This window comes from Brachycentrus maculatus, unplaced genomic scaffold, assembly GCF_059751285.1.
Source record: "Brachycentrus maculatus isolate JH-2025_06_01 unplaced genomic scaffold, ASM5975128v1 h1tg000081l, whole genome shotgun sequence".
NCBI classification, from domain to species: domain Eukaryota; kingdom Metazoa; phylum Arthropoda; class Insecta; order Trichoptera; family Brachycentridae; genus Brachycentrus; species Brachycentrus maculatus.
Genome location: NW_028280835.1, coordinates 1,728,169 through 1,872,347, shown reverse-complemented (window position 1 = coordinate 1,872,347; position 144,179 = coordinate 1,728,169). Strand labels below are relative to the sequence as shown.

At 30.5% G+C, this 144,179-nt stretch overlaps 4 protein-coding genes across 5 annotated transcripts; 1 reads left to right on the top strand and 3 right to left on the bottom strand.

Moving 5' to 3' along the window:
• Positions 1-15,080: 15,080 nt before the first annotated feature.
• LOC148310977 (uncharacterized) lies at positions 15,081-20,638 on the bottom strand. The gene is made up of 7 exons (XM_088257476.1): positions 20,475-20,638; positions 20,262-20,374; positions 18,997-19,166; positions 17,815-18,050; positions 16,721-16,908; positions 15,777-15,948; positions 15,081-15,213 (listed from the first exon to the last, which is right to left on the bottom strand). The coding sequence occupies exons 1-7, from the start codon at positions 20,475-20,477 to the stop codon at positions 15,109-15,111; spliced, it is 987 nt and encodes a 328-aa protein (XP_088113602.1). The 5' UTR covers positions 20,478-20,638; the 3' UTR covers positions 15,081-15,108.
• A 754-nt stretch (positions 20,639-21,392) lies between these two features.
• On the top strand, positions 21,393-35,827 carry LOC148310976 (ADAM 17-like protease). Its single transcript, XM_088257475.1, has 15 exons — positions 21,393-21,639; positions 21,720-21,959; positions 23,296-23,417; positions 24,015-24,153; positions 24,634-24,875; positions 25,533-25,592; positions 25,914-26,048; positions 26,839-26,992; positions 29,073-29,308; positions 30,548-30,686; positions 31,439-31,508; positions 31,743-31,981; positions 32,737-32,852; positions 33,600-33,865; positions 34,664-35,827. The coding sequence occupies exons 1-15, from the start codon at positions 21,582-21,584 to the stop codon at positions 34,710-34,712; spliced, it is 2,265 nt and encodes a 754-aa protein (XP_088113601.1). The 5' UTR covers positions 21,393-21,581; the 3' UTR covers positions 34,713-35,827.
• A 3,823-nt stretch (positions 35,828-39,650) lies between these two features.
• On the bottom strand, positions 39,651-44,545 carry LOC148310975 (protein N-lysine methyltransferase METTL21D-like). Of its 2 annotated transcripts, none has more exons than XM_088257478.1 (3): positions 44,038-44,545; positions 41,065-41,263; positions 39,651-40,017 (listed from the first exon to the last, which is right to left on the bottom strand). In XM_088257478.1, exons 1-3 carry the CDS (start codon positions 44,298-44,300, stop codon positions 39,778-39,780), a joined length of 702 nt encoding a protein of 233 aa, XP_088113604.1. In that variant the 5' UTR covers positions 44,301-44,545; the 3' UTR covers positions 39,651-39,777. The 2 variants fall into 2 exon arrangements, with proteins under 2 accessions (XP_088113604.1, XP_088113603.1); XM_088257477.1 differs by lacking the exon at positions 44,038-44,545 and adding an exon at positions 42,366-42,768.
• Positions 44,546-49,020: 4,475 nt separating this feature from the next.
• Positions 49,021-126,380, bottom strand: LOC148310974 (peroxidase-like). Its single transcript, XM_088257379.1, has 15 exons — positions 126,129-126,380; positions 120,463-120,621; positions 98,947-99,023; positions 92,536-92,626; positions 68,586-68,777; positions 67,653-67,849; positions 61,987-62,160; positions 57,614-57,692; positions 55,777-55,922; positions 52,992-53,233; positions 52,250-52,382; positions 51,147-51,309; positions 50,191-50,490; positions 49,876-50,022; positions 49,021-49,262 (listed from the first exon to the last, which is right to left on the bottom strand). Exons 1-15 carry the CDS (start codon positions 126,137-126,139, stop codon positions 49,118-49,120), a joined length of 2,256 nt encoding a protein of 751 aa, XP_088113505.1. The 5' UTR covers positions 126,140-126,380; the 3' UTR covers positions 49,021-49,117.
• Between the last annotated feature and the right edge of the window lie 17,799 nt (positions 126,381-144,179).

Below are 144,179 nucleotides of genomic sequence, written 5' to 3'. Positions count from 1 at the left end.
ATATATAAAAATACATACTTATCTAAGAGTTAACGTACTCGTAGATAAAAACGTACCTGTGGAAAAAAAATATTATTAAGTTTTTACAAAAACTATTATCAAAATCGGGTATTTAAAAGGCTCTTTTTTCATAATTTCACAATAATCCAGGGTAATAATATTAAGTTAATACAATAGTGAAGATTTACCAACATTTATTTTTAAAATATCCAAAAAAAATGTGCACTGAAAATTTAATATGAATCCTTGCCAAATTCTAAATACAATATTTTTTTGGATATTAAAAGCATTATTAACTTTTTGATGTGGTAATGTAACACTCTCCATATCATTCATAGTTCATTTTGTGTAATATTACTTTTTAAGTGGTATAACACAAAGTGAACGATGAATGACAAGAAGAGTTTTAATAAAAATAATAATAATAGTAATTAATTACTAACTAACTAACTAATTACTTAACCACCAAGCTACTTGAGAGAATAGAACACTGCGTTGATAAGCCGAAAAAAATATAAAAAAATAAAGCCACTTGAAATATACCCAAGCTCCAAGCGCCTAACCATCAAAATATTTTGAAATTTTGTTAAGTAGATAGTGTTTTAGTATAAATCAGTCTTGCTAAAGAACCGGTTAGCTTCGAAACCGGTAGACATTATAATTATATTATAATTAATTATTTATAGTGATTTTAAAACAAAGTTACATTTTAATTGTAAAAGAATAATATTCAGGCAAACCTATTACCAATATTTATCAGGGGCTAGGTTCCAGAGATAAGGATGCTAAATATCAAACTGTTTATGAGCAATGAACTTATGATAATTAGTTCCGAATTTGGCTGAATTGGCTTACCCCATAAGCATGATATATTTATTATATTATGTTTAATCGTAACTTTCGTTAAATTATCCATATTCTTACTTTTAGATATTGTTCACTTAGTATATTGTATTTTTGCGCATTATTTGCCTGCTTCTATATTTAATAAATAAATAAATAAAAGCCTTCACTATCAAGATGAATGTTCCCTCATGAACAACCTACAATATCGAGAGTGAATTAAAGGTTTCCGCCCTTTGTAATAAAAGCCAAATTTCCGGAAACACGTTCCCAATAAACATAAAAAGCTCGTTTCGGCCCGTTTGTGGAGATAACTAATGAGAATTTTTATAATGAAATTGCCAAAAAATCATATATTTTACGATTTAGTGGGGCGGCCTGTGGGGAAAGTCTGATAAAGCTGATTGCAAATATTTGGGAGAACGATCCATTAATAATATGAGATACTATCCCAAAATTAATGGGAGGCGTTAAAGTCTTCTTCTAGATTAAATACTGAAAGATATAAGGGGATATATTGCACAGATAAAGACAAAAACCTAACCATCAATTATTATATTACATAGAAATAACAAGTAAATAAAACTAACTAAATGTAAATAACCATCATGTCTCTTCTCCGCTGGGATAGGCAAAGAGAGAGTAGAACGCCACACCACGCAAACATTTTTTGCCTCTTTCTCCTCATACATACCCGCCGATCGTTACGACTATACCTTTGTATTTGACGTACTTAAATCTAAGCTAAAAAATAAATAAAAATCTGGTTATTATAATAATAATAAAACCCTTATCCGCACCCCAATGGTGCATAGGGCACTGCGTAATACAAACGCAGTGTTATGTTGATCGTTTACACATGAAGGAAAGGTGATCAGCACTCCGCTTCAGGTACCAGTCCAGGGTAATATTGAATAAATAGCACAGTGAAAAAATCACTTACATTTATTTTACCCCCCCTGGGAATCGAAACCGGGACTTCCAGAACGGTAGCCGAGCGTGCTGACCATTACACTACGGAGGCGAACATATTATCATACATACATATCTTTTTTTGTATTTATCCATTGTAGGTATTCATAAAAATGCTCGTAGTTTAAAAATTATAAATATGGTCAACTATAGTGGACACCCCTTAATAAATTTTCTTCCTAATTTGTTAAATTAATTGTGGAATTTGTATTTTAATAAGAATTTAAAATATCAAATAAATGTGATAAATTGTTTGATATATGTGACATTTTTTTTCAAATTTAATAATGAGTTGCTAAAAATTGTCGATAAAAGCGGGAAACAATAATGTAAAAAGAAATTTAAAATGATAAATGTAGATAAGTAATTCATAAAAGTGTGAATTCGAAATTATAACGTTTTTAACATTAATGCTAATAAGTTATTTAATTAATTCGTCCAATGTAACTGTTATTTATTTTAATTTGTCATACAAATCAAATTGTATCTAAACTGAGTAAAACTCGAGGTTTCACTGTATTAGGATGCACCTTATTACCTTAGTAATACCACCAGGACACCACAAAAATTCAAATCTTTATTTAAAATGAATGGTTTTTTGTTATATTGTTTGAACAATAAAAACTGCCTTATATTTTCGTAACAGCATTTTGTTTTAGTAATAGATAATAAATATTTTATTGTTCAAAACATAATCTTACCTATGACTACGTACTAAAGTACGGATTTTCAATCACTCATAGGTTGTTAGTCTTACTTTCAACATTATATTTCAGGGCTTCTATTTTTTGGCTTGTGGACTTTTTATGTTTCAGCATGCTTAATTTTTTACCGGTAACATTTTTTTGATACTTGCATATATCAAAATAAGCTATCAGTATTTAAGCTATTGCAAGTAATGAATCACTTTTTGATAGACAGGGGCTAAGAAACGTATTTAAATTAAAAATAAACAAAAAATAAATAACTAACTAACCATCACTCAGATTCTCCGCAGGGGTAGGCAGAGAGAACAGAACGACACACTAATCTGTCTTTGCAAACAATCTTCGCCTCTTGCACATTCGTACATCTCGTCACACATATCCGCCGATTATTCCGACACTTGATCTGACTTATTTTAAGTATTTGAAACACTTGATCACGCCAGGTTTTCTTCAGTCTTCCTCTGCTTTTATTACCATACACATTCGCATTAAAACCTTTAGATAGGTGAACTGTCTATTTTAATGCTAACATTTTACTATATTAAAATGTAAAAAAACACGCACATTGTGTAATTCTTGATTTGGAATAATATAATTTATGTGTATTCCAAATCAACTATTATTATATACAAAATGGAACAACTAGTATTTGCATTTATTATTAACATGCCTTGTTCAAGAACACATATTAATTTATAAACTTAAACATTTGATGCCCACGTAAATAAATACTCTTTATTTTTTGACATCTCATCAAAGATGAAGAAGAATATGGAAGTCTGGGCATTTACGGGGCTTACGACCGTCATAGGCTGGTTTAAGTGATCACTTTACACACGTGTAACATTCACCAATTCTACCCATTATTGACAACCACACTACTCAAATTCTTGGAAGTTCTATATATATGAACCAATTTAGAAACCTTGTTCATGAATCACTAGAACTTCACTAGAGACATCTGTTGGTGAGATGTAAAGAAGCTTTTTTATTAAGCAGAAACTCTTATATTAGTATGTGAGATCCGAATCCTGGATTATAATCACACACATGAGAAACGCCAGAAAATACCATTTTCATTTTTATTATTAGGCTTATAATTTGACCAGATAATTTATTTACAACATTTTGAGTGTGTCCAAATACTTGTTCACAAAATCTGGATTATCTCCAATTACAGGAGTTATTTTCATATTATTTTTGACATCTCATCATATTCTTCTTCATCTTTGATGAGATGTCAAAAAATAATATGAAAATAACTCCTGTAATTGGAGATAATCCAGATTTTGTGAACAAGTATTTGGACACACTCAAAATGTTGTAAATACTCTTTGTAAACAAAATGAGATATTTTAATAATTGATAATTACAGATTAAACATACCAACGTTTTTAAGTTTTAAGAACACTAATCGCAACAAATTAGTTGATACGGTTTTTTTTAACCTTTTCCGCATTAAATGGTGCATAGGGCACTGCATCGCAGTGACGCAGTGTTGTCTTGATCGTTAATTAAATGAAAGCAAGGTGATCAGCCCTGCGCTTCTTGTACCTACCAGTCTAGGGTGATATTAAATAAATATTAATCGAGCCCGGGACTTCCAACACGCCAACCATTACACCACGGAGGCGGACAATATATTAAACCATTATCGGACTATTATATAAAAGTGGTTGGAAATTATTCTTAACAAAACAAAACACGGTAAATATTTGTATCTCGTCATCGTTCTATAATTGTCATAAAATTTCGCAATAATAGCAAAGGTATCGCGTGTTTTCAATATTTTCTTAAGAGTTATTCTTTGTATATAATATCTACCAGCCATTCAAAATAAATAACCATTTTTCCAAGACTAACAAAAATCAAATGATCAAAGTGACGTTACGTGAGCGAAAAAATAAAAGGACATACATATCGCTAACTCCTTTCAACAATGCCATATATCGAAAATCGTCAATTTTCAGTTATGTATGTTTTTGGAACGCCCAGAAAATGTACTATATCCCAGCAAAAGCAGCATATTTTTTACCTAATATCTACCCACTACAGGGCAGAAAGTGTTGTTTTGCATTTTGAAGAAAAGGTGTTGTTTAAATATTTTTCAAATGGACAAAAAACGTTCAGGTTTTACCTAAAAAGATCTCTTCACAGTAAAAAACTCAATAAGATTTTAAACATTAAAAAGGTTCCCCTGAAAAAACAAGTTTTTTGAAATGACATTCTTGAAAGGAGTGTGCGATGTAAGTATTTTGGCTCAGTAAGTGGCTTGATATTTATTTTTAATATATTTCATTATATTCTTAAACTTTAAAAACGATCTGGTGAAAAAATCCAGTTTTTTTGATAAATGACGTTGAAAAGAGTAAGCGATATATCGTGGAGTTTATCAACGGGATGCGTTCATATTGATTTTTTAGCGCACGGTATTCAGTGTGACGGTAATTTCCAACAAAAAAATACAGCTATTACAGAATGAAGTTAGAATAAGGGTGATGAGGGTTTGGTAAATCTTTTATTTGGATGAACTTTTCGTCATAAAGTTAATTTTTACAGAATTTGTGAATATATATATACAACAGTATATAACAGATTTAAATTCTCCACTCGATACGATATTTTATAAAATGTAAAAATAAATCAGTAACTAAGTGGCTTTTTCCTCCGGCCGCTGGCGCTGATCAGTAAAATAAAAGTGTAAAAATCTATTTGGTGTTGTTTCATTGCTATATGAAATGCAGTTCAACCAAAAAATGACAATAGAAAACACGATATTCCATTACGAACCTTTTAAAAAAACTCAGATATGTAGGTACTATGTAGTGATGCCTAGTGCATAATTATAAAATGTTAACATTGGCACATTAAACTTGTTTATAGGTAGCTAAAAATTTAAAAAATATACATATAACTTAAAACTAACTAACTAACTAACCATCACGCCGCTTCCCCGCAGGGGTAGGCAGAGAAAATAGAACGCCACACTACTCTGTCTTTGCAAAAATTCTTCGCCTCTTCCACGTTCATGCATCTCCTCATACATACCCGCCGATTATTAGGTACGACTCCTAACCTGACCACTTTCAAGTATTTGGCATACCTGACCGTGCCATGTTTTTCTCGGTCCTCCTCTAATCTTTTTTCCAATTACATTCGCCTCATAAATTTGTTTTACCGTTCTTTCCTCACTCATTCGTTCTACATGTCCAAACCATCTCAACACACCTTTCTTAATTTTATCGATAATGCTTATCTCAGCTTTGCATTCCTTCCTTATTTCACTATTTGCACATCTATCACACATCGTTTTGTCACACATTCTTCTGAGAGATCGCATTTCAACTACATTCAGTTTACTTTCATCCTTCTTTTGCCAACTCGAAGAAATAAAAATAAACAACATATAAATAAATTAATAAAAAATAGCAATGAATATGTTTTTATCTACTATCTCTATATTGATCACAATATGGAGATGGTGACAGTGGGAATACGTTATAAATTATATACATTGGCATTAAACTAAAAATATTACTTGTTGTAGACGGGGGTGAGAAAAAGAAAAAGAAATCTGGATAATTCGTCAAAATATAGGTATTAGAATATAATATTTTAAATTTGGTAAACTCATATCCCATGTAAGCTCACAATTCAAATCATATAAATAAAATCATATACTTAAGTATCTTAATTTGCAAACTTAGAATCATTTTATTGTTAAATGTTAGAATCATTGATTTGTTAATTTTATTGAGATGAGTGTTTTTGCCATTATGAGTGTTTTTTGAATTATATGAAATTAAAATATGTAACTTTAAACATAAAGAGTTAATCCACTCACAAGTAGGTATAGGCTAGAAACTTATCAAGTTGAAACCTACGTAGGGCCATGATAAGCGGCGTTGATTTCAGAGTCACTTGGAATTCAAGTAATTTCAAAAATATATTTAAACGAGAGTCAAATAATTTATAAAAGTCAAATGCATGAAGTCATATAACGCGTTTAAGAAAAAAACTGACTTAGTTATATTTGTTTTTTTTGTAATTCAAAATTGTAATAATTTACGACGAAATGGGTTTTGCCAAAATGTAAACCCAGGGCGTGCAGCGGCTATTTTAATAAGGAATCATGTTTTATTTTTTTATATATTTTAAGAACATACAAGTATTTCACTTCAGAGATATAAATGAAGAAAAAAAACTTATACATTTAAAACTCAACGGCAGTGTTAAAAATGTCTTTATATTAACTAATAAATCGAGTGATCTTTAACATAAACATTTTGTCTACCTTCGTATTTGGTTAGCTGTTCCTGAATTCATGTCGTTTTTGAGATATGGATATGAGTTTTTAAAAAACCGCAACTCTATGCCTTCAAAATATCATTAAAACACTTAAAGCGTATGCATATGAAACTCACTCATTAATTCTAAATGATCTTAATCTATTCAGATATACTAAAAATACTGAGTCAATTTCATAGGGTGGATAACAAAAAAGGTAAAAGTTGTATACACAAAAAAAAGTGATGCAGAGCATCGTAGCATGTATGGGCGGAACATGCGTGATGTAGACACTTCATTTCTAAATATTTGGCATTTAGAGTGGAAAATCACAATAAAATATCTTTATAAAAAAAACTAACTTTATGCGTTCTGCTAATATAGGTACCCTCTATATATGTACAAAAGATAAATTGACTTTAATTTGTTAATATTTCGGAAATATCTTTGCTTTCTCATCAATATGAGTATCACCTTTACTAATTTGCAAAGGCAAATAGCCGCAAGTTAAAAACAGTAGTTTTGAGATAAACGAGTATAAAGTTAAGTTAAAATGATGCTTTTTGCCAACATATGTATTAAATTAATACAATTTTGCGGCTATTTGGATAATGAATAACTCAGTAAAAGAAAGAGATAGAGCTAAATCTGTGATTGTATATGATAGAGGCTAGTTATAAGAATGCTTTGAGCCGTGTTACGCCAAACAGCCGCAACTTGAGTTATGGCTAGTTGCCTTTACACATAAGTGTAGTTTTGTTTGTTACTATTAATTATTGATGTATTTTGTGTATCTTATTACAATACAGCTTCTCAAGTAAACTAATTTTCTGAAACCACTATGTTTCACAAACTAATAGAATGCCACTTCTAGAAAAACCCATTATTACATACAATAATAAAATTCGCTTTAACGACATCGCATTCAAGTTGCGTACATCATTTGCAGATCTATTGTACAGTACGCGTGTGTTCGGCCAAGATAAAAGTATGAAACGAATTTCCCATCCACAACTGAAGGAGAATTACAATATTTAGCTATCCTTTTCACTCATATTGCAAAAGGGCATGCGCTACATGTGATGAACATAATTTCGGAGGAACTTTATTACATACAAGGGTAGATCGTAAATTTTCCGGACATTTGGGGTATTGCGTGGTACAGTGTGGGAATAAGTAATTTCGCAAGAAGTTTTATATATATTTTTACCATCCCTTCTCAGAGAAATGAAATAGGGAAGACTTACCCCCATTTGATGGCAGTTGACATTCTCAGAGGGTAGTTTTATAAGTAAGAGCCTCTCCACCAATAACGGATGAGGGTTTATATGACGCACAAGTTTTACGACACGGTGATAAAAATGGAGTTTATGCGTCTTTGCAATTTTCTTTTATAATCATCTTTTTGAAAATGCGATAACGTAGAAGTATTTATATATAAAAACCCAGAATATTTTTATTAATTGAAAAATATTCAATGCATCAAAATTAAAATATGTAGGTATATAAAACTTGTGTGCGACCCATCATGACATGAGATCGAATGCAGAACGGACACCGCAGTTACAAAAAAACGCGCTTAGAGTGTCAGAAATGAAGACTCTAAGGAGAATATCCGGCAAGAGTGGAATATGGCTACGAAATAGAATAAGGAACATCAGGATAAGAAGAATATGCGAGATCCAAGACGACGTCAGGAGGGGAAGACAACGAAGAAGACAATGGTATGCGCATGTGAGGAGAATGGGATTATCCGGACTCCCCCACATCGTACAGCACGGCAAACCCCAAAGTTGACGATTGCCAGGCAGACCACCAAAGAGATGGATTGCCAGGTGGGAATCGACATCGCAGGAGCCTAATCCCTCTTAAAAACAGGCCACAAGGCCTATACCAAGAAGAAGAAGAAAAATATTTTAACTTTATCAGTGAATATGTAAATTAATGTATGTAGGTACGAGTATGTTTCTATGTTAATCCTCTAAAAATGTTTTCACTATTCAACAGATAGCGATGAAACTTACAAGAGTTATTGTGTACATACCCGTTGTAGTTCCCATAGTAAAAAACGGGAACAAAACAGGAACGGGAACAGTAACACGCATAAAAAAAACTATTTTCACATTATGACAATTTTCTTACACCATTTTGACATTGAGAAACACAAAAATTCTCACTTCGTTTATTTGTCAGGTTTCTGTTGCAAATGAAAATTAAATAAAAATGTGACCTGTTTGATGGGTTTGAATATGCGTAGGTACCTATACTAGGTAGGTATAATTTATTCCTGCGTCGATCAAACAGAACGTTATTTTTATTTTGAACCTGAAACAAAATTGAATTTAAAGCAAATGAAATGAGATTCTACTGTTTTTTCAACTGTTTAAATGGTGGAATATCAAAAATAAAATGAAAATTGTTTTCAAGAGCAAATAAAAAAAGGTAAGTGAATGTTTGCAGTAAAAATATACCTACTTATTTCAAAGGACTTTTTCTCCCCTGACTTCTGTAGATTTCTATTCTAAAGAATCTTCATCTATACCTATACATAAAAATCAATGAAGGTATCTGTAATATATAATATGCGACGATCAACGTATTGCAATGAAACAAACGGGATTTGTATCTGGTCTAGATGCAGATATATAATATATATATATATATATATATATATATATATATATATATATATATATATATATATATATATATATATATATATATATATATATGTATATATATATATATATATATATATATATATATATATATATATATATATATATATATATATATATACATATACCGTAAAGTGGGTATACTTTGCACCATGGGTGATACTTTGCACCACCTTCTGTAAAGAAATTGTAGAGCTGGTCATCTGTGATACATGTCATTTTTCATTCTACTTTCTATTGTTTCTGATAGATGGTACTTCAATCTACTTTTTAGTTTACAGAAGTAACAGTCGGTCGCTTTTGCTTCAATGCGTTTTTCCTGTCCGAACGTAAAGAAAGTTTTCTGTCTGAAAATTGTATCCGAAAAAATCCAGTGGAATCAGTATACTGAAACTAGTTACAACAAGTGAGTGGTCTCGAAATCGTTGGTAGGTAGGCCCTGCTTTTCTCAAATGCTGTATTTTTTAGTTACGTTGTCAAGATTATGTAAAAATAATATTTTTTTAAGAACTGACTTGTATTGACCACATTTGGGGTAACATTGCACCAAGTGCAAAGTATCCACAAAACGCCATAGTTAATTAATTTGATGAAAAGTCTTAAAACGGCTAATACAACTTGACATGTTTGCTAAATATCTATAGGTTTTGTGTACTTACTTAATTCCTGATGGTATATTTTTTTCAAAAATGTCAAGAACACACAAACAGCGGCCTTATGCCAGACGATACTGCGATTTTACACCAAAGAGAGTGGAGCAGTGTTTGGAGGCCATTCGCAATGGTACAATCAGTCAAAGAAAGGCTGAAGAAATTTTCAAAATCCCCAGAAGGACGATTAACTATAAGCTCAAAGGTCAGCTCACAAAACCTGTGGGAAAACCTCCGATATGTGACAAGGGCGAAGAGCAATCCTTCGTAAACTGCATAGTAGACATGAGTGAGTACGGTTTCCCAGTGAGTGTTTTTAACATTCGCTACATTCTAAAAGCCTATTTGGATAGATTTGGCAGAAGAGTATGAATATTAAAGAACAACGTACCAGGCTCTGAATGGATAAGATCATTTTTGCAAAGACATAAAACCTTGACTGTTGCTAAAACTAGTCAGTTGCTTAATCGGTTGCCATTAAAAGCGTATGACGATGACGTGCGCCAGAGTTTTCAACAGTTTTTGGAAGAAAACAGATTCAACCCAAAGAATTCAGTCTTAAAACGCAGGAAAACGATACCGATAGAACCAGGTAAGAGCATTGCTCACGATCCAAATGTCGAAATGAACGTTGACGAGACACAAATGCTACCTGAACCAACTACATCAATGATCCCACCTTCCGCATCGAAACTTCTAGCATATCTAGCATTAACTGATTATAATTCACACGGAAGCTTTGAGGAAGAGGGAGAAGAACAAAAACGATGACTGAAACCAGTTATCGTATTTGTTCTTCCGTTTCATTAGGACCAGTAAAAAAGAAGGTGGGAGAATATGTCGTATTTCATAATGAAGGAAAAAAATTTCCGGGACAGATTTTAGAAATAAAGATAGACAGAGCTGTTAAATCCATGCAGGAGAGTCTCAAATCGTGGAAGTGGCCGATGAAGGATGACTTTCTTCAATATTCTTGGAAGGATGTAGCGGGTTCCATAAAAGAATCGAAAATGCAATCCAAAAGAGGTTTCTTTACCGTCCCGGAACTTGACCATATTTAGACCTAATTTAATTTTAATTCCTATTACCTATGTAGTACGATATGTTTTAATATCCACCTTTTATTTTATATAATTTTAAACCTTCAGTATTGAAAAAAAAAACATTTTTGTTAGATTTTTCAATATTTAAAAAAAAAATTCTACCAAGTGTCTTATTTTTCCATAATTATACAATATTATAATCTGCATTTAGTGAACTGTGAGCCAAAACCCTTCATAAGGTGCAACAAAACTTGTAGGATAGCCTTTACTTTGCATCAATTTGGATTCTAGTATGAAAAGTGTAGAGAAAATATCATGGTGCAAAGTTGTACTTTACCCCGGGATACTTTGCACCAAAATATAAATATAAAAAAAATATATAGGCAAAATAGATAAAAATTTAAAAACGTATCAGACATGTTACAGGTATATGTGTTATTACATTGCAATAGTTGAAACCTCAGAAAAAGTAAAAAACCTGATCTGAATAGACAATTAGCGTTTACAACAGTCTTTATCTCATACACGTATAAAAGCATTTAATGTGCTACTTATTTGTTTTCTTTTACGTTTAGACGGACTGAGCCACAGCAACGAGAAAATCTTATTAATTTTACTGTCTGTCTAAAATGATTTCAGCAATTCGAGTATTATTCAGAGTGTGTGTATATATGTATGTAAATATAAAAATATACATCTACACATAAATTTGTGTGTGTTTTTTTTTATTCCATACCTACCAATTATTTTGTCCTCTGAAACGTTGAAGACATTTTCTTTTGAAAGTGGTTTTTCTGAATGACGCTGCTTATGAACGCATAATAAAAAAATATTGAATTAAACATAAAGCTTTCCGTTTAATGTTTTCCGATACATATTGCATCGTAAACTTATTTCACTGTGACGAAAATAAATATAAAAATGTATAAATAATATAAGAAGGTAAAATTAATTGTTATAATGAAAAGAAAATGGATATTTGCAATGAATATTCTGTTTATGTGCAGAATAAAAAATAAATAAATGCATCAACATAAAAACTATGTTTTTGATTGGGGGGGTAGGGGTTATACGTAAAGGGCGAACCGGTTCTTGAAAATTTTGAATCCCATCACTGCATTCATCCTATGATTAAACATCAGTATTACACGCTTCGATTTTGTAATTTACTTTTACGCTATACTTATACAAGCAACCTGCATGCAGCAACCACGGTAGCATGCTTGTTCGGAACGCCATCTCTGGAAATCTCCAGCAAAGTAAATAGCTAAAATCCTCATTGCGGTATTCTTTCGAGAATAGATCTAGGAGACACCAAAAATATATTTTTATCTTTTATTATTATTTAAACCAATAATATTATGAGCATGTCCAAATCTTTGTTCACAAATGCTGGATAAACCACATAGATGTCATATTGACTACTAGGTACATTTCTCTTCTGAATAAATTTCAAAGAATTTAATAAATTTAAATAAAAAAAGATATTTTTGAATCGTATTTGTGAGTATGTATTTTCGTTCAATTTCATGTAAAAACACTTGTTTTAAATGGAGTATATCGCTCCAAAAGTCTGTATTTGAAATAACTCAACTAATAATCTAACATGACGTTTGCTAAGCGCAGGTACTCATTGATATCTTCGTAGTACAATGTGCTCGTAGCGTAAAACACAAGGAAAGCCCAGTAGGTAAATTAATGTTTTTTTTTGTTGAGGAATTTAAAATTGACATGAATTGGTAACTTCATAATCTTAATTAAGAGGCATATCAGGCAAGAGTCAGGATCAGGGGAATATGCGAGATCCAAGATGTCGTTAGGTGGGGAAGGCAACGAAGGAGACAATAGTATGCGCATGTGAGGAGAATGGAACCATCCAGACTCCCCCACATCGCATTTTACGGCCAACCCCAAGGTAAACGACTCCCAGGCAGACCACCAAAGAGATAGATCGATAGCTGGGAATCGACATCGGAGGAGGCTAATCCCTCTTAAAAACAGGCCACAAGGCCTAAACGAAAACGAAGAAGAAAATCTTAATTTTCTATTTGTTTACTTGTTTTAAACTAAATTTTTACTGTCCTGTATGTTATTTCGCCTTCGTGGTGTAATGGTCAGCGTATTTAGCTACCGTGCTGGAGGTCCCGGGTTCGATTCCCAGGGGGGTGAAAATAAATATTAGTGATTTTTACACTGTAATATTTATTTAATATAACCCTGGACTGGTTCAGAAGCGCAAGAGTGATCACCTTGCCTTCATGTAAGTAATGATTAAGAAAACACTGCGTCAATTCGATGCAGTGCCCTATGCACCATTGGGTGCGGATAAGGGTTGTAAGTAAGTTTCTTATTTTACGTATTTTTCTTAAAACTTGATTTTTTTAGTCATGATCTCGTTACTCTGTTTATTGGTATAAAATCATAACAATTAGCTTCGTAATCTGGGATTTTTTGTTTGTTTTAAATTTATATGGTAACATATTCTAACCAATCATCTCGCTGCTTCCCGCAGAGGTAGGCTGAAAGAATAGAATGTGACACCACTCTGTCTTTGCAAACATTCTTTGCCTCTTCTACATTCATGCATCTCCTCATACATACCCGCCGATTATTCTGACCGCTTTCAAGTATTCAATAAACTTGATCATACCAAATTTCCCTAGATCTTTCTCTGCTCCTATTTCCAACTGTATATTCGCTCCATATACACACATTTTTAATTTTATCGATAACGCTTATCTCTCAGCTTTGCATTCTTTCCTTATTTCACCATTCGATATGTTTAAATGAATGCACGTACCATGAAATATGTTAACAAAAATTATATAAACAGCACTAGCTACAATGATTTTGTAACTGAAATTTTGATGACTGATTTGGACCAAGATAATCGTTTTTATTCAAAATCTATACGGTGACAAGCTTGTATCACGTCAAGTTTTGATGTTACAGTCATATTATTGTTTGTATGGAACCCATCCGTTAAAACTGCAATAGTGGTTGGTATCTAGACATGTTTTTGTCTAAGGTCTAATGGATTCAAAAAAAGTATTGATAATTATGGAGTAACAGTGGAAATACATTAACTTATTAATATTGAATACGATAGCACTATATGTTTATCCATTATATGTTTACATAAATAATAAGATAATCTTAAGTCAATATCTGAATTAAAAATATCCATTACTAAAAAATCTAACATGCTACATTTTCTTGCTTTCGTTTTTTAATTCAGCTATGCAAAGTGTATAAAGATCATGTATTTTCATGCCAGTTGCAAAACAAAAGTTGTAAATTGTTGGCTAGTGTTTTAATAAGTTTAATTACATTTTATTTTTTGACATCTCATCAAAGATGAAAAAAAAAATGGAAGTCTGGGCATTCAAAATAATATGAAAATAACTCCTGTAATTGGAGATAATCCAGATTTTGTGAACAAGTATTTGGACACACTCAAAATGTTGTAAAAGTTTAATTACAATTTAACTTATTGAAAAGAAAGATATAATTAGACTGTAAACTTAATTGCGTCAATGGATATAATCCATAACAATGGAAAAATAGCTTAACACCCTTACCACCTTAAAAAGGGGCAATAAGCTAAGCTAAACTAAATTGTTAACCAAAGCTAGACATTGTTATCATACAAACCTTTCATTTACACACGTCGCTTTACAGGTAGGATCTAGTTCAGCGAACTAAAGTTTTCCTTTATATGAATATTTTTACATCAACCATATTTTTGTTTGTTTGTTGAAAGGTTAAATCTAAATGCCCATAATTAATGAAAACCATGTTTAAAGTATGTTTTAACGGTTTTTATTTTTTAAATGCTTATTACTTATAATAAATGCAAAATTAATAATACTTTAGGAAAATAAATAAAAAACACTGATGTTTTTAAGTTTAGGAAAAAATGTTTATTTTATATTGGCGTTACATCGACAGGACACTCATAGAGGTTGATGGACTTATCTTCAGAAACTGAAACTAGTCGATTGCTATCTGGGTTAAACTTGGTACACCAAACCTAGAAAAAAGCAACCAAAGATAAGGTTATTTATTAAAACGGTTGTATAATACATATTTACAAGAGTAGACAAAAAATTCAGAGTAAATTATCCTTCTTATATTTATAACTTTAAAAATAATTTTTCGGTTTCGAGATGTGTAATAGTAAACTGTTCATACATATTTTGAATGTCTAGTACATATAGTACTAGAATACTATACATATAGTACTAGAGTACTAGAGTATCTGTACATATAGTAATAGAGTACTATACATGCAATAGTGTATTAGTACCGTGCATTGAGTAAAGTATACTAGTACTATACATGGCCTACAGTATAGTAGTACTATACATGGACTATAGTGTACTAGTACTATACATGTACTATAGTGTATTAGTACTATATATTAACTATAGTGCACTAGTACTATGCATGGACTATAGTGTATTAGTACTATACATGGACTAAAGTGTACTACATAGTACTATACATGGACTATAGAGTGTACTAGTACTATAGAGTGTACTAGTAATATACGTGGACTATAGCGTAGTTTAAAATAAATGTATGTAAAATTACCTGATCTGTATGTTCACTGAAAGTTTGTATACACTTTTTAGATGCAACTTCCCAAATCTTGACTGTCTTATCAGAGCTGCACGAAGCAAAATACTTCCCATCCGGACTGAATGCCACTGACAGTACCCATGAGGCATGACCGGATAACGTTCCAGCCACGTTAGCATGTTGTCTGAAATTTAAAAATAAACAAAATTAACATAAATCAAATAAACAAAAGCATTCATTGTTCACTCCGAAAAAAAAGTGTATATTAACAAATAATTGACACACAGAAGTTTAAATTCTACTATGTATTGATTTAGTCTGCCTCCGTAATGTAATGGTCAGCACGCTCGGCTACCGTTCTGGAGGTCCCGGGTTCGATTCCCAGGGGGGGTCAAATAAATATAAATGATTTTTTCACTCTCATATTTTTTCAATATTACCCTGGGCTGGTACCTGAGGGGGAGGGCTGATCACCTTTCCTTCGTGTGTTAATGATCAAGATAACACTGCGTTTATATAATGCAGTGCCCTATGCACCATTGGAGTGCGGATAAGGGTTTGAAGGGAAGAAGAATGTATTGATGAAGACTTCAATAAGATTAACAATCTCTTCAATAAATTACTGACTAATTTATTTTATTTTTTTATTTTTTTTATAACTGGTAAATCTTTTTAATTTTTGTCATTTATTTGGCACCTACATACTGCAATAATTGATTTAAGAACTGTGTATAAATATGTATTAAAATGTAACTTTAGAATACCTATTTTAAATAAATACAATGATGATATAAATGAATCTTCTGATAAAAAAAGTAACTATTATCGCACATTCACTTAATAAATCATAAAAAGGCTGCCACTTAATAGTTCTAGCATTAATAATGAATTGAAAATCAATTTGCCAATTGAAACTTTATGCCTTTAACCATTAAGGAAAGGATGTTTACACTTACACATCATACAGCTTGATGTGACCATCATCTGATGCAGTACACAGAAGCTGGGAGTCTGGAGAAAAGCATAAACCGCGGATGGGCATAGCGTGTCCTTCCAGCGTGTGGACTAGTTTACCCTGGGCTACGTCAAATATATTGATAATACCATCTATAGCACCACTGGCTATGTATTTTCCATCTGGACTCTGAAACAACAATTATTTTCATATCATTGTGAGGAAATATAAACATAATAGCTTATATATAACATCATCAAACATCACACATGTCGCTTTAAGAACCAGGACTAGCAAAAAAGGCATAAGTATTGTATTCAATGGTAAGCAATCTAATCCATAGATTAATACTTAAAAAACTTTCCATACTAAAGAATTGCAAAAAAAAAATAAAATAAAGTCCTGATAAACTGGTATCCAAGCAGTTATTTAATCAGTGACTTGGAATTATATCATTTTTCATAACATTGTGAGTGTGTCCTATTCTAAAATCTAGATATTTTCCACTTGAGCGAGCCTGTATGGCGGAAATAATTCTATTTAACTTCATTTACACATCTTATGCAGGAGGCGAGTTTTACAGCCTGTCTGCCAATCGCCGTTTGCAGGAGATAATAGTTTAATAATAATTACCAATTTTTTTAGCGCTGTGATGAGAGCTACTGTTTTTTGCTTATTATATTGCGATATTTACAGTTTATAGTGACATCTGTTGAATTTCCATTAAAGCTTTATTTTAACACTATAACTGTCCCACTCTTTAGTAAAATATTGAATTTTATCATGTATTGTTAATGTATAATTGCTTTTAGTTTATATTTAAAAATTATTGAGTGCATGTAAGAAAGTGAGCATAAAAACATTATAATATTGTAGTTTAGTGTTTATATTTCCTATTTTATAGTTCTTATTTATATGGAGTCGCAATGAACATATTTAGGGTGCTAACGCAAATATGTCGCGTGAGTGGTATAAGACCGCAACACTCATCAACTTACGCTCGATAGGCCCGCATGAGATGTGTAATGCAATAATTAGATAATAACTATGTAAATACAAATGGCCAATGGATAATCTTTTTTTTAATAAACTTACATAAGCTATACTCAAGGTAAACTTTCCACTAGTATCCAAGGTTTGTTCCTGCTTTCCACTCTCTACTCCATACATTGAGATCTTCCCCGCATGACTGCCTGATATCACATGCTTATCATCCGGGGAGAATTCTACAGTCCACACATCAACTGGTCCCGTCTCCATGGTCATTAATTTGTCACCACTTGTGACATCCCAGATCATAAGGGAACTGTCCAGGGAACTGCTAGCGATAGCTAAAACAAAAATGAGATTTGATAAAGTTTCTGGGGTATTCACGGCCATTCAGATGATATTTAGAGATCCGCCTGACGCTGAAATGTGATAGCGAGATATATTAATCACATAATTTTTTAATTTTGGCAAGGTAATTCGTCAGTGTAGGAAATTGTTACCCACAAGTCGAAATAAGACTGTCCGAACACCGCTCAAATTATTCAATAAAAACAAATGGGCCAATATTTGACTCAGGCAAAGCAGGACTGACGAGTGGGAATATTATTTACACGAGCAGTGCTTGGGCTTGTTAAATGCAATACAAACTCCTTACCCGAGTCACGCGAGGGCTAGTCAAGGAACTGATTAACAACAAAGAATATGTAATTACCCATAAAAAAGCTATTAAGCATGATATTAACCAGTTGGCTGGGCATGACGTATAAATACGTCAAATGTAAACAATATCGGGTACGAATAGGACATATGAATACATCCATGAAATATATGTTGCGCCCTGGAATGGGCAGGACCTATATTTTCGAACAACAAAGGTAATTAATCATCCATACATGTTTTCACATTAATTTTTTTCTATTTCTTTGTAATTTTCTATTTTCCTTTGTGATTTATTTATAAATAAACGAAAATATACATATTTATTTCATAATCTTTTTATTTATTTTAAGCATAAATTAAACATATGAAATCACGTCCACCGGGCGTGACGTACTGACACGTCTTAATGAAAGAGTTCGCGCCCGTTGTATGTTGCGTAATAAAAAAAGTGAACTCCCCGGTTGACAGGTTAATGGTTAATCTTTGAGTGAAACAATAGAACTAGGAAATGTCTTTGGAGTAAATCATCTTATTTACCAAATGACGTGAATTGGTGATAATGATATCTCACAGTTATATATTCATTGTCTCTTTTTAAAAACATATTTACTTGTAAAAATTCCTTACTTCTTCCAGTGGAATTAACAGCTATGGAGACGACTCCCAACGAATGGCCCTCCAACTTATGTTTCAGCTCCAGTTTGTCATTTTTGACTTGCCAAACTCTAACGAGATCATCTAGTCCCCCACTGATTACATAGTCAGTCACTCCGGCAACTTTGGAAACCATAGAATCCCTGAAAAATAGATATTATAGAGTGTAATTCTACATATCATCTTATCAATATACATACATTATAATGCATGTGCTATATGTACATAAAAAACGCACAGGCCATATGAATTGCTTGGCCATGTGTGATTTTCAGTGAAGAAACAGCAAAATATTATAAAGCCTGGTATACATACTGTAACTGACACGGGCTTTGGAAGTCTTTAGATGTATGCAATTTACCACTAAAATATTGATCAGGAAAACAGGAATAGTGTAGTAAAATAGGAAAGCGTGCAATGTCAAAGTGGCAGGGACACTTATGGTTTTGCGATAAAGTTGTGAGCAATTTGCCTGCGGTTTTTCACTCAATTTCCCCAGCAATCACAAAATAAAATACTCTGCGTAAGACTACTCATGCAAGTTATTGAATCTTTGTAAACAAATTCATTTAGAAAATTATATCTGGTGACAGCTGTTTCACCATGCAAGAGTATTTACAAACTGAACACATGACAAATTAAATTGATGTTTTGGAAGACGATGAATGAGTATGTATATTCCAATAGATCACCATATTACAACTCTTAAAAAAAATTACCAGGGTAACATATTTTATGCATAAAAAGGCTTTTTTTATTTGCGACAACTGTCATAATTCAAATTTGGAATATTAATCTGGGATTTTCAAAATGTATTTAGGAGAAAGCCACAGAATTGCCAAAACTTCATTACATAATTTTGTTTTTATATATTACAGCAACATGATTACTTAACAAAGTTATAGAGCTTCAAATGGTCAACTGACAAAATCAAAAAAATTAAGCAGTGATATTGTTCTTGCAAATGGGCGATGTTAACCCAATTGACACTCTTCATGATATTGACCCTGGCACCTCGTGCAAGCTAGCTAAATGCACTAACTGCTACACAACAGACAACAGCTTTAATCACTATGCACAAACTGGTATACTCACATGACATGCTACCGACGGGTTTCCATATTTTAAAACATCTTGAAATAATTCTTCCGAAATGCAAAATTTTGAAATTTAAATGTAAAAGCCCATAACGAATGTACTTGCACTCATAACGATAGTATAATATAATTAATTCTAACCTAGAATTCTCATTCTCTTCTTTGTCTTTATTTGACAACTCCGTTACTCTGCTCCAAGCACAACTCCATATGGCATCTTCATGAGCATTATCCTTCTTGTGCAAAAGAGCATACTGCAACAAAAAACAAATTATCATATAAAAATAAGGTTGCAAGAAAAAAACTATGTTTTACCAAAACATATCAAATAAAATATTAAATTAGTTTCCATACCATGTTTAAATTTAAGTGGCAATTAAATTTATCAAGAAACTAGTCACTTTTTTGTGAGTGATATCATTCCACAAAAGTAATTTCAGGGAAACCGCTAAAATATTGATGAAATGAGCACCGAGTTTTGAAGACCGCCAGACGACAACGAAAACCGATGACAGAACGCACGACAGACAAAACTCAAAAGACAGAGACAATTTATGTGAAAAACAGAAACAATATATCTTTTGTAGAGACGCAGTAGGTACTTATTCTAATTGTGTATTTTTTTTTATAAAACTTTATTGCATACGTTACGATACCTATATAGATTAAGCCAACGGGATATTTGAGTTATTTATTTCGGGACAGTAAGATAAAAATGTAAATAAGGTGCCTTCAAAAATTAAAAGTTTATATAAATATTAAATAAAAATGTTGAATAAAAATACATTTCAAGTAATTTATACATTACAATTATCTTCTTCCTGGTACATCCTAACTTATCGTCTTTGTAGACTGCTGTGGTCAGCTCTCCTCGTCCTCAGGTTGTAGGTCCTTTTGTCGTAGATAACGTTACCTAGAACCTAGACCATGCCTTCGAATCATGTTATCTTTTTGCAGCATTCGTGATTTTTTTGTCTTCCTCTAGATAACTTTCGAGAAAGATCCATTTCTATTGCCTGGTTTACGACATGTTTCGGTACATGACAATAATAAGACGTAAAAATAATAAAAACAAGTTTTTCGTAAAATTTTGAACGCAACAAAATAATGTAAGGTAATATAAATAAAACATGCATGGTAAAGAGGAAAACAAAAAAAAACTTATGGTATACTAATTAAATAAATGAGGTAGCCAAATAATTTTATAAATACTGTATACCTAAACATATTGCAAAAAATTTCATTTTTCAATTATATTCCATAGATTTTTTTATAACTTATGACAGCCACTGTCACTTTGAAGTCAAACGTCAAATTTACTCAGAAATTGTTGAGTTCTTGTAGGGTGCGATCGATTCTGTTGCTTTTGTGATGTTTTGTAAATAAAACCTAAGAATTTAACTTAACCGTTTTGATGACGAGATTTTTTTCTCTTTCTATGTATTAATCGATACTCTCATCATGCTCCATATAAATGTAGTGTTTTTCATTGTCTTAGGTCTTGCAATTACTACAAATGGTTAGATACAATTTACACAAAATGTGTTCCATAGTGTTTATAATATTATAGTGTTTATTATAATGATTTGTTTGTTTTAGGCAACATATATAAAAACCTAAAATATTTTGAAACGCTGCACGCCTCATCCTTGAATCATCACGTAGTTAAGAGAGGAGCCAAGCCTTCCAGTCATCCTTATAATACGATAAAGGAAGTCATATTTCGAACTCTTGGAAGAGATTTTCGATTAATCCTTCATCCGCATCATCCTGTTTTACATTCTAAATTTAAAGCCTATGCTGTTGACGCGGACGGCCAAGAAACCAACATACATCTAGGTTTGTAATCAATTGATTTATCTATTTACCAAAGCATATTTATGCTCTACCGCACTCGATAGATAAAAACGGCAGCCATAAAAAAAATACTAAGAAGGGAATTTATGATCCCACAAATTTGCACCTGGGTAGCGCCTCGTTTTAATCGTGATTTCTCAACTATGTCACAAAATAAAAATTGATTGTCCACTTTGTCTCACCCAATGATGGATGAACCCTTATTTAATTGTATCCCAAATGACAAAACCAATTTTCAACCAATAACAACTGAAATATTTAGTCTTCACTATTTACGTCTAAGCTCCGCTATAACTTGAATCGCGATTTTTTATTAGTCTTCCACAGTATGACCACTTACTTTTTAAATCTAGCAACAAATCTTATCGACATTGTTATAGAAGGCCAAACCAAATTTAAAAGCTTGTTAAATTCAAAATTATAATATTTTTAAATAATTTATTTTAGTTTTTACTCTCATTCCCGGACATAATCTGATTGTTTAAAACATAAAAATCAACATTTAAAATACAACCATGTATCATCCTTTTACACTGAATTAAAACGGCTTAATTTAAAACAATGTGTGCTTACGTGACCTTTTTCTTAATAATTAATATTGTAAGTTAAAAAATAAACTTTTTCTTCTAATAATAAATAAATATTTTATTGTTTATTATTGAAATGCTTTATTTTAAGTTTGTTTCTGTATAAATAATAATTAAAAAAATAAAATAGCTAGATAATACATTATTCCCAGTTAGTTATTTAAAATTACTCATTTTGGGATAGTGTTGCAGACATATACTTAGGTACCTTCATATACAATATGAAAATAAATGTATATTGTAGCTACAACTTTAAAAAAATTACAAAACAGAAAAGTAAGTAATAAATATGGTAAAAATGAATAAAAACACAGTAAAAAGATGAAATATTTGAAGTAAACTAGAATTTAAATAGCATTCAACGGGTTCATTTTAGTTTTGTTATACTCTGAAGATGTGAAATTTTTTTACATTACACTTATTTGTATTTTTTTATTTTTATTTTTTTAAACCCTTATCCGACCCTTATCACCCAATGGTGCATAGGGCACTGCGTCATATAAACGCAGTGTTATCTTGATCGTTTACACATGAAGGAAAGGTGATCAGCCCTCCGCTTCAGGTACCAGTCCAGGGTAATATTGAATTAATATTACAGTGAAAAAATCACTTATATTTATTTTACCCCCCTTGGGAATCGAACCCGGGACCTCTAGAACGGTAGCCGAGCGTGCTGACCATTACACTACGGAGGCTTTTTTGTATACAAATAAATAATTTTTTTTTTATAGACCGTGATAATTTTTACTCTGGTCGTGTTTTTGGGGAAACTCATTCCGATGTCAGAGTTCACCTAGAAGATGGACTGATGACGGCCTCTATACACCTTCCGGAAGAAACTTATCACATTGAGGTAAGTGACAGGGAAGCATTAACCTGTTCGGGGACTGATCTATAAATTGTAAATTTTTACATAAAAGATACTCTGAAGACCATTGATAAGACTAATCAATGGTCTTCAGAGGTAAATGAAGCTGTCATTATAATCATTCATGGAAAATTGTGTGGATTTAGGTTAATGGATATTGACAATTACTGTGAACACAGCCATTAATCTTTTCACTGTGAGCTGCCAGTACTATGTGAATATATCAGGATTAGAATTCAGTTAGAAAATTTTTTGTTGTACACAGTGATGGAAAAATGGTTTATACCTTTTTTTGATACGCTATAGATACTGTTTCTGCAGATGTCCACGAAATAAATTAGCCAAAAATATTAATGCGTTGATTGAACTTTCACAATCGCACTTCAATCTAAAAAATACATCAAAAATCTTTATTGAATTAAGGAACCTATAAAGACTGGTTATCTATCTTAATATGATTTATGATCGAAACAATCTCAAAAATTGTTTGAAATACAGTCACTCATGCTAAATTAAGAAGCTATTTATAAACTATACCATTGAAAAAATATAACTATATTTATATTTTGTTTCTTGATTTAGCCATCATGGCGGCATCTTCCGGAACATGATAATAAATCAATGGTAGCGTATCGATCTTCCGATATAAACTTAAGTTGGGAAGATAAAGATCAAGATGGAATAGCCCCGAGAACCTGTGGACATGTTAAGGAAGGCCAAGGTGAATTTGACTGGAAATATTTTTGAACCTTGCTGTAATATTTCAATTGCTGTTTTGTGTTATTTAAAATGAAGTAATATCTTATTTAATTAAAGAGCTACTGCATCAGATGAACAGTATTACATATTTCATTTAGTTTATTATCTATAAAAACAAAAATTAAACACTAGACTATCCAAATTATTATTATCTCTTATATTTATTAATTCAAGATTCAAAACATTGATAATTTAAGAGTTTAACTGAAATATCAAGCATTAATTTTTTTTGATGTATTAACTAACTAACTAACTAACCATCACGCCGCTTCCCCGCAGGGGTAGGCAGAGAGAATCGAATGCCACACCACTCTGTCTTTGCAAACATTCTTTGCCTCTTCTACATTCATGCATCTCCTCATACATATTTTTGATGTATTATGTGTTTTAAAACCAAAATACTGTGGAGGAGTCTGTTTTTCATTTTCATTTTTGCGTGCAGAATTAGAGTCAGATGAAGATGAAGATTTAGAAGAGGAGCAGGAAAAATTAGAGAAGGACAAATATAAGCAGGGTTCAGAAGGTGAACCGGAATTAATGGCGTCTAAATCCAGACCTAAACGACAAATAGATCAGTATGAATACACTCCAACAAAAACAAGATGCCCATTACTTCTCGTAGCTGATTATCGATTCTTCCAAGAGATGGGCGCTAGCAACACTAAAACTACTATCAACTATTTAGTAAGCTACTGTCACATAATAGTATTTTCTTAAATTGCTTTAATTTGAAAAAAATAAGTATACTTTCAATCACAATCTAATGCATTTTAAATTCATAGCGGGTATTGAGTGCGGGGGGTTGGATTGTCTTTGTGGATGGTTTCCTATCAGAGCTGGGGTCCCCTAGTAGGGTTACTAACTTCCTGCTACTGTCATCCTTGGTATTAGAACATGGTGGATTTTATACACTAATTAGTATTAACTTACATGCCTCGCTGACAGTGATAAGAACTTGTGAAAAAAGTGTTAAAAAAATTTAAGTGAAAAGTAAAAATTATGTGAAAGCATTAGTAATAATTTTTATCTTTGATCACAAAAACCTTCATATGATTGCTTAAATACCAATACATAGTTTTTTCAGTTTTTGCATGGATTGGTCCGAATGGAAACCAAGAGTTTCTGTACCATAACTGGGAATGTGGCAGGAGCTCTCAGAGTCCACTTTAAATATTTTTTTAAAACCCTTTTTTATTGGCCATGCTTGTTGGTAATTTTCTTATAAAATATATTGGAGAAATGAAATGGCATTCATATTAAATATAAGCTTAATCATTGGAAGGATTTTATTTAGGTTTTATGTTTATAATTTTATTTACGTCATGCGTTTTATAATTTCAGATCAGTCTAATTGACCGCGTTCATAAAATATACAATGATACGATTTGGCAAGATAGACAGGTATTATTTGATATTTTCATTACAACTTATTTTACATGTAATTATATATGTAGGTATAAATATGTAAAGCTGGTGCAAATGCTTTATTTTTAGCCTAAAAATAAACCTACCTTATCGCACTGAACTAAAATGACTTCATTCTAAACAGTGCATAAATCTACAGTCTCTTTACTTTTTAGCCACTAGAGGAGAATATCATCTACATTGGGAATCACCACTTACAATCCTCATGAACAACCTTCTGCCTCTCATATTAATATATTTTACAGTTTACCAACATGACGAAATTGTATTTTCACTTTATTTCATTTTATTTTGCAGGAACAAGATGGTTTTAAAGGAATGGGATTTGTAATAAAGAAAATAGTGGTTCATTCCGAACCGAGTCGTGTCAGAGGAGGAGAAGCTCATTACAATATGATCAGGGAAAAATGGGATGTCAGGAATCTGCTTGAGGTATGAAATTATTTGACGTTTGCATGATAACTCATAAGCAAAAACTGCATTAAATTTTATGTGGTTATTCCTTTTAGATATATGGTATTTGTATCTTTATATTTGGTTTTCATATTACACAGAATTAGCATGCAATCTCGTCAATGAACAGTTGCAATTATCTTCCATTTGTTCTTTGGTGAAGCCCTATATATTTTATTTTTACATTATCATAGTGGGTGTGGAGCCAAAAATAAAATTGTATAATAAATACATACTATCTTAGAATGTCAAATCTTTATTTCAAATGCCTACCAATGAATACATGTGTTCTAAGGAGTTTTCTGGCATCAAAAATATGAACAAAATATATGTTTGATATAAAATTCTTTATAAATACATATTATTATTGGAATGGCGACAGGATAGCAAGGAAGGAACTACTATTTCACATTTTAATTGTTTGTCTTTGTCTCTTTTATACTTAAATTGCATTTGTTAAATGGAGCAAAAAAGTCAAGTTACAATGTTTCATAGAAAAATATTTATTATAAATTCTGTATTTTTTTTGCAAACCGATACAATAAACCAATAACTTTGTATAAGAAATTAAAAATTATAAGTCAATGCATGTTTCTACCACATTGTTTTACTAAAAATCATTAAATAATAGATATTCTTTATTATAAAAAGGAAAATGACATGTGGCGTAATGATACAGATAAACTCCAATTACAATATACTTCTTATAAACGCTTTGTAAAAATATTTTATTTGGTATTCTATGTTTTATTGGATGATATTGTGACAGATATTCTCTCGGAACAAGGATAACAAAGACTTCTGTCTTGCACACTTGTTCACTCATCAGACTTTTGCAAATGGGAGAAGCACCATTCTGGGATTGGCGTACATAGCTTCATCTAGACAGAATTCACATGGAGGAATTTGTTCCAATACACACGGTTCTCTTCTGCAATATAAATATTTTTTACACTAACAAGAGTCAACAATTGGTAGCTGTATTTTAAACAAACTAATTGAAGTGTTCTTAACCAGTGAATGGGGCAAGCTAAAATACTAGATAAATATTTTTAAAAGGTTTTTTTTTAAATAAATTATACTGAGAATAAAATAATTACATATTTGAAAGGTTGTACATTTTCATGTGTTTTAACAAATTTATGCTCAGATGGATTTAATGACTTTCTGAATTTAGATCTGGAATTCAGAATTAAAAACGGTTAATGCATGCAATTTATTAATCTGAATTCAGAAAGCTATTTCAACCATCTAAGACCAGCCTAATAGATGCGATATGTCTTATGTGCCAATAATTTTTGAACTTACTGTATGAAAAATCACAAAGTTTTTACTTATATATGTTGATTTTGATGATTTTATAGCATAATTATAGATTTTATAACGTTTGAGGATGTCAGAACAAACCTAGAATTATTCACAAAATTAAAATTATTTACTGACACCAAAATAAAGTAAAAAATAATAAGCTGCCGTGAAAATAACAAATGCATTTTAAATACATATCTTGTCATTGGAATTAAAATTTCAACGGCTTGCCAACGGAATGGTTTTTATAAAATGGTTGACAGTTTTTCGCAAACATCTCAAGACTAGAGATGTAACTAATTTTGCAACTAATTCTCTCGTACTTATGTAGTAAATAATATTTATTTAGATTGGTGATTAACCTAATTTTACTTGTAATTCTCTTGTTAACAAAGGTATTTAGTCGTGAGTACTCGCACAAAGACTTTTGTCTGGCTCATTTGTTCACTGACCTGAAGTTTGAAGGAGGTATTTTGGGTTTGGCATATGTGGGCTCGCCCAGAAGGAACTCTGTTGGTGGGATTTGCACTCCAGGTGACTAACTGTGGCTGTCGGTAGTGCATGTTCAAAAATTAATGTACCCATTTACTTAAATTTTATGTTATTATTTAACATGTTTTGTTGTTTTTGTATATTTCAGTTTCTGGTGTTGGATAAATATAATATTTGTGAGTTATTTGGCTTTTGTTATTGTTTATTCCCTTTTTAAGTTGCATATGTTTGTAAATTGATTTCCTTTTGTAAATTTGTTCCCTTTTTTAAATTTCATGAAAGATAACTCAAGAAAATATGTATTTGTCATACATTTACCTAGTCTTCCTATTTAGTATAATTTTTTTAAACCCTCATATGCACCCCATGGTGCATAGGGTACTGAATCATATAAGCGCAGTGTTACCTTGATCGTTCACACATGAAGGAAAGGTGATCAGCCCTCCGTTTCAGGTACCAGTCCAGGGTAATAATATTGAATAAATATTAGAGTGATAAAATCACTTATATTTATTTGACCACCTGGGAATCGAACCCGGGACCTTCAGTACGGTATATGATCAAGCGCTAAATCATGTGGTAATATCCCATTTTCTGCAAATATTACTTTATCTATTGCATATGTTAATATATTAACATAATATGTTACAGCAATGAGTGTCCAGAGTGCCTAGTGCTACATTACATAAAAAGCTACGCTACAATCAAAGTGTTCATATAATTTATGTATAATGGTGTCGAATATAGTGTGTAGCTCAACACATTCAAACACCACATTTGTACTTCTTAAATTCACCAAAGCCGGTCATATAAATTCCACACATTTGCAATATTTTATATAAAATTTTAATAAAATTATAATTCTTTTTAATAAAAATACGACCGCCCTACTTAAGAACCCAGAAATATGGCATTCGATTATAGTAAGCTACACGCTACATTAAATACCTTTATATATTGTATGAATACTAAAATCATAGCAAACCTTTGTAGCACTACAATCGTATGTGGGCAAAATTAACTGATGCTGCATTTTTTCTTATGAAATCTCAAAGCTGGTACATTATTCATATTTCTTGAGTTTACATTTTGTGAAATACAGCCTTTATTTTTAAAATCAATAATACTTGAGATATCAATTTAAATCTTAAATAAAATTGTACTTAATTCATAAATATAATTCTAATCCTTTATTTCTATCAGAATATTTCAAAAACGGCTACACTCTCTATCTGAACTCTGGCTTGAGTTCGAGTCGTAATCACTATGGACAGAGGGTTATTACTAGAGAAGCCGATCTTGTAACGGCTCACGAGTTTGGCCACAACTGGGGCTCTGAGCATGACCCAGATATACCGGAATGTTCACCTTCTGCCAGCCAGGGAGGCAGCTACCTCATGTATACATATAGTGTCAGCGGCTATGATGTCAATAACAAGGTGACTCAAATTTACTTGATATTCAATAAATATAATATTGTTTTAATCTTGAAATATCTTATTTTACTCTGTCAGTTTAGATTTGAATAGTTCAAATTGTCTTGGAACACAGAATTATTAGTAAAAGATAATGCTCCATCATCTAATTGGACTTTGCGACTTCAATGATCATGTTAAAACTACTCTTGTATAACCAAATCTATAATTGTTAATTCAGATAATGGATTAAGTTTTTACAGTGATCTTTTATTCTGCACACCATACAAACTACTTCTTTTTCTAACTCTTATCTGTAGCAAATGGTGTTTAGGGCTTTGCATCTTTGATGCTGTGTTACATAGATCGTTAATTACTTGTCAGTTTGGCGTTTGAGGTAACTGCCTTGGGTAATAATAAATTAATGTTAGAGTGAAAAATCACATACTTAATTTATTTTGACCAACTTTTTACCTGGGAATCAAAGCGGAACCTCCTGCATTGTATCCAAATACGCTAACCAGTAAACTATGGAGTCGGGCAATTATAAAAAATACAATGAGATAAATATATGTATTCAGGAATCCTTTTTATTTATAAAAATTTATCCTCATTACGAAAACTCTTCCATTAAAAAAGAAATATGCTGGTGCTCACCTCTTGTATTTATCTTCATCCAATAAAAATATGCTTTTTATATTGATTTTTAACACACGAGTCTAGAGCGATGGAAATTTATTGAAGAATAATACGAAAAACTAGATTAGGGTAGCATACAGGAGGTGTAGACTGGCATAAACGTTTTTTGTGTGGAATTTTCACCACATATGAATATGCTCAAAAATGGAGCAATTTTAACCAAGTTTTTTAATTGCTACATCTGTTGAAATGTTTTTAAAGTAAACATGAAATGCTGTCAATTATAAAATTGTGAAATACATTTAAAGAAATAAAAAAATGCATTATATAAAAATACTTAAGAAAAAAATTAAAGTTCATTACATTTAAATCTTGAAAAAATATTTAAAAAAAAGACTATTATATCTTTTATTATATAACATTAAACCACGAGTGTAAGTCCCTCTCCAAGCACAAGAGCACAGTCTCTTTTTTGGAGAGGCACAGCGAATCGAAATATAAAAGTTTTCCATATGTTAAATGATTCAAATGTATTATGTTAAATAAAAATGTAAATATGTTAAATAAATAAATAAAAAAATAAAATAATTATTTTAATCAACTAATTTTGTGGTACTTTTCAAGAGGTTTTCACCATGCAGTCTTCGTTCTATTAGAAAAGTTCTGCAAGCCAAGTCTGGAAGGTGTTTTTCAGAACCAGAAGAGAGTTTTTGTGGAAATCTTCGTGTGGAAGGAGATGAGGAATGTGATGCCGGTTTACTTGGTAAATATTTTCTTAACTGAACTAACTAACTAACTAGCCATTAGGGCGCTTCTCCACAGGGGTAGATAGAGAGAATAGAACACCACACCATTCTCTCTTTGCAAACAATCTTCGCCTCCTCCACATTCATGCATCTCCTCATACATAACCGCCGATTATTCCGACTCCTGACCTGACTGAAATACTTGAAATACTTAATCACGCTAAGTTTTCCTCTGCTTCTATTTTCAATTACATTCACATCATAAATTTGTTTTACTTATCTTTCTTCACTCATTCCATTCCCATGCCAAACCTTTCTAATTTTATGGATAATTCTTAACAGTCGTGCATTCTTTCCTTATATCAAGCATTCGAGCATCTATCATACATCATTTTGCTGCACATTTGTCTGAGAGATCGCATTTTGACTGCTTCCAGTCAACTTCCTCTGCCTCCTTTTGCCAACTCAATGCTTCACTTCCTTACATTAGAACCAGGACTCCTTTGTGTACTACTAGTTTAGCTTTCGGTGATAGGTTTGTATTTGCTATAACCGATTTCAATGCACCATTAAATGTGTTCTCAGCATTCACTCTCCTTTCTATATCTTTGTCAATGTTTTCATCCCTAGAAAACACGCAAATTATCATTTTAATAAGCATATATTCCAATCACTATTATAATTAATTATTCAAATGTTTTCTGAAACATTTTTAATGTAAAATAACTTTTATATAAAGTGTTTTAAATAAAGACATTGTATTTTATAGGAACCGAAGACAATGATGCATGTTGTGATAAAAATTGCAAACTTCGACGTAATCAAGGTGCAGTTTGCAGGTAATATCCCTTTTTCTCTGTTTTTTTTGTAGACCTAATCTATGTACATTTTGCTGATCTAATTTGATTTGAATTAAATTTAATTTCTCAATAGTCTCTATTGTTTTCGAAACTGGTCGTGTGAAATTAAACTCAATTTGTGGTCTAATACAAGTGTTGTTATTTTAAATAATTAACAAGTCATTCCAAAAAGTTAATGCCAAATCAATAAATAATATCATTTATACTTGCCAGTGACAAAAACTCTCCTTGCTGCCTGGGCTGTGCGTTTGTAGCGGCGCAGGCCGTGTGCCGCGAGGCAGCGTACGCGTCGTGCGAGCGCGAGGCGCGCTGCTCGGGCACGGCAGCGGCGTGCCCGCGAGCTCCTCCCGTGGCAGACGGGGCCGCGTGCGCCGAGCGCGGGCGCTGCCGGCGGGGCCGCTGCGTGCCCTACTGCGAGACACAGGGCATGCAGAGCTGCATGTGTGACGTCGGTGAGTCACTCACTGAGCTAATTCAGACATGTCACTCAAAATGTGAATCTTGCATTTACATTGTTGTCGGACAATTTTTTCAACAACCCCAACCCTAATTATACTCAGACAGTCTGCCGCCCGACCCTCAGTATACTAATTACAAGTATCCGCAAACCCAATTCCGATTTGTACAACGTTTTTTGGCATCTATCACGCTTTACCAAAAGTAAGCAAATAGATCGCTTTTAAGTGGCTCCCGCTCTCTACCAGCAGTATGTAAAAGACGCTTCTAAATTTTTCCCTCAAACAATATGTTGATACCCTGTGTGAGCTAATCTTCAGTCGAATTTAATTAAAAAATTAATGATTGATAGATTTTAAAAAGGGTCTTACATTCGTTTTTTATTGGAACATTAAAGAGTGTGTTCATTTTTTTTTTATTAATTTTATTGAAAAAATTGCAACATATAAAGTCAAGCCAAAGTCGACATCGGAGTTGCCATAAAACATAAATGCAATCAATCAAGCCATACTCAACATAGGAGTGGTAAGGGTTAATTAAAACGAAACTGACTTGCACACGTCAAAGGATGTTTCTGCATTTAGGTGATAAAAACAAACACTGTATGATGAATGTGTGTATAAAATGATTTGGAATGCATCAAAGCATGTGTCACAATACATTTTAAGAAATAGTAGTATTTATCAAGTAAGACTTAAATTTACTATTAATGTGAAAATTTTTTATGTTTAAACATTTTATTTTTCACTAGTTGCGGACGCTTGCAAGCGATGCTGTCGTATGAGTATGAATGAAACATGTTTTCCGGTTGACCAGCAAGATATACTCCCTGATGGAACTCCGTGCATCCAAGGATTTTGTAATAAAGTAAGTTTGTCAGAACATTTTAACAAGTCAATCATTTGCTGCAGCATTGCTGTAATTAAATTATTCTTAAAATTTGTTAATGTGTATTTTAAACTGCATATGTGACACATTATTGCATTCAAATATATCTACAAGAAAGCATTAGATTCATTTTGTCAATTTGCGAGAAAGTACCAAATGGTTGCAACCTCTTTTTTTCATAAATAGATCATTATTTTTAATTGCAGAATGTATTCCAAAAAAAATACAACTTACTGTCTTATTTTATTTTTTCCCCTGTCTGGGAGTATGGCCATACATGGTCGTCCAAAGAAAACTTTCCTCAGAGGATGATGGGTGATAAACGGCCGCGCTTATAACTGAAGCCCGATGACATTTATTTCTGAAATGCCACTTTTACTGCCATCTGTGGTTGTACATATTTAACACTAAAAACCATGCTTCATATTATTTTCCTGTTTTCCCTTTGATATTTTACTTGACTTCATCTTAATGACTCTATCAAAGAAAACCCACAAAATAAAACATTTATAATTTTTATATAAATCACGTTTACTGTGTAAATATTTTTTTATTCAAGAAAATACGTCACTTATAACATTAACAATGATGTAAAATGATAAAGTAAAAAAAAGCTACACTCCAGATACAGTTTAGTCTGCAGAAACTCACTTCCAGACAGATTAATAAACCAGCGATAATCCAAGTTTGTGAATTTTTTTTAACTACAAATTGAATTTTTCACAGGGTCTCTGCGAAAAGACTATTCAAGATGTGGTTGAACGGTTCTGGGACATAATAGAAGATATAAACATAAACAAAGTATTGTTGTTCTTGAGAGATAATATAGTTGGAACAGTTATCTTGGTTACGGCAATAATATGGATCCCAGTCAGCTGCATCATCAGTTACTTCGATCGGAGAAAAATGAGGGAAGATGACAAGCACTATAATTGGATTAGTAAGGATGATCTTATCCACCCATCAGATTCTAGAAGAGTCATCCATATCAGGTAAGTTTAACCTGTCATCAGGTGTGTTTTTACAATATATATTATAGATCTCACAACTTGAGACAAAGCATGTATCATTTTTATACAAAAGAAGATGGAAGTCTAGGAATTCAAGTTCTTACGACCTGGCATCTGGGTGGCTTAAGTGATCACTTTATACACTAAGGTTACTTTCATTATTCTGCCTGTATTGTATTAATTTTTCAAAGATGTATATATATATATGAACTGTTATTGGATTCCTTTTGTATGATGATTGTTATTTTGATTTATGGTGGTGTCATCAGTTTGAGAATTCTTGAAGAATGTATATACATCTTTCTCCAAGTAAACTTACAAAGTAATCTGCATTCCAGAATGATTTTATTTTTCAATTTAACATTTTAACTTTTTTGTACACAATATCTGAGATCGACTAATATTTTGAATAAAATAATCATGATTAATTGACATGATCAAACTAATTTTAGTAGTTTTTCAACCAATTATGTGGCCAAAAAAAAATGATTCCAATTTGTGAAATCAGCACAAATAACTTTTCCAAAACTTCATGAAACTATGCGATGTCCAGGGATAAAGTAGCATTAATGTGTTAAATAAATAAATAAATAAAACACATTTCTTTTCGATCCTGTTTATTAAGGCAATGCAACTTGTATACCTGCCACACTAAGCAAGAATAAGCAGTATTGCATAAGCCACAGCTAGATTACAGACACTTAGATGTTAGGGTATGCAATTATCTATTATATTCCTATTGATTTTGTGAGAATTCAACATGAACCTTTTTTTTTACAGAGTCCCTAAACAAAGAATAAATGTACCCAGTACACAGTCTTCGATGTAAACATTATATGCCATAAATTTCATGCATATGTTATTATGTAATTGGTGTTTTTCTATGTAAATACATATTTACTATGTATGTCAGGGGTGGACAATCTTTTGATTGTGAGAACACAAATATGAACTTCATTTTGAGTTTTCCATTTATGAAATACTTTTTTTTTTAGTGATGAGTGATCGAATCCAAAATACAAATTAGGTAACTTCTTCACAAAAAGTCATTATTTAATTCGGATTTAGGATTCCATTACTGTACATAAATCAGTGCACAAATTTAGTTGCATATTTTTAGCTCTTGATATACCTGACAATTTGCAATAAATTGTCAGGTATATCTATATAATAAATTAATTTGCTAGAAAAATAATTTAAGAAATAGTAACAAATACTATCTCAACTGGGTTATCGAAAAAAAATTATTACCCATTAGGCAAATCTAAATTCTGTAGCATCGTTTCTCAATCTGAAGGGTTGCGAGCACCCGGAAGGGGATTATAAGGTGTAAGATGGGTAACAATTTCTTATTTTTCGGTATTTATGGCATTAGCGTAAACACATTCTTTGTCAAATTATAAATGTAAAATTTTGACAAACATTAAAATATTTTAGTCAGTGGTCCCAACATTTAACATCATTGATTGAGAAACACTGTTTTTTAAAGTGCATTTATATCTAACTAAAAGCATATTAAGGGCTTAAAGTGAGGAAGATTTTTGCTACTGTTTATTATTAATTTTAAGAGTTTCTAAGTATTATTATTTTAAGATAATTAAGCCCACAATGCCATATATTTATTGGTATCATTCCACTGGTATAAGAAGTCTCAACAGAATAGAAACATTTTTGACAGGTCAAACATTTTTTAACCCCTAGTCTGCCTGGTTTTTGACAATCATGACATGTTTACAAATTATTTTACTGTACAATACAGTATCAATAATTTCAAACGTGTTTCAATTTGTATACAATTTTATCTTCGTACATGTTCCAAAATCGTTATTGAATAAATGAAAACTCCCTACCCTCTATTGATAATACTGTACATATTTTTTTTAAAGCAACTTAATGATTTAGCTAACAGTTTAAAAAAAATTTTAAACATTGAAAACAAAAAAATACAACATTTATATTTCGGGTGACATATTTACAAATAAAGATCACAAACAAGTATAAAAAATATTATAAAAATTAATCATTATTGTAGAGAAGACTTTGTTTAATTGGTTTAATCTTTTTGAATACTTTTTATGTACATATTTTGTTTTCCATGAAAATTTTGTGTTTTATAAAGAAGTCAACTGGCCCCTTGATAACAATGTTCCCACACGGTTGGAGTAAAAATACAGTAAGATAATAAATAATAATAATACTTAATGATAATTTTTAATGTTGAATGTGTTGCCATTTTTCTATTCTACGTTGTACCCACATGCCGTAAGACTTCTTATAGCTAGGTATACATGCATATTTTATTTAAAGTAATACATTTAAGCAATAACATATACTGTGATTAAAAGAACAACAAGCATTTTATTACAAGTACATTTTAGTACTACTAATTAATTTCTTGGTTTATTTAGGAACATACAAATCTTCTGAAGATTATAAATTATAATTTAAAAAGTACCATTCAAACAAAAAAAGACTATTGTGCTTAGTATAACTGACTCTTGATTTACTGGGATGAGAGAAAAATCTGGATATTCAGATATTTAAAAAAATTACCCACTTTATGGGATATGTATGAAGATAGCTACATACCCCATAAATGTATAGACATTAAGCTTATTAGTCTTAATAAGTGTAAGATGCTTAACACATTAAGTGCCATGGGGGGCACCAGTGACCTCAATCAAGAGCTATATTCAAAATACTTTAACTATGAAACCCATCGTCAAATAAAATAATTAAATAAACTAAATACATTATTTTATATTAAAATACGTAAATTACTGAAAAGTTTTTTTTTTTTAAATTGGCAAATTTTAGTATTGGCGTTTAACATGTTAAGTTGTCAGATGGTGGCGTATTTGCGGATGTAGAATTGGCAGCACTGGAGTGCTTACTTTGGAAAGTTAAGTATTCCGCCTGCTGTAGCAGACAGATGTATTATTTTATATCAATATGAACAGTATTAACCTCATAGTCGCAAACATGTCTTAAAGTGGTTTTAAATATAATCCATTCTGCAAATTGTTAATCACCAAAGAGTTGACACTTTTTAAAAATGTTTGTTATTTTATTTTAATGTTTTTATACAAATATTGGCAGGTTAATTGCTAAGAAGCAATATCTTTAAAAATATAAATTATATGAATTGTTTTTGATGTATTTGGTGAAAACAATGATAATTCAAATATACAATTAAAAAAATGCAATTTTTCGTTATATCCTGTGATTTAGTATACAAAAATCATAAGTATAAATAATTTAGTAACATTTTTTTTAACAAAAATAATAAGTAATTTATATCCAATAGTTCTACTTAATTTGCTATCATTTGAATTCAATAATATAATAGGGTTAATAAGTTACCATAAAATATATTAATTTTAAGATATAATTGTAAAAACATTACTAATTAAAAAAATTAAACAAGTTGCGATTCAATCTCAGTAGACTGTTCAAATATTTGAGATTTTTGGAATGTACAAAAAAATCATAGACAATTTGAAAACATTGTTTCTGTTAATGTTATGATCATGGTAGTAGGTTATTAGTATTGCATATATTTATGTATTAAAATTATTCGTGTCAAAAGTAAATATGTTCTTTTTTTATAGTTGCTGTACTATAGGAACAAATCTTAAACAGATGTGCGCTCATCAAGCATGCTATTTCTGTATAATTTCTTTTGAACAAATAAATATACTCTATGGCTGACCATTGTATTGTCTATGGTTGTAACATTGTGTTGGAAGATTTTTTCTTTAAATTTAAAATATGAGTTCAGAGTAAATAGACAAATAGAGTAAATACTTTATCGTTTTTTTGAAGCACATGTATTCTTGGGTGCAATAATCTTCAATAATAACTCATAATTTTTTGTTGTTTAACATTTCAAAATTAATTTTGAAAATTAAAACTACCCATCACTATTTCGGACTGCTTTTATAATACAGCAATACACTTATATTATTGGACAGTTTCCAACTGCTGATGGAATACAATCCTATTTTGTCAGATCCGCAACAGCAAAGGCTATACTGTGCTATTTAGAAATCTCTATTTTACCAAACTGTGTTACAAACATGTTTTTAAAAACATTTAATGAAATGGATTTTCTAAGCATTATGAAAAACTAATAACGTGCCTAAATCGTTAACCCTTACTCGATTTTTTGTTATTGTTATCTAACTAACCATCACGCCGCTTCCCCACAGGGGTAGGCAGAAAAAATAGAATGCCACACCAATTTATCTTTGCATACAATCTTCGCCTCTTTCTGATTTACGAAATAGATCAAAATAAGGGTCTCACATTAGTTTTGTATTGGAATATTGTAAAATGTGTATTAGTTTTTTTTATAAATATATTAGTAAGTGGGCCATATAACGTCGAGTCAAACACGACATTAGAGTTGGCCGAATAAATATGATCCCAAGCCACACTAATAAAACACAAATTATACATTGTTTCCACATTTATTATACTTTTTCAAACATTTATTGAAAGCAGTATTACAGGTCCACAAAAAATCTATAAAATTTGTGAGAGTGTTCCCTCCCGTTCTTTTTCTTATTAATCTCTGGCTGAAATAGACTGGCAACACGTAAGACCTTTCTAGTCATTTTCAAAATCATTTTAGTGGTCAATGTCAAATGCATTTGACAGTAGTGCCAATATTAGAACATGCAGAGCATCTCTTGGATAATTATAACAGACATCAATAGGGACATGACAAATTTTGCTAAAAGGTGTGGCGTGCTGGATATTGCCATATTAAAATCTACCTAGTAGTTAAAAAGGTTAAAAAGCCGTTACAAGAAATTGGCAAATGAAGATATCTGAATAGCATAGTAAAGACTTGTCACATTCATAAATTCTTATTGAAAACATAATAAACTGGTATATTGTGCGATTTTCACATAAATTAAAGATTTTATATATCGCTCACTCCTTTCAAGAACGTCATAAATCAAAAAACTTCATTTTTCAGGAGAACGTTTTTAAAGTTTTAAAATATAATACAATGTATTAAAATACAATGTATTTTTTTAGGTAAAACCTGAAGGTTTTTTCTCCATTTGAAAAATATTAAGTATATTTAAAAAAAAAACAATTAAACAATACCTTTTCTTCAAAATGCAAAAACAACACATTCTGCCCTGTAGCGGGTAAATATTCAGTTAAAAATATGCCACTTTTGCTGGGATATAGTACATTTTCTGAGCATTCAGAAAACATGCACAACTGAAAATCGACAATTTTTGATTTATGACGTTCTTGAAAGGAGTTAGCGATACATATGTGTTTGTACACTGAGATTGTAAAACATGACTATTTAGTAAAATTCACCCAGGTACTTAGAACTTTATCTATTAAAATTTACTGTGTCATTGTATAATTTTGTAAATAAACATTACTTGTAAAATAGACATGTAATGTTAATTAATTTACATGTAATAAAAAAAGATTTGTAAAAAAAAAACATTGTTATTTCTTATTATCACAGAAAATAAACGAGGTTTTGTATTACAATGGTCTTCAAACTGTTTTAGGGCAGAAAAATTGAATAACTTGTATTTCAAATTGTTGTGGTTTTAAAACTAATTTACTTTGTATTTTTTTCTGAAAGGAAGAACTTCTGTCCACATCCGATATATCGTCATATAAAGCACTACATATATGAGACAGATGTGAATCTTTCACGGTAGTCAAACAACTGCATGGCTATTTTTCTGTCAGTATTAAAATGGAAGAAATTATGTATCTTTCTCATATCCCTTATTTTGAAGACCACTAATGTATTGTAGGAAAGTATGGCTGAGAATGTTTCCCCTACACTAACACTATAAATTACGTCTAATAGAATAATTTGGCTATTTTTTTTTTAAATTTCTTCTTCATGTATCTTCTTTCCTAGTGCATTCTAGGATAACGATATCATCACTGGAATATTCTGGGTGTTGTTCACTCTGCGGTATTTCCCTAATATTAAAGGACTCCTGCAGTTCATTGTAAAATGTCTTCCAGAGTCCCTTCTGAATGTCGGAGTCCCTCAATTCTTGAGCAATCAGAAGTTTTGGCTTATTCGAAACCGAAAGGTTTATATTACGTAGAGTTTTCATCAGCGGGCCGAGAGACTACATAAATGAGAAATAATTTTTCATTATTGAGTTGCAAATTTAAAAAAGTATCGCTCACTCCTTTCAAGAACGTCATAAATCAAAAATTTACAATTTTCAGTTGAGCATGTTTTCGGAATGCCCAGAAAATCTACTATATCCCAGCAAAAAAGGCATATTTTTAGCTTAATATTTACCCACTACAGGGCAGAAAGTGTTATTTTTGCATTTAAAAGGTATTGTTTAATAATTTTTTTAAATATACTAAATATTTTTCAAATGGAGAAAACCACTTCAGGTTTTACCTAAAAAGATCTGTTGCACAGTAAAAAATTCAATAATTTTTAATACATTGTATTATATTTTTAAACTTTAAAAACGTTTTCCTAAAAAATCAAGTTTTTGATTTATGACATTGTTGAAAGGAGTGAGCGATATATGTATATTTTATAACATGTACATATACTGCATCAGCCTAGATGACGGGGACTGTAATGCGATTAAAATATCGGCAAGACATCAGAAATACTAAAATAACCCACAAAACACATATCGCTCACTCCTTTCAAGAACGTCATAAATCAAAAATTGTCAATTTTCAGTTGTGCGTATTTTCGAGATGCCCAGAAAATGTACTATATCCCAGCAAAAGAGGCATATTTTTAACTTAATATTTACCCGCTACAGGGCAGAAAGTGTTGTTTTTGCATTTTGAAGAAAAGGTATTGTTTAATAATTTTTTTAAATTTACTAAATATTTTTCAAATGGAAAAAAAATCTTCAGGTTTTACCTAAACAGATTTGTTGCACAGTAAAAAATTTAATAAGTGGCTTGATATTTATTTTTAATACATTGTAATATATTTTTAATCTTTAAAAACGTTCTCCTGAAAAATCAAGTTTTTTGATTTATGACGTTCTTGAAAGGAGTGAGCGATATGTACAGAGATATTTCTTGGGAAGTAAATTAAGTAAACTAAATGCGGGAACAAAGAAAGAAAATTCCATGTCAAATCCTGAGGAAATTTTCTTAATACCAGTTCTAGTCACTAAAATCATACTAACCTCTTCATAGTATACACAATCTGCCATAACAACATAGTCGAATGTCATTTCCTTTACAATATCGGATTCTATATCTCCCCACGAGAGCGTTTCAGAAGTTGCAAATCCACCGAGACATCCTAATACCACTTTATTTTCCATAATGTTACATCTGAGAAGCGACAGAGTGTCCGGCAGGTCCGTTAATATCACTTCAGCGCTAAAAAAAAACATGATCATAAAAGAAATAAAACATAACATAAGTTTTTGTGTGATTATGCAATGTGTCACTTATCTGGGATGACATTGGATACTTCAATGCGAATGAAATATCTAAAATAACTCATAAAAGTTATTTGAAAGTTTTTATTTTATTTGTAGGATTGGTATCATTTTACTATTGATATTAACATTTAAGTGCTTACGTGTAGTTGAATCAATCACATCTCGAAAATTACAAAAGCACAGTTCATTCATTCAAACTAATGTCTATTATATGAAAACTTAGCGCTTTGGGACATTACAATAAATACAGACTATGCAGTTATGAATTTAGTTGCACGGATGCTTCTGTCACTTGCCTGAAAATTATAGTATGACAATTTTTTCATTCCCGATAAATCACAAATCTGGTGTGGATGAATTTGAAGTCTTTAACTCTCCATATTAAATGTAAAAATAGTTTTCAAAACAATTTTCTTCCTAGTGTTCCCAGTATGTGGATTGTTTGTAATTCATCATTTTCGATACTTATAGGTCAGTAGCTCAAACGCCAGATATTTAACTCATCATAATCTAAACCTAGCAGTGAAAAATATACAACGTTGAAATATTTATGGCCTTCCTGAAACATATGGCCATAAATTCCTTCAATGTTTATTTATAATAGATATACAAATAAAATCAAAAATACATTATTAATCAATATGTATCAGATAAACACAAAGAGCAATGAAGAGAAGGAGGATAAACATATCCTTAGGGCCCGAAAAATGAATGTTTGGATAATGGAAAACAGATGTGGCTCAAAGAATCGCAGAACAAAAGAGAAACTGGGCTGGTCATGTATGTCTGAGGATAGTTGGACGAAAAATATGCTGGACTGGAGGCCTAGAGGAGGATGCAGAAGCGTGGGTAGGCCACAAACAAGATGTCCGATGGCATTAAAAAAATGGCAGGCCTGTACTGGAAGAGAGTCGCGTCCAACAGACAACTGTGGAAGTTCAAGAGAGGCCTGTGTTCAATACTGGACACCAGAAGAAGGCTGAAGTAAGTTTAAGATATTGGAAACATCGGACATTGTTAAAATAAGATGTACCTACCCTAAAGTAGCTGCTGTGAGCCCTACACTGCCTACTCCAGCTCCGAGCTCCAAAATTTTAAAACCATTTAGTAGATTTTCGTTTTTCTGGCTCATAACCTCTAAGTACTTTGATAGCACAATTGACGCATTCCACACCACAGAACTGACATCGCCTTCCAACTTTTGATATAGCGTAAGTGATTTAGAGCAAACTTCTATATATAAACTTGTAGGGGAAAATTCACCATGTGAGAGACTCTTCTGCGTTTTATAAACTGACATGGTGCAATCCACAGGTATATTGTCGAATGTTATAACTTCAACCATAGACAACGCACAGATGGTTCACTTGTATATTTGACAACGTCATTATGCGTGGTATTAACACTTTGACGACCAGATAATTCAAGCCATAGAAAAATATTTTTTGTTGCAGTTATACATTGGTTCTGCGGTTTTTGTTTGTTTGCTTTGGTGTGGTACTTGGATTCAGAGCAAACTCTGTTTATCCATCACTACATATAGTAATGAGGAAATGATTCATTACAATTCTTCATCATTGTCCATTGGGCACTGCCTCCTCTCGGAATAGTTAAAATAAATATTTGTGATTTTATCACTCTATTATTTCATATTTGACCAAACTGAAACCTGAAGCACGGGATTGATTACCTGGACTTCATGTCATTAACGATGATGTTAGAATTGTATCAATCAGATGTGGTGCCTTATGCACCATTCGCTTCAGACGAGGATCAGAAATAGAAGTCTACTAGTTGATTCTATATTATCAATTATTGTGCTACTAGTTGATTCTATATTATCAATTATTAGGGATACAAATTTGAGAAGTTTGAACCTTTCTTCCCTTATCCAAAATTAATGGTGCATTGGTCACTACTTCAAAATGATGGAGTGTTACCTTGATTGTAAATGTAATGTAATGAAAAAATATAAAAAGTTGTGGATCTTACAAAATTGTATTTCTTGGTGTTAATTTGTTGATTATATTTTTTTAAATTAACAAATTACAGCACATACTTTACTCATGATATACAATTTTTTTGTATAAGCAGAATTTACTAATAGAAACCGATACAAAAGGCTTGGTTTCAAAAAAGTTCATGTCAGTCAATCCTACCAGTCCGGCTAGATTGAGATTAAACTGGCTATTGCTCAGCAAAATTAACTATTTAATAAATGTACTATTCATTTTTATTTTCTTGCGAAATAAGCGCACAGTCATCATGTATTTCATTTTACTCACTGTAAACTTAAAAACCATGTTGTTATCTGTGCAGGAACTTTTATACTTGCCTCCTCTGTGCCAAATTTTACCATAAAATCTTCATATGACATGACATTTACTTCCTCCTTTGTGTATTAAAAACAACTTATTCATCTACCCCTATCTTTCTTTACTTCAAACATTCTTTATTTATTTTTTCTTCATTATATATATAAAGTCGTGTAGTTTCAAGGGGCCCACTATTTGTCAAGTACTAAATAATCTTCAAGCAGCCCTAAATACTTAGCACAATGAAATCAGGTTCAAACTCTTGCAATGTTTATAAGATTAATATAAACAAATAAAATCAAAAATACATTTTATTGGCGGCTATAATATGTGCCAGATAATAGGAGATAAGGGCGTTTTGCAGTGTGATTCGGTGCAAACATATTATACGTACCCCAATGTTGCTGCTGTTAGTCCAACGCACCCAACTCCCGCTCCAAGTTCCAAAAATTTGAGACCATTTAGCAAATTTTCAGATTTTTGACTCATAACCTCCAAGTACTTCGATAAAACAATCGATGCATCCCACACCACACAACTGACATCGCCCTCTAATTTCTGATAAAGGGTGAGAGATTTGGAGCAAACCTCAATGTCCAAAATCCTGGGGTAAAGTTCACCATGAGAAGCACTTTTCTGCGTTTTATAAACCGACATTATTTTCAGATCAAATTTAAAGTCGTTAAAAGATGTTTATCTTGAATCTATTATTGATGTTTACGTTTACGATTGTGACATGACGTCTCGGTTGCTGTTTTCAAAATGTATCTATGGTAAATCTGTCATTTGGTTTTTCTTGCGTATAAATTGCAAGCTTAGATTATTTAAAACTCAATAAATTTCCAAGAAAACAGAGATAGCGCTCTACAAAATATGCTCTACCTTTTTCTAACTATGTGCTTGAGTTTCATTTGTCTCTTTTTATATCTATGAGCCTGTATTGAAAAAACAAAGAAGAAAATATTTTGTACATAGTCTGAGCTTTTATATTAGGCTTAAGGTACTTGTTTTTTTTTTAGAATTGCCACAAGAAAAAACGACTATAGACTAACAAAACCTGCCAAGTAGTTCGTGATTACACCACGTATAAACTATAGACTAAAGTAACGTAGTAGTCAGAGTTTCGGCTTTCCAATTACCTATTCTATATTTTTACTTTATTTGTACAATCATGTCGTCAAACATTATTCATGTATTTTTATTACTATTTACAACTATTCGGTTGTGAGAAAAATCTTTCCATTTAAATAAAAATGTGATATATATTAGATACCTACATATTTTATAATATTGAAAGTGGCAATCGATGTAAGGGGTCGTTCCATTTATTTAAAAAAATCAAACTAAAACTGTCCGAAGATAGCAGGTACAACTGTTAAAAAGTTCAATATTACCTAGCCCTTGATTATCATTTATCGGTTACAGACGCACATGAAGTTACTGCAATTTGCGAATTCTTATTATTGTAAATTACAAGAGTAATGTAAATATTAACAGACCGTCGTCGGGGCGTTTAAGTTTGATTTACACCCCTTTTACTTTCCATTTTGAATGATACTTTTGATACCTAAAAGAGTCTTTCTTTTTTATTACATATCTTCAATAAATAAATATTCAAAAATAAATTAAATAACTTGAGATTATTAAAATAACATGATTTATTTTATTAAAAATTGTTTTTCAAACTACGGATGTATTGGCTGTCCATATTCTAATGTCCAGAAATATTTATCATCGTTTCCCACTTGTTTTTCAGTCTTTTTTGTATTATCTACTATATTTTTCACTGCCTCCTTTAATTTAGGATCATCTATATAATCATTTGGATTTGCGTCATACGAATACGCGTTTTTTATTTTGTCGCGTTCATTGTTATTAGCATAATCGGGAACAAAATCATAGTCTTCTTCTGGCTGCTTATTATTACTGGGACCCTCCTCTTCAACCACTTCTTCGTCAGCTGATTCACCCTCTGATTTTTTAGGATTATCCTTTGACTCTTCTTCATCAGTTTCACTTTCTGCTCCTTCCTCCTCATCGTTTTCGTTATTGCTTTCATCATTTTCAGCTTCACCTTCATCTCCATCTGCATCATCATAATCAGAAATTTTATCCTTGTTATGTAAAGCTCTTAATTTATCAAAATATTCACTATCAAACTGCCCATAAATTATGTCAGGAAGCTTAATATCATCAAGGTGAACTGAAGTGTCACCAAGATCTATGTTTAAGTCTATTTGTGGATTAGTATCGTTACTTTCTAAATGTTCCTTACGTTTTTTTTCTACATCTTTGTGATTATAATTTAAAGGAATATGTTCAAACTGTTCTTTAGCATTTTCAGGTGCATTGTCTTGAAGCTCTTCTGTTTCGGGTTCTTCATTATTGTTTTCATCTTCAGATCCTTCAACGGGGTGAGATTCATTATCTATCCGTTCCACGCTTGAGCCACTATCCTGACAACTCCTCTTAACAAGTTTCGTACCAGATCCTGCACTGTTGGCGTTATTGCTTGTTCTTGCAATGCAGTCGGGTCGTTTATTCTGGTTGAGATCGTCGGATTCGTCGGTAGATTTATCTGAAATGTGTGATCGTTTTTTTGTTCTTTTGTCGAGTCCCAAACTCGTTTTTTTAGGGAATTTTTTGTGATGATTACTTTCCTTGATACTGTGTTTGTCCAGTTTAAAGGATTTTGGTTTGTGGATCTTTTCTGTTTCTTGGTTTTGGTTATTGCTATTTTCTTGGGCATCTGGAATAAATCCACTATCAGTATATTCTATTAAAGCTTCGTGTTCCAAGTTTCCTTCAGGCTTTTCCTGACTTACCTTATCTTCATCATCATAATAATTTTGATAATCTACATTTTCTTCGTAATCATGAGTCTGTTCTCTTACTTCGGGTTTTGGAGTGAAAGACTGCGGAGCTGTATCTTCTCTTTGGTCTTTGGGTAAAGGAGTTTCTGTAGTAGCTAAAGGTTTTTTTCCTTGGTGGCTTCCAGTAACCTGGGTCACTATGAGGGCTGCCACCTGCGAGTCATTATTGTAATTATTTTGTTTAGTTTCTACAGGAAAATTGTCTAGGCGTTTTGCAGTTCTTAAGAAAACATTGCGCCTTTTCCGGCGTAATGCGTTTTTGTAATGACCGGTTGATTTTTCTAAAGGTTCTGTTATATTTTTCTTTTCCGTGTTGATAGTTGTTGAATTTGCAAAGAAGGCTTGTGTTTCTCGTTCCTAAAATAACAAAAATATTTCAAGAGAAAAAACTTGCTTGTTTAGCAATATTTAAACTATATACTTTTTCTTGTTTTGATTTATTTCATAGTAAGGATATTGTTATTCTATAATACTATGTGCAATTTACTTACAAGCAAAAATACCGCAAAATACAACTAACACAATTTATGTGAAAATATCTACCCGTGTACCTTATACATAAGTTAATATTTGTGTGTAGGTAAAAAATAAAACAAACAATTTCATTTTGAATAAAGGATGTATTAGAAATATTTACATGTTATGTAAAATAATGTACATTGCAGGTTCCATTTAATTTAAAGTCTGTACATATTTTTTTACAAATGGCAGGGATGGGCAAAATGATTAACATAATATTTTGTATACTTATATTGTTCTTACTTATGTATTTATTATAAGTGTTTATTAAATACACATTTAAAATGTTTTCTTCCATTTCAAACATGTATTTTCCTTCTGCCCATCTCTATGTACAATGAATTTTGCATTTCAAAACAATCTAAATGCAAACAATGGCAGATTTGTAAATATAATATCTATAAAATGATTAACTAAGATGATTCTATGAATGTTGCGAATGATATCTAAAATACAAATGAAACTTAAAATTATTTATAAATAAATGAAACAAAATGGATGCATTTTGTTTTCCAATAAAATAATATATTTTTGTATCATCCTTTCCCAGCTCTTACTTCTAAAGTACAAACTAGCATTTTAGTTATAAATGCTATTGTAAAAATGGCAGATTTTAAGACTTTCTTCATATGTAATACGTATTTATATTTATTGAAAAACATTATGAATGATACAATCTAAGAATGACACATACGAATGAAGGATTAAATAAGAAATGAACAGGTAGAAGTAGGTAACGAAAATGTTTTCATTTAATAGAAAAGGTGCTTGAAAGGATGTGTGCTTAAAAATATATGGAAAAACAATAGAAGAAAATTAGTAATCAAACTACAACCATTTAGATATAATCGAATAAAAGTGAGAAAATAAAAATACAGTGAAAGGTGCGTTCTACAGCAGAAAATGTGAAGTGATTTAAATGAAGAGTGATGTGGTGAAGGGTGGCTGCAATATTACTTGAATGCTATATTGTCGATGTCTTCCTCGACAACTTGCTGTAAAGAAATTATAATTAGATTCTGCATGCATTGTGAAAATATGAGGTAATGACAGCCAAGAGTTACATTCTAAATTACAGTGCACGAACATATTGTATAGTATAGATAAGAAATAAAATCAATAAAAAGTATCATTGCCACATTTCTGGTCGCTGTAATATGGTCACAGAGCACATTTTCAGTTCGTTGCGACCATATCGCCTTCACTGCGACCAGCAATATTACATGGATATGTTATTGTCAATGCAAAGGGAAAGGAAGAGAATAAATTAGTAGCTGAATTTAAGCATAAAATGAATTATTTAAAAGAACAAATGACGAGGTAGATAAGATAGATGAAATGGAAAACTAGATTTATCTAGGGGAAGAAAAACCTATAAATTAAATGACTATTTAATCTAAAAAAATGTGTTGGTAACACAAACAATAGATAAACATAAATACATTTTTTTCTCAAAATAGATTTAAAATTAGTACTGATTCAATTGTTTCTTGAATGTTTTTTGCAGATACTTTGTGGCACATTTTATAAACTTTATAAAATAAAACAACTATGTTTTAACCACTTTTTACTGGTACACTTTTTCCAACCGGTTTCAACAAGAACCTTGTCATCATCAGGGTTTATATACTAATTCTAAAACAATTAAATACTCATAGTTACCGGTTGGAAAAAGTGTACCAACAAAAAGTGGTTAAAACCAAGTTGTTTCATTTTATAAAGTTTAAAGCTGATTCAATTGAATTAATTAAACTGATTTAGTTGACATCATTAGTTAATATACTGGATAGTTTTAAATGAAAAATCAGGATTTCTATAAAAATAATGTTTACCTTAAATGCAAATAAAGGAGAGTGGATGTGGATGTCTCATTATCAGGACTAAATAATAAGGTCTCAGAACATTTTTAAACAAAGTCGAGACAGGTCTTATCCTAATTGTCCATTCTCCTAACACAAAATCATAAAAAACGTTCATTCAAATTTGAAAGCTGATCAATGATACATAATTATAAGAAATTGGTAAAATAGGTACGTAATACATTATATTAGATGGATTAAAAAGGGGAAGTGGTGGGGTGTCCTACTTCTTGCCGTGTCGGAAGGGGTTTTGTCCAAAATTACTCACATAGGGGTTGGTTGGCACATTTAAATGGCCATTGTAGTCTGCCCATTTGGTGAAGTCCATAGAGGGAATGATTCCACTTCTGCAGGGTACTCTTGGATTACTAGATTAACAGGTAAATATACAGATCAATAATTTAATAAAAATAACATTAACAAAATCATTCATTCAAATAACTGTGATTTTAATTTCGCCAAAATTAGAAACATATTTTAAAATTTTGCTCACTCCAACAATTTTTAACAAAAAATTTTTGGAAAATATTTCGTCCTAAATTCAAAACTTCAATACGACAAGAAGCAGTAAAAATTAAGACACAGTAAGTTTTTTGTTTAAAAATCTAATAAAAATTATGAAAAAAGTAAAGAAAAATATTTAATATACTAACTGATTCAAATTACCGATTTTATTTGCTGCTGCTGTTAATTTCTTAACCACGCATTAGATTATTTTATTTGATTTTTTAAATTTGCGGAATAGATTTTTTTTCGAAATTTGCCCGCTTTAATATCGAGTTTATAAGCTTTTACTGTTATAAAGTATAGAAGAGTGTACTCCCCATAACCTGGGGATTCATTTGTCACCTTTATACTGACCCTTATCTGCACATATTGGTGTATAGGGCACTGCATCAGAGCGACATAATGTTAATTTGGTTATATATACACATATATATAAATGAATATGACTTTTAGTAAATCCGTGTTTTGGCTTACATCTCGTGATCTGGAAGAACCATAGGATAAACCTGCACGGTGTCTATGATGTCGGTGTTGTCACAGATAATACGGGCTAATCTAGCTTTCCTAACTTCAGTAAGCTGTTCAGGGGTAAACGACGATGGTTGGTTGGGGAGTTCGAACCTAGAAAATAAAACAAACATTCGTTATTTTAAAAATAATGAAGATATTTTTTCTGTAGTGTGAGTAACATGCAATATGTTTCTTCTCTCTGACGTGTTATTGTCATGTGAGTACTATTGTAGGGTCTGACATGACACTCATAGGAGAAAAAGAAGAAAGTTAACTTACCAGAATCTGTCTCCTCTTCTCGAATAAGAGAATTGAGTAGCAATGACGCAAGCGAATGTTGGTCCAAGCATGGAGCCTGGCAGAGGACGTTCGGAAACGCCTCCGGACCAGAGATCTACATCGCTAGGGTGTTCGAAGATGGACTCATATCGCTGGATGGTCTCATTGGGCATAGAGCCAAAGAGCTCCTGGAAAGTGTTGGCACCGGGCAGGCCGCAGAACTTCCTGAACTCCATGTAGCCAGGAAGACCAAATTCTCTACCACGCTGCATGTTGAACGATACCAGATCCATTCCAAATCTATAATATAAAAAAATGTTAAATGTAAACCGGCGACAAGTTCACGATATAGGGAACTCTGGAGTGATTTTGACGTAATAAAGACAGTATGAAAAACTTTAAGAAAATACATTTTAAAGAGTTTACTATGAGGGTGATCTCACTTGTCAATTAATACATTTATATTTATTTATTAACTGAATAATTTATACATTACCGTCCAGTATGAAAAATCACCCCAAGAGCGCTTTATATTTTACAGTAATTATAACATTAAAATTATATATGGAAAAAATTATTTTTTATAACAATAATATGTCTTCAACGGGTTTTCTCGTGCCAAGGGCACATTTTACAAAACTTATTTTTTAGAATATTTGTTAGATATCTATAAAAATAAGTACGAAAAAATTGAGTTTTAATAATAATGGATTATTACTAATAATTTATTGGACGCCATTTTTGTAATATACCTCAAGAGAGCTTTGCTGTGACTAGATTATAGAGAATTGAAAATGATACAAATGATTTGGTTAACAAATGCGTTTTCGACTTTTCTTAAGATCATCTCACTCTTACTGTTGGTGGAAAAGCATTAGGCATAGGGCATATGGAACAACACCAAAGGCATGCTCACGCTGGTCGCGAGCTGGTAATCTTTAAAGTAAAGTTTTTACCTTGCACCAGGTTTCTTGAACAAATGGTTGGTAACTTCTTGAGTGATGGAGTCATCCATAGCCTGGGCGACTTGGTTCATAAGTCCCATCAAGTATTCGTCAAATATACCAGCACGGTACAAGTCGAATGGTCGCCTGATCAAATCGGATAACCGTTTTGAAGCTAAAACATAATTATTATAAATACATACATACATTTTATTGCTTACATATATATTTACTATTCAAAGGATTTTGATATCAGATTTTATTTTTAATGTTAGTACATAACCATTTAATTATTTAAATTTAGTCTACTGGTTTCGAGATGTACCAGTCTCTTCGTCAGGAAAATCATTACACCTACTTTACTAACAAGCAACACTATCAACTCACACAGTTATAGGTTCACCTATGCCATATGCATTAAAAGTTGTACCAATGACGAATCCTTAGTGCATGTAGGTACAAATAATAATTTGTTTGATGAATATTTTGTGTAAATAGTGCTATGACAATGGTGGATAGTGTTGCTTAAGCAAGCGCAAATGTAGTGATTATCCTGACGAAGAGAAACGTGTCGACTGAAATTTCAGTAATGGGTGATAAATTTGTTTAATTTATATGTTATTTTTGACATAATATGCTTGTATTTGCCGAATTACAAAATAATTGTCAGAATTACGAAATAATATATTTACAAAATTTTCAACAAAATTAAGTATGATCGAAAGTACAATTGGAATAAAAATTAATTATTTGTACAGTTGCAATCGAATATAATATATATTAATATTATATTATGTAATCGAATATTAATATATTTATATCTTATTATTATTCTCTGACAACTTGTAATGTTACAGGAAGATGGAAATTTAAAATTGGCAATATTCATGTAATGACAATTTTCTTTCATTTATGTACATAATAAATATTAAATCTACTTAAACAAAAGAAGCTTTAATTGACTGATCCTTCAGTAATTTAAGTTTTCATTCATTTTTCAAAACAGTGCATATTTCACCTAATCAACGAGTTAAGTGAGTACTTATCTCCACAAGTGTGGTCAGTAAATTGGGTTTAATCCATTTCTGGAAGAAAAAAGTGTAATAATTTCTGACCAATGAATTTGTGGGCCTTCGACCATCTTTCGACAGCGGTAGGTAACAGCGAGTGACCGAATCTGAAGGCTGCAGCGGCAAATGCGTCTATTACACTTGGGTTGACGTTCTCATCATATCCATCCCAGTAACCCTAGAAACAAAATATAAATTAAATTCCGAACGTTAAAATTTGATGGATACATAAAGAATTGTCACGTTGGTATACCTGCAAAGTGTGGAAGAGATAGCCAAGAGTGATGTGTGGATTCATTCCTATCATACATAGTTTATGATTCAACCAACCAACCAACATGTAATTAATGAAGACATTGTATATGTTTAAGTGTTTCTTTTCTCACCTGTTTAGAACCCCTAAAGCATATATTTTCAAACCCTCATACGCACCCGATGGTGCATAAGGCAGTGCATCATATAAACGCAGTGTTAACCTGATAGTTAACATATAAAGAATTAGCTCCACATTAGAATTATTTATATCAATAATTATAAATAAATGTGTGAATGTGTACTTATATATTTTTTTTAACAAATAAATGAAATAGAAAAAGAATATACTGAAAATGGAGATTGTCAACCGGAGTCAAAAGTCGTTAGAAATAAAAGTCCAAGGTAAAGTTAAAGTTATTACCTTTACGCGGTACCTTTTCACTGTAATTCCAGCCCTGAACTACAATGATGCTGTAATTTGTTTAAAATTTGTAAAATTATAAGGTAAGTATCTTAGTAAATGCTTTCATACTTCCTTGTTCAGCAGAAGTCCGAACTTCTCCATAACTTCTTTTCCCAGGAGGATTGGCAGGAACTCGTTGTAGGTGATGTGCTGGATCTCGGCAATGACGATTCTCCTGGCTTCCTGGAAGGTGGTCTCATCGTCCCAGTGAGGATTCACCTCGCCCAGTCCTCTAGCCACCCGGTTGTGCTCTCGGGCCATGAGGGTGTGCATGCATGTCAAGACTAGCTGCTCGTTCACGCGAATCTCACCTAAATTGACAAATAGTTCGATTATGATAGTATTCATTTTGTAGAACTTAACTAAAGTCTTAGAGCATACTATTGTATGGAAGCGAAACGTGGACTGTCGGGCAGGCAGAAAGGGGGCGGCTGGAGGCATTTGAGATGTGATGCTGTTGGAGATTCATTGGCCAGAACATGTGGGGAACAATGAGGTTTTAAGCAGGGCTGGGGAGTCTTGATGCTTAATAAATAAAGTAAAACAACAGCGAGCCAAATAGATAGGCCATAATATAAGACATCCAGACCTGCGTATTACGATTGGGGAGGGCATGTGTGAAGGCACAAACTACAGAGGACGACCGCTTAACCTACATGGACCAAATTATCTCCGACGTGCGCTGTAGCAAATACGCCGAGTTGGAGAGACGGGTGGAAACTGACCATTATGTGTAGTTGATGACTTATTTAAAATAAGATATTATGAGAAACCTTTTTTTTATTATTATTAATTTGATTTTAAAAATCACCAAAAAGTAATACACAGCATAAAAGACATATTATATAGTAATTTATGTAATAAAATAAAAACATTTTTTAGGCAATATACTATATATTGAATGTAGTATGAAACTAAATACCAAAAATATTGAGGAACACTATTATTAATTAATGAACAAATAGTAAAAAAATCTTAAAAATACTTTATACCATTTTGAGTGTGTCCAAATACTTGTTCACAAAATCCGGATTATCTCCAATTACAGGAGCTATTTTCATATTATTTTTTGACATCTCATCAAAGATGAAGAAGAATATGGAAGTCTGGGCATTTACGGGGCTTACGACCGTCATAGGCTGGTTTAAGTGATCACTTTACACACATGTAACATTCACCAATTCTACCCATTATTGACAACCACACTACTAAAATTCTTGGAAGTTCTATATATATGAACCAATTTAGAAACCTTGTTCATGAATCACTAGAACTTCACTAGAGACATCTATTGGTGAGATGTAAAGAAGCTTTTTATTAAGCAGAAACTCTTATATTAGTATGTGAGATCCGAATCCTGGATTATTATTGGAATCTTTGATGAGATGTCAAAAAATAATATGAAAATAGTTCCTGTAATTGGAGATAATCCGGATTTTGTGAACAAGTATTTGGACACACTCAAAATGTTGTAAATAAATTATCTGGTCAAATTATAAGCTTAATAATAAAAATGAAAATGGTATTTTCTGGCGTTTCTCATGTGTGTGATTATAATCCAGGATTCGGATCTCACATACTAATATAAGAGTTTCTGCTTAATAAAAAGCTTCTTTACATCTCACCAATAGATGTCTCTAATGAAGTTCTAGTGTTCATGAACAAGGTTTCTAAATTGGTTCATATATATAGAACTTCCAAGAATTTGAGTAGTGTGGTTGTCAATAATGGGTAGAATTGGTGAATGTTACACGTGTGTAAAGTGATCACTTAAACCAGCCTATGACGGTCGTAAGCCCCGTAAATGCCCAGACTTCCATATTCTTCTTCATCTTTGATGAGATGTCAAAAAATAATACTTTATACCATATTAAGGTAGGTCCATAAATATATATTTGCCATTAGTGATTTCTGTCACATTGCATTATTTGAGTGGTTGGATTCCCCTGTATATGCACATAATTTTTAATTATACGCATATGTAATAAAATTTACATGGAATAATAAATTACTTAATCTGAATATGTAATACCTTTATTAAATAAATACGCTGTTTATAAAAAAAATACTCTTCAGTAATGCAAATCTATACTTGTACTTTATTCTTTAATGCATCTTATTTTTACATTTATATATGAGGAAAAACTTTAAGCCAACTTATAGTTGTTATTTTATAATAAATATTATGTTAACAAGTTTTTTTGAAATCCTTCTCTCGTTTGTGAGTGATTTTGTACAAATCATAAGAATAACTTAAAATTTTATGTTTATAAAATAACAGTTATTAAGAATTTCACATACTTTAATGGAAAGTTTTGCAGTTCATTTTTCAATGTTATTAAATTTAATCGTGCTTAATGAGGCATGAAAGCTTTCCAGAAATGTGTTGTCTATTATTAATCCTACGTATTCCCATACTTACTGTCCATATTTAGGAATAATAATGATATTAGCATGAAATAAACGCAAAGGCGTTAGTTAGTCTTGCACAAAAAGTCATAATTAAATCATAAGATGTATTGAACCCGTGACTGACTGTCATAAAGTTTCCACCCACATGTAAATTAATATTTAAAAATGGTGCAAGAAAAATGGTTGTCATTATTACAAGCGGTCACAGAAGTGTTGTAAAACTTCAAAATATAATTGAGTCACGTCAATACCTAACAATTATTAAGCATAATATAATATTTTAAATCAAGACCATTACGAAAAAATCGCAAGGGCGTTTGATTTTTTAGTATTTAAACTCGTACGTATTGAATTTGACACGAAAATTGCAGGATTTTTTTGATGATACGTTTTTGTTTTAAGTTCTACTTAAAATGAAGAGGATATGCAATAATCAACTAACCGGCTTCAAAACAGTACATAGACTTGTTGGGTCTGGTGCATCCTTCATCAGGAATGTCTAACTTCAAGGGAAGAAGATCCTTGAGTCCATATTCTTCAAATACAGGATTCATTCGCAGCAGTCCACCCACACCTGATCTCAATTTCCTATAAATCAAAGTAAAATAAAATAAAAACATTTATTTAGCCATTACAAAGTAGCGTTTTCTTGCGAGATTAGTGAGGTGAGCGTCATCCCAAGAAATATACCGCATAAAGACCGTCCAATGTGTGAACAGCTTATAAAAAAGTATCACGTAATTTATCGCAAGAAAAAGTATGCATACTTGATAACGCGCGTTCTCCTGTGTCCTACTTAGGAGGTCAGGCATTTCTTCTGTGAATTTACACTCACTACATTATTTATAATTGTTTTTATATTTGTATACTTATATTGTATTTAGGAACATTTTTAAAATATGTTTTTAATAAAGGATTTTTTTAAAGGTCACTCTAGATTCAAAATACCCCCCATCAAGAAAATAAGGGTTAGTAAAAATATTTCATATCGATTATTACAAATATACTATACGTATTAACTAATTGAAGTAGAGAAGACCTGCAGACGCTGGTGACAAAATTGTATAATGTGTGCAAGGAAAGTGATTTCCTGATGAACAATTGTTGACAATTCTTAAGTTACGGTTTTTGAAAAAAAATCTTTACATCTGGGTGTAAAAAAACATTGATATTTATTAATGGGAAATTATAGAACAGAATGATGATTTCGTATATTTGGGGAGTATGTTTTCTAGGGATGGAAATATTGCCTTTGCATACCCCTGCGGGGAAGCGATGCAGTGTTTAGTTAGTTAGTTTAATTGATCAACAAGAAATTTAATATAAATCATTGTGCATTATGGCCAAGGCCAATTAATTATACATAGTTATTATTTTTTCACATAGATAACTAACCATAAAAGTATATTATTAAAGGTTAAATATTCATAGTTATCAAAATTATCGTTAAGAAATCGTTAAACATCAAGTTATTGTTTATTATTATATTAATTTATCTTTTTATCAATATCTTTTTATCAATATTAAATTAGCAGATATATTTTAGTACCTACGTAAATAGGCGCCAAATTATAAATCTTGTTCGGTATTTCAAGAACAGATAATTGGTTTGAAAATTACCTGAGATGATATAGCATTTTGTTTCCGAACGGTTCATTATATTTGAAGGTTGAATATATTATTTTTGATTAAAATTAGATACTAAAACTTAAAATACATACAATACAAATATGACATTAACAGTTTTTCATGACTATAAACGAATGTATATTTAACAGATTAATTTGAAAACGACAATGCAATCAAAACAATTGAAAATCCTAAGTGATAGCAGCTGTCAAGAATCATACTGTCCGCCATGAGCAATGTTTAGTATTGCATGTGTTACTGTTACGTTCAATAGATGGCGCAGCTATAAAAATGTTTTACTTGTCACAGATAAAAATATATCACAAACGAAGTCACATCCTTGGAGGACCACTATTAGACTCCGAGAAGGTGAAGCTCTTACCACCAAGACAGGTCGTGAGCTACATGACTCACGTAGGTCTTGAGAGTGAGCTGTGTACAGAGGGAGGTCACAATAGTCGCAGTGACATAAGGGATGCAAGATCCCTTGGTCTCATATTTAATTTTAAATACCCTCATGTTTAAAATAAAAAGGGTTATTATTTTGCAACATAAATATTATATTAGTGATGGTTAGATGTATGTTACTTTCATTAAATTATATTTATGTACCTACAACTAGCGAAATGATAATTTGTTTCATTGTTTACCTGGAGAATTTTTCAGATACTCCATACACTGTATTTCCATCTAGAACACCAGTCAATGTATTGAACTGTTGACGAGAACCTGAAAAATGAAAGAAAAGAATTAGAAAAAATATATAAAACTTACTTTTAAATAATTTTAACGTTCATGACCAATCCTTATTATAAAAATAATAATTGAAACAAATTATCTGAGTTAATACAAAATCAACACATCGTTGCTGAATGCGCAATATCTCGAATGTGCAATTTTTTCTAAATGTTTTATAAAATAAGTATTCTCGTACTTTTATTACTTCAACTGTGCTCATTATATTATCCTTACAACATTTAAAAAATGCAAAATTTCCCAAGTGATGGATCTTCCAAAAATAAAAGTTGGTTTGTTCTTCTGTAATAAACATATATCAATATATTAAACTAGCTTACTGGAGTCACTTACTATACTTAGTTACTTGCTCATACCCAATATTATATAAACGTCAGAAATAACGCATTTATAAATTATTTTACAATATTTATTGGACAATTTATATTAGGCCATTTTCGTGAGGAATATATTATTAATATGTCCCAACCTTAATAGAAGCACATTTTTTATTGGAGTAAGGTATATATGTACTTCATAAAATTCTCAATTGATGGCCCTACCATCAGCCAAAATTTAACATCTTTCAAAATTACGACTAATATGTGAATGGAATCTAATAACAGTACAAACATCTTCAACTTTAAAAAAAATGCATTAACAAGATAATACATTACACAAGTGTATAAAACGAGCACTTAAGCCAGTTAAAAGCCAGATCATAAGCCCCGGAATGCACATACTTCCATATAAAAGTGATTATCTACTTTGTATTTAGTTAAGCATGATCGTTTTGAATGAGTATCTCTTTTGCAGTAGTGTAATATTACCATACAAATAAACAATAATTTATGTGCCAGCAAATGGATTCGTGTTATAATGTGACAGACACGTTTCGTGTACACAATTATACATAATATTATATAAGTAAAGTTACCACCGACCTACTCAAAATTCATATGCAATCATGAACAAACTAGGGAGCCTCGTAAAACAAACCGCATACCCAACTCGCGGCAAAGGCAATCGAAATCAAAGGCGATTTTAATATTAATGCATTTAATGATCCAAGTTGCAATATTTGCCGATATCAGCCTCGGGTTACTAATGCGTAGGAACTTGCAATATGAGACGAAATCAGTCCACCCGCGGCTATTTTTCGCCTAAACATGATCGCTGAACATTATATTCCTTATATGTATATTATTCGTGTCAATCGATACACGGTTAGTATAATTTTCCATACTTGGTTATTAAATTTGGTCGTTTTAATAAAAGTCGAGTGGTTTTGAACGTAAGCGATTTTCTTTGCCTTTCAAATTCTCGTATATCGGGTAATGATTAACGATTGGCAGATCGTAAAAATCGCCGCTAATGTCGGTCTAGATATCCATATAAAGACTAAGACTCTAATTGATTATCTTGCCTTTTAATACGTATTTAACGAGCGAATTTTCTCGTATGGTTGCTAAACTTATTTTTCTCGGTGCTATGCGGCGATTTTTTAATGGAGATATCGAAATTGTCCTTATTGCAAAATATCGAAAGGTGCATTCGGTGATATGAAGGGCGAAGGCGAACACTCACGGCAAACTACAACCTGTTCAACCGGTATGGTTTATATATTAAATACCTTTTTTCGGTGCTGGATTCGAAAAGTGGAGCAATATCGTCCCAGTTGTACCAAATCCAAGTGCATTATGGCCTTATGAATCGTGTGAATCAATATTATAACATAACTGGCAAACATAAGTATAAGTATTTTCGGAAAAATGTTTACATTTAAACTTTATTTTCCTTCAATAATAAAGTTTTTTTTAACATTTCAAAAACATGTTCTTTTGCTATTTGTGCATATTCTACAAGAGTGTTTAAACCCAAAAAATAAATCAAACATTTTAATTACTCATAAATATGTTGAAATAATAAATCATTTACTAATATTTGAAAGTAGTGTGTAATTTCCATTCTACATTAAAATTACACAAATATTTCACAGCGCTATAAATGTATATTTTTTAGAATATGTGACGATCGTAACATTGAATGAAGGACAGTTTTTTTTAAATCCCATATCATGACTATACTAACTATGCTTGAAACAGTAATAGTTTAAATTGTAAAGATCGTTATACTTTTAATTGGCTATCGACTCTCACTGATTGAAGCCGCAATAAATGAAACAGATTGTGGGCTATAATTCTAGCGCCAATGGAGCTATAAATTACGATTTCGTAGGATAGCGAATAGACAAATCAACTTCCCACACAAAGGGGAGAATCCAATCGCTGAATCTCGATCGGAGGCGCATTTCGTAAGAGCCATCACCTAGTTATACACAACGGCAGCTGACTAGCGATGTCACAAGACTCTGTCACTTGACAAATGTGTTCAGAATTTAGATCACAGAGGAATAAATCGGATCTGCAATCGTCGAGCGAATCACTGGAAAATTTTCCCGATTGACTAAGATAATCTAACAGTAATTGGTCAGGGACATCCGTTTATGCAACAAATACATACATACTTGTATCTCGCTGATTGAGAGCGATCTAATTTTAAAATACTGAGGTGTTACAAGTTACAACATGGAAAACGTATCCGAATCTAGCTTCCAGCCTTTCTAGCACGTAGACGCGATGCATTTAGAAAATGTTATTAAAAGTGCTGTATACGGCACTCATTAGCTACAGTAATTAGGCAATTAAGAAACTTAATCAATATTTGAATCTAACCACGTTTAATATGGCGTATAATTTTAAATATCATACTGCACACCCATTAACCCGATGGTTGCCAGAGACGAGATATCTCGGCAAATGGCGGAGTGCCCGTATGGCCAGAGACGAGATATCTCGTCAGTACTTTTGATGACGTATTACTCCGCAGTTTTAACTCATATTGACAATCTGTCAAAAACGGAACATACATTGCCATCAGTTGAAGTTGTCACAAAATATTTTATAAAGTTTTTAAATACTTTTAAGTGATTTATCGGTATCACTTTCAGCTGACAGTTGACAGATGTCATTAGGGCTACCACTCAAACCACTTGAAATATTGATTATTTTAATCGATTGTTTTGAACGCCAGGGGTTTTTATTTTGCTCAATTTTTTTGTGTTTTTCTTATTATTTCAAAATATTCCATTGATAAATAATAGTTGTGTGTTAATATTAAATTTAATAAAAACTTGCGTGTGCGACTTAGTGTGACAACCCTGAAAATTTGAAACTGGTTTAACTTCAAGAATAAAACTCTAACAATCGATGCGGGATATAATATTTGGTAAGTAAATTATAATTCAATAAAAACAACAAAAAAAAAATCTTTAGACAACTTTTTTAAAAAAAAAAAATACTTGGCCTGTTGAGCACTGCCGCGTAATTTATTTGCGGCTATGAAAAGGTTAACAAACGTTGCGAAAACGTACATTAAAAACATAATACGATTAATCATATTTATCTGCTATATAAACGATCTGATTCAAACTGGTGATAAATTAGTAATTATGTTGTATATTTTCAATTAAAACTATATTATTTCTTTAAACAAACGTTTGTGTAGCGGAGATAATGATAGGTTAAGAAAAACACGCAAACTTCATTCTGCTAAATAGTGTCTTATAACAAAACTATTACATATCCAAATTGTAGAATATCAAAATTTCATAACATCCAGACTGTGAAGGACTCGATTTATAAACCATATACAAATGTAGAGAGATTCAAACAAGTTGTATAATTGAATACAACGTACTCATATCTTATAATAGATTTACCAAGCTTTTAAAATTAATGTTTTTCGAAAAACATACAAATTTCTTTCTTATAAATTTTCCTTTAGAAACTCTTTTCCCCTTACTATATTTTTTTATATGGGGCCCAGGATGTTGATTTATGAATTATTTATATAAACAACATCAAAAAAAGTATCTTTATCTAAAAAACATCTTCAATGAAATCTTCTTCCATGACAAAATAAGAAAAACTCTTAGATTTTAAAGCATAAATGGATTTTTTGTTTGATCGTGGTGTTTCCCGTTTCATGCAATTTATTTTTGACTTGAACATTGATTTTTCCCATTTTCCTCCCTCCCGTCCCTCTTTAGGTATTTTTACAAATACTTATAAATTCCCAAATAAAATATTTAAATAGTCAATATAAAATGTTTATCAATTGCGTACATTGCGTAGGTACGTCTTTTAGTAATTTGTCTCTTTATAAATGAATAAATCCATTGCACTAGTTTTACAATTTTATTTTATATTTCATTCGTAGAACTCACCAAGTCTGCAGCCGGCCCTCGGCGATGGGAATCCTCTCACGAAGTCAATGCACTTGACGTTGAAGAGACGGTAGAAGTAGTCATCATCAGGGATCCTCAGCTCGTTGCAGTAGGGGTGCTTCTGGTGGGGTGGTCTGTTGCAGCACTCCTCGGGGTCATTGCGGTTGAAAGGATCTATGAAAAAAATATCATACAAATTAAATAATAAAAAAAATTTAACTTCTTTGGTGGTTGTTCGATAATCATGAGTGAAATTTCAAGGACGCGTCACGTTTATTAGGCACATTTCGTTATATGAGAGTGAAGAAAGATAACCTAGAGAAAAGAAGAAAGATAGCTATAATTTCTGTTGCCACGGGTGTAGAGTAAAAGAGAGCGAGGTTAACACAATGAAACAAAGCAACAGATCTTAATTTCTGCTTCATAATAATTCTTATTAAAACCCTTATTTGTTTTGGCGCTGTATCAGATCAATGCAGTGATATCTTAGTTAATTACATTATAAATATACATACATTTTTTATCAGATGGTGCGCATCATTTGTACCGGGTCGATATTTGAAATATTAATCATGTAACCGACTACCGTTATTTTTATTTGTACCAGTTAATTCTACCATAGTAAAGTAATATAAAACTGCACAAATGAAGGTACCTACCTACAACACTGAAAAAAACCTATGGTATGGTTTCCCAAACGATGAGTCGCGACCCACTGGTGGGTCGCGAACTCATATTGAGTGGGCCCTCGCTACTGCACACATGAATTTAAAAAAAATAGGAAGTGGTAAATTTGATATTTCATTCAGTTATTTATGCCCTCATTTCTCTAAGACAACTAAAAGGTGGGTCCAAAGATAGGATTTTTTTGTTAGATGGGTCGGATCCCAGTCAGCTTTGGGTAACTATAGCCCAAGGTTAACTTCACACAGAACTAAACCTATGCTGCAGTATTCAAGTCAAATGATTTGGATTTCGACTGCTCATGTACATACCTACTTGTCGATTTTGGTAATCAAATTATCATCTCGACTACCTGAAATCCCCGTACGTGTAATATAGCCGTGTGTGAATTTAGCACAACCCGAACCACACAGTTTTCATCTGAGCTGTTCCGATAAGCTTTTTAATAAAGTATTGTACTCTCCTTGACATATAAAATTATTCAAAGTTGACAGTATAATCTAAGACATCAACAATGAGTTAGTGATTTTACCCAGTTACTGTATATAACATATATATATTTTATTATTGTTCTTGATGTTCATATATAATAATATGATACGCAGCATATCATTACAATAATTATACTCTTATCTAAGTGCTCAATATTCTGGGGATAATTGATATATCGAATCTCTCCATTATTGTGTTCATACCTATTCGCGTTTTGTGAACATTTAAGAAATGATTGATTATAATTTTTGTGACCTTTTGCTTTCGAGTTGAGTTATAACCAAACAATAATGATATTGAATACTGTTATTACAAGATGTGTGTGGTTTAATACAGTATTACAACACATCGCTGAGTATGTAATCTTAATTGCCATTGATCTCGTGTGGAGGAAGACCAACGTGAGAACAAAGTACCACCTGATAAGTGCTTAATCTATGTACATACTCAATAAAATACAATGTGCTAACATATTTCCACCTCATTTTTCCTACATATAGTTGCCGTATTACATAAAAAGTTTTGTTGACGGATCAATTATGGTATTTCTGTATATATATATATATATATATATATATATATATATATATATATATATATATATATATATATATATATATATATATATATATATATATATATATATATATATATATATATATATATATATATATATATATATATATATATATATATATATATATATATATATATATATATATATATATATATATATATATATATATATATATAAATATATATATTAAAGATTCTTTTAAATACATAAATCAGATATTTTGTGGTTGATAATACAATTACAGTTACTCCAGAATCCAGAGGCGCGATGTGTTTGCAATATTGTATTGATTTAGAAGGAAAAAAATGAAACTATTGATTATGTTTGAATACACATATCGCTCACTCCTTTCAAGAACGTCATAAATCAAAATACTTGATTTCTCAGGAGAACGATTTTAAAGTTTAAAAATATAACACAATGTATTAAAAATAAATATCAAGCCACTTATTGAACTTTTTACTGTGCAACATATCTTTTTAGGTAAAACCTGAAGGTTTTTTCTACTTTTGAAAAATATTTAATTTATTTATAAAAATAATTAAACAATACATTTTCTTCAAAATACGAAAACAACATTTTCTACCCTGTAGCGGGTAAATATTAAGTTAAAAATATGCCTCTTTTGCTGGGATATAGTAAATTTTCTGGGCATTCTGAAAACATGCACAACTGAAAATTGAGGATTTTTGATTTATGACGTTCTTGAAAGGAGTGAGCGATATAATATCAATTTCACTATTTTCGACCAAGATTTTTAAAAATAAATTTATAAAATACAAATAGTGAAATAAATGATCGGAAAACTGAACTATCTCTTAAAATAACACGCTCAGTCAAATATAGTATCATACTCATTTTTTAAAAATAATATTTTTTGTTAAAAATCGACTAATTTATGCAAAAATCGGAAAAACAAAAATTACCCATCGCTAAACACTTTGAACTATAAATTAATTAATGCAATATTGTAAAAAATAAATATCTGGTCTTAATTTGTTATAAAAATGTAAATGTGTGAGGATACTGTCTCTAATAACTAGCACTAAATTAACAGTATATTTGCATTCATCGTCAGTTTTTCTGAATGAATATTTTTTTCTATACGCATATCATAGATAAAGATGCCTTATCTTTTGTTTTCCTCAATGATTTATTTTTTGATCAGGAAAAGGACGTTCAGATCAGTGAAAATATAATTAATTAACATAGTCATTTTGAAAGAACAAGGTCGTCTGCCGGCCTTCGTTTGAAAAAAGGAAGTTTTGGATAGATGACATATACAACATTAAAAACGTACAAATATAGATATATATCATTAATCAAAACCCCGTCGCTAAAGAACTACACTTATAATAATACATACTCCCTAATCACGACTAATACGGTATATGTATTACAGATGTAACACGTGATTCAAATATTATATCGTTAAGTATGTTATATCATATACGTAAATATAATCTATGTATGCAAATAAAAATGTTAATATTTTTTCCCTTTTTTTAAATCTCAACATAGATGAAGAAGAATATGGATGTCTGGGCATTTACAGGGCGTACGACCTGTCATAGGCTTGGTTAAGTGATCACTTCACACACACCAATTACCTGTAACATTCACTAATTCTACCCATGATTGACAATTTCACTTCTCAAAATTTTAAACTCTTAGATATATTGATCAATCTCGTGACGCAGTACGCGCGAGTTCACAACAGCCATCTATGTTGAAATGCGGAAAGCTTTTATTCATCTTAAAAACATAAAAAAACTCCTAAGCGGAGATAATCCAAATTTGTGAACAACTATTTGGACACACTGAAAATGTTGTGAATGTAAATGTTCATTTTAAAAAAAATCTCCATGTTATTTACCGATTACTTAACAATTTGAACAGAACGTTGCATTTGAATATGCGAGTTTTTTGACATATTAATTGGACTATGCTTAAAAAAGGAAAGCCAAAAAGGGTTAGGCGTTCAAGCAAACATATGTTGTATTAGGTAAGCTATTCGAACGGTTGGTGTACATAAGTAATGAAATTGAATGTCGTTGATGTATTTTTATTTGATAAATATATCAGACGCCGTAGCAACCTCTATGATAAGACTCTAAGAAAGGTGAATAAAGCGGCTGTAATATAGTGGTGTCTAAAAGAAGGAATTTGGAAGAATTAGCACATGAATATTGAAAGCAAAATAAAAATACAAAAGACACGTGTAAGATCGTTTGTCGCATATAGGAAAGAGACCAGAGCAGACACAGCGAGAACCAAATCTCTTCTAAGAACTTCAGAAATGAGGATATTGAGGTGCATAACCAAAAACAAGTTAAGATGTAGAATAAGGAACACAGAAATCGGAAAATGTGTAGTATGGAGGATATAGTCAGATGGGGAAGACAGCGAAGACGATTCTGGAATGCTCATATCAATAGAATGACTATGCCGAATTGCCTGGCCTGAATTGCCTGAGTGGCCCGAATCGACCTTTAAAAGAATCCAAACGTACGAAGACCACCTGGAAGACGTCCAAAGCGATGGCGTGGTAGCTGGAAGTCCATATCCCAAGAGACGGATAACGGAAAAGACAGATCCTCGAGTCTATACGAAGGAAGAAAAAAAAACATTCACAAAAACTAATTTCTTGCAAAAATCTAATCAGCCGTTATAGTATGAAGAAAAAAAATGTATAAAAAATCATCCTATGGACTCGATTCGGTAAGGTTACAAGTTATGAACATCAGTTTTCTTGCGAAATACTTAACGATGAATCTTCACTCGCGATTTTAATGGATTTAGCTAGATAATGCTGCAAAAAATAATCTGTAACGATTTCGAAATTTGCGCCATTAATAAAAGAAATAATTTATTACCGAAGATTAAAATCTATTCAGCTATTTGCTTTGGCAATAGAACGCCTTCTGGGATACGTCCATGATCATTGCATTCAGTTATCATCTGGCATCTACTCTGATCGTTTGGTAATCATTTATGCCGTATGTATATCTTGATTTGAATGCAGACAAACTTTGAATCAAAGACTGTTTCGGACTAATTTAGCGGATCATGGCCCAATTTGAGTAATTGGATAATAAAGTTCACCTATCTTTGACCTCCGAAGATATGCATATCAATTCAGTATCGTATATCTATAAATGGAGTCATCACACCACCTGTGCATAAAAATTCGACGATGTACAACAGTGTACAGAGTATCTTGACTACTATCAATGTTACACGAGCTGGAAAAAGAATTTCATGAACAATGCTTAAAATACGTCCATTTTTTGTAAGAATACAAATACTGAAAAATAAGCAAATATTTTAATGAATTGAATGTGTATTTTTTGTGTTTTTTTCCTATTCAAATATAACACTAAAATATTGTTATAAAACTCAAAACTGGATGAAATACTCATTATCTCTCTGGATACCAAGACAGGTGGATTATTTAAGTTGACTCTTATTATTTAACTTGACATGATAAACATGTACCTACATTGGTAGTTTTATTTCATATTGTAATCTTTTTATTGCAATATATTTATATTCATATATTTTTTAAAGAGATGTACGCATAGGCTGTAGCTTTATACAAAACGAAAATCGGAGGAAATTATTAGAAAAATATGTTTAAAGTACCATAAATGTTCATATTTCAAAATATGTTTAAAGTACCATAAATGTTCATATGAGTATGTATCCGATTTGATGAATGGCAAGAGAGATCATTTACAAATATTTTCTTTGTAGAAATAACTTTTTGTTTCGTCAATTACTCTAAAATATTTCTATTTGTGCTGATATTTAACCATCCATTTCCTATGTACAGTATGTATAAGATTAATATAGCTTATGTCATTTTCAAATGTATACGTATCATCGTGTTGTATGAGACTAATGACTTTACCTAATGGAGTTCCAGTCAGGGTGTAGTCGTGGTCCATGAACTGTCCCCAGGCGATGACCATGACTGTTCCGGCGTGGTCGTGGAACCCATCGTCAGGGTGCATGGTGCGGGACACCACCCTGGAGAGAGGGAGGTCTCGCCCGGTCACGGACACTCTTGGTGCGTTGATACCGTCAGCGTACAGGGGAGCAATCAACCTGGGATATAAAATAAGAATTAATTTTTAAATTAATTTATTTGGAATATGCATAAAAAATTAATACTTCATTATGAAGAAATGTGCATTTTATCAATTTTGCGTTTAGAGTTGTACCTGTGCTATATGTATTTAAGTGGAACTGCTTTTTCTATAAAAGGTAACAACTATATAACTTTTTTCAGTTTTATTTTATATGACCAGTTACCGACATCGTCGTACGACATGTCATTTACAACATATGTTGTGAATAAATTAACTGGTCAAATTATAAGAAAAAATAAATTGAAAATCACGTTTTCAGGCGTTTCTCAAGTACGTGAATATAATCCAGGATTCGGACCTCACATACAAATGGAAATAGTATCTGCTTAATAAAAGTTTTCCCCATCCAAAAATAGGTGGGTGTTGTGAACTCGCACATATTGTGTTACGAGTTTGGTCAATATATCTAGATGTTTAAAAATTTTTGAGAAGTGTGGTTTTCAATCATGGGCAGAATTGGTAAATGTTACACGTGTGTAAAGTGATCACTTAACCAAGTCTATGACGGTCAGAGTATTGTGTTTGTCAACCATGGGTAGAATTGGTGAATGTTACACGTATGTTAAGTGATCACTTAACGAAGCCCATGACGGCTGTAAGCCCTGTAAATGCTTAGACTTTCATATTCTTCATCTATTTTGAGTTGGCAAAAAAGAATACATTAACAATAACAATCGTACCAATACACATACCTTTGAAAGGGTGTCATGGAGGCTCCCCAAGTAGGATGGTCCAGGTTGGTGCAGAGCCCATCGAACCTCCTGTACTTGCCGGCTCTGCACTCCACGTGCGACAGGAAGGGCGGGCACACCTCCCTGATGAGGGTCTTAGAGGTGTCTATCAGAGGCAGACCCTTCTCAATATCTTCGTAGGTAAGACCGTACCTGAAAGAAATAAAACCGGTATAATTATTAACTCCATATTTTTAATGTGCTTTGGATACCCTATCGGAATTAAGAAACCATTGTGGCGAATCTCACTTATCCTGTACATGACCGCACGAAGAAACCCCATTAAAAAACCACGTGTGGTCGAGACCCAGGATTACTGCGTCTGACGCTTGCGTCGGTAGCTCTGTAGGTCTTTTGATCTCTATCCAAACCCAAGAGAGAATAGGACGCCACATCAAATCAAAGGTTTGACAAATTAAACGCTATATACTGGGCTTTTTTTCGTATATTGCGGTGGTACGGGGTTCCGGCACCTTTTTTACAGATTTTTATTTTATTATTTAAATATATTAGACGAAACAATATTATGATAATTACAATAAATATTTACATACTTAATCAAAATGATAACATATGATATTGTAAAGAATATTTAAATGATATTTGAATATATTTTTTTAGTAAAAAGCTTGACATGAAGTGAGTTCCGAGATTTTTTTGTTTAAAAAAAGCCCTGGTTATATATAATAATATGACAACAGCATTTAGCCTTTTTCACAATTCACGATGAATCCTGGTCACTGGTCAAACAAAATAAAAGCGGACAAAGTTATATTGCTGTTGTTTTATTATATAAAATGCAATTTCACTAAGACATGTCAGTAGGTACAAAACACAATCGTTAATAACATGAAGTAACTTTGTTTAAATTATCAGTCCTGCCCACCAGTTTATTTGATCTGCCTATAAAATATAATGCAATGGAACACATCACGCTCTTATCCCGTATGGCCAACGTATTACTAAAAAAAGTTCTATATCCTACCCCATTATCTATTAAGTTATTGAGTAATAGAACTATTCAATAAATTAATGGATAAAGCGACTATCGATGATTGGATAATAAAGGTGGGTAGATAAGAAATGTTATTTATCGGCCATGTCATCTATGATTGCATGACTCATTAAAGACAAGAAAAAAATGCATACTGTGCATACAATTAATAACACATGTCGCTCACTCCTTTCTACATCGTCATATATAAAAAAAACTTGATTTTTCAGGAGATCGTTTTTAAAGTTTAAAAATATAATAAAATGTATTAAAAATTAATATCAAACCCATTATTGAACTTTTTACTGTACAACAGATCTTTTTAGGTAAAACATGCATGTTTTTTCTCCATTAGAAAAATATTTAGTATATTTAAAAAATAATTAAACAATACATTTTCTTTAATCGCTTTTGCTGGGATAGTATAGTACATATTCTGGGCGTTCCGAAAAAATTCACAACTGAAAATTGCCGATTTTTGATATATGACGTTGTTAAAAGGAGTGAGTGATGTGAGTGTGTGTGTACAAATATGATAGAAATGGATGCACAATATTAAAAATATTGTGAATTTAGAACTTTTAAAATTTTGTTTTTGCATAAATTGCTGGCATAGTATCTATCTAGATAATTGAATAACCCTACATTCTTTCCAATACATTATTTAAAAAAATAATTGCGTTTGATGATAAAATCTTTAATCCGAAATAACGCAAGTTGAATTAAGGTCCCAACCCAATATTGCAAATTTCATGATTTTCATCGTAAACCTGTTGTTATCGGCAGATAATCGAGTATGTGTTACATATAAACAAACATAATTCAAAAAGCAAATTAATTTATTTTGGGTTGTATAATACTAATAACGATCATAATCGTGTTCGTGATAAAAATAAATATTAAAAAACATTGTAAGTACGTATGTATATACGAATGAAATATATTTAATACCCAGTAAGGATGTAATAATTACATGTTTTGTGCACGATTTTTAATATGTTTTAATGTAACAGGTGCATATTATATTATATATGTACATAAGTATCTATGTAAGTAGGTTCAAAAGTACTTTTTAAAACAAGCTCAGTACATAAGTTAAAAAAAATTATTTGGTAAATTTAGTATTTCAATATCGAAGTATGAATGTAATAAATGTATATTAATTAATATATAATTTCAATATATAATTAAAAATGTATATTAATAATAAGTGAGGTTTTTTTTAATTGCAAAGTTTTTAATTTCAATTTTATTTGGTAATCACCCAGTGAAAGGATGTGTCTGCCAGTTGCAGTGATATGGTTATAAATTAAACTAGGATAAAACTTATTAAACAAGTGTTTTCTTTAATCATTGTAACAAGTCTTACCACAAAGTTAATGCCGAAACAATAAATAAAATAAAACTTATTTGAACAAAGTTTTGTTTATTTCAAACTGTCACCTCTCTCTCTCTCTACACATTTCTTTTTTTATCCCACTTACTTTTTTATCCTTGCTGTTGCCTTTCTTATTATAAAATGATGAATTATTTTAAATTCTCTACTGTAATTTTTCTTATATCGTATAATCTACATGTGAAATTTTTAGAAGTAACATCTGCATACTTATCTAAACAGCTTTAATAGGTTTAACCATAGGCAAAACCTTAGCCACTTATTCTAGTTTGTTCTTGGTTGGTTGATGTTACAAAGCTACATTTAAAACAATAAATTGGTCTAATATAGGTACAAACCGTTTATACGAGAAGTTAAAATAATTTAATATTAATAAGAAAATCGAAAACCTTAACAAAAACATGAATCTAAAACACAAGAAACAAATCTATGATTGGATAAAATCATTATATTCAAAGCTGTTTTTTTTAAGCAGAACTTATTTTCTCATCTTAAATAAAAATTGGCAAGTGAAATTCATTACAATTATTTATAATCTCACACGTAATACACCGGACATTGAGAGCCATTATTTTATATTGTAATTTCCATATTCATAAACAAAGGTATAATCAACAACAAGAAAAGGCTATCATCCAATTTAAACCCGTTCGTACACATTTTAGATAATTACTTTATTAGATATAAGATTACAGTCATTTGGATGATTTATAACGCAAATATTAGATGCAATATTTACTAATTTGTTGGCTGGATATGCATTATTATCTTAAACAGGATTTGTGCAGGGATTGTCAAAAATCGTGTTCGGATTACAAAGGTGTATTGGACAGACACGACGTGCATTTGTAAAATTATGACCGAGATCATATATTTCGATACGGTTTAATATAACCTTTAAAACGAACCATTAGTATCAATATTATTTACAAAGTCATAAATGCAGTTTACTTAATTTGATTTAGTTCATTTTAGAATGGAAAACCCCTTCAGGCGCTAGCGTTTATTACTAATCAATTCCATAAAATTGGAATTTTGCAGTTGGCCAATCTAACGTATACATTTTCCATGTAAAATAATCTCACATAATAAATTCATGTGTGTTTATGGTACATTAGAAAAATAGTATTGATTGCTATGTCCTACGGTGATTTTAAAATTAATTGGTAATAAATGACCCTTTACGAAATTAATTAACAAGTAACAGGTATGTTAGATTATGGTATTTAATTTATGAACTACTCACGTTATTAAATGTGTATTACATAATATTATGGAAAATCAGTTCATGGAATGGAATGAATTGAAATCATGTATCCAAGGTGTATATTATAACTATTTAATCAGTGTTTTAAATTGGTTGGGGTAAATTCAGGTAATTTTCTTGATTTTATAAAGAAAAGTTAACTTGATAAAAACTATTGATTATTATAGTTTATATTAATACGTGTTTTGATAAATTATACAACACCTTACGTAAAACTTTGCCCTAATTTATTTATGTCTACGGGACGTTGAGGATAGACATAAAAACGTTTTGACAAAAATCTTTGTAAAACTCGTTTTTATTAGTAAAAATGAGAACGTTATAAACGTAGAAATATCGATTAAAACCGATGAATCGAATAAAGTTCTTAATACTAAAAAAAACGGCACAATAAGCTTTTGATATTACAGAATACTGTGTTTTAAAGACGTTGTAGTAAAAAAACAAAGTACATTAAAAATAATATGGGATTTTCTATATGCTTGAAAGTTTTTTTGTGAATATCTCAGAAACTCATTTATTGCAGAATTCAAATTTTGAAAACGCCATTAAATAGTACAGATGTACATGTAAAAAATGTGACTTGCTTCTTATCTCTCACATTTGAACAAATATATTGTTGAGAAAGTGTTTTAATTTTCGTAGACAGTCCTTAATTTGTATACCGGACTTGTGATTGAGGATAGAACGATATAAATAGGAAATAAATTGTCTAAAAAAAATATACTCTTCTGCTGAAATTTGTCTGACATCTAAAAAATACGATATTTTAATATAAGGTTTGGAAAGGCTGACAATGGCGTTCTAGTACCAATTAAATAAATAATTGACTGCTTAGTTACCCCGATGAAAGATTTAAACAAAATCTTATTAATTTAAACACTCTATTAAATCAAAATTCTCTCATTTTAGTAAGCAAAAATGAGGATTATTTGAAAACGAAAATATCTAAAATTCATCATATTGTAGCATAGAAACCTCGTTTGATGATACTAGATTCAGATATAATTTTATCTTCATTATTTTACAATGAGAGCTGTCAACCCTAATTGCATTTTGAATTTAAATTACATATGAAAGCAAATAACTATGAATTATTTTGCTAAATAACCCGGAAACATATTTTTACTGCCAATAAAAAATGCAAATAACCTTTAACTATAAACTTATGTAAAAGTTCCATTGATTTATGACCGTCGCAAGCGTGTCTTGTGTTCGCTTATCTCATTTGTTACACACAATATAAATCGGTACACTTAGTTCCAATAGCGACATTTTGAGTATTTAAATCATTAATATGATCTTTAAGCGTAAGTTATATCCTTAATGGTATCCGGGCCCGTGGCTTGGTGAAAAGTTTACTTGGCTTTGACCGCTATCTAACAGGTTTAAAGTAATACGACACTGAAACGAGAATAAAAAATAGTATAATATAACAAATCCATATTATTTTTTGACATCTCATCAGAATTGAAGAAGAATATGGAAGTCTGGGAATTTACGGGGCTGACGGCCGTCATAGGCTGATTTAAGAGATCACTTTACACATGTCTAACATTCACCAATTCTACCCATTATTGACAACTACACTACTCAAATTCTTGGAAGTTCTATATATATTGTATGAACCAATTTTGAAACCTTGTTCTTGAATCACTGGAACTTCACTAGAGACATATATTGGTAAGATGAAAATAAGCTTCTTATTGAGCAGAAACTTTTATATTAGTATGTGAGGCCTGAATCCTGGATTCAAATCAAATGATAATATTTTCCTAAAATTATATGAAAAATAACTCCTTTAATTGGAAATAATCAAGATTTTGTGAACAAGTATTTGGACACAGTCAAAATGTTGTTAACAAATCCAATTGTGAATAAAACTTCCTTTGTAGTAACAATGTGTTGGATTTTTACTGTCGTACGTAGCACAAAAGGACATTCAAAGGAATTTTCATATTTTTATGTACTACATATATTTCTCTAATCTTAGAAAGATATTGGTAAAAAATATCTGCTTTTTCAAAAGAGATTTTTATTTTATTTAATTTTCTAACTCACTATGATATAGCTTACACAATATAGGACATTGTATAAAAGTATAATATTGTATTGTTCTCAATAAAAGTTTTAAATAAACCTCATCCGTACAGAATAGTGAATTTGCCACTGCATTGAAAAAAAACAGTGTTTTCTGTATCGTTAAATACATGAAGGAAAGGTGATCAGCCCTGGGTTTCAGGCAAGCTCCAGGGTATTAATGGTATTAATAAATAAATATTCCAGTAAAACATTAATTCTATTTATTTGAAATACTACTACCATCACGCTGTTTCACCGCAGGGGTAGAGGGAGAGGATGGAACGCCACACTCTTCTGTCCTGCCTTACACTCCTCGCTTCCTTCAGATCCATATATCTAGTCATACATGCTCATGGATTACGACTTTTGACACCACCACATTTATGTTCTGATTTTCTTGATTGTTATTTTCGGCGTTCGCTCACATTCGCCATATATACTTTCTTAGTTTTTTTCTCGTTATCCATTATATATCTCTCCACATGTCCATACCACCTTAAAGAACTCTTTTTAATCATTTTAAATGTCCCAATTAATACGGGAGTTGAACGTCACGCAGGCAGCATGAATCAAGCTATCGTAATATAATTTGAGCCACACACATCAGAAGGAAATACTGTTTTGCAAGATTATTTAATATGACCTACATATTAGATATCTTTTCAGCAAATAAGGTTTATACAACGCTAGGTTTGACAGTATACTTATAATATAATAGCTAGTTTGATAACGAGATCGTTTTGATCGGAACTGTAATATATACAGGTGGATAGTAACTGCTGTGCATTTCATTTAACCTTTCATTTGAGATTTTAATTATTATTTTATTAAATACCACCTTTGAAATAGTAAAGTCGCCTATAGCCTATGTATAAGTCATAGAGAATTGGTTTATCAAGATGAAAACGGTATTATTAATACACTTTTTTGCATTTAATTTATTTTGTCTGCAATTAAATGAACAATAAAATTTAATGTTCTTTAAAATTGCGGAAGTTAAAGTTATTGTTATATTTATCTGTCGGTGGTTCAGACTATTTTTCAAACGTGTAAACAGGATATCGTTAAATATAATTATTATAACAATGCATTTAATAAAATCATTTTCTTAAACAAATGGTTCAAAATTTTCACAAAGACATTTTCTAATCAATTTAATGTAAACCAGGGAAATTTAAAAAAAATATATTTATGGTTCATAACTAATGAAAAACACATAACATGAAATGAAATACAGCCAATAAAAATCGTTTAATTTTTTTTCATGAATTAGATGACAAAACAACAAACTTATAGAAACAAGTAAAAGCTCAGGTTAAATAATAATGAAAAGTAATGAAATTAATTAATTGAAAAAGTAAATATTAAAAGCGAAATTAAACTAAGCTTCAAAACTAAGGTAGAAAATTCAAGATTCTATTTCAATTCGATTTCACAAATCTGGCGTAAATAATAAATACCATAAATAATCATAGATAACGAAAAATATATTTTTTAAAGCATGCATTTTTTAATAATTCACAATGCATGTCTGCAGGTAGGATAGTAAGAATAGGAAAAGTCAATATGAAAAATACATCACAAACACCCAGACCCATTGAAAATAAATATTTTTTAAATTCATTTTGCAATTGGCGGGAATCGAACCCGCGACGCCAGTTTCGCAGTCGAGCGTCTACCCAACTATGCCACGGCGCTTGCCCAGATCATATTTATTTTTTAAATAAATTTTCAAGACTTGTTCCCTCACAATACTCAATAGACGTTAAAACATATAATAATCCTGTTTAAAATCGCCTTGTTAGCAAACGAAAAACAAAATATACAGCTCCATATCGCAATTGAATTAATCATAAACGTGATCGAAACACGTCTATCTTATTTTACAGTTGCGTTCATAGATAAAATCTGTGATAGAGCTACCGAGTGGCTGTGGGTGAAAATCTGGCCACTGTTTTAACCGATGTGGGTGTGATTGAATGTTTTGAAAATTTAATCTGTCTTATTACTTAAACGTTTCATGTTACTTAATAATTAGTTAGAATTAAATATGTATGTAGATCAAATAGTCCGTGTTAAAATTAGAAACTATCTTCAAATATTTTGAATAAATATCATATAAAAATAGCGAGTCAATTTAATACTACTACTACTACTACTACCATCACGCCGTTTCCTCGCAGGGGTAGGCAGAGAGGATGGAACGCCACACTCTTCTGTCCTGACATACACTCCTCGCCTCCTTCACATCCATACATCTAGTCATACATGCCCTCCGATTACGCAGACTTTTGACACCGCCAGATTTTAGGTTCTGATTGATCTGATCGTGCCAAGTCTTTTTCGGTCATCCACGTTCTGTTTTCCCTCTCACTTTCACACATATATTTTCTTAGCCATTCTCTCGTTATCCATTCGCTCCACATGTCCATACCACCGCAAAGAACTCTTCCTAATCTTTTCAATTATATGAATTACGTAACTCGCCCAATTATTTAATGATTAGATCCATTCTTTCAGTGCCAGAATAAAGATGTTGACTTAACGCATATTTTACTTTGTACATATATAAAAGCATTGTTAATTTTATGGTAATATAACATTCTCCTTATCATTCATCGTTTTTATTTGTGTAATACCACTTTAAAAAACACTATTTCGTGACTACGGCTTCGGAATAATTATTCCATCATCAGGTCATTCAATTTACATTAATATGGTCTGACATTTATACAAAAACAATATATTGAAAGAGAAATTGGAATTGAATTTATTAATCTCTCTTTCAAATTTAAATTTTTGTATTAATGTCAGACCGTGATAATTTTATTTCAATGACCTGATGATGGAATGATTATTCTGAAATCAGTAGTCACGAATTAATGCTAATTATACTGGTATTACACAAAGTGAACGTTAAATGATAAGGAGAGTGTTATATTACCATGCCACAAAGTTAACGATACTTTTAATTTACAAAATACACAAAATATGGATGTTTGGACATTTACTTCATATTCCAGACTTCCATATTATCCTTCATCTATGTTGAGATGTCAAAATATAGTAAAATAACTCCTAGTTGGAGATAATCCAGATTTGTAAACATGTGTTGTGAATTAACATACAGAAACAAGTAGATTAATCGTATTTTGATTTGCGATTTGCATTTTGCCATCAGAGCAGACAGGAGCCAAATTTCATCTGCACACAGTTCTGCCACGAAGGATAGATTAGGAATAGCAACAATCAAGAGAATTGTAGGATGTTTCAAATTCAAAACACGATAAATACACTGGATTGCAGAAACGGTGGTGATTCGGTGCGATTGTGTAAAGCACTAAAGATTCCTCGGCGTATTGATTCACGCCGCATAATGGATCGAAAGTTTTGCGCTACTTACGTCCGCTTGAAATCCAGCGAATAATTAAGATTGGCAGCCGATTTTAATGACGACAGTTTCAGAACGTTGCAGCAGTTTGAACACTGTGAGCAAATATTGATCATTATTTTAATTTCTGATGATATAATAATACAAATTGTATGCAAGTTTTAACATTTAAAACGAAGAAACCGATGCTATCAGATAACAAAAATATTTATTAAATAAAAAATTCATTTTTTTAGTAAAAATCGTATCATCTTCTTTTTCTTCATGAGCCCTGTGTGCTCCACCGCTCAATATATAGACCTCTTCCTTTTCTATCCATCCTTTTAATTCCCAATCGTAGCATTCTGCCACATAATTGGGAACCTATTAAATGATCTTTCAGTACAAAGAAAAGCTAAAGATTTGTTCTTGCATGATTTTTGAATCATGTTTAACGAATAATTTCCTGAAAATCTTTCAAACACATCCTCGCTGTGTCAATCTGAGGCCAGTTGATGACAACAACCATAGAGGTGTTATCACCATCAATTTTATAAAATCTCAAATTCAGCGGTTCTCATATTGTGCTCCACGGAGTCTTGGGGCTTCGCAAAACCTCTCTGAGGAATCCGCCGCGACAAGCAGCAAAATAAATCTTCAATAATACTAAGATCGAAAAATTAAAACGAAAATACTTAGATATCTAGTGTTTTTTTTTTGTGTATTATATTATTTTGTGTTGTTTTATTTACTGTTATAGAAGTCAGTTGTGTATGATGTACCTATATTTGTGTGATTTCATTAAAGTTTTGCTTATTTTAGGACTCCCTAGAATATTAATTGTTTCAAAAGGGTTTTGATGGAAAAAAAGTTTGACAACCACTGCTTTAATCCATACCGTGATTGTAATATAAATATTATGTATATATTTAAATATATCATTTTTACTTTACGTGATTTCTTGAGAAAGAACGTGTCAGGTGTATTCACGTATTAGAGTTGCGATTGCATCGTATTATTTACGATAGAACATAAATATTAATCATTACATAATGCAGGTAATTCAAACGCTTAAAGTGTGGAGTGAAGGCAGGAATATAGGTGATAGAAAATAAGAGTAAAGCGCCCTAGCGAGTCTACGAACTTTCACTACGTATTGAGGTACGGGAGAAAGGATAGCGTTCGCGTTAGTACTCGTATGTACCAAGTATTGAATAATAGCCAATATCGCAGGGCTTCTAGCCAGAGGCAATTAGGGTAAGCGCTTACCCATGAATATCTATAAAAAAAGTGTGAAAGTGACAGCCCAATCAACGGCAATAGTCGTCATTCATTATACCGCTCAAGTCGGCTCCCAAAGGAATGATTCCGTTTCCTGAGGGCATTTATGAATATCTCTTTTGTATTATGTTTCTATTTTTAATGACTATATGGATAATGGAAGCAGATTATACAACACTAAGAAGACAACAAAACGGTAGAATGTTCTAATATAATTAAATTAAAGCAGATAAATAACAATTAAGGGTGTACTCTCAAATATATAAATTCAGTACGTGACGTCAGGACACGCGAATTGTCCGCGCATATTTTTTTAGAATACACGCATATTGGAATTTGGTAAAAATATATTTTTTATAATTTTTTTTCTCATCGCCTTTCATAAACTCTTTTCTCTTCAAGACGATATAGTTATTTCGAAGAAAAACTTATATTTTGAATACAAAAGCGGTGTTTTAGGCAAAAAAAAACAATTACGTCAAATGTTACCCTGGTAAATAAAATTAAATTTTATAAGATTTATTGAATACTGGGCCTTAAGTCTAAGATACTTTAAAAAAAATTGTTAATTTTTTTCATTGTTTAAGAAATATAATAAAATTAAGTGAAAAAAAAAAATGTATATTTCCTACAAGAAAAACATAATAAATTAAATGCCTGAGAGTTTATTTGTACTAACCCATTCCAGCTGACATTGTAAAACAATGAAAATAAGAAGTTCTAAAAAAAAGGTTTCATAAAGACCGATTTCTAATTTCGGCGTAAAGTTAAGTGTGTCTCAAACAACCTTTACTAGAACTTCAAAGAAATCCATCGAATTACCAGTCGAATTACCTTTTCGCTAGATGGCTTTTCACTGATGCTGCAGATATGCGAATCTAACCTTCACATTTAAAATAGTACCAAATATTTTTCACAAAAAATAATAACAACTGCCGCATGGCGATTATATACAAAAAATGTTATAAAAAATGGCACAGTTTATTTATTTAACCTTAGAGGAAATTGTTCTACTGACCAATATACTCGAATGTCATTGACTGCTTCCATACAATCAAAATGTAAATGAAGTTTTTTACTGGTCTTATAAATAAATCGGTATACCAGTTATTATAACATGTACCTTTTGTACGTTTTCATCATGTTCACCATGATAACAACGCAAATATTCCATACACCGATTCATTTATGAGTTTTAGTCGATTTATTTAGCTGTTTTTTGGCTACAACTTTCACGAGAGGTAAATTTCATCAAAAATCTATTTTACCACTTGTTTTTTAAACTATAATAAATAAATATTTCTCGTTTTCTCACTATCCGGTATAGAGTGTTATTAGATTAATTGTCGTTATTATACATTGATTGTCGTTATTGTACAAAGGTTATGCAAAAGATTTTCGACTTCAAATAATTGCAAATACAAGATCATTTTTTAATATTAAATCATCGAATCTAGAACCAAATTCATAGCACGCTAACCACTAGCTTATTCCACTAAAAAAATAGTGAAATTGATATACGTCTATCGTATAAAAGTTCTGAAGGAATTTTGTTTACATAACAAAAACATGAATGAAATGCAACTGTGTTATGTCATTCTTCTGCGATATATCATCGTATCTTAAAAAAATCAACATTTTTAACAATGTTATCGCATTTTTGACATTTTATTTAGGTATCGCTTATTCGGCACAAAATACATAAAATTAGTACGGTATTTATTTTGTTTATAAATTCCTTTTTGAGTATTTTAAATAGGTACATACTAACTTTTAAACCTTTAATTAATTACTTTAAACAGGTACCAACCAACTTATAAACCGTTAATTAAATACTTTAAATTACTACCTGCCAACTAATATACCTTTAATCAAGTATTTTAAACAGGTACCTAAAAACTTATAAGCCTTTAATTAAGTATTTTCAATAGGTACCTTATAAACCTTTGATTAAGTAACTTTTGAACGGCGAAACGTTAAACTGTACGAATTCGGCATTCCGTGACGATGTTTATGGGTTTACGTAACGGCTGTCTTTGTAACGGGGTTATCGAGGTGAGGTAGTGTGTATTATGTATGAATGTAGGCACAGTTTGGGATAATTGGAGCCAACAAGTGACCGCTATTACCACACGAGAGGACAAGACGAGAAATGTGGTGTGAGGCCCAAATAACCATGACCTTTAAATTTACCATATTGATCTCATTATGACTCATAATGCCACCGTTAAACTGTAAATAATTGAAAAGTATTGTTGATTAATCGTTGATTCAAATCAGATTCGGTCAGTGCAGAGAAGGTAATCTGATTCAATGAAAAGGTGCGGTAGATACTTGTTTGAAAAAATGTTTAAAAAATGACGTTTAGGATATGATGACGTAGTATTTTCATGTATTTTAATTTTAAAATGTCGAAATATTATTGTTTTTACTAAAGGCGGGATACTTAATTTTCTTTCAACGCAATTAATTTTTTTCTTAAAACATTGTTATTATATTGACAAAATAAGTTTTTCTTCGAAATAAATACAGAGTTTAGAAAAAAAAGGTTTTGAAAGGTTCAGGAGTAAAAAAAAAGTAATAATATTTTTCAATTTATATTCTAAAAATAAAACTAATTGCAATAAACATTCTTTAAAAAATGTGCACAGATGACATGTCTGGTTTTTTGCGCAGCCGTTCCCGTTCTGAATTTGAACGTCTGAGATCTCAGCCTTAATGAATACCAAAAAGCGATAATTTTTCTTCTATCTACAGATTATACAATCTACAGATTAAAAAAAATGATTAAAATGATGAATAACACATGACACCAAATTTTGGTCATAGTCAGTCTGGCCCCGATCAATTTATTATTAAAAAAAATGTTTTAATGAAAAGCTGTTATGTGCTCAATTATGTTTAGCAATATTATAATATTTAGTAGATGTAAATATGAAATAAATATAAATTTATATATATATATATATATATATATATATATATATATATATATATATATATATATATATATATATATATATATATATATATATATATATATATATATATATATATATATATATATATATATATATATATATATATATATATATATATATATATATATATATATATATATATATATATATATATATATATATATATATATATATATATATATATATATATATATATATTTATATATATATATATAAATATATATATATATATATATATATATATATATATATATATATATATATATATATATATATATATATATATATATATATATATATATATATATATGTATATATATATATATATATATATATATATATATATATATATATATATATATATATATATTTACACACACTCACACAAAATTAACTCTCTCAATCAACCATTAGCATCGATACAATTATCAAATAAATAAAAAAGTTCGAGCCCACAAACAATTAAATTGATTAAAATCGATCAACCGTCTAAAGAATTACTATGTGTATTTTATGATATGAACAGAGTATTTGATGTGTTACGCTATCCAATTAAAATTTTGATCCTTTCTATTTCGAGTCAATGATCTATCACTAATTTCAAGGAACAGGAAATGATTGAACGAATCTAGCTAGTCGTGCGCTACTTAGTACTTGTTACCATGTGGCCCTATTAAAACAATATACTCGTAATACGATGTACAGAAACTCAAAAATATATTTACAACATTTTGATTGTGTCCAAATACTTGTTCACAAAATCTGGATTATCTCCAATTACAGGAGTTATTTTCATATTAATTTCATTAATATGAAAATAACTCCTGTAATTGGAGATAATCCAGATTTTGTGAACAAGTATTTGGACACACTCAAAATGTGGTAAATAAATTATCTGGTCAAATTATAAGCTTAATAATAAAAATGAAAATGGTATTTTCTGGCGTTTCTCATGTGTGTGATTATAATCCAGGATTCGGATCTCACATACTAATATAAGAGTTTCTGCTTAGTAAAAAAGCTTCTTTACATCTCACCAATAGATGTCTCTAGTGAAGTTCTAGTGATTCAAGAACAAGGTTTCTAAATTGGTTCATATATATAGAACTTCCAAGAATTTGAGTAGTGTGGTTGTCAATAATGGGTAGAATTGGTGAATGTTACACGTGTGTAAAGTGATCACATAAACCAGCCTATGACAGTCGTCAGCCCCGTAAATGCCCAAACTTCCATATTCTTCTTCATCTTTGATGAGATGTCAAAAAATAATATCAAAAATATATATTTTTTTAAACACATAAATTTTTTACAGTTTTAAATAACGTTATTCCAACGGAACTTTGATTTTATAATTTTATTTATACAATAAAATAACAATAATATGGTTTTCCACATATATTTTACTTTACCAGTGACTAGTGTCAGGGGCGTGCATTCCATACAGGCAGAAAACCAGTGCCTAGCCTATCTTATCCGCGTGAAATATAAAAACGCAACCAGTGCCTACTCAACCTTACTAAGTAGTACCTAGCCTACCTCTACTGCCTACCCTAATTAATTATCTGTGCACGCCACTGACTAGTATGATGATGTCGGTAACGACGAAACCCGGTCACTGGTCAAATAAAATATATGTGGAAAAAACTACCATATACAGTTGTTATTTTATTATATGGTAAACATTGAAATATGTATGTTCAAGTAAAGTGACAAGTGACAAATTAAGTAGATACGCTACCAGATAAGTGCATAATTATTTTATTAACTGATATCTTAATATTAACATAAATATGATATTGTTATCTTATATTAAGCCATGTAAGTAAATGAACCATTTGCGATATGATGATTTTGCATAAAAGCCTTCCACCTGGTCGAAATAAACTGCATATAATTAAAACAAGTAATGCAAGAGTCAACAAAAAATATTTGTCCCAATTTCATTGATTTTGCATTAAGCGTTTGTGATACTTTTGATATTTGTTTTGAGTATAATGTCACAAAATAGTAAAAAAAAAATCTTTGGACGTAATTTTTATTCGACTGGCAACTGCAAGCAAAAATATTATTGAATTATTCGTAGTATAAAAATAAATGCCCCAAAAATAATATGATTAATTTAAACAGAAAATAGGAGTAAATTAAAATGTAACTTTGTTTTGAAATCACTGTAAACATTATTATAGTGATTTTAAAACAAAGTTACATTTTAATTAAATAAATGAAAATAACAAAGTTAGTGCTTCAAATGTGAATTGTATTTTTTTTTTATTTGAAGATACCAAAAGTTGTAGAGCAAAGTCTTCAAATGCGAGTTTGTATGATCACGTATAATGTGTTGAATAATATTGTACGAGTACGTTGAACACGTAAGACCACGTCACGTCTCTTTGCTCTATCATGGGACAAATGTGTCAAGGTTGTTAGTGGATCATCGCATATACACTTCTCGGGTCTTATATTATCTAAGAAGAGTGTACTGTCGTACTTACATACTCGTATTCTAGTGCCTAGGCCTAGGGTAACCAAAAACAACGTTGAAAGGGAAGGATTACATTAATTATTAAAAGTAAAATTAAATTATTCCATTAATTGATTCGGCAGTCACATTTTGGTTAAATCAATCCATTTTTAATTTAAGTTTTACTTGGTAAATACCACCGTTTTTTTTAATCTGTTGTGACACGTGTATTGAAGCATTCCACGTCATTTACGGTGTTTGAAAATGATGCGGAATGCATTGAAATAAGTGTTGCAATATATTTTAAGAAATAATCGTATTCACCAAGTAAAACATACATTAAATAAGGATAACCTGCTTGAAATATTGTAGAGAATTAATTATTAACTTGGAAATTTAGCTACTCACTACTACCATCACGCCATTTCTCTGCTGGGGTAGGCAGAGTGGATGGAACGCCACAACCGTCTGTCCTGACACATACTCCTAGCTTCCTTCACATCCATATATCTAGTCATACATATCCTCCGATTATATAAACTTTTGACATGACCAGATTATAGGCTCTGACTGAAAGTTAATAGTGAAAATAGGTAGATATTATTTTTTCTTAACATAAAAAAGAAAATTTAATTTATCTACGTAGCGCTTTTGAAATAAACTCTTGTTTTACATTTTCACTCAATTAACAATACGAGCAGCCAGATAAATTATTACTAAACTAACTAACTAACTAACTAACCATCACGCTGCTTCCCGCAGGGGTAGGCAGAGAGAATCGAACGCCACACTCCTGACCCAATGAGTAAAATACCCAATAGTTCAATTTGAATAATTACTTTCATTTCAAGAATTTTCGATATCACATGGTCAAGTTGGTTACCCTAAATAAAATCCCTAATACATACATACGGTATACATCACAATACATTACAATACATTTCCATGTGTACTTTGAAAGTGCATTGTACTTATGCGGTCAGAAGTCATTACTCATTTATTATATTTAAATAGTCAGTAAGTATATTGGACAGTTTGGACGTCGGCATTTGTAACAGCTCCATAATCCAATAAAGGCATAATACGATTTTGTTACATCACGTTATATTCTAGTGGTTAAATAATAGTTTCGACATTTCGTCGCCCATAGTAAAAAGGCGAAGACTGTTTACTTCACAGAGTCCTTAACAGACGACAGTTCGGAAAACATGTTTTATTTATTATGTAAAATTATCGAAAATCGTCAAAATCATCGAGAGAACGGTTAAAGTTATACGAGTATTTAAAGTGATCTCTAAAGTCAGCCGATGATAATATGTCGCAATCCATCTAAATGCCTTGATTAATTTTCATGTTATCTTGTCTTAGTTAATGCATTTATAGAACGATAAAATAACAATTGCCTGCACCCGTATTGTAGTACTTAGAACTTTAAGGTATCGTTTTGGAGATCCTGGGCTCGATTCCCAAGAAGTTTCAAATAAATTTAAGTTATTTTGCACTCTATATTTAAAATACTATAGTGCATGTCGCTTTGCGCACCTTAGTGCATGTTGAACCAAAAACGATTGTGATTAATATTTTATTGTAGCTGTTAGTAAGTGAATAGTACTATTGTATTGACATGTAATATTGTTTGCATGCTAATGTAGTATTGTCCTGACGAAGGGACGGGTAAGTCTACGATACGAAACCGGTAAACTTAAATCTAGGTTAGTGGTTGTACAATAACATTACTAACATTTTGTAAATATAAATATTTAAAGAAAGAAACATTCTCCTCTATTTATTCATATATACATACAAGTATGGCGAGGCAGAGATAACGAATACAAAGACTCCATAGCGATGTCCGTTCGCAAATTTCGCAAGGAGCGCGCATTGCAAAATGACATCTTAGCCCTATTAAAGATACGAGTAGGTCTTTACGAAGCGTTGCAAATTCGGCGACGATTATATTGCGAAAAGGTTACTCTGTTACTCACCAATCTGAATATGAGCAGTCGAGTCAAAGGTTGACGAAATGAGCTATAATTTTTAAAGCTAATTGCCATTAATTATTATACGTGATATAATGTGGTGGTAGGTAGGTAAAGACTCAAATAGTATACACATTTTTATCCGGGAAATTCGCGCGATGTTTTAAACCATCTCTTGGAATTACATATCTAACGTCCAAGAGACTTTGAAATATGTCTAAGTTTGATGTAATATTGCTTTTCATGTTCCTGCTAAGTAAGGCTCTAACAAATAAGTTTTATAGCGTATTCCTAATAGTGAGTGGGTTTACTCTTTATGTTGAAAGTTACTATATTTCATGTAATTTTTGAGTGAAAAAAATCTAGGTAAAAACTCTCGCAATATCGTTTTAAACACGTAAGTTTTTATGCAATGTAAGCAATGAGTTTAGTGATTTTAGTTCTATGATTTAGTTCTGAACCCCACACTACTCTGTCTTTGCAAACATTCTTCGCCTCTTTCACATTCGAATAACTTGTTGTATGTATATTATTTTTGACATCTTAGCATAGTTGAAGAAAAATAAGAAGTCTGGGCATTTGCGGGGTTTATTTCATCTATGCTGAGATGTCAAAAAATAATATGAAAAATAACTCCGAATTAGAGATAATCCAGATTTGTGAACAAGTATTTGGATACACTCAAAATGTTATTATATGTACCTACATACTCTCGGATTATTCTTACTCCTGACCTGACCACTCTCAAGTAATTCAATCCTTTAACCACTCTCATTAATTCCTCTACTTTCCTCTTTCTTCCTGCATATTCTATTTTTATACCATACCCCCTAACCTTTTACTCCCTTCCTCACACACCAACTCCTATTTTTTAAATTATCTCTTAATGTTTTAATAGTTATTATAACATAAATGTGGAATTGTTTAATTGGCTTTATTTTTATTAATGTAACTATTTTTGTTAATGTAATGTAATGTTTATTATTGTAATGTTATAACTATTGTTATAATATACTTTTTAAATGTAAGCTGTACAATTCCCGGACAAATAAAATAAATAAAAATTAATAAAATACTGGATCGTGCCAAGTTTTCTTCATTCTTCCTCTGTTCTATTTTTAACTACATTTGCCTCATATTTTCGCCTTATGTTTTACCGTCCTTTCCTCACTCATTCGTTCCACATGCCCAAACCACCTAAACACGCCTTTCCTTCCTCATTCTTCCTCGGTTAATATTTTTAATCTGTATAAATTAATACTTTATTTATGTATAGCTTTTAAAACAGTGAAAAATGGTATTTAGGCCTAATGGCAGTCAGGCGACAAAATGAAAATGTATTTGTATAAGTCATGTCATCTTATCAGCATGTTTAATTGGTTTCATTGTTTTCTCTTTGTTTTAACTAATGGGAACTTTCAAGCGATGACCTTTTGTGGAATATATGAATTGCTCATGTTGCTAAATAAAAAGCTTTGTCTTAGGTCTTTTGAAATTTAATTATGAATGAAAAATGCTTAATCTCTTTAAAGAAACAGTGGATAATAGATAAGCAGTGTCCTTCGAGAAATTCACAAACGAAAATTTGTAATTTTGTTTATACAATAAAAAAAGGTAGTTTCTTATAGGTACTTATAGGATTCCGTTTGAACCTCAATTACTTTTGAACAAAGATTTCGTGGAATTTCACGATAAAGAAGTGATTTTAAAAACAAAATTAACTTGGCGAATGATAGAACTAAGGGTTGTCAAACAAAATTTTAAGCAAATGTGGCTGGTAATAGAAGCAGAGGAAAAACGAGGAAAACATGGCATGATCTAGTGTTCCAAATACTTGAAGGTGATCAGGCCATGAGTCGGAAGAATCGACGTGTATACATGGCATGTCCACCCCCGAAGTGTAATGGTCAGCACGCTCAGCTATCGTTCTGGAGGTCCCGGGTTTAATTCCCAGGGGTCGGCTTAAATAAATATAAGTGATTTTTTCACTCTAATATTTATTCAATATTACCCTGGACTTGTATCTCAAGCGGAGGGCTGATCGCCCTTCCTTACTGTGTTAACGATCAATACAACACTGCGTTTATATAATGCATTCCCCTATGCACCATCGGGTGCGAATGAGAGTTTAAAGAATTGAGAATGTATGAGAAGATGTATGAATGTGGAAGATGGAAAGATTGTATGCAAAGACAGATTGGTGGGGCATTCTATTTTCTCTGCCTCACCCTGCGGGGAAGCAGTATGATGGTTAGTTGGGCAAAATTAGCTTAATTTCACATTTTTTTGTTGATGCGATAAATAAATTAATGTAAGTAGGTTGTTAATAATGCTCCACTTAACAGTTAAGCTTCTTAATTTATAAATATTCACATCTCATGAATACTAATGATATTTTCTGCATAATATTTCAAGTGTCGTTGTCCTGCACAATCGTCAGTTTGAATTATGAAACGACTGTTCAATATTGCATCAATGCAAAAACTAGTTTTTAATTTTACTTTGAAAGCAACAGAAAATATTGTTTGAGCATTGCGGATCAGTCAATGCCATTGTAATCAGTCAGCAAACAGAAAACTGCGCATATCCTATTTCTCATTTTTACGCGAATGAGAGGTCCGGTTTCGCATTTACTTCCGTACCGTACTGTTTTCAGTGTGTTAAGGTAAACGACGTAATAATCATCGTGTTTTCTTCTTTACACTACCTGACGGGTATTCATATTTTTTTTCGTACAATGTTTTAATTTTTTTGATGTTCATCCCTCTAGCTGATGAATTGAGAGAAAAGACTAACCTTCATCCGAACTCGGTTGACACTAAAGAAAGGCTGATGGGTGCCTACATATACACAAACACACGCACAAATATATATATATATATATATATATATATATATATATATATATATATATATATATATATATATATATATATTTCTATATATATATATATATATATATATATATATATATATATATATATATATATATACGTATGTATATGTTTTCACTTCAAATATAGCGTCTTACATAAATTATGTTAAATTGTATTTTATTAAAAGTTAATTTAAAAAAAATGGATTCAAAGTAGTATTTAAAATCATGTCTATAAACTTCAATACACATCACGCGCACAGACTATGACAGCGCACCGCGCAAGCTTGCCAACTTGACGACTAACGCACTTGCTAGTCTGAAGAATAAAAATACATTTACAAAAAATACATAAACAAACTATTAAATTAGATGTTCATTAATATGATGTTCATATATCATATTAATCAAAAATTTTAATTGAATTTAATACGGTGTATAATGCATATTTCGTTATGCAAAACATTTCTAGCTTATTGATTATGTATGTTTTAAAGTCAATGGCACGATGGGTACTTTACATTGATGCTGTATTTATAATTAATTGGAAAGAGAATGGTAAATGGTGTTATCGTAAACAGTAAGGGCATTTAATGAGGTGAATAATAAATTTAAATAAATTAGAAGATGCTACCAATTATAATAAATCTCGGCAACATTAATCAATAGATCGTGATCAATGATTTATATTTATAACACGTAATCTGAAATGTTTACTTATTTGATTAAATCTTAGTTAGCCTACATATAATATGTACGGTGAACGTTCCACCCATACATGGTATGGATACTCAGCAACCCTTTAAATTATTGTGTAAACAACGTACCTATAACTTTTTCTAGTGTCTGTTTCATAAAAAAGGCTCCTAAAATACTATTCATAAAATCCAAATCAACCACAAAAGAAGACCAAATGTTTTTTTGTGGTCATTTGGCTTTTTAGTAAATTTATTTAACACTGTATACTTTGATTTGTGCCATTAATGAAATGAAAACACACACACACACACACATATATATGGTATATCACATCATGTATAATCAGCATCCCTTCTTAAAACTGACGCCGCACGTCCCTGATATGTACATATTATAAATTTGCTTATTAAATTCTTATTCGGGTACCTTCTTATGTCGTTTCGCATTTCAAAGTAAATTCTATTGTTTTTATGAGTTGATAGTGTCCTTTGAATTTCAAAGATAAAAATAGTGGAAATATTGCTGATATCGTAGTCGTACAGGAGAAAGTAACCAACTAACAAAACGTAAAATATTCAGGAAGACCATTTAAGTCACTTTTGTTAGGCAAGAAGAAAAACGTCAACGCAGTTAGTCATTTTTAACAAGTCAATATATTATACTTCCAAGTTTAAAATCCTTTGGAATTTTTTTCAGCGCAATATTAAGCTAGTAGATATCACATAGTCAATGATTAAGTTTTTGTAAAAAATGCACTTGGTCACTTTTCCTGTATGACTACGATATGTTTATAAATGCTCTTCTATGGCTACAACAAACACACAAATAACTTCTCTAGTCTATATTGGGTATTTTCAGAATTGCAACCTGAAAATAGACCCAACGGCCTGAAAATGCATGGCTGACGGGAAACAGTAAAGCCAATACTTACTAACCTGAACCATTTGCATTCGTGCGAACATTCGCCTATCTAAAGGAACAATAATATCTAACTCAACGCATTAAACGTTTGTAACCTCAATAGAAAACACATTACTATTACTGATTTCATTTTTTCTTAAAGCTTTTAATCAGTGTCGTGTATTTATACATTTCAAATTTCAATTTTAGTTTGTCACTATCTACACAGTAAAACTTAAATACGAATATTTTTTCCAAAGCATTAATGTATTATGTGGTGTATTTTACGATAGTTGTTATTTATATTTATCAATTACAAAACTTGACTATACCATAAAACTAAGGTCATTGCGACATCTCATCTTAGTCTGTAATAATTAATTATCATTCTACCGATAGCTAAACATACATAGTTGTTCAATGCCTTTGGATCATTGGACTAAGTTCTCCATTCATACTGGAGATGATTACTTTTTATCGGGTTATTATAGAGTAGAATTCCAAACACGACTGACCTTAAACCTTCTTCATATTTCATTAAGTGGCATTTATTGCTTTATTATTCTTCATCCCAGTATCACGGATCGATAATTAATTAAGTTTTCTACGGAATTGAATTGAATCCAATCGTTTTTATCCTTGTAAGAATCTAAACACTTATATAGTATTTAAGTATTGCACTATGACATAAATACGAGCTTATATAAATAGAAAAAGTAAATTCTTTATCCATTCTTAGCCTTGATGTCGGCGTTGTGATGATACGCATGAAAATAAAATATGTTAATCATGTGATCAACAAATTTGCCAACATTCATTGCTTTTTTTGTATTGTACTAAACTAGTAATTAATTTCAGCGCAGTAAAAGATTCAATTAAAAGCCATGAACCAACGGTCGAGGTTCTGTCTTGTTTTGGCACGTTATCTATTTAGGAACAAATTTTTGTGAAGCCTTGTTTCACTTTAAAAATTTCAACTTAAGGATTTTTGTTGAAAAGAAGCGAAACATTTTAGTGATCTTTGAAGTATTCTATTTTTCATATTTATCTACATATCTGGGAAGCATCTTTTCAAGAGATGGAAAAAAGTGGATAATGATATTGTAACAAGGGTGAATGCAGGGAACAGAGAAAATGGTGCTTTGAATAGAATGATTGCAAATAAAAATATATCCATAAAAGCTCAATAAGCGGTTCAAAACGGAATGCTGATACCGACACTGATGTATGGAAACGAAACAGAATAAACAAAGAAAGATGAAAGCAAAGTGAATACCGTTGAAATGCGTTCCTTCGGACGAATGTGTGGAAAATCGTTGTAAAACAGAATTAAAAATGTATGTATTATAAATGGATATGAGGCTGATGTATGTAGGAATAATTAAAAAGATTGAGAAAAGTAATTTAAGGTGATATGGAGATGTGGAGCGAATAGATAGCGAAAGAATTACTAAAAAAAGTACTTTTCGTGATCTTAGTAGTAGTAATCTACTTGAAATAATGTGTAAAATAGTTAATGTCACGAGCATACATTATATCGACCAAAATATAGAAACATGCATAAAATTATTTTTTTTCTCCAAAATAGGAAATTGTGGATTATTACAAAAAAATAATAAAACTTACGTTCTTGCTAGGTTGATAGATATATCCAGCATGAGTTCTCCAACACTGGCAATATCTTCTGTTTTCCAATCACCTTTCGGAGTTGCCACATCTAAAAATATGAAAAAAATATATATATATTTAACATATAAGTAAGGAAATCAGACGTAACTAATTACTTATAATTTTTGAATATCAGTTGGATCGATCACATTTAATTTTGACATTTGAATCAAAATCACCGAGCAATTGATCGATTTTTTTAAAGATTACTAGACACTATTTTTATACATAAAAAAGGCGTAGATATTGTTTGAACTTAAATGTAGATGAACAATGGAATAAACGATTTTAATCCTCCGATCTAAACAATAGCTTCAGTCATCTAATACAACGATTTTTTTTTCTAAATATCTATAATCAATAGATAATGTTAAGTATTGTCTCCGTGTTTTATTTTAATGCCGACTTATGACACAATGTGAAAGCGACATGAAGAGACATTACATATTTAATTGTTACCAGTTGTTAATTGCGTTGCGAAAAAAAAAACATGAAATTTAATGCTCTTACCATTAAGACTGAGCGCGTAATAAATTATAATAAATACTTTTTTATCAGCAAATAAATAAAAGATTTCTCTGGTCTTAAATACATGATGCTTTATTACATAAACATAGATACATACATAAACGTATTTATAAGATTCTATCTCAAAGACTTCTTCTTCTTCGTCTCTCCTTTATATACACCCAATGATGCATATTGCATCGTACATATCTACGTAGTGTTATTTTCATTGTGAATAACACGAAGGCAAGTAGATCAGTCCTGCGCTTCAGGTACCAGTCTACGGTGATACTAAATCAATGTTACTGTGGAAAATCACTTATATTATACTCCTTAGTGGAGAAACCCAGATTTATGAACAAGGATTTGGACATACCTAAAATGTAGAGGTTTACTTCACCAAAACGTTACATTTCCATTACAAATGATTTTAAGTAATCGGGAATTCTAGATTGTAAAATTGTCGTTTTGGTGCGATTTAATGATTTCATATTGGTTTAACACAGGATCGGTCATGTTTTGTGGCAAATTTAATGAAGATTTCGATTTAATACAGTAAACAGAACAAATTTGCATTTAAAGGATTTTTTGTGCAATATTGGACATGTAACTTTCTGGTGAGGACCTCCACAAATGTTGTGAATAAAATAACTGGTGAAATTATAATAAAAGCGCATCAAAATTATAAATCATGTTTTCAGGCGTCTCCTAGTATGTAAAATAATTTGGTTAGGATGTTGCAAACATCTAAATTAAAGCGTCTCAGCTAAATAAATGCTTTCACAAAACTAACCATAGATGCCGTGAACTCAAAAATGAAACTACATGAGATTTACGATATATGGATGGCATTAAAAAAAATGAGTTGTGTGGTTGTCAACCATGGGTAGAATGGTAAATGTTAAAGTGATCACTTAATCATCTTATTACAGGTCATTAGACCTGTAAATACCTAGAGTTCCCTTTTTTTCTTCATCTTTGTGGAGATGTCAAAATGTAAAAATAACTCTAAAGTGGATAAAATCAGATTTGTGATCAAGGATTTGGACACACCAAAAATTTTGTGAAAAAAACTTTGATTATTTATTAAAATATTGCGCCGTCATATGTTTCGAGTAATGCACTTCCTACGCCAAAATATAAGAATAACAATTTGACATGTTTATTAATTCCAATTCTAAAAGTTTCCATTAATAGCCCACTCTATCAAAAATTTTATGGATGGCACTTCAAATGAACATATTTGTACACGATATTTAAAATAGCAACAGCGTACATTATAAAATAAAATACGTATGATTTGTATGTAATGAAGAGGAAATGTGAATGCATTATTAGTAATGTATCATGTTTCTGCCTCCGACTAGCATTGCTATTGAACCTGCACTTTTTTTAATGATTTATCCTTGAAATGACAAGATTTATTAGTGCTGTGTATTTGCATAGTAATATTTTATGCACGAAGATGATTTCCGAAGTACAAAAGAGATTAATAGATATCAAAAATGGCACGATCTATCAGAATTACAAAAATTTAATAATGTTTGATATTAGTAATAATATAAATGATTTCTCTTGAATATTTTCCTATCATATACTTAGGTATCCTACGCGGAAGTTACCAATTGAACTACGGAATAAAGATTTTTTTTAAATATTCCTGGAGTATTATTTCTAAACGCTTTTATAAAAGGATATTAAAAAATTAAATAGTAAAAAAATTCACAATATTTATGGAATTTCTTTCATACATTTGTAACAAAACTGTATTTTTTTATTACGGTATATTTTAAAGAAATAAATTAACAAAAGTGCAAATAATATTTTTATAACTAATTGTAGTTGTATGTTTATTTAAAAAAAGACCTTTCAAATATTCTGAAAATGTAGATTTTATTTTTATAATTTTAAATCTTAGCTACATTGATGCGTGCCAGCCAAATTACATATCATTCAATCAGGAACTTCTCAGCATTTGTTCATTGAAATTGGCCCACACTAGATTATCCCTCCTGAACCCAACACAGATTCAAATAAAAACATATTTACTTAGCTACAAGAAACAAAAATCCACTATATGATCTACAAACCTTGTACATAACAAGCAAGGTAAATAGTAAATGCAATTCCCATGTAAAAAGAGCCAAATTACATTTTTTATATGTAACGATACTTTTCTTATGGGTGTAGCATATAACGCCTTTTATCTAAAAAAATATATGTAACTTATAATTTACTTTGAGGGAATCATTTCACAAGCCTGTATAGCAATAAAAATACGACCCCTTAATCAATATGCAAATGGCAGAAATACAAAGTAATATCTCTACATTTGTTTTGTTTTCAGTATATTTTTTAAATGAGAGCATGAATCTACGAATAAGGGAATGGGCGGTCAAGGTCTGTAGGTTAGTTTGAATGAATTAAAAGTAATAATAGTCCAACTAATACCGGACTGCTAGACAAGCCTTATATGCATATTGTGGATTTATACAAACAAGGCAAATATGTCAATTAACAGACTGATACGTATACGAAAAGTATACGAAATTCAGGTCACGTCATTAATGTTTTTTTTTTATCATTTCCTAAAAACTATCTAACTAACAAACTAACCATCACGCCACTTCCCGCAGGGGTTGGTAGAGAGAAAAGAACGCCACACCATTCTGTCTTTGCAAACATACTTCGCCTCTTCCACATTCATGCATCTTCTCATACCGATAGACCTGACCGATTTTAAGTACTTAACATACCTGATCATTCATGTTTTTTTCGGTGTTCTTCTGTTCCTTTTTCCAGCTACATTCGCAATTTATATTTATTTGTTCAAATTCCTTTTTTAGTATTCAACTTTACGGTATCATACATATTATATCCAATTTCAAATCTTTAATCACTGGAAAAATACAGGAAATTCAGTGTTTAAGGGTATGTTTTCATAATACTTTTTTTAGGAACGGAAGGCTTTGATAATCGCACAAATTATACGTTTACGTTCCGACTCATTAATTCCAACGTCGTTTGCAAAGCAAAATAATATGATTCACACACATGCAATTTCTCTCTGTGGAATTAACAATCGCATTAATAAAAATAACAAAAACTATAAACCGAAACGTTGTATAATCGATTATTATCACAACGAACGTAACATCGCGTGGGATTATCTCCACTACACCTGTGCCCAAAACATTGTGATGTAACTTGCTTTGTGTGTACCCATATTTTATGCAAATCGACTGGAGTCTAAATTGGTGGTCTCAACGATCCAAGGTGATGAATTACGAATATTAAAAAAGAATTGCAAAATTTGTTCTAACCTGGCTTGGAAATTATATATGTACATCTCATCAATAGCCTTGCTTGCTTATTTTTATGTGAATTTTCAAGTGGGTCATTAATCTGCGTTCACGCCCTTTTTCAACGAGCGTACTAAATTAGGCCCGAGTCGAAATTTCGAGATTCTTATTCATGTATATATGCTAAATTATATTGTATTGTTTACTTTCTTAATTATTGTGTCCACAAACTAAGGTGTTATTTTGAAAACGATAAATTGTATAGGTTTGTAAATATACGTTAGCAGCTTATTGAAATTTAAAAAAATAAGAGACCAGGAAAAGATTCAACGAAGAGGATATCATGGATCGCGTGGCAAAACTCAAATGGCAATGGGCAGAATATATTGCAAGACACGACCCCACAAGACGGACCCCAACATTTTTACCACAGAGACCTCGGGAGAACAAAAGAGGTGTCGGAAGAGCCTAAAAGATATAGTCGCTGTAGCAGGTAAAAACTGGATGCAAGCAGCAACCGACCGGAGGAAATAGAAATAAGGGGAAGAGGCCTATATCCAGCAGTGGAGGACAGAGGCCTCATGAAGAAGAAGAAGAAGTTTATTTTATATGTTATAAAGAAAAAAATGTAAATAAGTTATGAAATATTTATTCTAATACGATATGTGGTAAATTTGTGTAAAGAGAGTTATTGTATGAGCTGTATATTGTTTTTATCCAGCTGAGCTCGTGATTTTTTCTTTAACATTAGACTCACCAGAGAACTACAGTTACTGGAACTTGTGTAAATGTAAAGTACTCTATACATGTAAAGTATTACAAATTTCTCAGTTTATCTGAACTTTTCCAAATCCGAATAGGCGATAGCCCCAATTAGTTCGGATTTCCGGGGCTCCACTGTACAATATGTTGGATTATGGTCCCGTTGTTAGTATCGTGGACTTACTTTACCACAATTTGAAACATGTTTTTAAAAATGACCGTTTAGGCTCACAGAAATAGAATAAAATTTATAGTAAGTATTTTTGTTAATAATGAAAACATAAATATTTCTCGTTAATTATTTTTTTAATATTATGCGTAGTATCACTCACACGTTACCAAACGAATCAAAATTAAATTGTTATGGCTCTGATGCATTTTTATCTGGGACAGTCATCACATAAAGACGGTAGGAATTCAACACAGACTAGCGTTCGTAATATTTTCCGTAAGTCTACCTAAACTACCTCTACTAATTAATGCATTAAAGTTATGTCTTAATATTATTAGTTTATTACTGCACTCTTTGGCGAGCGCGTGACTATAATTTCCAATTCAGATAAACGGATACACGAGTGCAACCAAAAGATGTTTGTTGCTATAAATGGCAGGCATTAACCTACAAATACCTCCGCCGACATTTTACAAATATTTTATCATAAATCACGGAAAATATCTCTATTATGACACAGTAATAATTAGTATTGTGTAACCCGATCTGTTACAGATATAACAAAATGTAAATTGATAACCATTACTGGCGAATTTCATAGATAAAAACAATTTTAATTCTATAATACATAATTATTGAATATAAAAATGCAATATGAATTACATTATTCAAATAAATATTACGATATTTCATCAATTGATATTTAGATAATGAGAACAATATGTAAATAGTTACCGTAAATATTCCATTTATTTTTATTGAATCGTTTGTAATATTTACATTTCATTTATCTTGTATAAATTAGAATAATTTGATACGGACAAATTTTATTAATAAAACGTGAACATATTTGATAAAAATGTTATAGTTTTATTAAGGATCGAGTTTCTTTTTTCTTACGTAAAAAAACAGATGAATCATCTTTTGTTATACTTATTCCAACAGTTATTATACCATATTATTTTTTGACATCTCATCAAAGATGAAGAAGAATATGGAAGTCTGGGCATTTACGGGACCGTCATAGGCTGGTTTAAGTGATCACTTTACACACGTGTAACATTCACCAATTCTACCCATTATTGACAACCACACTACTCAAATTCTTGGAAGTTCTATATATATGAACCAATTTAGAAACCTTGTTCATGAATCACTAGAACTTCACTAGAGACATCTATTGGTGAGATGTAAAGAAGCTTTTTATTAAGCAGAAACTCTTATATTAGTATGTGAGATCCGAAGCCTGGATTATAATCACAAAATAATATGAAAATAACTCCTGTAATTGGAGATAATCCAGATTTTGTGAACAAGTATTTGGACACACTCAAAATGTTGTAGTTATTATACCAATCATGATCTCATGGTTAGTGTTTTAATTACTATGCATGAAGTTAAGGGTTCGATTCCTATTGAAGTCAACTAATTGAGTTTTATTTTGACACATTTCCTTGCATGTATTTAACTAGTTCTCCTTAGAACTGATTCTCTCCAAGAAGTTGTTTCCTTTCTCAACGTTTTTTGAACTGCCACTTTTGATAACGTTAATCTATTTTTTTTTTTAAATGTATTTATTACAATTTTGAAATTCATGATATAAAAGTATACTGCAATAAAACTTACTAATTCTTTTCCTCGCGTCAATGTAAGCTGCATTGACAGCATCGTAGGTAATGCAAGTGTGTTGACCCTCATAATGCCTGTAAATAAATGCAAAAAACCATTAATATTAATTATGAATTATCACCATTTTATTCAATCATTTAATTATTTCAACCCTTAAAATATATAAATAATTCAATATTATTTTTTGTGAAAGAGTTTGCATTAATAAATTATGGGTCAAAACATTAAATTGGTTACAGGGCATAAAAAATGCAAAATATTAAAAGTATAAAAAATAATCACCAGAAATTACTCACAGTAGAGACCAATTGAATGTTTTCTTTAGTTATTTAATAATAAAACAATCAAGTTAAAATAATAAAAAGTTAGCTACGCACTTTTAATATGTTATAGTGAAAAACATTAACTTTGTCCCAAAGAATACTTAATAATTTTGATATTAAAATATTAATTTATTTCGATATTTGTCGGGTTAAAATTAATTCGACAAGATTTTTTAATGAAAGATTACATACATTTTAAATTTTTTAATGTCCATTTTTATTTATGAATTGTAATTTATAAATTGAAAAAAATATATATTAACTTAATATCGAATTTATTTTTTTCAAAAAAAAACTTCTGAATTCATGTGGTAACCAGTGGATTAATACTTAAATAATAAGTATGATAAAATAATTTTGGCATCTCAAAAAACACGAAAAAGAATATGAATGTCTGGGTATTAACAGACCTTACGACCACTCATAGACTGGTTTAGGTGATCACTTTATACACGTGTAACATTCACCATTCTACCAACACAAAGCACAACCTCACTATTTTGAAACTCATATATATTGTTTTTCATATAATTTACGTGTCGTTTATGTGTGAGTTCGCGGCAACATCTATGGTTAATTTTGTTAAGCTTTTTTCTTGTTTTAGGAGAGACTTTTGTATAAATGAATGCAAAATCCTTCCAGAATCATTTTACATACTGAAATTATGATTTTTAATTTTATGAAGCTTTGAACAGTTGTTTTATTCATAACATTTTGGAACAAGGATATAGACGTACTCAAAATGTTGAGTATAAAATAAAATAAAACTTAATGATGTATTCATATGTAATTAACTAGTATTATTACGAGTTTTGTCATTTCTTTACAAATATTTTTTCTACACTAACTCTTGATGATATTACAAAACAGCTAGGATAGATTACTCAACTTTTACAACCAATATGGTGTAAAAATAATCACATGCTTAACTGACGAACGTTTTGATCAAACGACGCGAATTATTTCGCATGAGTCACGATGATTCGCAAACAGATAATTATTGAAAAATTGCGTACAAAAGCAATCCGCATATTATCTGGCCTCGCTAACTGTTATTTATATTATTTTTAAACATTTCATACATACTAAAGAACATCCATTTTCATCCTCAATAGCATAATTATATGTTATTATTCTTAACTGTTTATCTCCGTAGTATATTATTTAGGTTAGAAGTAGGTTTGATACCTAGGAAGGGGATCAAAATAAAAATTAATTATTTTTCACCCTAATACTTATTATGACGACTTCTTTATGTGTTTACGATTAAGATAAAATGCCTCTATCCAAGCAATGCCCTAATGGATGCAGATACAGGTAAGAAGAGAAAATAAAAACTTCAATGACATACAATAAAAAATGTAGTTTCAAATTGAAAGCAAATTCCAATCAAAGCTTTTTCAAAATTGTTTAACTTCTTAATGATGCATATGGAACAACATTGGATGTAAATTCAGGATCGTTAATTATATTAGCTTATTGTTTAGGCTCGTTCCATAAAAAAAGACCTTAAGAATTGAACCCGGGACCTTACGCGTGGTAGTCAAATGCGCTTACGATTGCAATATTGACCTTAATAATTTTCAAGAGTTCAAAAAAAAATATTCATATTATTTCATTTTAAGTTTTCATGATAATTTAAAGTAATTTATTTAGTGACATAATTAGTTAAAACACCCCAAAATAAAATAATGAAATTTGATTGAGTGTGTGTTTATTAATCTGTGTGAAATTCTGGAAAGAACCACTTCAATGAATGTGTTTGTATAAAGTAGATCAGATAGTTCATCATTCTTTTGTTATCCATTCGTTCCACATATCCATATCACACGATGGAACTTATCTTAATCTTTTCAACTATCTCTAATTCAGCCTTACATTCCTTTCTAAAACAAAAGGTCTATTTTTTAAAATCGTTATAAAACGTGGTCAATAAATGAGAGTGGCCCGTTTTGCCCTAAAACGTGCAAAATACACATTAAAATTTTTGCTCATCACACCTGTAAGTATGTGAATTGCATCATGATTATATATTTCTAGTCAACTCGTGTTTAAAATACGTTATTATTTTACGATCGCCTTACGTACGCATTTTGTACTGCTGCGACCTTGTCATACATAAGTCATATGACGAATAAAACGAGTGTTTCTATTTAACGATATCGAAATGTATAATTATAAACAAAAAGGCATTCGCATAAATCTAAACAGGTACATGCGAACATTGTATCACGGTGTATGTCATAATGGAGTAGCGACACGACGCGCGACGCGGGACGTCGGTTCTGCCTAATGTCGACGGGACGCCAATACGATACAACAGTCGTCAATGATACTTTGCCTAAAATATTTTTCTAAATATCTATAACTGTCCCGTTCCGAAGGGGGTATCAATTTCTTTACTAGCGCTGTATCTATCTCCACAGTTTAGCCATCGGCGGTACATCGCCAAATTTGCACGCGTGTGCATCGCGTTCCCAATACGCAAGCGTTATTTGGCAAATACAGAGTGTCTTTTTTGTCATTTCTAATAAGAATTAAAATTAATTAAAACTATCTACTGACATTTCTTGGCGCAATTGAATTTTTATATTTATTGTATAAATATCTACTTTTTTACACTGTAATTAAATTGTCATAATTTTAATCTTTACTGTACCCTAACAATGAGTGGAAAATAATTGACAGATGATATGATTGAGCAACTTCTGAGCGATACGGACACTGATGTATCTTTAAGAATAAATAATATAATTACGACTTCTGAATATGGTTTTCTGGCATCGAGACCTACCCTAACCAGCCTTGTGTTATAAGGAAATGTAATTTCAACTATCTTACAATACGTCCACTTCTGTAGTGTAGTGGTCAGCGCGTTTGGCTACCACGCTGAAGGTCCCAGGTCCGATTCCCAGAGAGGGGTCAAAATAAATATGGGTGATTTTCAATCTTATATTTATTTAATATAACCCTGGACTGGTACCTGAAGCGGAGGGTTGAACACCTTTTCTTCGTTTGCTAACGATTAAGATAACACTGCGTCGCTACGACGCAGTGCTTTATGCACCATTGGATGCGTATAAGGGTTAAAAAAGGAGATTTTGTCTAAACACACTTCAGTAAAAGCTTGTGATTAGGTTTGTTTGAATATTCTTATAAAAAATCCTTGCTTAATTTTTTATTTCTATATTTTCTGAAAAAAAAAAATTTTTATTTTCTTTTTAAGTTTATTATTTTTTAATTGTATAATATTGACATTTTTTCTTGATTTTCTTGATTAAAAATTAAAAGGTTCACCCCCGTATAAGTATATGTTATTATTATTCTTTATTATTTTTTTTTCAATGCATTGTTTGTAAAAGACAGTATCTGCCTTAGAGGTTAAAAATGAAATATTTTTTGTAAAGAATATGGATAAGGTCGTTCATTTGTTATTTAATACTTAGAAATACATAATCATATAAAATAAAAGTAAATTTTATCTCCCACTGATGATTTGCTCCATTTTTTCATGGCTACCCAGAATGTGTGATGTCTTAGTTGATACTACTGTAGAATGCAAGACAAGCCGGTTTATCCAGTCTATCTAGACTATCATCTATTTATTATTTTGGGTTAGTTACAATCCGATGAATTCCGTGACTCGCATTGCATTGCATTATATATTAAACAGTCACGAATTCGTGTAAAGTGATCTGTATATAGCACTTTCGACGATAAAATATGTTTATATAGAATAAAAAGAGGCTAGGCGACCACCAAGGCAATCCAAAAATGTAAAAAGCAAATATTTGATATTTTGAAAATTGATATAATACATAAATTTTTATGGTCACCGCATTAAACCTTGTTTAACCTTTGTATGAGGTTTTAGCCACTTCATACTCTCATTTTTTCCACAAAAATAGAACTAATAATATTAATTTGTTTATTTTTATTTAAAGAGTTTACACAATTTTAATAAAAATTTATTATATTCTGTGTATTAAAAGCATTGTTAACTTTGTGGTATGATAATATAAGTGAACGATGAATGATAAGGAGAGTGTTAAAAATGGATTATTTAATTAATTAATTAATCAGTCATTGCAAAAAATCTTCGCTACTTCCACATTCAAGTATTTACTAATTTTAACTCCTGACCTGATAACTTTCAAGTTTTGAAAATATGTACTTGATCATGTCAAGTTTTCCTCGCTTTTCCATTTTATGACGCTTAAAAATAAGTTTATTTAGAAGTTTCGTTAGTTAATGTTGAATAAAATTGGATTTACTATCAAACGCAAGCTTTTACTAAATTCAGATCGTGAGAATACTTATTTACGAATCATTATTAGTAAGCGAAAATTAATTTTATTCATTGAGCAAATAATTTGCACACAATTATTTTTAAGGTAACACCAAATTAAATTCGCTTCACACGGTTTTTGAGTGGAATTTGAATTTTTAAAGATATATTTATACACATACTTCCGATTATTCAACATTCTTGATCAAATCTAACAAGTAGACTAGTAATTATAAGCATTGTAATTACCAACTGATTAAAAATAAATTTGATCAGGTTGTTTGTAATTTGGCGTACACAAAGATGCTGAATTGCCCCATTTTAACACAAGCGCTCGATCAAATTAGTGATTAACGTAATTTTTTTGAAAAAAATATTAATCAATTATTGATAATTATTTTAAACCTCGAAAAAATCGTTCATTTTAACAGTCTTTAATTTACACAAATAAGAAAAAGCACGGGTTTGCAACTCTGAGTGATATTATTGCTGTGCGCCTTTTCCAGCTACATTCAATTTTCAGTTTATTTTCCAATATGGCAGTGATGTTGTATCAACTCATCTTATAGACCCTTTCCTACTAACTTCCTTTACCTTATTTTTTTTAATTTCTCTACATTGATTATGACATAATTGAACATCTAACATACGAAAATAAATCAACAACAGTGCACATACACATCTTTGAAAATTTGCAGTATGGATGTTCGCTAATAGGCAGAATGGTGAACGTTACACTAGTGTGTAAAATGATCGCATAAACCAGCCAAACGCCAGGTCGTAAGTTCTGGAATGTTCAGACTTTCATCTTCTTTTATATAAATAGAACGACGGATGTTTCATATCGAGTTGAGACACTTATAATATTGACAAATCATCAGTAGGGTGAGTAGCCCAGCGTACGATATAAAAAATAATATCAATATTGTTAAAGAGAAAAGTTTATCCTAGACGTTTTTGTACACTTCTATTTTATTTATTATTATTTAACCCTATCCGCACCCCAATGGTGCATAGGGCACTGCATCATATAAACGCAGTGTTATCTTGATTGTTAACACATGAAGGAAAGGTGATCACTCCTCCGCTTCAGGTACCAGTCCAGGGTAATATTGAATAAATATTAGAGTGAAAAAAACACTTATATTTATTTGACCCCCCCCCCTGGGAATCGAACCCAGATTTCTATTTTATCTATTTTATTTACAAGAAATTTTAAAGTTTATACTTTTGGGGAAACACAATCATGAAAATAATTAAAAAAAAGAATAATATCATTAAAATAAAAGAGAAGTGCGTAAGAATTGAGTGCCTGGAATAAACTTTTCTCTTTTATCTTCATCATCCCGAAGAATGTTTGTATGACTTAATGCATTTTGCTTGTATGCCCGCGAAATTGATTGATTTGAATGAGACAATTTTATTTCATAATAATAGCATTGACAGCTTAAGCTTTAATTTTATAAATGATTATGGTTTCTTACTTGCATTTATTGAACTTTGAGAACAAAAACCTTGACCAACCCTAATAAATAGATAATGCGTTTTAAAATGTTTTAAAATAATATAAAGGTGAGTATAATTTACAGTTTATGTTGGGATAATACCACTGTATTTACAAACCAGTTTTTTCAAGACCTATAGAGGTAATTTTGGTACAGAAAAACTTCGATATAACGGACCTCTATTTGACGGGCTTCGGATATAACGAAAAAAAAATGGGGTCATACAAAAAATCGTATTGTTAATATTTCACATGCAAAAACTTAATTAAATTAAATTGCAAGTGTCAAACAATTTTTAGCGGCCATGATAATCATATTATACGTCTAGTACTAGAATTTCAGTCATAATACAGTCCTGCTCGTAGACTGCACCCAGCCGGAGTAACAACAAAACTGTCGAAAATGAAATTATCACACGATCTAATAATATTAATTGACTATTTGTCAGATAACGATAATTTCAACTATATTATATTCATTTACACCATTTTAGAGAGTTAATGCAATCAAAACATGATTACTTTTTCAAAGATGGATTACCGAAAGTAAGCGAGTCGATATCAAACAGTAACGTCACTTCACGACGAGTGTGCGAAGACAGTAAATAGAATTTTTTGTTTTTGTTTTGTATTATTTATTTATATCTCAATATAGTGTTCAAACTACTACTACCATCACGCCGTTTCCCCGCAGGGGTAGGCAGAGAGGATGGAATGCCACATTTTTCTGTCCTGACATACACTCCTCGCCTCCTTCACATCCGTACATCAAGTCATACATGCCCTCCGATTACGCAGACTTTTGACACCGCCAAATTTTAGGTTTCTGATTGATCAGTGTTCATAATTTGAAAATAAAGTTTTTTGTTTTATTTTAAATCTATTTTTAAATAACGGACAGCCTCTCCCCCAATAAGTCGTTATATCGAGATTGTACTATACTTTAGCAACGGTTATTAAACCTATATTGAAAATAGAGAACATTTATATCTCTTGGCATTAGCGACGGAAGTACATAAAATATTTTGAATTAATTAACTGCCTTATTAAGAATTTGGGTTAAGCTTGAATGTCAAAACTTAATTCTCTTTAAAATATCAATTTCATAAACCTGTCATCTGCCACCTTGTCACACTGTCAAAATGTCCCAACAGATGTTCGTTAAATTTAAACTGCACGACAATTTAAAAAAAAGGTATGTTAACATGAATTATATTGAACTAATAGTAAGAACCGCTGATCATTTACAACTCATGAATTATTTAAAATTAAAAGATGTTTTAGGTGTAATTAAAAGCTTAATAGTGTAATTAAAAGCTCAATAGTCTTTTCTGTAAAAAATGTTCACGACTATATATTTCTACATTAAAAGCATTGTTAATTGTGTGGTATGGTAATATAACAATCTCTTAATCATTCATCGTTCACTTTGTGTAATACCTTTTAAAATTATAAGTGGTAGTACACAAAATGAACGATGAATGATAAGGAAAGTGTTATAAATTGTTCAACTCCATAGAGTAATAGTCAGCTTGCTCGGCTACCGTTCTGGAGGCCCCGGGTTTGATTCCCAGGGGGGGGTCAAATAAATATAAGTGATTTTTTACTCTTATATTTATTCAATCTATTTATTCAATTACCCTAGACTGGTACCAGATGCGGAGGACTGATCACCTTTCCTTTAATGCTGAAGTGCCTTATGCACCATTGGGGTGCGGATAAGGGTTTGAATAACAGTGTTTTATCTTTCTAGATTTAAACAGGAGCCATGGCTTTCAAACATGCTATAACATGTCCTAATGTAAGTGCAATAACTTAATATGGGACATAGTATAAAATCATCACATTCTCAAGTTTTCCATAGCCGTTATTCGTACTCAATGGTGCATTGGCCACTGCATTGTAAATTATCAGTTTAATCTGGATCGTTAAATACATGAAGTAAAGGTGATCAGCTCTGTGTTTCAGGTGCGGCCCAGGGTTATAAATACCACAAATAAATAGTAGACTAAAACATCACTTATTACTTTCAACTATCAACTATTATTAAGTTAAAAAATACGTTCGTTTCCAATATTTTTTTGTTTTGCCAATGAAACAGTTCAGAGGCAAAATTGTTTCGCTTCGGCTTTTGATATTTGATATATAAATTAAGCAAAACAGGATGACGACAGATATAAATATTTTCACTTTTTAATGTAGTTCGGAAGCTGATGAAGACATTTGGTAAATGTATTTCTACCTTAATAACACATTATCAATCTTTATACCGAATACCGATCGGAACCAAATATTCCAAATTGCCCATAACCGTGAGAAAAGAAATTTCATTCGAGCTTAAAATCGTCACGCGATAAACAAGCATTAAAATTGGATTTAAAATGGTGCGATTCGTAGTTAAATAAGATTAGGAGAGATTAACGTTTCACTATTATATTATGAAAGAATTTTTGCGTAACGTTTGTATAATTCCGTGTAAACTGTATATTATTTCAACAAAATTAGCATGATTTAACGATTTGTCAAAAAAGTATTACATATATTACGTTATAAGACAGTAAGGCTTATTCACGTATTATGCTTCTCAGATTTCGAGAAAGAAACCTGCATTTATTTAAATATATGTACAGATTTTGGATTATTTTGCTTGCAAATAATACCCTTAAAAAATAATTACAAATAACCCGTGAAAATGACCATCAAATCGTTTTGTACGTGAGGTCCAAGACCAAGCAGTTTTAATACTTTACTACATAACTCTTCAGCGGATGTTCTCAAACATTTTAGGTTAAAAACCCCAAAAGTTGATGACTTTTTCATTTGCCTACTTCTAACCTACGAGTAGATGAAATTGTTTTTTATTAAATTTCTGGCGACTGCATTTAGTTTTAAATTTATAATATCTTTATATAATTAATAGACTTTGTTTTCACCACTTTTTTATTCATATAATTCAACATACCAGTTTCAACAATACATTGTCATCATCAGGGTTTATTTTAAATTTAAAAAAAAAAAACATTAAAAATATTGGAATACTTTCACAAAAAAAAAACTTCCACAAAAATCCTAAATGTTATTTTTATTATTCATTTCATAGCAACCCCAAATAACAACTATTGTAATCACCCAAAAAAACAGTTTTTTGTGAAAGTATTCTAATATTTTAATGTTTTTTTTATTTTTTTTTTATTTAAAATAAACCCTGATGATGACAATGTATTGTTGAAACCGGTAGGTTGAATTATATGAGTAAAAAATGTAGTGAAAACAAAGTCTAATAATTATAAAGATATTATAAAATGTACCACAAAGTATCTGTGGAAAATATTCAAGAAATTAAATTTATACGGCTAAATAAATATAAGTTATACTAAAACCACCCTTAAATATTTCTTGCTCTTTATCACTGATCTACGGTATAACTTTGAAATGAAAAAAACTTGAATTACGTTCAAAAAAATTCAATTGGGTAAATAAAAGAATTTAAGTTTTGCTTAGTAAATACCAAAACTTTTCATTTAAAAAACTGGTGTTTTTTATTTTCTGAAATATTGTATATTGTCATTATTTCTAAATATCCTATTCATATTTATAGTGTCTAATATTTTTCTGTGTAATATATGTATTTTTAAAGATTTATATGAGACAATATATTTTTAACCAACCAAGCATATAATAATGTAAAATAAATGTTTAAATTTTCCAACCTTTGACAGTTTGTTAAAACTTACTTTTTATGATAAATATAACATAACCTGTTGTTTCACTTTCTCTCTCTTTCCGCGGCAGTAAGTCAGGTTAACGGTGAACTCATCTTGGATAATAACTGTGCAAGTCATCTTCATGGTTTGCATACACACATACACGTCACACGGTATAGTATACGTGTTTACGGATATGTGTGAACATCGTATACTTACAAACCTTAGCAACTCAATACCATACACAAGGCATATCTACATATACGTTAAATATTTGGAAGGTCCATAAGCTAATGGTTTTGGAAAGAAAAGAGTTATTGAAAGGTAAGGAGTTAAAATATATAAATATATATATTAATATATATATATATATATATATATATATATATATATATATATATATATATATATATATATATATATATATATATATATATATATATATATATATATACTCGTATTTGTTCCAAAAAATCTGATTCCGATATATATTAAATTTAAACATTGTAGTGACATATGATATAAGTGAATCTTCTTTCAAAAATCAAGAATAAGAGAGATTCAGTGTGAGAGAGAGACAATACGAAATTCGCGTAAAAAATACTATTTTTATTCAATATTTACCCTGTAATTTATTGGTGTTTCAATTGGTCATGCTGATATTAATGGTTTGTGATAACTAAAATATGAGATACATGTCCGTGATTCGGTATTTTCGAGATAACGAGAAAAAACGTAAATAATCACAAAATACAATGATAAATATAATTTACACAACTCATGGTACATCATCTATTCATATATAGCGTCTGACGTGTACATCTTCGACATCCTATTTTATCACTTTGTATCGTTGTATGTATATACGTCGCTCTCTTTTGTTTTACTCCCGTGTCGTCAGAACGCAACGTTCGCTTCATCGTTCTCTCTTTTTCATATCTTTCTTCTCTCTCATATAACAAAATTTGTCTTAAAATCTTGATTTTACTCTCATTTCTCGATTATCGAATCGCCTCCGAAGAAGTTTCACTCTGATAATTCCCGAATAGGTAGTTTTAAATAAAATTATTTTTGGCACATTATTTGAAAACAGATATCGTAATTCATATAGCAAGTTGTGAAAACTGATCAATACAATTTCCTCGAGAATTTATTGTAATTTTCCGCTAACTTAAGTCGAAAGCATTCTAAATTGTATAACAAGCTAACGATTGCAATATACAGCTGAATGCGTGAAATTGGACAAATGAAATGGTTTTCTAATAATGGCAAAATAATTTATTTGGTGACTGTACTTGTACAGTAATAGTTTCAATACTACTTCAGTTCAATATTCTCAACTGCCTTGATTTCAGAAAATGTCATTATTTATTAAATTGTGAGTCTTAATTAAAAAATATATATAATAAAGTTACAGTCTACCCCATGGTAGACGGCTCGCGGGTAGACCACCATAGAGATGGATCGATAGCTGGAAATCGACATCGCAGGAGGCCAATCCCTCTTTAAAACAGGCCACAAGGCCTACAACAAGATGAAGAAGAAGATAATAATGTTTTGAAATAAAATTTTATATCAGATTTTTATTTACAAGGTTTATAGATCAATTTGTGGATTTTTGTTTCTTCTGGCTAAAAAAAAATATATTTTAATGTGTGTTAGGAGCAAGAAAGATAAACGAACGTGTGTGGGCCAATCAGGAACATCTCAGCATTTGCTCATTGCTAGGAGAAAACCACGTAAAACTCGTCAGGAGAAGCCGGACTGTTGAGTATCGGCAACAGGCCTTCCATTCCACTAGAATAGGGTTTGGCATTTTGTGTCCTGGCTTGGTTTATTAATTTAGATACTTATTTTTGTCCATCTGAATATGTTGTTATATTTTAATAATTAAGCGGATTTTTGTTTTGTTATTGAAAATATTTACTGGGGAAACATTTTTAAGTATTATGTCTCTCAGAACTGAATTTTTTCAATGTTAACAAACTATCACTGTATTCAAGCTAAAACCCTTTGAAAACGTTAATTTAAAGGTCTTTACTATCACATATAATACACAAGCCCATAAAACATAAAAGGTAATTAGTTCTCAACAAAGTCTTAGATTATCTTTGTATCGTTCTTTAAGCGGAGATCATATAACTTCTAAGTACTCAATACTTGTGAATAATTATACAAGTATAATGATTGCATCAATGTGTTGACGTCTCTAAGGGAATCTTCAAGGTTCGTGATAAATAGAAGCACAATAACACATTCAGCTGCCTTCTCAATACCATCAAAATCTTGACCATAACTATACTCGTATAAACTAACATGAAATTCATTAACAAGTTTCAATGTGTTTTATGAGTAAGATTACTATCAATGATTGCTCGTGATTTTCCGATTTTATATCTTCTTTTTGTTATCAAATAATTTTACATTATTTGGTCGTAAGTTAATTGATATTTACAATCTTAAGTATAGTAATGTAAAGGTAATTTGAATTTTACTTGGTTTTCCACTATTTTAAAAATCTATCATGACGCGTGTTTCGATGCATTGAGTACCTATTATTATCAAACACCATATGTATGTCTGTATGTGGGTATGATGCTAAATGCAGCGCAACATATGTCATGATACATTTTAAGGAATAGTGGTATAAATCAAGTAAAATCAAATTACCACAAAGTGAATCACAGATAGCTACCGAATCAAATAATGAAATTACAATTTATATTATCGATATAAAAATATAAAATAAATGTAAGTACCCACGTTTTATAGTACATTTAAAATATTTTACCTCGCCAACACAAAAGGATGATGAAAAATTAGTTTATTTTTATTTTTATTAAGCTTGGACAAAAATACTTTTAAAATAGAATATTTACCCATTTCGTATCTAAGTATTCGACTGGTAATAATTAAACAAGTTTTTAACAATTTTGAATGAAGAAATTAAGAAATGATTTCAGAAATTATTTTCAATGTGTAGTTATACAAAGAGGCTAAACCTTTGTCGTTTTTTTTAAATAATTTTACGGCAAATTAAAGTTTTAAATTTGTATATCAAACAAATCAAAGTGTGAAAAGACATTCGTATATGATACAGCATCTGAGAAAAACAATCCACCAGAAGGAGAACGGTTGAATAAAACCGGTCAATATATCGTATTGTTTGTTGCGGCATTGTTCTACTGTTAGTAGGACAACATCATATCCCAGGAAGTAAAATGAACTGTGACTTGTCCTTTTAGTTACGAAGTGCCATCGATCACTCTTCCATTGAGCCATTGCATTATGATACAATACTTTCGTATAAATTAATATTCTTGTCACTATCACTGTTCAATACATTACTTTTGATAATAATATTTATACAAGATTGCAAGGCTTATGGCTTAATTCAATTGTATATATAAAAAAATACTACTGTTTTCTATCTATAAAAAAAACTCACACTTTGTTTTTAAGTACTTTTATTTCTTGTACTATTTTTCCAACCGGTTTCGATAAGCATTTGTGGGTACTAATGGGTAGAATTTTAAACGTTACACAAGTGTATGAAGTGATCACTTAAACCGGCCAAATGTCATGTCGTTAGCGTTGGGACAGTCAGACTTCCATCTTCATTCATATAAAAATGATATCGGTCATCGATAAGAAATGCCTATTCTAACTTTTGATTAGTGGTTTAAAATCGCACAGTCCGCCGGTGTTGTAATGATAAGCGTGTTTAGCTACCGTTTTGGAGGTAGCAATTCGGGTTCGATTCCCAGGGGGGGGGCTAAAATAAATGTGAGTGATTTTACATCTTAATATTTATTCAGTATTACCCTGAACTGGTCCCTGACAGGAGTGATAACCTTGTAAGTAATGATCAAGATAACACTGGGTCAATACAATGCAGTGCCCTATGCACCATTGGGTGCGGATAAGAAGATAAGAAATGCTTTTATAACTTTTTACACTAGTGGTGTAAAGTCGTACTATAGAACTTTTTTGCAGTTTTGTCGAGTTATATTACACGTTTTCCCAGAGAATTCAATCAGTATTTTTCAAATGATTTTTCGACATTTGCATTTTTTACACATATTTGAAAGTATTATTGATTGAAATACTACAGAAACTTCTAAGTACCTTTGTACTGCCTTATTTTTTTAAAATCTTTCAACAAAATTAAATAAAAACTCGTTTTCCAATAAACAATAAGTGAAAGTTGATTCTATAGTACCTACATATGACTAAAGTACACACAAAGAAACCTTTGTATTAAGGGTCATCGCAACGTATTATCTTTGCAGTTATTTCGATTATGAATCTTATTTATAAAATAAGATCCAAATCATTTTAGAAAAAAATGGACACGTTTATTTTGCTCAAAATTATTTATTCTCTAAATATAGTTACTTAATACTAAATACTTAATTTGTGGTAATTTAATATTTATATGTTTTATATTCTTATTTCAGAAATATGGCTTGTAAATATAACGTTTGCGTAACAATATAAATATGTATGAAAATATTACAGTTCTTTTGGTGTCCAAATTTTCATTCCCAAAATTTGAGTTTAAGCTCCACTCAGGAGTTATTTATATCAAGATTTTTTATTGATATCTTAACATAGATGATGAAGAATATGAAAGTCTGGGTATTTACAGTATTTATAACCTGTCATAGGCTAGTTTAAGAGATCGCTTTACGCATTAAAATATCAACAAGTGGGTCGTGGTCCCGTGGTTAGTCTCGTGGACCCTTATGTAGGAGTTTCTTGGTTCGAACCCACTCTGCCACAATTTAATACCTATTTCTAATAATGAGCCGCTTAGGTTCACAAAAAAGTTTAAATTTAAAATATTTGTGTAAATAATAAAAACACAAACAATTCTCTTCTCTGGAATTTCAGCCCATCAACACGTGTCTTTTCATGAACAAGTGTAATTATGTATAAGCAACTTAAGAAATTATAGAAACTTATAGATAACTCGTTATTTAGTGCTATACATTTTATAATTCTAACATTATTGCTCTAAAAAATCTAAACATATAATAATTTAGCTATTAAAAAAATTAAGCATTTTATTTCCATAAAAATGTTATGCATTTTTTTATACGGCTTTACTCGTTTGGGAGTCGTTTTGGCTATTACAAACAAAATAATTAAAATATTACAAAATGAATCAGAGAAGATTGACAAAAAGGCAATAGCAGTAATCAATTGAAATTAAGGAAAACATTAAGTAAATTATTTGATCTATATTAATTAAATAATATTCTAATGTGGTCAACAAACATTGTAATGCATTAAAATGAAGAGCAATAAAATGTGTAGGAAAATACTGTAATGATACAGTCATGCTTGTTCATATATAAAATGACATAATAATGATTTGTTTTGTTGTTCTTGCTAGAATGCTGTGAACAGCAGGCAGCTGAAAGTAAAAGTTGTAACCGGGTCATAAACTATGCTCCGGAGATTAGTCTCGTGATTGAAAATGCGGAAAATTCCGCAACAGAACGAAGAAATCATGTGTACATATTTAGAGAGCGGAAGTACAAGTGGAAATATTAATGTATCATCTCCTCTTGTATACGGTGTGTTGCAAAAAATCGATCATATAATTTATTTACGAATTTTTATATTTTTTTTCTCGTACATATTTCAATACAACTAGACAAAAAAATCTATGGGATTTAAGGCATACTATTCTTGGTCAATAATTGATCCAAAATAGTCCATTCGTTATAACTGAATAACTTATAACAGTAAAAAATATATGGTTAATTTCTTTAATTAATATCTCAATGTAATCTATGATATGATGTATTCACTTATCTTATGTTTATATTGTTGGAATTATCAGGAAAAAAAATTAATACAATTTTATGGAACCTCAAAAATATTTGGTAAGTACAGTAAACATACATATCTCAGAGAAACCGTTCAAACTTCATTGATTTTTTTCAACAATTCAATCAGTATGTATAATATTTTTTTACTATGTATCATACACCCAAAGGTAGAGCCTATAATTGAATCAATCTGTATAGTCAAAAAATAATACGTTTGTAACATTTTAATTCAAAAGCACCGATTATTTAAAAATAGCATTGGAATGCATCAGTTAACTGTTTTTTGTTTACGTATGTAATTATTTTTTTACTGTAATTGTGAATACTTTATTTCATTTCCGGCGTAATATAAACAATAACACATTTCTTAACACATTTATACATACCGAGTAATCTAAATTTCAAACCGAATACTTTAAAACATGTTGTGTACTTGCATTCTTGAATATTGTAAAATTACCAAGAGTCGAAAAGTGTTTGTAGATAGTATGTAATAATGTTGACAAGACGATATAACTTGAACCCTTTCGTTGATATTGAATGCGACATTTAACATCTTAATAACCCCCGTTTGAATTTTAAGGACAGTTAATTATCTCGTTACTTCTGACATCTTATAAGGAGTAAAAATTTTAATAACATGTTCTAGGTGCAAAATTGAAATTCTTTCAACCACTTGTCTTGTGACGTTGATGCTTTCAATGAAAGTTGATTAGTAAAAGAAGATGAAAGAAGCCGCTATAGTCAGATTCTTTCAACTCTTATCGACAAAACTAATTATAAATTAATATTGATACAATTCACTGGTAGCGAAAATAAATATTAAACTTATCATATATTTTTTTCGTATTAACACATCAATAAGTTTTCTTTATTGTTAAGAAGATTTATTTTTTAAATATAAAAATAAAATACTTGTATAAAACGACTTTAAAGATTATTAATGTGAGATGTGCTCATCAATAGGTGAATATACAAAAGTTTATATTCTCATATGTTTATGAGAACATCAGCAGTCATCGAAACTAGTGTTTACATTAATAAGTTCAAAAGTGTTTTTTAAGAAGTATTTTATTTTTATAACAAAGTTAATGCCAAATCACAAAGCATTACATTTATTACATAGAAGAGAATAAATTCATAAGTGAATTCAGAAAATTTTAATCATAGATTAATATTAATGAATACTTTTTTTGTAAAAATAATATAATGGTTATTTTTTTACAACTATACACCTATGCAATACCCGTTACATTCAAATACAACAATGGCAATGACTCTTTTCCGCAGTCAACAAAAATGACAATAAATTCACATGGATATACATACATAATTCTCCTATTAAAATCGTAATTTAGTTAAGAAAAATGGGAGAATTATGTTGCTTTTATTTTGCTGTACAGACGATTTTTCTTGTTTTTCTCTTCTCTTTTTTTGTGTTTTTTAAAAAGTATTTATAGGAAAATTTAATTGAAATATATGATTCGATTAATTTATTTGGCAGTCAATTTTTGGTAATATCCAAATTTTTTCAATAAATATTTAATAATTAATCAAATAAAAATAATAAATTAACCCCTCTTCATCCTTCAACGTCCCAAAGACAAAACATTAAAATTTAGACTTTGTTTACGGTGTTTTAAAATGATAATGAATGCTTTGAAACCGTGTCGAAATTGATTTTCACCAAATAAAACTTAAATTAAAAATTAAATATATCACTTAAATAAATGGTACGTATTAAGTTGTATATTTTAATCTAGACATATAATCTCTTAAGAGAACGGTCCTTATTCGTTCGTCGAAGTGAAATGAGTACGATAAGAGTTTATTCAAATATCCCAAGTGATGGATTGTTTAACCCCATAAGCTGTCAGGTTAACAAGATAACACGATTTAAGACAGTTTTATTAATCTAGTGTACTCTCGTAATAGTTATGTCTGTTTCAAAAATAAAGTTTTATTGATTATTAGGGCGTGATCTATGGTGTTGTTTTGTCAGAATAAGAAAGTGGTCTTCACTTATGTATCCCTGATATTTTAGAAAAAGTAATAATGTGAGAACCGACATTATATAAAATTCTCTAAAAAATTTTTTATGGAGTTTTCGTTACTTCTTTTAACCCTTTCGCACCCAATGGTGCATAGGGCACTAAATCGTATTAATACAGCGTTATCTTGATCAATATTTATATGAAGGTAAGGTGATCACTCCTGCGTTTCAGGGACCAGTCCAGGGTAATATTAAATAATTATTAGAATGTAAGATTAATCATATTTATTTTAACCCCCATGGGAATCGAACCTTGGACATCCAGCACGGTAGCTTTCGTTACTCGGTCAAATGTTACCAGAGCTCGTGAATACAAATATTTGTCTATCTATTAAAGAGAATCAAAGCTCAACAATAAAAAATCGAATTGAATTACAGTACTTTTTCCCATTGAATTCGTTGAAACTGAGTCTTGAAAGAATTTTTTATATAATATTTAGTTAACAGCCACGATTTTTGAAAAATAGATCGATAGGTAAATAACATTTTTAAGTTAATAAAATAGAGTAGATGTTAATATTACGATGAAATCGTGCGCATAGTTTCATAGTTATGGTTATTACAGTACTTCATTATTGCATTATACCGAAGATAGAAATCGTCAACCTTGCTATGTTTTTTTTTGCACGGGCGCTAGCGAGGTGAAAATAAATTTGGAGCCAACACACTTCCATGTAATTTGGAGATATGGATTTATATCAAAAGTATAAAATGCACCACTTTTGATAAATTCGCATTCCTATGATGTCCGCAGCCTTGGGTCAACAAAGAAATACTAAATATTCTTCCTGATTTCACAAGGCACTATTATTAATAATGTTTAATTTAAGAGTGATATAAAATGTACAATAATTTTAAGTTAAAGTATAATTTTACTCTTTCACGGTCATTTATAAAGAAATATTAAAATAATAATATTATTCTAGTTTAAAAATATACATATAAATGTATGAGTACCTTTAATATATTATTTTTACTCAGGAAATCCGGCATTCGGATTTAACCCGTGTAAACCTGAAATATCATTTTTCATTTTTATTTACAAAATTTGCTTATCAAAATTAAGCATTTTATGAGTTGATAACATATTAAATCGTTGCGCAAACACTTGGTTTAGAAAGCTTGAACCAGCCCGTCAACGTTCCCGCCCCGTCCAATATGTAAGTTTTGGAAAGCTTTAACCACTACAACGTTCTCACCCCGTAAGTATAAATTGTTTATTTATTTATAAAATCCCTTACTTTGCATATTTTTGTAAGGATAGTACCGATTGCCTCGATTTATTTTCTTTATAAATATTTTATAATTAACGAATAGCCTGTTTGTGTTTAAAAGTAATTTTAAAAAATCATGTTCTTGTATTATATATAAAATCATCTCATCTTCAAACCCTCATCCGCACCCATTGGTGCATAGGATACTGTATCATATAAACACAGTATTTTCTTGATCGTCAACACATGAAGGCAAGGTGATCACTCCTACGCTTCAAGGCCCAGTCCAGGGTAGGTACTATTGAATAAATATGAGAGTGGAAAAATCATTTATATTTATTTGAACCCCCCCCCTGGGAATCAAACCCGGGACCTCTAGTACGGTAGCCGAGAATTCCGACTATTACACTACGGAGGTGGACGAAATATACAAAATCTAATGATTTAAAAATTATGTTATCAATAAATACTGTCTCTTTTATTACACAAAATTTATTTTAATGCATACGTGGATATTAACATCTTAATCACATACAATCGACTGAATTGACTCAAAAGTATAATTTGGTATTACTCAACTACGGTATCATCAAAAAAAGTTTTCGGCTTTAATAGAAGCATTTCCTTGCGAAAGTGTAACAATGGCTTGCCGAGACTTGTTACAGTTAATCTAAAATTCTAAAACCACGACGCCGCGGTGACCAATTGTGTCGAAACGGTGCACTAATGTATGGAAACCGCGTGATTTGTGTGAAAACAATTGTCTGGGATGAAACATTTCCAAATGAGAACGTGCGCGAGGGTTTCGCGAGATTTGACATCCATATTTGGCGGAGCGCCGCCATTGATGCTTTGTTCGCGACTACCTACGGGGAGTTGCGACGACTGGAATACGATTATAACACAAAGGAGACTGACTGACTTGCATCTTGCCAAATCTGAGCAGATTATCCGCAATTGGAATAGAACTTTATTTTAGGTCATCGCTTTCTTGCGAATGCATTAAGGTAGGTACTTGCGTGTACTTGGAATTATTCACACGTCCAAAGCATATTGAACAACCATAAAATATACACAAATTTACCGTTTAATTTTAATAAAAAATATTTACTTATAACCTAGTGCGATCTTTGACTTCTCAGTGCATACAGTAAAACAGCATCAAAACGAAATATTTTTATACATATTTAATTTACAATAAACTCTTTACTTAGAAATCCTATATTTATTTATTATATTTGGGAATCAGGTTGCAATTATATTGTAGCAAAAAGTAAACAAATATACAGACAGACAGAAAGTCAATAACGTGATGCTCCAATTATACAAGTCATATGAGAAAATCGGTACAAAGAGATTTGTAAAAATAATTTCATGAAAAAACTGTTTGAAATTATATGTTTAAAACTAGTTTTTTGAAATGTATATAACCGTGAAACGTGAAAAGTACATAGTAGTGAATCGAATGTCATATACGTAGTTTTTTTACAAAAATATTGATATTTATAATACAAATAACTTTGAAAAGAAACATGACGGGTTTTAATGTTAGCACGTTGATTTTATTCAGGGTGATTGAAATTTACCATGAATAAATATATGATTTTTTTAGTTTATCAAACCACAAAAAATAATATTCACAAAAAGGATTTATGTAAATTTTTTTAGGTATGTTATTTTAACAATATGTTTTATGTTAAGTTTTTAAGAATTCTTCATCCATTACCACAGCGAAATAATAATAACATTCACAAATTATTGGTCGTTCATTGGCACTAACTCCTTCACCTACATTCTTACTACTTTCCTTTCCTCATCAAACAACTTTAAAGCATCAATATTATTTTTTGACATCTCATCAAAGATGAAGAAGAATATGGAAGTCTGGGCATTTACGGGGCTTACGACCGTCATAGGCTGGTTTAAGTGATCACTTTACACACGTGTAACATTCACCAATTCAACCCATTATTGACAACCACACTACTCAAATTCTTGGAAGTTCTATATATATGAACCAATTTAGAAACCTTGTTCATGAATCACTAAAACTTCACTAGAGACATCTATTGGTGAGATGTAAAGAAGCTTTTTACTAAGCAGAAACTCTTATATTAGTATGTGAGATCCGAATCCCGGATTATAATCACACACACGAGAAACGCCAGAAAATACCATTTTCATTTTTATTATTAAGCTTATAATTTGACCAGATAATTTATTTACAATATTTTGAGTGTGTCCAAATACTTGTTCACAAAATCTGGATTATCTCCAATTACAGGAGTTATATTCATATTATTTATATTGGTCGTAAGCCCCGTAAATGCCCAGACTTCCATATTCTTCTTCATCTTTGATGAGATGTCAAAAAATAATATGAAAATAACTCCTGTAATTGGAGATAATCCAGATTTTGTGAACAAGTATTTGGACACACTCAAAATGTTAAAGCATCAATATTAAAGTTTTTATTCAAAAACTTTACACGTTTTAGCAATTCAAAATGCTCACTCTCGCATCCTAGAAATATATTATTTTAAAGTAAAATGATTATTTAAAATTATATTCAATAATGACTCACAATGATCCTCGCAACAGGTTAAGGTTGTAGTCGAACGCACTCGACCTTCCAGGGCCAGTCAGGTAGAGGGCGCAATCATTTTCATCCCCGGCACTGGACAATGGAATGAACTGTGATCTCACACACGACACCACCACGAAGAGCGCTAATATCGAACGTCTGTAAAAAAACATTAATATCACACATGAGAATATTATTATTTTCTTTAAATGTTATACATTAAAAACTATTATATTAAGTTAAAAAAAAACACTCATTAAAAAAAATCTTCTAATATAAACGAAGAAAATTAGCTTTGCATAACATTAATCATAGTTACTTTAAACATTAGAAGTACATAATTTGAAAGTTTAATACTAAATGACCTTAATTTCAAAAAATAATTTAATATAAGATATTAAAAATCCACGCGCTTAGAACGATTTTTTTCCTTATCCTCTATCTGCACTCAACGATGTATAAGGAACAGCTTTGGATGGAGGCAATATTAAAACGATTTTTAAAAAAATGATGACAAAGTCATCCATCAGTATTGTGCTTAATTAATCAAAAAGGGATACAATGTGAAAGATAGTTCAATAGCATAAATTCTTACAGCACTCTGGGCTGCATATCTAAACTTGTACGAAATTGTTCAATCTACAAGATACCGGTCTAATTCCTAGATAAATAAATAAATAATAATATTGATACGAGTGATTTCAATTTGTGTTGATACACTTAAAAACACATATGGTATATAAAGTGTGATGAAAAACACATATATTGATGTGATTTTCAATTGATTTCTCTCTTAATATCTAATGCCTGCAATCTTAGTTTCAAAGTTCACAGGTAAAGTACATTTTACTGTAGTTTCAAGCTAGAATGCACTTTCCCTATAATCTACCACGTGTATCTGACGGTACCTACTTTTCCAATGAAAAATTACATTATTTATTTTTTTATTAAGTACAAAAAGCAACAGTAAACAAAGCCGTATTTTTTAATTAACCTGTTGACATATTTAATTAATGATTCCTAACTTTAAAAAAAATTATGGTGTCACAGTAATGATCAGGTTTTAAACCCAGTACATGCAAATTAATAAGGTGACATGAATATTTTACTGTGTTTATTTATACGCACATACTCGTCCATACAGACTTGCGAAGTAACCAGCGAAGTGGTTTATGCCGTAATCACAAGGCTTTATGTATTTTTATATGAAGGTTACCTTGAAATTTCTCTCAAGGCTATTTTTTTACAGACAACAATTTCAATTGCCAAAATTGCAAAAAAACGAAGATTACTTGTGATTAAATATATTTTCTTTAAAAAAACTGACTTATATTTTAATCAACATTTTTTCTACCTAAAATCGATTTATTTAAGTTCATGATTAAATATTGTCATACCCAGAAAGCTTTCAGGAATAAGAAAATAATCAAACAAATTTTTGTAAAAGTACTATTCTTTTGATACTTGTGATGCATAGGGTATAGTGTTGGATCATCGTGGTTTTTACTAGATCATTAATTATACGAAGTTGCGGTTAACAGCCTAGAGCCCTTGATCTAAGAAATAAGTGAAATATATAACAGATTTCAGATGACATCAGCGAAAGAGATAAGAATAAAGGATAATACTGCTATATGAAAAATATTTTTTTCTATAACATTTGAAATTGCATACCCCAATCGTACAAACTTTATACAACTTTTATATATGTACTAATCGTTATCCAGATGTCTTTTTAATAATAAAAAAATTATGAAAAAGTATTCTTATCAATTATTGTACCTAATAAAGTGTGTAATTCAAAACGATTATCCGTCTTTATGTAAATTTCTATACTTAAATGAAGATCCCGGTAAAATGTTTCTATATATCTCACAAACCGTATTTTTAGTGTGTTTATTGCTTTTATTTATATGTATTTGAAAAATTAATTATTTTAATTGCATATTTTTTCCTATCAAATTTTCTACAGAAAAGCGCAACACCATTACAAACATCTCGCTTGTTTGATTTTTCAAAATCATTTTAACAGTATATCTTCAATAAACCGACAATATATATAAATATATATATATATATATATATATATATATATATATATATATATATATATATATATATATATATATATATATATATATATATATATATATATATATATATATATATATATATATATATATATATATATATATATATATATATATATATATATATATATATATATATATATATATATATATATATATATATATATATATATATATATATATATATATATAATGAAGCATCGATTACTTTTTTAAATAAAAAATTAAATAAACGCTAAAAACGCTGGTAATATTTTTTAATTATTTTAATAGCTAAAAAATATTTCTGCTTGAGTGAAATTCCTTTCACATACGTCCATCTCGCAAAAAAGTATTTAAATAAGTAAATTTGTTTCGCAATTTTCACAGAACTCTAATATTATAGATTTGTGCAATTTCTAATACAAATTTTCAGCACGTTTTGACTGGCACAAGTCTGCGGAATATAAAATAGCTAGAATGTCTCAATGTTAACCACAAATAAACATAGTTCAGTAGTTAGTAAAGTGTGATGAAATATTTATCGAGCGAAGTCGTGTTCTCGCCAAGATTGAATAATAATATAATATGATATATTATAGTAAGTTGGGGAGCTATTAAAATTTTATTCATACATTCGTTATACTTGCGCGAAATTAAAGTCGATTGGGTAATAAATTTTATATCTTATTCGTTACGGGGTATTCGTGAATTCGTACCAATGGCACAAAGTTCAGAGGCTAATGAGTCACTTAATTCTGAACTAAATAACTAGAGGATTTTTTGGATCAATGCTAATAAACTCAATGTTAAACATTTAAATAAAACATTACTTAAAACCTCTCAAGAACGTATTTTCAAAATGAAAGAAAGGTTTATTACAAACGATAAACAGGTTTCATTATGGATGATGACTTTGAATTCCCGAAGGCTTACATTTTCATTTAATAACTTCCTTTCAGTTAACTACATATTATCAACAAGAAAATACTTCCTCTTTAGAAAAATACATTATTTATGTTTTAAGAAGCTTTTACACATTATCAAAATATTATTTAAAAATTCATACGCGTTTTTATAATTTTTGAAAGCAAACATCAAAAAATCTACGGAATTCAATCGAGCGTAAAAATAGATGTCTTTTGCAATATTAATGAATTAAAGGCAGTAGGAAGTTTTAAAGAAAAACATATTTCAAAGCATGTATGTATACATTTGGTTGGTGCCGCTAACTATTATTTAACTTTATTTATCTGCACTATTTTATTACCATAAAATAATGATGACAAAGCATTTATTTAAAAAACCATATTATTACTTTTGTTTCAGTATAAAAAATCGTTTTATAAAAATACGGGGAAGTGATAAAATAACTCGATACATAAACGAGTAGAAATAAAAATGTTTGTTATCTTTTACAGAAATTGATATATTTTAAACAAACTTAACAACTTATGGCTTATCAAAATGTTTTCAAAAATATACTAGTTTTAGCGGTACTATATTAAATATTGAACCTTACATTATCCCAACATAAATTTATGAAATTGCATAGGCGTTTGCGATAACGATAGATAATATCCGTTAGATTTGCTTAGTAAAATATAAACGAAGGTTGCAAAGGCCATTGTAAGATGAAGGTGAAAATTATTTGAACACTAGTAAAGGCACTATTGATAGCTTTAACATATATTCATGTAACATTTATTTATGTTTTTAATTTTCTGAGGGGCTGATTTTATCATAAAATACAATTCATAATATGATAAAGATGTTAGATTGATTGGATAGAAAGAAGATTTTTTATTATAAACACGGTATATAATTTTCACACATTTTTCAGCACGCACTTTTCAATACGTTTTAATTTTACTAAATTTTTCATTGTCATACTCCAAAGTTTAAAAATCAAGAAAAGACAGAGAATCATGCTTAAGCATAGAATCAAACTTAAGAATGATATTTACTTGTCTGACTACAATAAACATCTGTAGATTTGGAATTAATTTTGCAGAATAACACGAATATTTAAATATAAAATGAAAACACTTGTTTAACACTACTTTTGTGTTTATTAATGTAAACAGGACTACTTTCGAGAACGATCTCATCAACATGTGAAAATACTTCGTATATTAAACTTTGAATGAATACATCTATAGTATATCGAAACTAGGCGTGTTAACATTAACAAACTTAAACGTAGTCTTATACAAGTATTTTATTTTTGTATCAAAAAAATAAAACGTTGATCTTTGATACGCTGTAATCAAAGTTAAATTAAATGGAGAAAAATACCTTTGAAATATGATATATGTGAAGAACAAAAATCATTACACTAAACATTGTTCATTTTCGTACAGTAATAAAAAATATAATATCAGCGATGTCAGTAATATAAAAATAATTATTCCTAAACTATTGACCCCTATTTACACTCAACAGTGCACAATTTACCGTATCGGATGAAACCAGTGATAAATACATTTATAATTTATAAGCTTAAAATATACCAATTTCTTAATTTCGTCTTCAAATGAAAGTTACTTTCTCACATAATAAGGTTCGACCATTAAACAATACTCAAATCGCTTACGGAAGTAGTGCGCCTTTCTTACGACCAAAGTGCGCCTTGAATACACACGATGTTATTAATACTGCTCAGGCAGGCGTATGTTAATTTAACTATGCCAAAAATCTAGTCTCGTATAACACGTGATTGAATTCACTTGTCAAACTGCCATATGCCACAGTGAGAGTGGACAATTGGCTCATTGTGTTTTGAATTTCTTTTACGAGTACGATAATGCATGTAACCTTTTTTATCAAATTATGTAGCGACCAAAAGATATTGAATTTTATATATTTATTTATAAGAGCCTCATTCGTAATAAATTTATACAGAATACTTGTACAAAATACTTGTAAAAGATAATATAATATTATATTCAAATAATTTAGTTTATTAAATTAACGAATAATGTTATAAAAAAAGTAGAGTTTAGTACTAAACTTATCGTTTAAATTAAAGTTAAAAATATTATTTTTTATACTCCCACCATCATGTTATTCCACAAAGTTAATGATAAATCAATAAATAATATGAATCTTTATAGTTACAAATATATATTTAGTATTTATACATCCTTTTATTTGAATATTTTCAAAATCAATTAATATAAAGTAAGTACTTATGTGTTGTTTTTTATCGTTCCAATTTATTTTTTCTTTTCTTTTTGTTTGATTTATCAATTCAACACGCTTTAAAAAATACATAATATAAATGCATCCCATATATTAATATGATATCCCATATATTCATTAGAATAAAAAAATCTACGCGTAAATCTATAGCTACAATTTACAAAAACTATTTTTAAGCTCTCAAAAACTAAGATAATTTATAAATACGAGACAAGGGTTTTAGACAATTCATGAAGAGATGGTACTGCCTGAAAATGAATTGAATAACATGAACGCTGGCACAAGCGGCAAACCCGTTTACAGTCAAACTCCGTTGTTTCGAAGAAGATCAATGATGATTTCACTTTCGTTTCATTTAACTGTAAGATTATACACACAAGACAAAGTTCTCACCTGGTGATCATGATGTCTGATTCAAAAATCACACCAAAAGAAATAATAATATATAAATTGTTTTATTGCACAGAGTAATAGAACACCTCAAGTCACTTGTTTAAACATCCTTTCACGGAAAAATTGCACAAATTTGTTTGATTTTTATTTTTTATTTTCGTGAATTAACATTTTGAGTGAAGTGTTTTATTTGAGGTAATTATCGCGACCTGGATCCCTGTGACTGTGTATATCGAGTACCGGCATACGACTGCTCGCCGCAGATAAGCACGTCCATACGAAGAGTTCCGCCTTGAATTTATCCCCACTGAAAGTGACAGTACTACGACTGGGGGAGAATGAACATTATTCCACCACTGACCTGCACCAAACGAGGCGCTTTTCTCAATGAAAGTCACCGCAAGAGACGCGAGTCGAAATGTAAACATCTCAACCGTTTGAACAAATACGACGTAATCGAGTCATTTGAACTTTTTGACTAGAGGTTTGGATTTATTTACATAATTTAAGTATGTACTCTTATCTGAGTTATCACGAGTGATCTGCATTAAACTGGTGCAAAAGTAGTGCATACCGATTTATATATGTAAAAATGTATATATAAATATATATATATATGTATATATATATATATATATATATATATATATATATATATATATATATATATATATATATATATATATATATATATATATATATATATGTATATATATATATATATATATATATATATATATATATATATATTTATATATATATATATGTGTGTGTGTGTGTGTGTGTGTGTGTGTGTGTGTGTATGTATGTATTTATAATAACGAAAGAATAAATGGCTGAGATAAGCATTTTCGATCAAATTAAAAAAGGTTAGAGATGGTTGATTGAGATGGTTAGGTTAGGACAAATGGAACGAATGAGTTAAAAAAGACTTTTATTATAATATAATTGAAATATTTTTTTTATTATATCTTATAGACTAAAAGTTAATACTCAGACTTCCATATTCTTTTTCATCTATTTTGAAAAGTCAAAGTTTATGAATATTACCGTTTTTTACCACATTATTATTCGTTTTCATTAATTAATACGAAGTATCTCAAAGTAGGCACTAATAATTATTTTCTTAAAATAGATTGTTATTTGATTGCTTTATTTCGTTGAAATATTTTGACCATAATATATTTCGTAAAACAAACAATCTAATCAATTACTTTGTGTTAGCACTAGGCAAGTTCTTGTGTCATAATTATATTCAATCAGCGAATAAAGAATCTCTTTTAAGTCCGAAGGTGGCGTTGTTAGTCTCTATTTTCATATACCTACACTTCTCAAACGACAATACTTCAAAAAATATTTTTTGGAAGTACATATTGCAAGTTTTGTAAGTATTTCGTATTGGAATAATACCTTTTTAAAGCAAATGTTTTGAAAGGGGTTTTAAAATAACATTCAAAGTTTTGAAACCTACGTAGTTATCTTAAAAAATCTGGTAAGGATCTTGCATACATCTAAATAAAAGGGTCTGTGTTTAATAAAACTTTTTTTTAAAACAATCATAGATGGCTCCAGTGAACTCAAACATAAAACGTCAAGAATTTTGGGATATATGTATAAGAAGGAGTTTCAATAAATTATGTAGGTAGGATGTTAAAGTAATAACTTAACCAGTCTATGACAGGTTAAAAGCCCTGTAAATACCCAGACTTCCATATTCGTATTTATCTATGTTGAGATGTCAAAATGTTTGATTTATTTATTTGTAAAAATTTTTACCATCTCCTAAATTTATATAAATATTACGTTATCACCCAATCGTGTATTAGATAATTACTTAGATGATAACTTTATCAGCATGAATCAAATATTTTAAAGACTTACTTCTTAACAGCATTGCTGTGTGGATATTATTAGGTCAATTTTTTCGTTACATTTTAATTGAGATCTCAATCGAATGCATCTCGAAGAAATGAAATGTTTTTGCAAAAGGCAAGGAAATGTTGCACAACTGAAACAAAAGGATGCATGTAGTTTTTCAAATGATGAAATAATTTAACACGCTTAACATTCACTATTCTACCTATGATTGACAACCACACTACTCAAATTTCGGAATTCATGTAAATGTGATCCATCTCATGACGTTCTGCGATTGAGTTCGCAACATCTATCAATGATTGGATTTCAAAAAACTATTATTTAGTAAAGACCAAGTAAGTCCTATAAATGCCCAGACTTCTAGATTCTACTTCATGTTGAGATGTCAAAAATGTAAAATAACTCCAAAGTGGAGAAAACCAGATTTGTAAAGAAATATTTGGACACACTCAAAATTTTGTTAATTAGGGAAATACTCCTTTTTATTGACTTATTTACATAATTCACATATTAATTTTCTTCACTGCTTTCCACCATGAAAATTGTAACAATACTTAATTAATTAATATTTTAACTTACTAACTAACTCGTTAACTAATAAGCCGCTTCTCCGCAGGGGTAGGGAGTTAGAATAGATCGCCATACCAAAATGTCTTGGCAATCTTTGCCTCTTCCATATTCATGCATCTCATCATACATACCCGCCGATCATTCTTCATGACCTGACCACTTTCAAGGATATGAAATACCTGATCATACCAAGTTTTGCTTGGTCTTCCTCTGCTTCTATTTCCAATCTCATTCGCTTCATTTGTTGACTATTATATCTCCACTTATTCAATACACATAACCAAACTATTACAATACACATTTTTAACAATACAAAATTTTATCGATAATGCTTAATTCAGCCTTTCCTCGGCCTTCCTAATTTTTAAAAGTTTTTTTTTTAAACAAAAAAAGTTTTTTATCACAATGTCTTCTTTTAATTGCAGGCAGTGCCGAACACGAAACGCTAGTATTCATTATAATGTTGACTAAATACATATTTTATACTGAGCAGTCTCATGATCCATACAGATTAATACATTTACGTAAGAGTTACGCAAAACGGTATTATTTGACCAACGGTATTATTATGATACCAACGTAAATAATAATACAGAATTGGTAGGGGTTGTCATACAAGGAGATTGTACAGAATGTTTGAACAGAGGCTGAACGCAACGTTAAATTTAAATATTGATTGTAATAGATGGCTGACTTCTGATAACATTAAGAAATATGGTAATTTAATTCAAGTTTTAATTATAACTATCGGTGACGTTAGCCGATTTCATTATGCAACTATTCCAAAAGAAAATTTATTGACTTATAAATAGTTATATATTGCTGTCTCAACTTGAGATGAAGCATCTTTCGTTTTTATACGAAAGAAGAAAGAACATTTTATATGATGTTTTGTTTTTTATTGACTGGCAAACGATGTACGAATGTTTACTTTAAACATTTCCTTGTATAGAATTTCACAATCGGCTTCCATATGAATTTGTGTATTTTTCGTCAAATTTATAGATATATTTTTCCAGTAAATAATATGAAATGTTTATTTTTTTATTGAAAAAAATCTTATAAGTCATGGAGGTAGCTAAATATCGGTAACATATCGCTCACTCCTTGCAACAACGTCACACATAAAAAAACATGATTTTTCAGTAGTTTTTCTCCATTTGAAAAATATTTTGTATATTTAAAAAAATATTTAAACAATACCTATTCTTCAAAATACAAAAACAACACTTTTTGCCCAGTAGCGGATAAATATTAAGTTAAAAATATGCCGCTTTTGCTGGGATATAGTACATTTTTTGGGCATTTTAAAAACATGCACAACTGAAAATTTACGATTTTTGATATATGACGTTCTTGAAAGGAGTGAGCATTATGCACAAAGTTTCAACGCCTAAATTTTTAATTAGTTTTTAACGACATCCACAAAAATAGGTTTAACGGTTTGTATCGGAACAAATTGGAATAACAAGCTATTATCTTTATTTAATGCCTTGGTAATATTTTAAAATTCGATTATGAATTTTTACGCCATGTGTATAATACATCTATCACGCAATGTTTTGAAATAACTAGATCTTGAAAGATACGTGAATATACGTGATGAACTATTGAATTAAAAATCCATTTGGTGTACTCTTCATTTTCAATTTATTAGTCGAAAGTAGATCACAGTCACAAGTAATGAATATTTATTTACGAAACTGCTACTCCAGCCTACGAGATTCAATGGTTCTGATTTGCCCAACCGCAAATCTCCTGAGGTACTTACATTCACATTACCTTTATAATGTTATATCATATTTGCAAACCACTTTTTCTGTAAGTTGATGTATCCTTTTCAACTTAAACAATCATAAATTTAAATAATGCTGTGTAAAAAAAATTAAAAAATGGACATTACGAGAAAATGAAGTTGTTCAATAGGATATTTTCAATAATTCGAATTAACTGTGGTACATAACGAAATATTTAAAAAAAATACTCACATTTATCTTAACTAATGATTGAAGATTTGAATAGTTTCCTAATAACACAAAAATTTAAAATCGTTACTGAAATATTGTAAAAAGATTTTTTTTAATTTATCTGCCCTAAAATCTAGTACGTACACAAAATTGACATAAATAATACAAAGTATTATTTATGTCAATTTTGCCGCTAGCTAATCAGTATTATTAAAAAGTGAATGATGTCAAAAAGAAAATTTATTAATATTTGTTTTGACGGATAGAAATAGAACACACATTTACTTCCGTATGTAATCGATCCCGTAGTAGGATCAAGCTAGATTATGGATAATTATTACCAACGCGTTTAAGTCGTACGTAAATAAACTCAACAGTACCTAATGTCAAGCTAAATTCTGACTTCATCTCATATTATTTATTTAATTAAATACTTTTTTATGAACGCTTCACTTAACAGAACCCATAACGAGATATTAATTTACATTATAAAAAATATGCATTTAGGAATTACAAATAACGCCGTAAAATAAAATTTTACAATATGGTGAATAAGACAAACTATATGAATAAGAACAATAACATTTTTTTAAGCATATTCAGGGTTATTGGTAACTGGATGTGTTCCCGGCAGGATGAGGTAGGGGTACGTAAATGCAAAAAAAAATAAAGTAAGGCAATGTATGGCCGAATGTGATTAGTTTTTGAGATATTTGAAATTTAGCGATTTTATGAAAAATACCAATTTTTGGGCGTAAGTGACAGAATACAAAAAATGGTTAGTTAAATGCCATAAAAAATTCTTGGTAGGTAACCTAATAACAAAGCTTAATAAGTAATAAAATATCAACAACAAAAAAACAGTTGTAATTTTATTACTTTGACTAATAGTGTTTTTCATTTTCTTAATATTTTATACGTTACCTGTGAAAAAAATTCATACAATTAAAAACAATCACAATCACATTTAACGTACAAATTGCTTAAAAAACATTCTCGTTTTATAAGCTTTCCAAAAAGGTATAAAACCTTTATTTGTATTAGAAAAACATATTGAAAACTAATTTTAACACTTTTTAACGTTATCTATGACTTAATATAAAAATCAAACACTTGTTTTAGACTACTTTATGAGTTTATTTCTGTTTCACGAATAGTTTAAAGAATTTAAGATGATTTCATCAAAAATATATGAAACTAGTCATGTTTACATTAATAACTCAAAAATGTTTTATTCCACAAAATCAACACCAAATCACTAAATTACTTGATATATGACTCTCGTTCTACAATAAAATGCATTTACAAAATAATTATATCCCGATGTATTATATTTCTTGAGTGTAATTACTAGGGTATGATAAACAAAACTTTATAATACGTAAAAATAACGTATTTTATTCACGTAGCAAATCAATATTATATTGGCTCATTGGGCGTCACCAGTTGAACGTGTAAAGGGCTTCACGTTTAGTAAAAAGTAGGACAGAGGCATTCCTACGTAAATACAGGTTATGAAACTTATACGGGTTGCCAAAACAACAAAACAAAAAATAACGTCATCCCAGTGGTGTATAATTAATTCATTCTTTTTTAGATCATGTTACACGGTTTTTACATCAGATTTTATTGTTTTATAAAAGATATAAGTCGTTTATGGCAAAAGTGGTACTACTCAAAAAAATAAGAAAATAAGTTCATATTCATCTCTTTCGTAATATCGTTATGACTTTTATGGATATGTTGTATTGTACATCTTTTTTTTTTTATAAAAAATATATTAAAACTTGAGGGATTTTTAAGCACATAAACAGCAAAATGCCAAATAAAATTGGAGAAATCCCTTACTCATTTCAACCAAAACGATTACCGACAAATTATATTTGAAATAGCGTTTTTTACATACATATATACAATTTCCAAAAGTGGGTAGTATGGTTGTCAATCATGGGTAGTATGGTGAATGTTACACTTGTATAAAGTGATCACTTAAACCAACCTATGACATGTCGTAAACCTTGAAATACCCAGACTTCCATATATTTTGAAAGTGCCTTTTTTTACCTTTCTTTACTCAGCGTTTTCAGTTTTGGTCTTTTTAACCGTTTTTATTTTTTCTTATATGAAAATCTACGTACATGTTATGTTTTAAGATTATCATGTTAATCAATGCCTTAAAACGTTTCCACTTTTCAACCATAAACGTGAAATAATATAAAAGAAAAATGTTCTAAAAAACATGTTTTTATTTGCAATCAAGCCTTTTTGGCTCTCTAAAGGGTATTGGTATTATAAAAAAAATTCTCTTTATGAGTTTGATGAACGTTAATATGACAATTACTGCAGTATTGGCGGATGGAATATTTTTTTTTCTAAAGCCCAGAACTGACCCTTCAAAATTAGTATTCGAAGAACTTAATGTACAGACAATTGAAGATTTTTTAATAAAGCCACTCTCTTACAAACTCTTAGAGAAATACAACTGAAGCGCAAAATTCACGTAACTCTAGATTTTCTAATAATTTTATATTGCACAGATGTAAAACAACAGCAGCGTTAAACCATTATAAGTACGTGGGTAAAAAAACTTTAATAAACTTCCGGAAAACCTAAAATCTTTAAGAATTATCAAACCTTTAAAACTAAATTTAAAAAGCACATATTAGACCTAGCTTCCATACCAAGGAATATTTAAAAAAATTGATTTTGTTTATTTTTAATTTAATTTGTTTTAATTTACTTTGTTTATAAAAAATAAATAATTATAAAACGAACTCCCTCTCTAAACACAAGTATCTACTTTATTATAGAAGTAGAAACGTTATATTTGAAAGGTTTTGTATATTTACCAACTATTTTGTATTATTTAAATATGTATTTTGTAAAAAAAAAATCTAAAAAAAAATTAATAAAAAATAAAAAAATTGCTCCGATAAAACCAATCACAACTTCATCGAAAGTAAAACTGATTTCACACCACTCTTATTTTGAGCATAGCTAATGTTAGCGAAAGATTCTCAGAATATCTGCAGTTTTTACTCAATACTATTTTGTGCAGTCATCACACGCTCGTCGGTTGAAGAAACTGCTCTACTCAGTGTACATTGTTTGAATATAAATGATATCTTTTCTTATCAATCGTATTACTAATTCAATTGAAATTGATGCTTAAAATAATAAATTATTAAAACGGTAATAATATTTTATTTTGAATGAGTGATTTTTTTAATGCATTAAAAAATCAACCCACAAATGCGTTGTTTTTATTATTTGGTTGGTATCTCGATTAGATGAAGAATTTATTGAGATAAGAATATAAAAGTCTAATATATTTACAGATATTACGACCATATTATCATTGGTTTAAGTGATTACTTTATACACTGTGTACATTATTCTGTCTATGATTAAAAACCTCACTTGATTAACGAAATATTTATTAATGTTTAATTTTTTTGAAATATTTCACACTAACAGTTAAATTTCATTGCTGCCAACTTGGAAAATACCTCTATTTTTTAAAATTTATAATAAAACGTTCTTCGAAATGCATCGAAACACGTGTCAAAAACATTAATCAAATAAAACTTAAATAAAAAAATTAAAAAGATTTTACTAATAAGTGATTTTAGTAGTGTCCACCTCCGTGGTGTAATGGTTAGCGTGTTTAGTCAACTGGGATGCTCAGACTTCCATCTTCTTTCACAAAAAAGGGAAGAATGATACATATTTTATATCAAGTTTAGACAACTTTAAAATTGATGCTTTCATTTTTTTTTTCAAAACTTACTTTCGCTGTCCAATAAATCTCTTTTGCGCGCTGAACCCAATCGTGTAAATAAAGCAATCAAGCAACTGATAGGTTGAGATTTGCAATGAGATAGAAAGATATATGTGTTCTCGTAAAATATATTTTTTTAAGCAATCCACTTACTAGCAACGTTGATGAAGTAAAAATGTTAGAATCGTTGCATGTTCGGTAACAATAAAATCATAAATACAGCGTAATTACTGGATACAGAATTGGGTCTGCTGGCAAAACTCTTGGGACATTATTATTTATTGACTTGTTTTAACAATTTTATGCAGAATCCGTGTTGCCAAAATGTTTGATAAGATTTACAATTTGCATAACAAACGAAGTCGAGTCTTGCGTCGGATTGAATTGTAATCAACCAAACAGTGATTTGTGATTCATGGAAGTGCAATCAATTGTATTTATTTTGAAATGCGCTCGAATTATGTATAGTTTTCATTGATTGAAAACAAAACTAGTTGAAGTAATTAGTTAAATTAAATTAAAATTAGTTGAATTAAAAAAAATAGCAAAATACTATTTTTAAGAAATTTTATTACTCAATCAAAAATAACAAAGACCGAAACATTAAGACATTTTTTCCAAACCTTTGAGGTACAGTCCTCTAAAGTTCATATAGCTTATACTTTTACATTATATATGGAAATATATTTATGTTAGTGATGAGTTATATTTTCTCATTTGTTTCCTTTAAACATACTTCTTACCCTATGTTTTTTATATGCCTATTTAATGTACCCGTTTATTGTTTTATATTTTGCCCTGTGTTTGTTTTGTTTTTTATATATTTTTTTTAACTTTCATATTTGTGTTTCGGTATGTTATAGTAACACTAGAGCGTAAGTAGCAAACCCTTGCGGTGAATGTGACCCACATAATGTCCAGCTTTTTGCGGACAGTGCTGGAGACATTGTGGTCGGCATAATCGGCCATTTATATCACTAAGTACGTTACGTAAGCATAAATAATGTATGCATAAATCTCATAGACATGGACAGTACGTTTCCTAGTTGCGAATTATGAGAATTCAACGAACAAGCTCAGCTTAATGACTTTCATTAAATTTATAAGACTTATTAGTTACTTAATAGAAGTTCGACAAAGTGTGGGCAGAAGACAGATCTCCTTGCTCCGGAATAAAGATTGGACGGGGATCAAAGCCGTTGAGGCACTGTTTAGAGCTGCTTAAGATAGGTACGGACAATTACTCTCAAGTGATAGCCAACGTCGGGGGACCAGACACGATATAAAGAAGACTTAAGGTTTCTGTTAGTTTTACTTTAGTATTAAACAACTGGAAGTAGTCCGCAAAATTTTGTTTTCTAAAACCATAAATAACTTAGAAATATGTAGGTCTTGATTCGGGTAGTGTTTTCTTTAATTCTATCTCCATTGTTTTCGAATATATTAGATCATAAATATAATAACACGTTATGTGAATGCTATTGTAAGGCCAAAGTGGTAAATTAAACGATATTAAAATAATTTGTTCCGTTTTATTAGTTGCTGAACAACTTTGATCGATCTTATAAAAAACCTTACTCCTTTATATTTTAAATTGACGGCGAAAATATGAGCATAGTTTTAAATTATCGATATTCAACTTTATTTAAAGTATATAAATTATCCAGTAGAGGGTTAAAATATTAAAGGCAATCTTAAAGTACCTCCAGAATCAATCAAATGACATACTTGTCAATAATTATGTAATTTCAATTTAAGGCGATTGCCGAATACGAGTATGATATATTTTCTTATCGGGTTGCCAATAAGTAACATTTATTATGTAAAATGACAATAGAATTGGCACTTTGTTATACAATTCACGCAGCTTTTGAGTTATATCACTTTCTAAGTGGGAGGGCTTTCTTTTGATTTATGGATCCATATAAATTGATTTATTTTTTAGAGAACGCTGGCTGTTAGCTAAATTTATGATAAAATTATTTTGCCATCGATTTGGCAGTAATCGATAACTGGTCGTGAACGTAATTTATTCCTTGCAAAAACGTAAAGTTCTTTTGTTGTATTTTCTAGGTACACTAATCAACGATCGGATAAAATTATAATTGTGTCGGATTCTTTTTCGTTTTTTTTTTATACAGCCAAAGGCATGTACAAACACAAAGATAACATCTGTATGTAACTTTCTCTAATGTGTGTGTTTTGGCTTCGGTAATTTCAATATTGTTTTACATACTCGTATATTTGCATACTAATTTTTTAGAGTCATTATTAGATTAAATCGTGTTAACCAATTACAAAGTTTGAAAAAAAATTGTTAATTTAATTTTATGTTTTTTTTTCAACCAGTCTTTTTTTTAAAACTATAATAGTAGTTTTTAATGCAACAATTTTAGACGAAAAACCTTTTCCTTTGCTTTTCTTTTGGATCTGTGATCTGCTTGCTTAAAAAAATTACTAGCTGTGAAATGTTGTTTCTGATTACAAACAATACACAGATCAGAAACGTGAGGTGAATTTTTAAAGAAATGATAATAACAATATTTAAAAATACAAATTAAAAAAAAATAATATTATTTTTACAAAAAAGTATGCATTCACACCTCTATACAGTGAAAAGACTGTCTTAATATTTCATGAAGGTCTCTGCTAAATAAAAAGCTTACTCAACTCAACCATAGATGATGCCGAGGACTCACATGTGAAAGAACGTGTCAATCAAAGGATATATACAAGTAGAAGCTTTTAAATTTTGGTAGTGTGGTCATAGAATCATGGGTAGAATGGTTTTATCGTTACACGTGTATAAAGCAGTCACTTGTATCAGCTAATGAAAAGTCGTGAGCCCTGTAACATAAATATGTAGTTTTCCATATTCTTCTTCATCTATGATGACTTGTCAAAATTATAAATATTATAAAATATTATTTTTTAAATATCTTTGATAACAATAAAAAATGAACTGTGTGACTGTCAACCCGAGTTTTCATTTCAAACTGCTCGTTTTACTAGACTTGATTTTAACAGCAGGAGGTCAGTAAAAACCGATTATGTCAAAAAAGAAAATCTCCTGATTTGTAGTATGTCAAATTTGTCTTTCTATCCGGCGAAAAAATTCAAGTCACGAAATACTCCGATTTCTCTTCTGTATTAAAAAATAAACAGTAAATATACCTCACGGAATCAATCCACGATTTTATTGATGGACAGTATCGAGACAATTTAAAAATACATTTTTAAAACTGTATTGAAATGCATCGTTTGCAAATTGCATTCAATATATCACTGATTATAAACGATAGCTTTGTTGTAAAATCACGATCCTCTATTTGTGATTGCAAATAATTCACAATATATTTAGTGTCCAAATCATCACAAATCTTATATCTGGGTTTGTCCACTTATACATATTTATATTGACATCTCGACATAGATGAAGAAGAATATTGAGGCCTGGGCATTTACTTGGACTCTACTAAATAAAAGCTAAATCTAATAATCGATGGCTGTTGTGGACTCAATCACGGAACGTCATGAGATGGATCATATATGTGTGACTTTTGAAAGTTGAATAGTGTGGTTATCAATCATAGGTAGAATGGAGAATTTTACCCATGTAAAATTATTTCATCATCCAAAAAATGCATACATCTTTTATTTCAGTTGTGCAGCATTTCCCCACCTTTTGCAAAAAGATTTGTTTCTCCGAGATGCATTCCAATGCGATCACAATTAAATTTACAAAGAACAAAAAACTGTAAACACTCAAAATAATGTGAAAAGAGTAAGAATTGTTAAGTATAATTACGTTTTATATTCGTTACTCCTTGACTGTTTGCAATTTTGCTGTTATGGGATTTAAAATGCTTTGAACCCATCAATCACTTATTATAATATTGCTAATGTATGTTTTGTACAAGATTTATTCACTTGGCTGAACAATTGAGTTGGAGTCAGGAAATTATTGACAACGTTGATCAAATAATTTGATATACATTCGACGTGACATAATTAATCCCTTTATTAAGCAAGTGCTTGGAATTAGTAAGAGACAGGTGTACCTGTATAATAATGAACAGCTTGTAATTAACTACTCTACTGTGTGGCTCTATGTGTGAATTTAGATTGAGGAGATAAAAAATTAACGAAATAAAGCTTGCGAAACTTTCTCGTTCAACTTGAAAATAATATTTCGTATATGTAGCATATTTCAAAATGATAAAATATGACACACGGTGACATTCTTACATGAGAAATAACACCATGTAAATTTCAAATAAATTATGATTTTAAATGTAATTAATGGAGCTCGGTTCAATTAAGTGTCGAAAAAAATGGCATTTATTACAGTTAATAAACACAATAAGTTATTTTACATTTTTGACATCTCAACATGGATGAAGTTTGGATATTTTTGGGCTTATAACCTGTCATAAGCTGGTTAACTGATCACTTTATACGCGTCTAACATTCAATATTCTACTCATGATTGACAGGCAGAAAAATTTGGAACTCATACACATATCATATCGCTCACTCCTTTCAACAACGTCATAAAACATCAAAAAAATTGAGATTTTTAAGGAGATCGTTTTTAAAGTTTAAAAATATAATGAAATGTATTAAAAACAAATACCAAGCCATTTTTTTACTTTTTACTATGCAACAGATCTTTTTAGGTAACACCTGAATGTTTTTTCTCCATTTAAAAAATATTTAGAATATTTAAAAAAAACAATTAAACAATACCTTTTCTTCAAAATGCAAAAAGAACACTTTCTGCCGTGTAGTGGGTAAATATTATGTTAACATATGTCGCTTTTGCAGGGATATAGTACATTTTTTGGGCATTCCGAAAACATGCACAACCGAAAACTGTCGATTTTTGATATATGGCGTTGTTGAAAAGAGTGACCGATATATCATAAAATAATAATATGACATGTATGAGTTTAAAAAAATTTGAGCACTGTGACCGTTAATCACAGGTAGAATGGTGAATGTTATGCAAGTGTAAAGTGATCACTTAACTAGCCTATGACAAACTACTGTAATTATCCAGACATGTAATATGGTAATAATTTTAGGTATCCAGAAAATGCAAGAGTAACTAATGTATTTTCATTCATTGATTGGGCAGTCACTTTGTGGTAATATCCGGCAATATGTATCGATACGGTATTGAAAAATGATGCGAAATACGTGTCATAATAGATTTTAAGAAATAGTGGTATTTTGCAAGTAACTTAACCTTAAATAAATAATGTATAAAAAATTAGCTTGCCATACATAGGCACTTGTTAAGGCCCAACATATGTTAAATGGCAACATAATTTTCTTTAAATCCAGGTAACGACCAGATATTCGACACACCGTTTTTTAATTAAAACATAATTTATTGTTTTTCTTTGAAATAACAAAAATGAAAAGAAAAGAGCTATTGAAAGGTTAGGAGTTTTAAATTATTTTTCAATACATATGCTAAAAATAAAATAAAACAATGAATATTCTAAAAAAATGGGTGTGAGGTGGCGACTGGGCAACTGGCTCTCCGCGCATCCGGACGCGTAATGAATTATATTATTGTAAGTAAGGCCTTAAGAGGCTAATAACCATAAAACATATTATCAAACTGAAACTGTCGATTCCTTTTGACGTTACCGCTTCTCTAGAAAGCCCATGGCTTGTCGAAAGTCGTTTATTGAGATTGATTATACAGACTGAATGGTGATTCACACGCTCAAATCGAGTGGAACTAAAATTTAGACAAAAATGAATGTAAATTGACCAAAACTATTTATCTTGGCCTGATTATTTAAAATACTTGTTTTATTTAAAAATTAAAATACGTTTTGATTACGTGATACATTATGCACTTAAACCGTGAAGCGGGCTTAATAAAATTTATTCTATCGTATGGTATATATTATTACTACACATTGAATTAGCTTCGCGTACTCAAAATGTCGATCATTTTTTTTTGAGACTCTTTGCTCGAACTCAAAAGTTTTATTTGGACATAAAATGTAATATTTTTGTGAAAATAATTAGTAAAAATGCAAGTTATAGTTTCATATATCTAATATACGAAGATAGAACATAATTCAAATAACTTATCATTTTCACACAGGTATTTAAAAACGTACATAAAACTACTTTATTTAATATTGATAGACCTACTATAAAATGAAAACTTCTTTGCACGTTTTTGTGTAAACCCAGTTATTTGTTTTTAGATATAAGTAAAAATAAAGCAATTTTTTAAAATGTAATCGTTTAAGCGATAACGTATTTCAAATACAAAATCGTTAAAAAATACACAAATTAATAAATCGTTAATAAAAATGGAGTAATCTGTGGTGATGAAACTGATTTAGTAGTAATAATAATAGCTTAGTTATTAAATCTGAACTTGTAAAATATATTTAGCTGATTAATCTTAAATTCCTTAGAATAACATTTTCATAGAAAAAACAAATATACAAGTTGAAAGTATTCCGATTCTAAAATTGAAGAGTAGGGCTTTTGTTTTTGCAGTAACTTCCAACCTTCTATAGACTAAGGTCTTTAAAATTTAAAATCTTGTACGACTTGAAACCTGTCTTCTTTTTACCTTCTCCACATATCACATAATGTTACCATTATTTTTGTCAACGTATTTAATTTTGTATTTCTGTCAAAATATCTCGATCATGGGGCCCACGATGGACATGGTTTTTAATATCAATGTTGCTGAGAAAATCATAACCACGTACTAAATATTACCCATACATGATTCTTTTTTTTATATCTTAACGGACCGTACATGTTTAATAAGTTAATATTAATAATTTAAAAAAGTAAAAACATTACTCTTTAATATTTATTTCTACTCTTTTAATAATTATACCAATAAATCGAAAAGGTTTTCATCGAATTTTCATAATATCATGGAATATCAAAAAACTTTCCGTCAAACTAATTCTTTTCATCAAAATAGGAGAAAAATTTAATAATTTGATGTGTTACAGATACGATTATATTTAAAGAAGAGATATATAAAAGTCTTTTATAATAATATTGACATAATAGAGCTTATGACTCTATCCATCATCAGCTGGCTTAAGTGATCACACTACACACCCATATTTGAACATCCATACAACTTGATTAATGGAACTTGTATATATTCAATTTGGACTTATTATTGTTAATATTATTAATTTAAACACTCTTTTTTATAAAAAAAAAAACACTTCATTATTTATGGAGACCTCAACATATAATAAAAGATGTAGAAGAATATGAGAGTCTGGGCATTTACAGGGTTTACGACCGTCATAGTATTCGGTTAAAATATAACTCCTAATTGGAGATAATCGAGATTTGTGAACAAGTATTTAGACAAGCTTAAATTGTTGTAAATAAATCAAATCTAACCAGAAATATATTGTTTGAAACTTGTTTTGTATTTGAACACAAAGAAATTAGGTTTCTCATATTTTTAGTAATGGTTTAACTTCAAACATGTAAATGCAAAACTATCTTCCATTCACCTTTCTTGTTTATTTTTTTCTGTGAAGTATCAAACAAGTACATATTAAAGCAGTTTTTTTTAAATAATTTTCCTTGTAGATATAGAACGTAGGCCAGCGTCTTAAAAAATACGATTTTTCGTTATGGCTTTATTAACTGCCAACTGTCAGTATAAATTTAAATTCAATTCAGACCATATTAAAATTACAACATTTTCAATCCGATACAGAAAAGCTTACGATACGCTCATGCGTGGTTTACCAGTATATGTATACAGTACGCCCAACAAATAATATAAAACGATCCACACAAAAATAAGTGTAACGAATGAAAAAAAAATTAAAAAATAAAATAAAAATATTTTATAATTTTGAATATTTAATGTAAGAAAGTAAATTACACATTTTTAAATATTAAGTATCAAATTTAAGAATGAAGGTAATGCGTTCAAGATGTCGTTCTGTACGAAATGGCAACATATGTTATAAATAGTGGAAAAAACACATGTGTTCATTCTGGAAGAGTTGGATATCAGAGTTAGTCCACCACTATTTGTCATAGGAAAATGTTTCATAGAAGATCCTAATAAAGTGAGGATTTCGATTATTTTAAATGTGGAATCAAAAAAGGCCTGAAGAATGATAATGTGCTGGAGCCAGTAGACACTGTAGTATTGTTAATTGATTCAGCAATTACTTTGTGTAAAAGCTATCCATTTTTAATACAAAAAAAGTGTTGTTTAGTTAATACCAATTCGATTCAATTTTTCAATTCAAACCCTTATCCGCACCCCAATGGTGCATAGGGCACTGCATTATATAAACACAGTGTTATCTTGATTGTTAACACGCGAAGGAAAGGTGATCAGCTCTCCGCTTCAGGTACCAGTCCTGGGTAATATTGAATAAATATTAGAGTGAAAAAATCACATACATTTTTTTAACCTCCCTGGGAATTGAACCCGGGACCTCTACAACGGTAGCCGAGCGTGCTTACCATTACACTAGGGAGGCGGACAAAAATTTATGTAGTTAATACCACTACTTTTTAAAATTGTGGCATGTGTTTCGATGCAGTCCGCATCATTTTGAAACACAATATGGTGTTTATTCACAAATTACTTAAAATACATCGAAACTCGTGTCGCAATAGATTTTAAGAAAAAGTGGTTTTTATTAACTTAAATTAAAAATTGATACTATAGCTGACTGAAGTCTAAATATCTACCTTAATCGGGACATGAAAGATAGAGAGAGATAAGAGATTTGTTTTCTCCGGTAGCTCACAATTTACGATCATAACGGATACAACCATGAACAAGAAGTATTATTGTAAAAATAATATTTCCTTTTCTCGTGTATGGGACCCTTTATGTTCAATAGCCCGGCGACACCGGTAAGTACCTTACTAACAGCGTAACCACGAACACGACAACTTCGAGCGCAGCCTATACCAGAGATATTAAACCATTTATCTTTTTTATACAGTTTTTTTTCGAAATTTGTAAACTGTTTATATTATGATATTTATATCAAAAAAACTGGTTGTTCCATGGTAGAGGATTGGAGTAACAGTGATGGTAGTTATAAGATTTATGGTCAAAAAATTTAGGATCAAATAGAATTACAGCACTAGGTTCACTTAATACTAATTGTATAATACATAACCGATAATTCGAATATCTAACAATCGTACTCACTTTTAATATCTGATCCCATTGATAAGTCATTAAAGACTCCATTACTTTGTGGAAATGTATTTATTTTAAATAATAATATTAAAAAAATATTTTAAAGTACAATCTGGGAGATAATATAATAAAGTACAATACATTGTTTTATGATATCTAACATAGATGAAGAAAAATATGGAAGTCTGGGCATTTGCGAGGCTTACAACCGTCATAGGCTGGTTTGACACACTCAAAATGTTGTTAAGTACCTACATTATGACCAATTCATTTTTTTAAATCTCACAATACGACTACAATTTAGAACGAAGATACGTTACTTTAAAAAATGACAATTAAACCTGTTATATAATAAATGTACATAATTAAATAATTTGTTTCAAGCTTGATTTGTTACTTTGTGATAATATCTATCAATTTTTAATTTAAATTTCACTCGTTGTATAGCACTATTTCTTAAAATCTATTATGACACGAGTTTCGATGCGTTCCGCATCATTTTTATGGTGTTGATGAAAACGATGCGGAATGGATTGAAATACGTGTCACAATAGATTTTAAGAAATAGTTAAATTAAAAATAAATTAATTGTGCCCAGAGCAAGTTCTGTAAAAGTATGTCGTTTTCTTTTCATCCACTTTTTACATGTA

Excerpts from the sequence above, each read along its gene's own strand:
- LOC148310977 (XM_088257476.1), bottom strand. Across the intron at positions 18,051-18,996 it reads TGTTAATTCCACTGGAAGAA|CTATCGCTAGCAGTTCCCTG; the intron begins GTAAGGAATTTT and ends TTTTTGTTTTAG. Across the intron at positions 15,949-16,720 it reads CACATCAAGCTGTATGATGT|ACAACATGCTAACGTGGCTG; the intron begins GTAAGTGTAAAC and ends TTTAAATTTCAG.
- LOC148310976 (XM_088257475.1), top strand. The coding sequence starts at position 21,582 with ATGCTCCATATAAATGTAGTGTTTTTCATTGTCTTAGGTCTTGCAATT. Across the intron at positions 21,960-23,295 it reads AGAAACCAACATACATCTAG|ACCGTGATAATTTTTACTCT; the intron begins GTTTGTAATCAA and ends TTTTTTTTATAG. Across the intron at positions 30,687-31,438 it reads ATGTGATGCCGGTTTACTTG|GAACCGAAGACAATGATGCA; the intron begins GTAAATATTTTC and ends TGTATTTTATAG.
- LOC148310975 (XM_088257477.1), bottom strand. The coding sequence starts at position 42,673 with ATGGTTGAAGTTATAACATTCGACAATATACCTGTGGATTGCACCATG. Across the intron at positions 41,264-42,365 it reads CTCACAGCAGCTACTTTAGG|CGCTGAAGTGATATTAACGG; the intron begins GTAGGTACATCT and ends GTTTTTTTTTAG. Across the intron at positions 40,018-41,064 it reads ATTGTGTATACTATGAAGAG|TCTCTCGGCCCGCTGATGAA; the intron begins GTTAGTATGATT and ends TCATTTATGTAG.
- LOC148310974 (XM_088257379.1), bottom strand. Across the intron at positions 68,778-92,535 it reads TCTATCAACCTAGCAAGAAC|GTACGGTCTTACCTACGAAG; the intron begins GTAAGTTTTATT and ends TATTTCTTTCAG. Across the intron at positions 55,923-57,613 it reads GTATCTGAAAAATTCTCCAG|GAAATTGAGATCAGGTGTGG; the intron begins GTAAACAATGAA and ends TTTGATTTATAG.